Source organism: Antechinus flavipes, chromosome 3 (assembly GCF_016432865.1).
Source record: "Antechinus flavipes isolate AdamAnt ecotype Samford, QLD, Australia chromosome 3, AdamAnt_v2, whole genome shotgun sequence".
Classification (NCBI taxonomy): Eukaryota; Metazoa; Chordata; class Mammalia; order Dasyuromorphia; family Dasyuridae; genus Antechinus; species Antechinus flavipes.
In genome coordinates, this window is record NC_067400.1 from 596,723,531 (window position 1) to 596,867,709 (window position 144,179).

Consider the following 144,179-nt stretch of genomic DNA (forward strand, 5'->3'; position numbering starts at 1 on the left):
AAATATTGCTTGAGCAAAGATTTAAAATGCAACAAACTATTTAGACACTATTTTAGGCTCTGAGAATACAAAAGCGAACATAAGACAATCCTTTTTTTTTACCCCCTGAGGCAATTGGGGTTAAGTGACTTGCCCAGGGTCACACAGCTAAGAAGAGTTAAGTCTCTGAGGCCAGATTTTAACCCAAGTTCTCCTGAATTCAGGGCTGGCGCTCTATCCACTGTACCACCTAGTTGCCCTACATGAAACAATTCTTGACCTCAAGGGGCTTCCATTCTAATGGGGGGGAACCACTTCAGACTGAGGAGTTTTGGTCTGAGAAATCAGTGGATGGAGCCAAAAGGTAAAGAATTATGATGCTTCCTCCAAAAACAGCCTTGCTTTCTTTACTGTTCTCAGAGCAAGAGGTGGAAAGTCTAGGTGTGACAGGGAGAGGTGTATGTACAAAGCGGCAGGCCAGAGGGCAAGATGCGCTAACTAGATAGGGATTCACCTGGTTGGCAGCTGGGTGGGGCTGTGGAAAAGTGGCAGCTGTGTGAGTGGAGAGAAATGTTGGGGAAGGCAGAATTGATGAGACAAGGCAGCTGATAGATAGAAGGGGTGAGGGAGCGGGTCGGACTAGGTGCTGCTGAGGGATGGGCCTGGGAAGGCGCGGCAGTGGAGGGAAGGCCCGCTCCCCTCGGGGAGCCCGGTCAGCGGTGGGTTGGGGAGTGACGCCAGCATCCAGATATGGGCTCCTTGGACATTCCCACCCTTTGAAAAGTTTCATCATTGCTTCATAGAGTCACAGGACGGACACCCCATCCGCTTCTCGCCTTCAGTACCTCAGTGACTCATGGAGGGCCTCCAAATCCATATCAATCACAGGAGAAAGAACCTGAATTACCAGAGTGATTATGGGCAGGGCACAGGCCAGGAGGGCACCAGGCCCCTTGAGGAGCATCCAAAGGGCTGAGCCGAGAAACAGAAGGGAGTTGGGTGGGGCAATTTCCCTGGAAGAAGCTCCCTGGGTGGTGCCTTGGAAATAGGCCTCAATCTGGAGCCTAGAAGACCCTGGGTTCCAGGTCCACTTCTTACCTGTGGCCTCTCGGAGGGAGTTGGACCAGGTAACCTTTAAGTCCTCACCCAGCTGTAAATCTTGCTCCCATGTTCCTTTAATCTCCCCGGCCTCGATGTCCCCATCTGTTCTTATTTAATTCTAATCTATAACCCTATGTCCTTTCCTCCGGAGCCTCAGATCGCCCACCTGCAAAAAGATGTCTAACATCTTTTTTTGATTCTTTTGTTTTGTTTTGACTTAAGTTAAGGGGTAAGTGACTTGCCCGAAATCACACAGCTGGAAAGTATTAAGTGTCTGAGGTTGGATTTGGAACTCAGGTCTTTCTGACCAGATTTATCTACTATTTCCTATGTCTGCCTAAGGGCAAATCTGAACTCAGATCCTCCTGACTCCAAGGCTGGTTCACAACCTAGCTGGCCCCCCGTAATATGCTTTTCAACTATCAATCTCAAGCTGCTGTAAATAGAGTGCTAGATTAGGAGACAGGAAGGCCTGGCTTCAAATCCTGCCTCCAAAACTTAGTCTTGTGACCCTGAGCTAGACAGTTAAATTATCTTGACTTTAGTTTTTTCTTCTGTAAAATGGGGATAATAATAGTTCCCATCTGCCAGAGTTGTTGTGAGGTCCAAATGAGGTTTCATATGTATGATGCTTTGCAAAACATATAAATGCTAGTTATGAACATCATTCCAGGATTCTTTGCCTTTCTAGCCTCAGTTTCCTCCTTTGTAAAATGCAGTCTCTGAACTGAGATCCTCTAATTCGTTTCCTTTTCACATGTGGGTGGCCGCTGCCCAGCTTTCCAGCAGGTCAGAATGGGGACTGGGGTTCAGGGATGGGAACCGGGGAGACAGAAGCTGCATTCGTGAGCGAGAGCCTCCAGATAAGGAAGCCCTGGGCCCTCTGTCCGGGTGGGTGGCACCCCATCAAGGCTTCCAGAGGACACGGTCTTCTGCCCAGGAGGAATCTCTGGGAGAGATGAAGGGAAAGAGGAAGCCGTGTCTGGTGCAGAGGATGCAGCTGTATCCTCCATCCCAGCCTCCCCATTCCAATTTTCCTCTGCTGCCTTTACAGCCATTCCCCCCCCCCCCTTCTTCCTTGTAATCTGAGCCTAGGCTGGGAACCGGCCCCCACCTCTGGCTGCTTCCTCTCCACACCTGCCTCCTGTTCTCTAAGTTCCCGTGGGATTGAGCCTGACTCAGGAGGTCCGGGAGGAGGAGCGGGGCTGGCTGGTCGCTTCTCCGCTGCCTTTCTCTCTCCTCCCTTTGGAGCGGACGGCCAGAGCTCAGAGTGAACTTTGGAGACAGAGGGAGTTGCCGCGTCGGCTCCGTGAGATCTGAACCCAGGCCTAACCCAGGCAGCAAGCACGGGCTAGGGAAACTGACAGTGCAAAGTGTAAAGTGAAAGACTGAGTTTAAATCACTGCCTGTGTGACCTTGGAGAAGTCACTGTATTTCATTTCAAAGCTTCTAGAATGGTGAAGAATCTTAGTAGCCCTCTAGTCCAAGGCTCTCATTTTACAGGTTATCACTTGCCTAAGGTCACGTCTGTAGCAAGTAAGGATCAGAGGCTGGATTTGAATCTGGGACCCTCGGGCTCCAGAGACAGGTCTGGATCACTAAAATGAGGGGAGTAGACAAGATGTCTCAATGAGCCTGAATTGAGCTTCTGTTATTTTGTGATCATTGCTTTGTTTTAGGGGAGACAATCTGCAGTGATGGGTAGAAGGCTTGGCTTGGGCTTCTCCACCTTGCCTCACATACTCTCTGGCTGTATGACTCTGGATAAGTCGTACCACTTATTTTGCCCATGGTTTCTTCATCTGTGAAATGGGGATAATAAAAGCACCCATTTTCACAGAGTTGTCATGAGATACGGGTGAGACACTACCTGTGGATGATTTGAAAATTAAATGCCCCCATTTCACAGAGACGTCATGAGACACAGTTGAGATAATACCTGTCAATGACTTGAAAATTAAATGTACTCATTTCACAGAGACGTCATGAGACCCAGTTGAGATAATTCCTGTCAATGACTTGAAAATTAAATGTACCCATTTCACAGAGATGTCATGAGACACAGTTGAGATAATTCCTGTCAATGACTTGAAAATTAAATGTACCCATTTCACAGAGATGTCATGAGACCCAGTTGAGATAATACCTGCAGATGATTTGAAAATTAAATGTACCCATTTCACAGAGATGTCATGAGACCCAGTTGAGATAATTCCTGTCAATGACTTGAAAATTAAATGTACCCATTTCACAGAGATGTCATGAGACCCAGTTGAGATAATACCTGCAGATGATTTGAAAATCTTGATCCATTTGAGCCGTTGTTGCTGTCTATGTGGACTTAACTAGTTACAATAACAGTGGCCATTTCTACGGGGCAGTATTGCATCTAAATTAAAGTTTCCGGTTTTCTGGCACAGAGGCGTGTTCCGTGGAATGATTGTCCGATCCTCCCAATAGATCCTACCATTCCCCCCACTTTCTGATGGGGAAACTGAGGTTCAGTCACACCTACCCAGGGTCTGAAGCAGGATTCAGGCCTGGCTTCTGCCTCCAGGAACAGTTCATCCCCTCCCTTCCTTCCCTCGGAGGAGACAAGTTTCCCAGCCTGGAAATCTCAGGAACCTCATAAAGAGTCCAAGCCGTGTCTAAGGTGTGAGCTCATAGCCAGCACTAAGTGCAGGGTGGGAGGCCTGCCCACAGGCCTGGAGGCTTTTAAAGGCCAGGCCAAGATTGCTTCTGAACCTGCATCCTTTAATTGAAAAGTATTTTTAAACACCCCCTGTGGAAGGAGGCTGGAAGCTAAAGATCAAAGATTTGAGACCCGGGAATTGGAGGTGGGGGGGAGGAGGAGGCAGCCGTGAGCTAATTAGGAGGCTTGTTATGCTCCCGGCCCCCTCCTGCTGGCTTGGGGGTGCTCTTCACCTCGGGAGGACTGGAACCCGGGCGCCCGCCCCACCCTCTCCCCACTGCTTACCCCAGCCGGCTAATTACTTGGAGGCAGATCTCTGCCCTTCCCAGAGGGCATTGCCAAGCTCATAAAATGACACCTCAGCCTTCTTGGACTGGCCCGGAAAGGCAGGAGCTGTCCATAGCGGGAATCAAGGGTCGGAGCCTGGACACTCCATATGGGTGGAGAGTGTTGTATATGTGGGTGGAGTCAGTCAATTTTGCTGAATCGATAGGGTTTTTAAGAATTATCTTTGTTATAAGGGATATATAGGCAGGAGACATCTCCCTTCCTTTCCTTTGATTTTACTTGTCTTTTTTTTTTTAAATAATATTTTAGATACTATTTAATAATAATTTATGGGGGCAGCTAGATGGTGCAATGGATAGAACACTGACTCTGGATTCAGGAGGATCAGAATTCAAATCCATTCTCACACACTTAACACTTACTAGCTGTGTGACCCTGGACAAGTCACTTAACTCCAATTGCCTTCTGAAAATTTTTCTCATGATATTTTATTTCCCCCAATTATACATAAAAAGAATTTTTATCATTCATTTAAAGAAAATTGAGTTCCAAATTCTCTCCTTCCCTCCTTCCCCACCCCCTTCCCTGAAGGTTATACATGTGCAATTATGCAAAACATTATTTCCATGACCTCTAATCTAGTGGTACAAGAATTCATAGATAGTATTTGATTTTCTTGCTTTCAAGACAATTGGAGTTAAGTGATGTACCCAGGAACACATAGCTAGTATCCAGTCTGAGACTGGATTTGAACTCAGGTCCTCCTCACTCCAGGGTTAATGCTTTCACCACTGTGCATCTAGCTGCCCTGACATCAGTTCTTACATTATGATTTGCACTAAATTTGGTACCAAAGAACATTTGAGAAAATGCACCAAAACAAATGTTCATTTTTTTTACATGTAATTGGGAAATATTTAACAAATTAAATATATTAATATGTATATCTATCTATATATTCTATGTATATATACTCTGTATATATGTGTGTTTATGTATATATATACATATATGTATGAATATATACACACATACATAATAAACAGATATAGACATAGACATAGATCTAGATCTAGACATAGACATAGACATAGATCTAGATCTAGACATAGACCTAGATCTAGATCTAGACATAGACCTAGATCTAGACATAGACATAGACATAGACCTAAATCTAGATCTAGATCTAGACCTAGACCTAGACCTAGACATAGATCTAGATCTAGACATAGACATAGACATAGACATAGATCTAGACAGAGACATAAACATAGACATAGACAGACATAGATCTAGACATAGACATAGACATAGACATAGATCTAGACATAGACATAAACCTAAATCTAGATCTAGACCTAGACCTAGACCTAGACCTAGACCTAGACCTAGATCTAGATCTAGACATAGATCTAGACAGAGACATAGACATAGACATAGACATAGACATAGACATAGACATAGATATAGATATAGATATAGATATAAGAAAGAAAATGCATCTCCCTCCTTTTTTGGGCAGAGATGGGGGGATATGGGTGTGCAATGTTGTATATATGGTTGGAGTCAATCAATTTTGCTGAATCGATAGGGTTTTAAAAAATCATCTTTGTTATAAGGGATGTATTCGGAAATGAATGTGATATTAAAAACAAAAAGTATCCACTAAAGAGAAATGTAAAACTATCATCTCTTTTCTTGTGCGGCATGATAAACGTGGAAATGTGCTTAGAAGAATTGCACACGTTTAACCTGTATTGGATCGCTTGCTGTCCAAGGGGGAGGGGAAGTGGTGAGGAAGGGAGAAAAATTTGGAACAAAATTCTGCAAGGGTGAATGTGGAAAACTATCTTTGCATGTATTTGGAAAAAATAAAATTAAAAAAATCATCTAGCTGCAACTTCTAACCCAATTTTCTGTCATCCACCCCCCATCCCTCCCACTTCCCCTCTCGTCCCTCCCCACCCCTTCACACACACTCTATATTATGCTCTGGGCTGCCAGCTATTCTTGCTTCTGCTTGTCAAAATTCTCGCCCTTCAGCGCTCAGCTTAGGAGCTTTCTCCTTAGTGAAGCCTTCCAGGATCTCACCTTAGTTTAAAATGATCATTTCTCCCTCATCTCCCTCCCCCGAGCTCTGCTGGCTTCTCGCTTTTGCCCCATCATACACTATCTGACATCGCACTCCTAGGGGTCAATATTCTCTCTACTGAGTGGATTGCAGACATCTTGAGGGCAAGATCTCTGTTTTTTGCCTTCGTGTCTTTCATATCTAGAGAGCCTCTTCCAGTCAATCAGTTCATTTATGAGCCACCTACTGAGTGTCGCACACTGAGCCTGCAAGGGGAAAAAGCTAAGTAGTCCTCGCTTCCTAGAACTTACACATAATTATTTATTAATTCAATAATTTACTAAGTGCTTACTGCATGCTAGTTTCTAGATGTTTGCAGATACAAGGACAAAAGGGAGATAATCTCTGTCCTTAAAGAGATTATATTTTTCTGAGGAAAGGGGCGGGGGATACAATCTAGACATAGATGAATAGAAAATATATAGGGAGTAATTTGGAGAGAACACTAAAATTTGGGAGACTCAGGAAAGGTGTCTTAAAGGAGCAGCTTTTGAGTTGATTAAGGGGTTCCAAGAGGCAGAGATGAGAAATGAATCCATTATATCCTGGGGGATGCGGGAGCAGAAACAGAACCTGGAAGGCCATGTATGCTGCCTTCAACAGAAATGGAGAAATAATAACTTTTTGTGGGGAAAGAGGGAAACTATAATGAGTTTTGTTTAGGACAATTTAAGTTGTCATTGGGACATCCAGGTGGAGCTATCAGGCTGGTTGTTGGCAAAAATAGGACTGGAGCTTAAGAAAGGTATACAGCAAGTGCCTAATAAATGTTTGTTGAGTTGAAATTAACCAACTTTTTACTCTTTACTGGACTGTTATCAGGAACAACTTGGAATACGCAGTTGTAAACCATCCAAGGTAGGAAGTTCCTTGGTGAAATTGTTATGTTAATACGATTTGACCAGTGATGACAGAACCGAAGCCATGTGATGGTGATTTTGTCACAATAAAACATTTGAATTTGTTCACTAAACAAACATTAATTAAGCGTCTGCTGTGTAGGGGGGGGAGTGGATAGAGAACTGAGTTTAGAGTCAGGAAGACTCATCTTCATGAATTCAATCTGGCCTCCTGAGTTGATTAATCTGTTTGCCTCAGTTTCCTCATTTGTAAAATGAGCTGGAGAAGGAAAAAGCAAAGACTCCAGTATGTTTGCCAAAAAAAACTCCAATGGAGTCACAAAGAATAGGACCCGACTGAACAACAAAAACAATTGCAGCAGTCACTATGCTTGGCCAGAAGATACCAAAGCGAGGACAGAACAGTGCCTGTGCTCAGGGAAGACCCTCCTCCCACACACACACACACACACATTTGTGCCCTGATAATGCATACTGTGAGTGCCGCTGCTGCTGCTCCTCCTCCTCCTCCTTTTGTTCCTCCTCCTCCTCTTCTTTCTCCTCTTTCTTCTCCTCTTCTTCCTCTTCCTCTCTTTCCTCCTCCTCTTCTTCCTCCTCCTCCTCCTCTTTCTCCTCTTTCTCCTCTTCCTCCCCCTTTTCCTCGTCCTCTTTCTCCTTCCTCTCTTCCTCCTCCTCCTTCTCCTCCTCTTTTTCCTTCTCCTTCTCCTCCTCCTTTTTCTTCTCCTTCTCTTTCTTCTTTCTTTTCCTCTTCCCTTTGTTCTTCCCCTTCCTCATCCTTTTTCTACCTGGGTGGGCAGAAGGGTTAACATTCCATCTTTGACACTCTGTAATCTTGGCCAAGTCATCACTTCGTTGGATCTCGGTTTCCTCACCTGTAACAACGATGGGGCCAGACTGGACGGGCCCCTTCCCGCTCTGGACGTCCCTGGCTTGCCTCTCCATTTCCCTTCCCGTCTGCCTCCCCTCCTGACACCCCACTCCTTCCTCCCCATTCCTGGTCAGGTTTCATCCAGATGAGAGGCTGGGTCAGCATCTTGTGGCTTTCCCACTTTCCAGCAGTCAGATTTCCCAGGCTCTCCAGGATGACACACTCGGGTCCTTGGAGCTTTCCAAAGCGGCCTTTCCCAAGATCGGATTTCTGGTTCTGTTCTGGTTCCTTCCCAGCCTGGGGGAGCAGGTGTGGATGAGGGTAGGACGGCTCCTCGGCGATGCCGTGGGTGACCAAAGAATCCGAGCCTGACCCTGACTTCACCGTTCCCTGCGCTCTTCCCAGACAAGCCCCAGATGCATGTGCTTCTGCCAACAAAGTACTTCCAATCTCCCGTTCCCAGTTCATTGGCCAGACTCTTTCCCTTCTCCTCCCCACCCTCACCCCGTGTAACATGTGAAAGTTCTCCTTTGGACCAGGCTGAAATGGTGGGGAAGAGGGGAAGACAAAAGAGAAGAGGAGGTGAGAAGGGAGGCCCTGAGTGACCACATGCTCAGAGGGTGGCCCTGGCCCAACCAGAAGCACAAATCAGTGATAAGGGACCTTTCAGGTCATTTAATCCCACTTTTATGAATGAATAATTAAATCATTTTTAAGCAATATTAAATAGAAAATAAAGCCAGTCTTTACTCCAAAAGAGCTCACTTTCTAGTGAGAAAGTAAGCTTGAAAAAAGTCAGTGGCAAATTGGGTGATCCTTCGGGGCAGTCAGTCACAAAGCAGACCAGAATACCCATTTCATGCCATTTCTGCTGAAGAAGCAGGAAAGCATGTTCTTGTCACTAAGATGATCAGTTTTTAATGTTGGACCAAGCACCAATGACCTTCGGGGCAAGAATGGGCTTTTCGGGGTCTCCAGGAGGTGGGGCTGCAGTACCCGCAGGTGCAGTTTTGATGGTGAGGGTCTGCATGGAAGCATTACTATTCCCAAGACTCCTGGGCTCAGGACCCTGGGCTGTCTCCAGCAGGGTCAGAGGGGAAATGTTCATCTCTTGCCGCTTCCCATCTCTCCTCCGTGAGACTCCCTCAGACCTAAATGGGGTTGTAAGAGTTGTCTTCAGGTATATTTGAAAGAAAGATTCTAAAAGGGAGATTGAGAAGGATGGAGATGATTTCCAGGTGTCTGCAAGGAGGGAGAGGAGCACCCCTTATTAGCCTGAGTTTTAACCATTTGGAATGGAAAATAGGAATAAGAAGAGTAATAAGGAAATAGAAGAGATTTTTGAGACTTACGTGAGCTCCTCCTGGATAAGCTCGCACATTTAACTTACATAAAGCATGGGATTATAAAGATTACAAGTCAAAATCTAGACCTCAGAGTTCATCTAGTCCAATGCCCCCATTTTATGGATGAAGAAACTGAGGGTCAGAAAGGGACAGAATACATTGTGGGGTCTGGTAGGGAGAGCTAGGATTTAAGCCCAGATTCAACATCACTTCCTCAGTACCTTGCTGCCTCTTGTACCCTTTGGCTGGTGGTTCTTGAAATAGCCTTGATTTCTAATGCTCCAAATGGACTCCAAGACTGACTCCATCCTGGGGCAGACTAGCAAGAAATCCTGTTGCCCCAAGGAAGGCAGGAAAGGTCACTAAATCCTAGGGAAGAGATCCTTTGGGCAGAGATAAGGCTCTTGATAATAACGAAAAAACCATTTTCAAAAGGCCAGAGGAATAGGGCCTCGGAGATCAGAAAGAGCTGTAACACTGTCGGAAGGACCGTGGGCCCGTGGAACGCAGCATCCTGCCGGGGAAGCCTCCCTGGCCAGTCACAGGAGCCAGAGTCCTGATCTCAGAGAAAACGGGAATTTCTAGGGTGGTTGAATTTTCCTGGGACACAGATTTGGGAAGATGGAAATAAGCTGGGCCTGCAGCTAGAAACCGCCTGGTTTAGGCACAAGGAGGTACCTCTCAGCCTAGGAATAATCCTGAACTTTTATGTGTTGGATAAAGAAGAAACCACAAATAGCCGTCATGTGGCATTATGAGACTTAGTTCCCACGGACTTGCTGAAACCTTATGATGGAGCAGATGAATTAGACCGTCTTGGAAAGCTTTGTAGTTGCTTCAACTCTCCCTCCTCCCTCCCTCCACTCCAGACAGCTCCTTTCCATACACTCTCCATCACGCCATAGGAATTCCCCTATTTATATCAGTCTTGTGTTATTCACATATTATTCACATATCAGTTTTAGCTGTTAGTGTTATCTCCCCAACCAATTGAATAAGTGTTTTATTAAGCATGTATTATTTTTATTATATATTATTATAAATATTATAATATAAATTATATTATATATTTAAATTATATTATATAGTATAATAATTTATAATATTTATTTATTTATATTGTTATTAACTATTTATTACCATGTGCAAGACATTGCGCTGGGTATTGAGCAAACAAAGGTAAAAATAAAACAATTCTTGCCGTCTAGGAGTTTATGTTTTAATAGGAATATTTAGAAGAATTCCGGATTAGGGAGGAAAGTTTTAGTCCAATCAGTCATAGGGATCGTAACTGGAGCCCACAGATTCCACATCCTTCCCAGAAGGAATGAGACTGATGATTTGATGATTGTTCCCAATTGGACTGGAAGCTCCTCGAGAGCAGGAAGGACATTTCATACTTCCTTTCTGTGTCTCACAATCTCTCACAAGGCGTTAAGTACTAGGTACTTAGTAATTTCTCACCAGTTGTTGACTAATTTCTGGAAGAAGCTTCTCTGTCTTCCCTTCTCAATGATTGAGCTAAAGGCATTAGGGGTCATGAATTTGGGGTATGTATGGGAGGCAGGGCTCCCATTCTCTTGGGAGCCTTGAGGGACTTCTTGCTGATGGATTTTGTCCAAAGCAAACATTTCCTTTCCTTTAATTTCCTTTGGTGTATGTAATACAAAAGGAATTTTCACAGAATCGATGTTAGCACTGAAAAAGACTTTAGAGGTCACTTAATTCAGCTCCATCGCAACAATAATAATAATTATTTTTATAGCGCTCTGTAGCTTGCAAAGTTCCTCGTGTATATTATTATGTCCTTTGATCTTCACTAATACTCTGGGAAATTAAGGTCTCGTCCTTTGTACAAATAAGAAAAATGAGTCTAAGTGACTGGGTCAAAGTCACATAACTAGTAAGTTATTGAGACAGGCTGAGGATTTGAACCCAAGTCTTCCTGGCTCCAAGCCCCCAACTCTAACTACCAGCTGCTATTTTTTTTTTTTTTTTTGCAAATGAGTATATTAAAGTCCAGAAAAATGAAGCGACTTGCCTAAAATCAATGATCCCAAGTAGCAGGCCTGGGATTTCAACAAGACTTTCTGATGCTAACTTTAGTGCTCTTACCACTAGATAGATGGATGTATGGATAGGTAGATAGATGGATGAATACACAGACAGATGAAAGATAGAATTAGAGGATAGATAAATGAAGGAATAGATTGATGTAGAAGGATATTTGAAAGAGTTAGATGCTAGATGGATGAAGGATAGAATTAGATATTAACTGATTAATAGATGAAAAATAGAGTTAGATACAGATAGATGGATGAATAAATAGATGAAGAATTGTTAGATATAGATAAAACGATGAAGGATAGAGTTAGATGACAGATAAATGAAGGATATAGATAAATAAATGAAAGAGTTAGATGATAGATGGATGAAGGATAGAGCCAGATGACAAATAGATTGATCCATAAAAATAATTAGATATAAATAGATAGATGAAGAATAGTTAGAAATACATAGATGGATAAAAGATAGACTTAGATGGATGGATAAATAGATAGATGAAGGATAATCGGTTGATGGATGGAGCATTTATTAAGTACTTAGCATGTGTCAGGCACTGTGCTAATTGTTGCTTAAGCAAATACAAGCAAAAAATAATTAATATCTTTTGGGAACTTGGACTCATATGAGGAAAGACAAGATATAAAAGTGAGCTGGAAGCAGGTAGGGTGGAGTATACCCATTTGAAGATAAACGTGGAGAAGTTTGGTGAGTCAGGAGTAGAATCAGGAGACAAGTGAGGAAGGATGGATGACTTGGGCACTTCTTTAAATGATGGTCCCAGACAAACTTACCAATCAGAAGAGGGGGACCTAGAGTGAAGGGACCTTCAGTGTGAGAAAAGGTCCAAAAATCTAGAGAATTATTGGATCAAGACAGTTTTTCCTGACTTTGGGGCAGCTAAATTGTCCAATGGATAGAGCACCAGCCCTGAAGTCAGGAGGATCTGGTTCAAATCTGGTCTCAGACACTTAATACTGGCTGTGTGACCCTGGGCAAATTACTTAACCTCAATTGCCTCAGCAAACAAACAAACAAACAACCCAGTTTTTTCTGACTTTGAGAGACACTGCCATAGTTATTGGGGACAGGTGCTGAGTATCCTTCAAATAGGACACAGCTGCCTCCTGTACAGGGACGGGGAGATAAGCAGGAAGATTTTGGATTTTGTTTCTTGGGAAACTCTGAGCCTCTTAACTGCTATTCTCCTTCCTCAGTCACAGTTACTGCCTATATATGTGGCTTGGTGGATATACACAAGTAATTTCCTGCCTGAGCCCTCCACCTTTTCATTTAAAGTCTTCTTGATTAGATTTGCAAGATATCAGATAAATCCATTCTTATCCAGCCCTCCTTCTATCCACTCCATCCCTGGCCAGAAGACTGTTGTTCCTTTATTTTAGTGTGTGGCTCAAAAATCCATATCCCAGTTTCAGAGACTATTTTTAAATAGCTGTTTACTCTCTAAATCTGCTTTTCTCTTCTGAAACCCTTGCTTTAATGGTCAGCAGTAATGAAAACAACACCTGTGCCTCTGAAGCTCTCAGTTCTTGCCCAAGATCCTGCCATCTTTAGCAATACTTTCTAGGTTCCTTCGGACAGCATCATCTGTGCCCAGGGAACAGTCACCCACTTCTTGGACACATGCCCCTAGACTTTTCTCTTGCAGTTACCAGATTGACAAATGGAGGCCTCAGGTGCTCTTAGCAGGGAGTCACCAATCAGTGGGGCAGTAGAAAGAACACTGGGTTCAGTCAGACATCTTGGGTTCAACTGCCAGCTCTGTCACTTAGCTACCATGTATTGGGCAAGTGCTTAAACTCTTTGTATCTGCAAATGAAGGAGTTAGACCAGATGGCTTCTAAGGTCCCTTCCAGCCCCATATCCAGGATCCCATCAGCCCCTTCTGAGAAGTCATCTAGTCCAATCCCACATTTTACAGAAGAGAAAACTGAGGCCCAAAGTTACATTACTTGCCCAAGGTCACATGACTAATCAATGGCAGAACCAAAATTAGAATTCCAGACTCCTATTTCAGTATAATTTACACTAATAATCACTAGATCTTGGTGAGATGATGCTCTCACCTGATCACACCTGTGGATTTACATCATCATTGCTAAGAGGACAAGTACTTAATTCTTCCTCAGAACATTCAGTTCCCTCTCAGTATGAGAAATTATTTTTTCCAATTTGAGAAGATTTTTTTTAAACCTTGTAACCTCTCAACATAAATCAGTATGCTCCTTTCCCTTCCCTCTTCACAATTTTTTTCTCCCCTCCCTCTTTTTATTTTGTTTTCTATCATATAGGAAAAAATATTTCATGTTTTTTCTTATTTTCCACATTCCTTATTTCCCAGAAATATTTTTCTGGGCATTTTGGTTATTCTGATAGTGGTTCAGGATATATCTTTTCCCTCTAATAACCTAGAGAATAGAAAGATGCTCCTGGATTGGTTTCTCCCCCTTTCCCCATCCCCTCGCCTAGATGGCAAGTAGTTCAATATATGTTAAACATGGTAGAAATAGATGGCAAATCCAATATATGTATATATATATTTATACAATGATCTTGCTGCACAAGAAAAATCAAATCAAAAAGGAAAAAAAATGAGAAAGAAAACAAAATGCAAGCAAACAACAAAAAAGAGTGAGAATGACATGTTGTGACCCTCACTCAGTCCCCATTGTCCTCTCTCTGGGTACAGATGGCTCTCTCCATCACAAGACCATTGGAATTGGCCTGGATCATCTCATTGTTGGAAAGAACCATGTCCATCAGAACTGATCATCGTATAGTCTTGTTGCCATGGAGTACCCTGCTTCTTAAGTTCAAGGGTACCTAAAAGGAGGCAACCAAGATGGTGAACAGCTTGAGTCCCTGACATATGGACTCTGGTTACAAGTCCTGGGCGTGTTTATAGCCCAGAGAAGAGAACATTCAGGCCGTGAAGGGCCATCCTGTGGAAGAGTACGCTTTCCCTGCTGGACAAGAAGAGGCTCTTTTAGGGTTGAGGTCAAGAAAGTCTTCCTAGCAATTAAGTGGAATGGATCGTTTAGAGAGGGGGTGAGTTCCCCATTCTTGGAGGCCTTCAAGCAGAGGCTGTATGACCACTGATAAATGGTAATATTGCACAGGTTGTAATGGGGATTCATTTTTCATTTCATTTATTTTGGTGTAGGGATTGGATTTGGTGGGCAGCGAGGTTCAATTCTGTGATTCTATGATTCTAGAGATGGATTGTCACTTGTGGAGGGAGAAAGCTCCCTTTTCCCTTCCCCCTTCCTTCCTCTCTCCTTTCTTCCCCTTCTTTTTTCTTTTCCTTTCCAGATTTCTCCTTCAAAGCTGTTGTTTGGAACCCTCGAGTGAGAGCTGCTCCTGGAGAGAGCCATGCTGGGATAACATTTATATAACATGTTCTTCACTGGGCTAGCCTCGTGCCAGGTCCAGCCCTTGGCTCCTGGCAGCCCTCCTGTTGACTATCAACACTGAGCTCTCACATCCTGAAAACTTGGGCTTCAGGAAACTGGCTACGATCCCCCTGGAGCAACCCCGCAGAACTTGCTCCCCCAGAGCCCTCTCGGGCAGCCTGGGAAGACAGCGGGCTAGGAATTCCATGTACATGGTAAGGGAGTTCCTGAGGCCATCTTGGGTCTGGTGGTGGTTAGTCTGGTACTCACTTTCGAAAGAGAACAGTGAGATTGAAAACCCAATGACACATACAGAGAGAAAGGGGGGAGAGAGAGAAGGAGAGAGAGAGAATCAGAGAGAGAGAGAGAGAAAAGGAGAGAGACAGAGAGAGACAGAGAGACAGAGAGAGAGAGAGAGCGAGAAGGAGAGAGAGAGAGAGAGAGAGAGAGAGAGAGAGAGAGAGAGAGAGAGAGAGAGAGAAGGAGAGAGACAGAGAGAGACAGAGAGACAGAGAGAGAGAGAGAGAGAGAGAGAAGAGAGAGAGAGAGAGAGAGAGAGAGAGAGAGAGAGAGAGAGAGAGAGAGAGAGAAGGAGAGAGAGAAAGGAAAAGGAGGGAGGGAGGGCGAGAGAGAGACAGAAACAGAGAAAAAAGGAAAATGAGAGACAGAAAGAAAGAGAGAGGGGAAAGAAAGAGACAAAGACAGAGAGAAGGAGAGAAAAAAAAGAAAAAGAAAGGCAGATACAGAAAGATAGAGATAGAGACACACAGAGAGAAAAAGAGAGGAAAGACAACCAGGCAGAGACAGAGAAAGAAAGAGGCAAAGAGACAAAGACAGAAAGGAAAAGAAAGGGAGAGACACAGAGAGACAGAGACAGAAATAGAGACACGAGAGGCAGAGATAGAAATAGAGACCGAGCTAGAAAGAGAGGGAGAAACTTAGGAACAGGAGCGTTGGGTAGAAGCAGGTTTGCCAGTGGTTGTGACCTGGCTGTGTCCAGAGGGGGACACAAAGCCTTTCTGCTTCTGGTCTCCCAGGGTTCCTGCCACACAAGGGCTGAGGTGTGGGGACACGCCTAGACTTTTAGGACAAGGAAACACAAAGCGGAAGCATTCTCCTCCGTTGGCTTTTCTCCCAGTCTGCCTTGGGGTTAGAAAGAAATCAGAGTGAATAAAAAAGCAAGATGAAGAGAGGGAAAGAGCATTGCAGTCAAGAATCTTGGGTTTAATCCTGGCTTTGCCACTCAGAGCTTGAAAAGATCACTTCATTCCTCTGGGGTCTCAGTTTCCTCCTCTGTTAAAAAGACTGTATTAGCCCCTGAGGTCTCTCCCAGTTCTAAATGCAGGATCTTAAGGTGCTGATGATTCACCTACTTCTAATCTTGGAGCATAGAAAGACAGACGTAGGTCTCCAGGGGTTCTTTATTTAGGAGTCCATGAACTTATTTTTAAAAACATAATAAAAACTGTGTTTCAAGCAAATTCTTTCCTTTGTAATCCAATGTAATTTATTTTATATTAAAACCATTATTCAGGGCAATTAGGTGGCTCAGTGGATAAAGCACCAGCTCTGCAGCCAGGAGGACCCAAGCTCATATCTGGTCTCAGACACTTATCACTTCTTGGCTCTGTGACCCTGGGCAAGTCACTTAACCCCGATTGCCTCAGCCAAATACATATGTATTATTCTATGAAGGGGCCGTGGGTTTTACCAGAGTAGCAAAGGGTGCACATAAAAGGTTAAGAACCCCCAAACCTTGATGAAGAGTAAATTTAACTAGGGGTCACTACCAGTCAAATTCCTGGCCTTGTTCATTGGGGGGCGGGGGCAGGCGGGTAAATGGTCCCCTTAAGGGTCATTTGCTCCACCTGAAACTGCTGTGGGAGCCACTTTGACGTTCTCTGTAACTCTCAGAGAGCTGGTCCCCTGCAGCCCCAGCCCCACTCCTTAATGGGTCACAGGCCTTCTCTTGTTATTGTCTGGGTGTGGTCCATGCTGCTCTGTCCGGTTCTATTCTCATGGCTCGGCCCCCACACAAAGGGAGACTGTGTCTTGTCGCTTCTGCTGCCAGTGTCAGTGGAGTTCAGTCACAGCCACATAAGAATCCCTTCATTGTATACGGTGTCTTACACTCCCAGGAGCAAAGAGGGAGAGGAAAAAGGCCCAGTTATAGGAAATCAGCTGTGACGGCATCTCTCAAACTCAGGTAGCTCCAAACTGGCCAAGCAAGCCCCCCAATCCAGAAGGTTGAAAAGACAGACTTTTCTTGGGAAGTTCAAAAGTCCATGCATATTTTGTAAATAAAAATAAATAATTTATGTATATATTATGTATATAAAAATAAAAAATAAAAAAAGCTATAATAAAAAAGTCCCCCTCTTGCTGCACAATCCCCCACAATCCCCCCCCCAGTCTGCTCTCCACTCTCTGGGAGCTCAAGGCCATTAACAGCTCCCGGAATGGGGGTTTTCCTCTATCCCAGCAAGTACAGAGTATGCAGGTCTCCACAAGCACAAATGGCTCATCGTTCAGTCCGGGGGGGAAACGGGCACACCTGTTCTGCTCTGGTTCCTTCTCTAATTTGCACGGTGACTGCATCACAGATCACTTTCATCCCAGTGTGGCCACGTCCCAGGTCACTTCCTTCATGCTAGGTAAGCTGACTCTTGTGTGCATAGACACAGACTCACACCTAATAGTGACAGTCAAGGCACAGGGGGAAGGGGTTTTACTATAAATAATAAAGGAACTTGGATTATTAAGAACTCTCAACTCTGGGGGGAATTCACACTGATTAAAATAATCCTGACCTCTTCATCTAGAATTCCAGTTTCTCTGACAATCTTAGTCCTCGCCATAATTATTATTAGTGAGAATTAATAATGGCAATCAAATAATTAATAATCAATAGTAGCTATGGATAATTATTAATAATATAGTGATATTAATAATGATACTATTAACAATTTTATTACTAACTATATCTCAACAAATTCATAGTGATTATTATTAATGATATCTCAATTATTAATTATTGTTAATAATAGTTTAATAAATTTATTATTGAGATAGCCCTTTAAGGTCTCCAAAATGTTACCCCTTTTGATCAAAGATTTGAAGGATCATTGCAGAAGGAGAGTGTGCCCACCAGATGCCGGTTCCCTAGGGCAGAGTCCCGATTGCCTCACCCAAGTTACATCTCTATTCAGAAAAAAAAATCTGACTCAGATGCCCTGGAAATGAACGAGGGGCATGTCAGCTCCTTAGCTACCTCACTTTCTTGGAAAAGACAGAACCCTCTTCTCCTTTCATGGACTTTTGTGGTTCGACCCAAGCCTCCCATCTTTAGGAAAGGCCAGCAAACACTCCCTGTCCAATCAGCCCCTTCTCCTTCTTGATCTTTCCTATCCTGGGGTTCTGGCAGGAGCCTAGAAACAGCAAGCTATTTTTATTTATGATAGTGTCAGTGGGCTGGCCTCCGTCTAGACAGCTGGTATTATCATTCGAAGCCGTCCTGGAATTTGAAAGAGCGTTTATTTCGGGAGAAGTCCGGGCTGGGAGATTACACAGCTCATAAAAACAAGATGGGGGCTGACACCGGAGCCTGGCGAGAGCAAGGTAACGGCGTGGAGGTCAGTCGGCCTCACTGGTGTGGGACGGCTGGCTTGTTTTCATAGAAAACAAAGACCGACTTGAGTTCAGGGAAGTTGACTGAGCGGGGGCCCTCCCCACCTCCACCCTTGGTCGGGCAGAGAGGATCTCACACAATGGGGCCTTAGAGGAGATGCTCGACCGGACAAAGCAGGAGTGGTGCTCCCTGGCCGGATCCCATGATCCCAGGCCTGGGAAAGTTCAATGGGGCTGTCTCGGCCTTTCACGGGCAGCGGGCCTGGGAGTCGCTCCCTCTGCACATGGACAAACTTTCCCGGACGCAGTCATGGAGGGAGGCAGGGGAATCGATGCTGGCTTTGGAGATGGAGTTAAAGACCGGCGTGATATCGTCTCTTCGGGCCTCAGATGACTCATTTGTACAATTAGAGTGTGGGACAAGATGACCTGCGGTCATTCTCAGCTCCCCGCGTCGGTCCGAGGGCAAAGGCAAGAGCCACCCCTGCAAGGTTCAGAGAGGGGATGGAGAGGTTTACAGCTTTGGAGAGAGGAGCAATCTTAAAGGGGATCTCCTCCAAACCCCTAATTTAACTTCTTTTATTAATTCCCCCCTGCTTCAAGCCCCTTTGTTTAGAAAGAAGATACCATGGGGTGATGATCCTAGAACAGGACCTTGGAGAGCATCAGGGACCATAGTTGGAAAGGGCTTTAGAGGTCATAGAGTCCAAAGCCCTAATTGTACAAATAAAGAAACTGAGGCACAAGCAAGATAATTGCACAAATACGTATGTCTATATTGGATTTACATTTATTTTAAACCATGTTTAACATATATGTGCCATCTAGGAGAGGAGATGGGGAAAGGGGGGGCTAGAACATAAGGCAAGGGTCAGTGGTAAAAAATTATCCTTGCATATATTTCAAAAATAAAAATCTTCAATAAAAAAATCTAAAAAAAGAAAAAAAGGAACAGGGAAGTAATGTAAAAGAGCTGGTCTCAAGTTTCTTCAACTCCAAGTTCACCCAAAATCCCACCTTCTACAGAAAGTCTTTCCCATTTGCTTTAATCTTAGTGGACTGAGACTAACTCCAATTTATTTTGTACAAAGTTCTTTGGACATTATGTGCTCTCTTAGACTGTAAGCTTAAGAACAGGAAATGACTTTTGCCTTTCTGTATATCCTCAGAGTTGAGCAGTCTGGCACATAGTAGGTGCTTAATAAATGCTGGTTGACCACATAGCCTCCTTCACTTGATAAGTTCAGAGACACTCACCACCCTTCTCTGCAGGATTTGAACTCAGTTCTTTGTGACTCTAGGCCCAAGTGTTCTCTCTGCCCAATATACCCCATAGATCCAGAGGTGACGAGCAAGACGGCAAAACAGGTAGGGGAAGAGGAGCCAGACCATGGCCGGCTACCGACTCCAGTCTGGTTTCCTCATTGTGGGGATGTAACTTGACATAAAGCTCCTTTCATGCCGCCTCCTGTTTTTTTAATTTTTCCCATCTGACATCCCAAGTCCTCGGGACCAAGAGAGGATGGAACCACAAAATATTAACCCGTTGCCTTCCTAGAGCTCTTTTAAGTATAGGAAACACTTAAAATGCATTGGAACCTCCCAGCCTCCCTATGAGGCAGCTACTGAAGAAGGTATTATTATCCTCATTATACGCTGGAGAAAAATGGGACTCCAAGCAATTTAATTCAAGAAGCAGCATTTATACACCCTCATGGCCTAAAACACCCTTTCCTGGCCAAACCCAAGAGGTAGCTGCTGTTATTCATAGCACTTTACAACTGAGGCAGGGACGAAGTGACTTGTCCAAGGTCAGTCATACGGCTCGGAAGTATGTGAGCCTGGATTTCAATCCTTGATGGACAAGTCACTTAACTTTTGTGTTGCTTCTCTGTAGAGTAAGGGAGTTGGATTAAATGTTTCCTGAGGTCTCTACCATCTCCAGAGCTAAATGTCTAGTTCCCCCCCCCAAAAAAAAAAAAAAATCAGTACTTCCTTGATGTGAGTCTTTATTAAATCTCCATTCAACCGCAAGCTCCTCGAGGGCAGGTCTTTTGGCTCTTTGTGTATCTTCAGCACTTAGCCCAATGTCTGACAACAGTGGAGGTTTATTCAATGTTCCCTGATTGGTTGATTACTTAGGATCAGGTGATGGACTAAGCTCTTGGGATACCAAAAGGGAACAAAAACCGGTCCCTATTCTCCTTTAGAAGATAAGGAGCTTTAGAATTTACATTCTTTATTATCATTTTACAAGAAACAATTGGCAGGATGATTTCAGAAAGATCTGGAGAGATTGATAGGAAGTGATGCTGAGTGAAATGAGCAGGACCAAGAGAACATTGTACATGGCAACAAGACTATATGATGATTAATTCTGACAGACATGGCTCTTTTTAACAGTGATTCAGGCCAGTTCCAATGCTATTGTGATGGAGAGAACCATCTGCATCCACTGAGAGGGACTGAATATGGATCCCAACATAGTCTTTTCATTTTGTTGTTGTTGTTTACTTGCATTTTGTTTTCTTTCTCATTTTTATTCCTTTTTTGATTTGATTTTTCTTGTGCATCATGATGACTGTGGAAATGTGTATGGAAGAATTGCACATGTTTAACATATATTGGATTGCTTGGCATCTAGGGGAAGGAGGGGAAAGGAGGGAGAAAAAAAATGGAACATGGGGTTTTGCAAGGGTGAATACTGAAAATAAAGTTTTGAAAATAAAAAGCTTTGAATAAAAAAAAATTATATTCTAAAATGGAGAGTGCCTCTTTACCTTTCCAAATAGGGAGCTAGCCCATCCATAAGAGATACATACAAGATACAAAGCAGGACCCCAGGGTGAAGACTTTCACCAGAAAATGGAGTTTGAGTTGAGCCAAGGGCACATAGTGGGGGTTTTATCATGGCTTGTTACTTCCTTTGACTGAGGGCTAGACTTAAGGTTTGAGCTCAAATGTCACTTCTGCTACTTGTGACCCGTGGGACCTTGTGAGCCTTCACCTCTAAAAGGGGAAAGCTGAGTTAGATTACCTCCAGGTGTATTCCAGCTCTAAAAGGCCTGGATTCAAATCCTACATCTAAGGGAATTTGTTATTAGAGATATTCTTAGCTGGGTGCCCCTAGGTTCTTTCACCTCTGCTCCTCTATAAAATGAGGCTAATCACACCTGCAAGGCCTTCTGTAAAGGGCTTCTGGGCTGTTATTGCAGAATAATTTGACCCGAGAACGTGGGAGAGGGCCCTGGGAAAGCAGGTGGCTCCCCGAGGCTTCCTTGGACCGGCCCTCCTTGTCTGAGAGAACCAAGCACAAGAGCCAAGTGGCTCCAAGAACAACAAAAAGCAGCAGTGTCCAAGGACGGTCAGGGCCGCCGTCAGATCTGAACTGGCCTGGGGAAACCAGGCAGCCGGTCAGCAGTGTCTCTCCACACGTAGAAACCCGGGCTCGGATGGCACACGTCCCACAGGGAGCGGTCTGGGGGGCATCCTGTGTCTGGGGGCCAGCCTGGGGGGAAACGGGGCTCACGGGTCTGATGGAGCAAAAGCTGTCCCTCGGGTTTCTCATCTGCACAATGGAGTCCAGTAAAGGTCAGTACTCTGAGCACTCTGGTGGACCTCTGACTTCATTCCTTCCAGGACACAGGCCCCAAGCCATCTGTGTCTGCCCATCCTGTGTGGCCCTGGGCAGCATCCTGCAAGTCCTCCAGTCTGGCTAGAGTCTATATAAAGACAGTGTAGTGTAATACATAGGGTCCTGGATATGGATATTTACTCAGATACTTACTGGTTTTATGATCCTAGTGGAATTCCTAAAATCACTGTTTACTCAGTTTCCTTCGTCAGTAAAATGGCAATAATAATAATAATAGCACTTATGCTATGTGACTCTTAAATGAGAGAATAATTTCCCTTAAGTCACTGTTTGCTCAGTTTCCTCATCTGTAAAATGGCAATAATAATAATAATGATAATAATAGCACTTATGCTATGTGAGTCTTAAATGAGAGAATAATGTCCCTTAAGTTGCTGTTTGTTTAGTTTCCTCATCTGTAAAATGGCAATAATAATAATAATAATAATAGCACTTAGCTTCCAGGTTTGTTGTAAGTTTCAAATGAAAGGACAATGTATGGAGAGCCCTGGACAAGTATGACTTATCATCCTCCTCCTCCTCCTCACTGACTCTCTTGATGCTGCATTGATATTGGCGAAGGACCCGTGCTGTCCCATGCTCATCCCTTCTTATCTCTGGGTGGTATAGTAGATAGTAGATAGTGGATAAACCTGGAGGCAGGAAGGCCTGAATTCAAAATGTGACCTCAGATACTTATTAGCTGTGTGACTCTGGATAAGTCACTTCACTCTGTTTGCCTCAGTTTCCCTGACTTGGAGAAGTAAATGGCAAACCACGCCAGTATCTCTACCAAGAAGAGCCCAAATGGGGTCATGGATATGACGGAAACAACTGAACAACAATACTGGAAAGACTTCTGGCCTCTGAGAGAACTGGATTCAAATTCTAGCCCCTTCTCTGTAAACCGGGGATTCAATTAAGGTCCTTCCTCCAGTGGGTGTGTTGAGGGTCCATCAGAGAAATTCAACAAGCAGGCGTTAGGGGTCTCCTCTGTGCTAGCTGCTGGGTATAGAAAGAAAAAGCCAAAACAAGTCCTGCCCTCAAGGGGCTTCCATTCTACTGAGGGATCAGAAAGGCTGCACTGCGGAACTCTTAGCAGCTCCCGTGACTCAGTCAGAGCCTGATCTGGACCCCTTCCAAGACAGGAACCGTCACTGTCAACAAGCATTAAGTGCCCACTGTATGTCAAGCACCGTGTCACGGGCCGAAAGGGCCCTGCCCTCAGGTACCTCACAGGCTAGTGGAGGAGACAGTTTGTGACTAGCTCTGTGCCAGCAAGCGGGACGTCCTGGTTTCCATTTGAGAGCCGTAACCCGGAAGTCTGGGCTCTGGATGCTGGGCGTGGGGTCCAGGAGCACCCAGCTCTCCAGTCTGAGCATCTTAGCGATCTCCTCCTACGGTGAAAAGCCCCTCTGCCTGTTCCATCCCGCTGTTCCTCTGTGGCTCTCAGCATCTCCGAGCAGGGGAGGGTCTTGCATCCGAGCAAGTGTCCCGGCTCGGACAGCCTGATACGGGGCCATCCAGTCTCTGCTTGAAAAAATCCCAGACGTGGGGAGCTCATCACTACCCCAAGGCAGCCGAGATGAAGGATGGGAGGGGCCCACATCCTATATTTCTCCCTGGCCCCTCTAGACAAAATAGGATTTAGCTGCTGCGGGAGCATCAAAAGCAGGGAGGATTCTGTTTCATCCCATCGGGGGTGGGGGGGGGTTGGGAGGGCCCCATTCTCCAGAATAGGAGGTGGGGCCTCAGCTTCCCAGACCCTCTGGGGAGACATTTCCCCTCAACCACAGCCTGGCTAAGGACTCAGGGGAAAATAAATAAAGAGGTCCCGCAGTTTCCCAGGACAGCTGGAAGAGACCCATAAAGGGAACCGTGGGGGAGGTTCCCCTGCGGGAGGAGGAGGGTCCGTCCAGGAAGCAGCCATTTCCCTTCGGTGGGGCTGAGGCGGCTCTCCCAGGGGTGCCCGTGCACTCAGGGGGAGGGCTGGGAACCAAACCCGGGCCATCTTCACCGAGAGCCCTGCCAGTCTGCCTCTTACAGAGGCTCTTGGTGAGGGAATGGCTTCTGGTGGTTCTGAGGCAAGGAGACTGGATTTCTCCAGCAGATCCAGGAGAAGGGTCCGCATTTGGGCTAGTGGGAAAAATTCTGCTGTTCACTCGCCATGTGGCTCATGGCTAATCATGTCCCCTTTCTGGCCTCAGTTTCCCCGTCTGTAAAATGAAAGGGTTGGAGCAGATGACGCCGAAGGTCCCTTCTGACCTGTGATGGATATCTTGACGCTGGTGCCCCTCAGAAAAACGTAACCCGGGATTAGTGAAGGGCAGAGTTCGATCATCCCAGCCTCCGAACCTCAGTTTCCCACCATGAGGGATGTGGATTCTCAGGTCCCTTTTAGGTCTAACTCTGGAGTCCCAGGATTCTTTGACGAGTTGACCCCTAAGCTTCCCAGCTCTCCAGCTCTAACTCTATCTTCTTTTTTCTTTTTCTGCAGGACAGTTGGGGATAAGTGACTTGTTCAGGCTCACACAGATAGGAAATGGTAAGTGTCTGAGGCAGGATTTGAACTTCAGGACTGGTGCTCTAACCCCTGCCCCGTCCAGCTGTCCCTGACTCTGGAACCCTAGACTGAAGGGACCTCAAAGCTAGGGACCAGTCTAAGCCCCTCGGTTATAGGCGAGGAGTCCAAGGTAATAGAGGTATTTGGCCAATGTCATAGAGGTAATAAAGTCAGAGGCAGGATTTGCATCCATGTCCTCGAGACCCCGGAGACTTGGAAAGCAAGGGAGGATCTTTAAGTAGCTGGCGCGGCAGGGAAGGGAGAGGGAGGTCCTCGCCTGCTGCCCCCGTGGCAAAGCCCCCAGCGTCCCAAGGCCTCCGCGTGGGACCTCCCCGGGAGGCGGGCTCCTTGGCCCCTGGAGGCCGCGGGGGCCCCAGCATCCCGGAGGAGCTCCCAGCTCCCGGGGAAGCGGCAGACGGAGGCGTTCTCAGCCCAGGGCCAGTCAAATTCCAGGGCCCCAGGAAAGGATGCGTTCCTTTCCGAGCGGACAAAACATTTCTGGCGCTTTCCGAAGGGGACTGAACACTCTGTCCACTTTGGCAGTGGCCGCCAGGATTCCTGGACGGACACAAGTGCGCTTTCACATGCAACAAGATTAATTACACAACCTCGCTCTCCTCTCCCGTCCCCACCCAGCCTTCCCTCCGGGTCCCACGGGCAGCTCCAGGGGAAGTTGTAGAGAAGGATTTCCAAGAGGATTCAGGAAGAACGCTCTTAAGCACCTCTCTCCACACCCTGGCTGGATCCCCTCCTGGCTTCCAGTGATTGCAAAACATGGTGGGAGGATCTGTGCTCACACACACACACACACACACACACACACACACACACACAATTACACAACCACACACACCATCACAAGCTGTGGTACACACAAACACACATACAGTTATCACACAGTCACACATACACCATACACAACCACACACAATTACCCATCCCCCTACACATAATCACAGAACCACACACAATCCTACACACATAATCCTAACAACGCAACCACACACACAATTACAACACAACCACATACACAACCATACACATAATCATACCTACCTCACACACAATTACACATCCTACTACACATAATTACAGAATGACACACAATCACATGCATAATTATACACATATAATCCTAACAACACAACCACACATAATTACAACACAACCACACACACAATTATACACACAACCACATATACAACTATGCACATAATCATACATATCTCACACACAATTACCCACAACTACAGATACCACTAGACATATCACTTTTACAACCACACAGACAATTATTCACACAATCACACACGACAACAAACATCATTAGACACACAGTCACTCACAACCATACACACACAGCCCAAGAAATAGAGGAAGGCTTCCCTCAAAATTGCTCCCCCTTCTCGCCTCTAACACTGTCCCCGCCCTGCTGTAGACCTTCATCATCTCACACCTGGACTCTTGCAATAGCCACTGGCTGGTCTGTCTGCCCCAAGCCCCTCCCCTGTCGGATTCATTCTCCATTCAGCTAATACAACACCCCACCACAGGGATTAAATACAAAGTGCTCTGTTTGGCATTCAATGCCCCCTCCTCCTTTTTCAGTATTCTCACAGCCGACTGCCCAATGTAGATTCTTTGATTCAGGGACCCTGAATTCTTGGCTTTTCCCAATACAAGGTACTCTTGTCTCCTGGCTCTGGACGTTCTTTACGGTTTTTCCCTATACCTGAAATGCTCTCCTTCCTTGGCTTTGATAACTGACCACCCTGGTTTCTTTTAAGTCCCAGCCTTCTACAGGAAGCCTTCCCCTTCAATGCCTTCCGTCTGTTAATTATTTTAATTATTTCCTCTTTATCCTGTAAATCTTACTTTATACTTTTTTTTTTTTTTTGCATGTTGCTTCTGTGTTCGATTGGAAGCTCCTTGGGGGCAGGGATTGTCTTTTAGCTCTTTTTGTATCTCCAGTGCTTAACACAGTACCTGACATATAGTAGGTGCTTAATAAATGCACATTGATTGCTCAAGAAGTAACCTCATATCTCAAGTGAATCATGGACCCACTCTGGGTCCCCATCTTACTTCATGTCAAATGAGGGGGTTTGCATTAGAGGTTCTCAAAGTTCCTGATGCCGTGTGGAACACAGGAGTCCTTCCAGTCCATTCCAAGGAACTTCCAAAGAGTTCCCAAAGTGAGCTTTCAGAGTCTATCATGGGGATGTAAAACACAGGAGGCACAGAAACGTGCATACCACAAAACTTAATAAACTTGCTTTGTATATAATAAACACAGAAAATGTGCTTTGTATACAATAGACACATAACCAATGGGCTTTGTATACAATAGGCATAGAAGGACTATGTATACAATACGCATGAAGGCATGAGGGCAACCAGTGGTGACAGGATGGCCACTGGGTCTGGTGTCAGAAAGATCTGAGTTCAAATTCAACCTCAGATACTAACTAGCAGCTGTGGGACCCCGGGCAAATCACCTAACCTTCAGAACCTTTGCCTCAGTTCCCTCATCTCTAAAATGAGCTGGAGAAGGAAATGGCAAACCACTCTACTCTCTAAGAAACCACTGTAAGAAAGCATTTGAGGTCACATGACTGAAATGACAACAGAAATACAATAAAAACAGAAAAATGTGCTTTGTATACAATAGAAAAAAGTACTTCGGCTGCAATAGATATATATAGAGAGAGATGTGTTTTGCATATAGTAGGCATGTACTATGCATATAAAAGAGATTTAAATGTCTTTTACACAGTAGGTACTTAAGGAACTTATTGTGCATATAGTAGGCATTTAAGCCTTGTATCAATAGATACTTAAGGAATGTATTTTGCATATAGTAGACATTTAAATGCCTTGTATAAAGTAGGCACAGAAGAAATGTACTTTGCATACAGTAGGCACCGAATGCATTTATAGTATTCTGTATACAAAGTTATAAACATGTGCTTACATGGTAGGCCCATGAACGATTTGTATACAGTTGGCACTTAATGAGTGCTGCATTCAGTGAAAGAGAGAAGTTTGGCTCATTTAAATTTGAGCTATCTTTCCCAAGGTCCAGGTGGAGCTAAGGGAGACCGCTTTATTTAGCTTATTCAAGGGCACAGTCCCTCACCATAGCATTGTCCACCAGGGCAGTGGGGAGTTCCCAGGCCCAAGGAAAGGGGATATATTTGGGTGACCTACCAAGGGGCTGAAAGCACGGGGTTTTTCGTCTGGGGGAGGACAGGCTCCCTGTGAGCGGGAGGGGATGGGAAGGCGGCCCATCCAAGGCATGAGCTGCAAAGGCCTGAACCCACTGGGGCAAGCTGAACTCTGGCAGGAAGAACATTGCTAAACAGTAAGCAAGTTGTAAAAGAGAATTCAGACACAACATCTGGCAGCTGTTTCAAATAGTTCTCTGTCTGGAGGCTGGACGAGCCTGCAGTCGATTAGTAAAACAACATGTGCGGGAGCAGCTTTCTGCAAGGGCCCCCTAGCCTTCTCCAGAGCGGGGATGAGCCCCATCCAGTTCTGCGTGAGGAAGTGTCGACTGTATACGGGCCGTGTTTAACACCGGGGATGCAAAGATGACAAAGGACAGTCCCTGCCCTCGAGGAGCTTACAGATGACAAGGAGGCTCTTAAGGTCAGAGACCCTGACGAGTTCAGACCTTGCCACTAAGTCCCCGGTTTACTCTGGGCAAGTCACTTCCCCACTCTGCGCCTCAGTTTCCTCATTTGTAAAGTGAAGGAGATGGAGGAAATGATCTCGATGGAATTTTACTCAAAAATCTTTGATTCAGGGACAAGTTCAGTCTGGGACATGTTGAGTTTGAGATAGCAGCAGGATGTTCAGTCCCGGCCAATAGCTCCCATTCTTTCCCTCAGAATTAAAAAACAAAACAAACAAAAAAAAAATCACGCACTCATCATTTTCCTCTGAGATCAACTTATGGAATTCTTGGTCAGAAAAAACACTTTGAGGATTCAAACCAATGTCCCTTCACCCTCACTAAGAAAGCGGAGAATGTATTACTTCTGAGGTCAGCTAGCCTAATCCCTTTCTTTTTTACAGATGAGAAAACTGAGTCTCAGAGGGGAAGTCATTTTCTTTTCTTTTTTTTTTTTTTTGGTTCACATTTCTACAGAGCTTCAAATTGCAAATGGTCTTCCCCGTGTCATTTTATTTGATCCTTGAGGTAGGTGCTATTATTATCCCATTTTACAGATAGGCAAAGTTAGGAAAGATTGAGGGAATTATTGGGGAAGTCATGAGTCCGGTTGCAAGATAGAATTTTAACTCTGGTCTTTGGGATTCCAAAGCTAGTCTCCCTTTCCTTGCACCACAATGACCTAGGAAAGAAGTGAATCCCAGTCCATAGGAAGGGAGGGAATAAGTATTTAGATGATGCCATGTGCCAGGCGCTGTGCTAAATGCTTTACAAAGATTTTCTCATTTGATCCTTGCACAATGTTGGGAGGTCCTTGCTGCTACTGTGATCTTCATTTCACAGTTCAGGACACAACCAGAGGTTAAGTGACTTGCCCAGGATCATACTGTTAGCAAAGGTCTGAGACTGGATTTGGATTCAGGTCTTACTAGCTCTAGGCTTAGGGCTCTAGTTTTTATGTAGAACTACCCCCCAACCCTGTTATCTCTAGTACCAAGGATATTTGGGTACATGGCACCATCTGAGTCACTGGTTCGAATGTTCACAGAAAACCATCTTCTCTCCGTCTCTACAAGTGGGTTCAGGTTTGTGCTGGGTCATCCCTGACCTTAATTATTTAAGGGCATCTCAGTATAAACAGTGCCTGGTATTCAGTAAGCATCTAATAAATGCTCATTGGTTTCCTGTTGTTGACAAGCCACCATAAATGGGTGGAGATCAGCACCGCTGAAGGGAATGCCATCCCATTTTAGTATTTATTAAAACTTGTACTTGGGGGATAATTTCATAATCTCCTCCTGAAAGAGCTAATGGGGCAGAAAGTTGGCAGGAATCCTAGACAAACTGCTCCTAGTCTCAGATCGTTAGAGCTGGGAGAGAATTCAGAGGTGTCTCGTCCAAGTCTATTTTGCAGATGAAGAAACTGAGGTCCGGCTACTCGTCCATGTAGTAAGTATAAGGAGTAAGCAAGATTCGAATCCAGGACCTCTGGCTCAATCTAATGTTTCCCATTGTTCTACAGTAGATAGGGACCCCAGAGACCACCTAGTCCAATCTGTTTTATAGAAGAGGAAGTAGTAGCATGTATTAAGCACCTACTATATGCAGGGCAACGAGGTGGTGCCATAGTGCACAGAGCATGGGATCTGGAGTCCGAATGATTCATCTTCCCGAGTTCAAATCCAGCCTCAGACACTTTCTAGCCATTTCCTTGCCTGTAAAATGAATCGGAGGGAAATAAACTACTTGGGCATCCCTGCTAAGAAGACACCAGAAGGGGATCACGGAGAGTCAGACATGACTGAACGACGACAGAACTTGCTGGCCAAGTGGACAGTGAAGCTTAGTGGTTTGCTCAATGAGAGGCGTGATCAGAGCCAGGGCCTTGAGTTCTGAATCCAGCCCTCCTTCCCTCTCCCTGACCATGCGACGGCGGATCCCCAGAGATAGGGGAAGACTGACGGTCACCATTCCACCCGGCCAGCGGCCCTCCACCTAGGACGCCCCCCAAGGACATTTCCCAGAAACCGGCTCATCCAAGCTCCCCCAAGGAGGAGGAAAGTCTCCAGCTAAGAGTTTGAATTCTCATCTCCCCCAGCCGTTTAAAAGAAAAAAAAAAACCAAAAAACGGTACATTCGGAAATCTCCCGGGCAGGGAAACGGCAATTCTGTGAGCGTGCCCAGTGGAGGAGAGGGCCCGTTTCGGAGGCCGAGTGCTCCATCTCTGGCTGCCGAGCAGCCGAGTCCATGAGAAAGCCCCGGGAAGAGAGAGGGAGCTGATTCATGAGGGCTGGTTAACGCAGGACATCATTTGTTGATTGTACGGCCCAATCCCCATCTCCCGACTTCCTCTCCAGTTGCCATGGTGCCATCCGTAAAACAGAGCACAACGCCGGGCCCCTCGGCAGGTCATTTATTTCAGATATTCCCCACGGCTAGAACCCGACCATGTTTGGGTGTCTGGGCCCGAGCGGGGCCTAATGGCTGTCTCCGGCCCCCTCCCCAGCATAGTTTATGGTTCGGCCCAGTCCGCATTCCACATCCCAAGAAAGAAAGGGAAGGGCCGGAGATGAAAGGCGAGGACATGTGCGGGAGCAAGATGGACAAGAGACGGGGAATGTTTCCCATCTATGGCCAGACCGAGGGGCCGCTACCTGCAGTGGGGCAGCGGAGGAGGAGGAGGGGGCGGTCTGCCGCTACCCGGGAGTATTCATTCCAGCCCACGTGCCAAGTCTGCTCTGATGCTTTTATTAACACAGCTCCTTTCAAACACAGAGACCCGCTACATAAGAAGCCTCCCAGCTGAACAAAACCCCTTCTTTTCCTTTATGCCAGCACCCCCCACAACCTCCTGCTTCCCCCCTCCCTCCCACCCCTCCCTTTCCTTCTCCTTTAAAATGAGCTCCTGTTCTACGGCAACCCAGACATGAACTCCAACCTAAAAATAATTCGAGACCACCCTTTTCCCCGCTCCCTCCCCTGAAATGTCTGGAACAGGCAATATTTGAATTTTCAGCCTCACAGACAGAACTCTGCCCTCCTCCCTCAGCCCCATGTTTCCCAATCTCCAACTCACTGAAGAGCAAACTTTTGGGGGGTACGGAGTCTTCTGTGCTCCGGAGCAGCCATCAGTTCAGAAAATGCTTATTAAGCGCCTACTAAGTACCTGATGTCATACTGGGTGCCTGGGATATAAGAATTACAAAACAAACAAACAAAAACCAGTCCCTGCTTTTGAGGAGTCCACAGTCTATGGAGGGGATCAAACATACACAGGGAGACACAAAAGAAATACTAATTTTAAATATTAAGTGCCTACTATGTGCCGGGCACTATGCTAAGCACCTGTGAAGTAGGTGCTGTTATTATCCCCATTTTACAGTTCAGGAAACTGAGGCAGAGAAAAATTAATGCAAGGTCATACAGCTAATCGGTGTCTGAGGTTGCATTTGAACAGGAAGACTTCCTGACTGCACCAAAGCAACTGAGTAGAGCAGGAAAGGGCCTGTGTAAAAGGTGGTCGATGGAAGGAAGGCCAGGAACCAAAATGTGCAAATGAAGGAAGGGAGAAATGGGGGCCCAGCAAGCACAAGCAACCCAGCTGGACCAAGATCGTGTTGATCATCACTGAGCGCATAAAGGGGAGGAACGGAGTCAAAGGTCAAGTTGGCAGAAGCCCCTCTCCCGGCCCCAATGCCCAAAAAGACACTAGCAGAGTGAATTCAAATTTAATAAACTTTTTTTTTATTAGGTTACTGAGTATTCTCTACAGCCATAAAATAGAAAGGAGTTTTAAAACCAAACAAAGCAATTATGTACTGGGATGGCAAGACAGGGGGAGGGGGCTGAACCTGAAACGAAAGGAGAAGTGGAGGAAATGGGGGGGGGGGGACGGTGACATTGCATTTCCAGCATTGGTGGAAGACCACAGGGGCCAGGCAATCGAGTGGCGGACTCTACAAGGTGAATTCTCTCTTGTGCAACAATAAGAGTGTGTGTGTGTCCCACCCTGTAACAGAAAGGAGGAAAAGACCTATCCTTTGACTAGGGACGTGTGTTATATTTTTCTCTTCCTTAAAAAAATAACAACAGCAACAAACAATAACAGTTTGGGGGGAGGCAACTTCGACTCCCCATGCGGGCTTGGCACCAATTCTATGCTTTGAAAAATATACTCTCCAAGTAGATTTTTTTTTTTTAAAAAAAGGTATCCAACAGCAGCTGTTCAAAACATCTCTTACATAGACAAATATATATATATATTAAACATTTTAAACAAATAAAGTCATCTATTGTACCTGTACAGAACTGAACCAAAAGTTGGATTCCAAAACTGATTTCAAAGTTAACAAAATGTGCAAAATAAAGGGGTGGGGGGGCCGTATCTAGGCCTGCACCTTGGAGGAATCATCAGGAAAGGGGGGCTCTTGACACATTTTTCCTTAGCCCAGGAAGCAGCAACCGGGGACTTATCTAGATGCTGGGTCTGCTCTCTGAGGCAGGACCAATATTCCAGAGACCTAATTCTGGCTTGGGGGGAGATGGTAAAGAACTTGACTGACACACTCACTCTCTCATCTCTCTTTTTTCTCTCTCTCAATCTCTCTCTCTTTCCAATGGACAAAGTACTGAAAACATGCTTTTTCTCAGATTACCAAAGCTGGGAAGGATGATAACGGCAGCTTAGCTCAGACATCTGAGCGACCTGAGGAAGAAAAACCGATCACAACCGTACCCTGGGCAAGGATGTCCAGCCAGTAAGAGGCGATGGACAAAGAGGGTGGCAGGCTGTTAGGGCTGCTTCAGAAGACCCCTGAAGGCTTCACTATTGCACATGAAAGCTGTAGCCCGAGAAAAGGGCCGTCCTGGCAAGCTTCTAGCCCGGCCCGAACTTCCCCTTGGAGCTACAAGCCAAGGTAACAAAAACCACCCACCAAAGAAGCCCCGCTAGCTCTACCTACATCACTTGGCCAACGGCAGGTGACACAGCACGTGGAGGGTGGGGTGGTATGGGAGAGCAACAAGACACACATCGGAGAGAAAGGAATACATTTTCTTTCTATGTGGAATAAATAAATTGGGTTTTGTTGGTGAAAGAATAAATACAGAGTACAGGGTGAGACAACATCTTAGGGAATGACACTAGTTGCTTTCCGGCCTTTTTCCAGGGTCCCATTTTCTTTTCTTTTCTTTTTTTTTAAGTGTCCAGAATGAGTTTTTTTGGCATCGTCAGCTTTATGAACGGCGGCATTTTCTGCACAGGAGTGACCCGCGAAGTCCCGTGCTTGCCACCCAAAGGAAGTCATCGGTCAGTTTCCAAGCACCCTCGATGCTTCCTGGCCTCCTTATTGTCAGTATGGCCACTCTCTCCCTACTGGTCATCATCGGGCCCTGGAATCCTCTGGAGACATCTTGACCCGTTTGGGCAGAAGCCGTGGGCTCCGAACTTCCATCCTTGGAGCTGACCAGGACACACCTTATTACTTCTGTAGAAATAAAGTCTCTCTTAAGAGGAGAAAATAAAATCCAAAAACACAAAGGAAACTCGTCTGTCCACACTCCAAGAGGCCATTTCCAAGGATAAAGACTAGATGAGCCTGTTTTTAGGGTCTGTCTTTATCTGGCAGAAGATTGGGGTGCGAGAAAGGATGAGAAAATCTTGGCTCGTGAGGTTGGAACAGCCAGATGAAGGAAGAGGGTAGCTGGGTAGGGCAGAGGCGGGGGAGAGAGGGGCTGTGGTCCCCAGTGGCGGCTCAGTGGGTTCGCTTAGTTGGATTTCCTGATTCCGCTTCCAGATGGTGGTGGGTCTTGAGCTGGTGCATCACTGGTAGAGAAGATAGCCCTTAAGGGATGCTGGCAGGGGTAGGGCATGGATCTCACTCAGGCGTTCCTTCCCTAGGGCGAGGCGGACGGACCGGCGGCAGAGGTCCATCAGAGGCAGTGGTTCAGCTGGAGAGAGGAAAAGAGACAGAGAGAGGAAGAGAGAGAACGCGGTTACTGCACCATCATTGTAATGCCCACATTTCTGATAGACTACCCCATTTCAAGAGTCGACATCTTTTGAGAGAGACCGAGCTATAGAGCCTGAAAGAGAAACTTGCTCTCTAGAACACTTTGGGTAGGCAGGCTCATCCCTACACTGGTGCCAGGTGATCTCTTGTCAAAGACACTGCAGAGGGAATTCCAGGTGCAGGTCAACTAAACCAGGTGCTATGGAAATCTGCTGAGCTCTATGGACCCCTTTCTCAGATTTGAAATACATAAATAAAAATACAGATGATTATAAAGGAAACCAGTTATGTGGAAATAAAAGTGTCCTTTTCCCCTGCTCAAGTTCAGGTTCCTGCCTGAAATCTATCCACAGATAAAAGTCTTAAGGGCTGTGTGGACCTCAGGTTGTGAACTTCTGTTCTCAATTATACTCCAAGGTTCCCGAACTGTGACACAACTGTCTTATAACACAACTGTCCTGTATGGGAAGAGGAAATAACTAGGCTGGATTAGAATGAACCTGAAATTCCTTTTCATCTTGTATCCCCACTATTCAACTACTTTGAATAAAAAGGAGATACACCTAGGTGGCAGAGTGGATAGAGAGAATAAGCATTTATTAAGCGCCTACTGTGTGCCATGCACTGTGCTAAGTGCTTTACAAATATCTCATTTGATCCTCACAACAACCCTAAAGGGTAGGTTTCACAGGTAAGGAAACTGAGGCAGGTATAATTAACTGTCCAGGATCTCACAGCTAGTAATTAGCTGAAGGCAGACTTCTGGTCTTTCTGACTCCAAGTGCAATACTCTAGATAATGATGATGGCTAATATTTCTTTTTTTTTTTCAATTGAAGCTTTTTATTTTCAAAACCTATACAAGGATAATTTTTCACCATTGACCCTTGCAAAACCTTGTGTTTAATTCCTTCCCCCTCCCGCCCCATGCCAATCTCCTCCCCTTGATGGCAAGTAATCCAATATATCTAACCATTTTTATAGTATCCATTACATGCTAGGCACTGTGCTAAGCACTTTACAATGATACCCCATGTAACTATGAGGTAGATGCTATCCCCATTTTACAGATGAGGACACTGAGGAAAACAGGGTTAAAGTGACTTGCCCAGAGTCACTCAGAGAATAAGCATGAGAGTGAATTTGAACTCGGGTCTTTTTGACGCTAGCTGTCCATACAGCATCAGAATTGAAATCAGGAAGACCCGAGTTCAAATCCACCCTCTGACACTTAACAGCTGCGTGACTCTGGGCAAGTCACTTAACCTGTGACTGCCCAGGATGCTTCATACATAAAACAGGGACGCCAACAACACACCTGATGTCTATAAAGCATTCTGCAGACCTTAAGGCGGAACAGTCTCATTACAAGTAGCCGAGAAGGCACAAGCCAGGATGGCTGCATCCCGCTGACAAGCGGGGACCTCCCCCTCCCCTCTGGGTCACCCACTGACGTTCTCTGAGCCAGGGTACACCCCGCAGAAGCACAGAGCCCCCATTCTGGGAACGTGGCTCCATTTGTTGGCTTGGCCACAGAGGGCAGAAATGGGAACAACAGTGGGAAGCCACAGAAAGATCCACTGACACTTGATGTTCACACGTGGAAACACTTCCTAAGAGAGAAGCTGCTGCATTGGGGGGAAGTGGGGGATCCCTTTAATCAATCAGTCTACATTTATTAAGCGCTTACTCTGTGCCCAGCAATCTTGTTGAGAACACACAGAAAAGATGCTTTTGGAGAGGAAACGCCAACTGAGGACTCTCCCTTCTCCAGATCTGAGATTAGCCAGACTACAGGAAATCTCCGTTCTAGTTCTGAGCATCCCTTTCAAGGGCATCTCAATCAATCAGCAAGCATTTATTAAACACCAACTGTGTGCTAAGCACCGTGCTAGGGATACAGGGAGAGAAACGAAACATTTCCTGTCTACAAAGCGCTTACCATTTACGAGTTTCATGGCAGATCACCACAAGTCCACCAGCCCAGGAGGCTTGAGCCAGCACAGAAGCCCTGAACACTGCAGACAACCTGCTTTAGCAACGGCCTTCCCACCCTGCAGGGCCTAGCTCAGGTCTCAGGCCCCGTGGGGTCAGCCTGCTCTGGGTCGCTCACATGGGAACAATGTTCCTTGATTTCCATCTCAGCACAGATATGTATGAATAGGGCCGTCCCCAAGGACTCCTGCCAATTCTCGTGGGGCATGTGTGTGTTTGTGTATGTGTTTTGTTTTGCTTGGGGGGGCTGGGGTGGGGACGCCCAGCTGGTGTTCCTGAGGCTAGTTCTCACTAAATGGGGTGGGCTGCCTCTCCCATCAAGGAACACCCTGTCCTGAATCCTCCCAGTAGCCGAATCCACAGATGTTTCCTTTCCAATGAGTGAGGTAGCCAGGGACAGGAGGGAGCAGGGAACAAGAACACATTTTGGGGAAGAACAGAGGAAGGCTGCCTGAATGACCCCACAGCTGTCTGCATCGAGGACAGAAAGAAGCTCTAGACAGTGCTGTGAAAGTCAGGCTGGACTAGGGGGAAGGGAGGCGGACCTGGGTTCAACTCTCCTCCCATTCCCTACTACCTCTGAGATCTTAAGCAAACTATGGTTCTGTGAAAAGAAGACAGATTTAGAACAGCAGAGAGATGGAGAGAGAAAAAAGGAAAAAAGCAGAGAAAAAGAAGGGAGGGAAGGAGCTAGAGAGGGAGAAGGAAAGAGAGAAAGAGACAAAGAAAGGAGGGGGAAAGGAGAGAGGGAAAGAGGAAAAGGAGAGAAAAAGGAGGGAGAGAGAAAGAGGAGACAGAAACAGAGAGAGGGAGGGAGAAAAGAGAAAGCAGAGAGCAGAGAAAAAGAAGAAAAAGAGGAAGAAAGACAGATACAAAGAGAGAAAAAAAGAAGAAACAAGGGAGAGAGGGAGACAGAAAGGGGAGGAAAGGAGAGAGAGAAAGAGGAAAAGGAGAGAAAAAGGAGGGAGACAGAGAAAGAAGGAAGGAAGGAGACAGAAACAGAGAGAGAAAAGAGAAAAATGAGAGCAGAGAAAAAGAAGAAAGGAGGGAGACAAACAGATACAAAAAGAGAAAAGAGGAGAGAAAAAAGAAGAAAGGGAGAAACAGAGACAGAAAAACAGATTCTGGCCAAGTCATTTGACCACTGTCTGCCTTAGTTTCCTTACCTGTAAAATGCGGAAATGGCACCTCCCTCCCAGGGTTGTTACGAAGCTCAAATGAGATATTAATTGTAAAATGGTTTGTCAGTACACACTAAGCACTATATAAATCTAAACTAGTATTATTATAGCGATTGTTCCAAGATTCTTCCAGTTCCAAATCCTGTGGTCCTTCCTTCTTGAAGAGCTCCAATGACATCACAAGAGGGGGCTGGAAGCACTCACTTTACACCCAGGGATTTGGGGACTAAAGGATTGAGCAATCGCAGAGTTTTTACTGCAAGTACCTCAGAGATAACCTCATCCAACCTGTACCCAAACACAACAAACCAGATAAATGTTCAGTCGGTCAACTTTACTGATACGAGGGATACCGAGAAGGCAAAAATAGCCCTTACCCTCTGGAACTCACAATCTAAAGTACAATACAACCAACGAGCATTTATTAAACGCCTACGTTATACACATAGAGCTAAGCAAGGTGAGGACTGCCTGTTTCATCAGGGTATCTCCAATGCCTTTTCACATTTTGTTGGTCCTCTGGGATTTGGGGTCACGGGGTGACCAGGTTATCTATGACCTCTTCCAACACTCCCAGACTTAACAAAGCAAGGTGAGGCAAAGGTGAGGCAAAGGTGAGGCAAAGGTGTGGCTCGTCTGGGGCTCCACCACCCACAGGATGAGACTGAACAAGCCAGGTGTAGTTGTGGAGGAGGTTAAAAACTCGCTCTTTCCCTAAGGCCATCTTCCTGACTCCCAAGGGGGGTAAGGAACGTGGGAAACCTAACAGCCGAAATTCTATGTGAACAAGGATCTATTCTGTAACGTACCCAGCGAGTGTCCATCCGGGTTTACAGATTTTCAGTGACAAGGAACTCACTACCTCTTGTGGCTGCACACTCTGCCCATGTTCTCCTTTAGTTCCAACTTCAATTTATCTCTTTCTGACTTCCACCCCCTAATCCTAAACCAGGGACAGGGAGAGATGTGTGAGAGGGGTAGGGAGGGAGGAGGGGACAAACATTCGTGAAGTGCCTGCTATTAAGTGGTTTACAAATATCTCATTGGATAACAAATCAAATAGTATAACACAAGTCCATTCCCTCTTCTATACCATTCAAACTGGAAGACAATTAACGTGTCCCACCTTGAGACTTTCCTTAGACATTTATTAAGAGTCCCTTTGTCTTTTCTTGTTGGGACATGATTGTTTGTATATTATCTCTCTTAGATTGAGAGCTCCTCAAGGGCAGGAACCATTTTTTTCTTTGAATTGCCTTGCTTAGTACACTTAGCACACAGAAGGTGCTTAATAAATGCTTCCTGACTTGTCAATTTCCAACAAACATGCTCCCTCCGTTTATTTCCCTGTCTTAGGGATTGATGGGAGATGTTCAGAGAAAGCCAACCAAAATCATTCTAACCAAGAGCCTTCGGGATCCAAAGGAAGTGGAATCCTCCTGGGACTACCCAAAAGATTCCCTCCTGAAGCAGCCAATTCCACTTGGGACCCCTCAAATTTTGGGGAAATTGTTTTTTACACCCTGAGCCTAATCTGCCTCTTCACAGCCTGCTGGGGCCAAAGAGATTGGGACCATTATCTCTTCTACAGAACAGGCTTTCAAATTCTTGAAGGTTGCTGTCATCACACCCACCTCCTCCCTCCTCTTCTCTAGACTAAACACCTCTAGTTCCTTTTATTGGTCTTTATAAAAAATAAACTCAAGACCTATCACCATTGGTTCCCTGCATGTTTTGAAGATAGGCTATTAAAAATGAGAAGGCACATAGTACAATACAAAAAGAGCCGAAATGGGATGTTCCAAATTTGAATTCCCAGATGATTATTCTTATCTCTTTTAAAAAGAAATATATAGGTCAATGACTTTAGTTCTGCTTCCTGACAAAATTTTATCATGCATTATTGTTAATTTAATCATATAATTTTTTATTAATATTTTTTGTTTTCAAATTGTATTCTTTTTGTTAAATGTATCCCTCTCAGGCACACTCTCTCACAACAAAGATTTTCTAAAATATATGTTATTATATATGCAACAATGTTATATTATAATATACATTATATATGATATTATATAGAATATCATGTTATATAGTATTAAATTACATGTATTATTATGTGTATATATATATAAAATGTGTATATGTCTATATAACAAATTAAGATAGAGGTAGGGAATAGCTAGAAAAAGAAATTATTGCTAAGAGAGAGAAAGGCTCCATGAACAGGACTTGCCAAAGTAATCTCTTCTCTTTGTCTGATATAATCATTAACTAGTATTGATGCAGCAAATATATATATATTTATTTTATTTATATAACATATATATGTAGGTTATCTTGCCATCAACAAAGCATCTGAGACAATCTCTCACGGTATCCTTGTGGATGAGATGGAGTGACCAGGTGCTGACAACTACATCCCACAGGCCAAATCTGTCTTGCTGCTGCTTCTTGCTCAACCCCAGAACAATGGTATCCACCTTTTGACAGCAGGCTTGGGTGAATTTAGAACCCAACCCAAAGAATAGTCCACTAGTGTCTCAATGTCATCATGACATGAAGCCTCTAGGAGAGGGTCTCAGGAGTGTGCACCTGGCTCTGAGTTTTAAAGAAAAACAAACACGAAACTATTAAAGGTGCATATGGCAAGTGCATCAAATTCCACAAAACTAGGAGAGGAGGGCAGCGTCAGGATCCAGAAAAATCTGAGTGTCGGGAGGATGAGCTGAATCGAGCTCATGGTATATGACTATTAATTAAGGTCATTGGGCATATTTAGCCTGGGAAGGAATATATAGTTGGATTCACATATATGAAAGGCTGTTAAGTGGAAGAAGAATCCCATTTGTTCTGTTTGGCTCAAATAAGTTAATATTTGTAAAGTGCTTAGCATAACCTGGGCACTATATAAGTGCTCGTTCCCTCTCAGACTTCCTTAGATCTGACCTGAGAATGGTGGGGTTTGTGCCTTAGCTGGTAGTGGGCTCCCCTCCATGAGAGGTCTTCGAGTGGTGGTTGGGGGACCTTTAACAAGGGGGTGATTCCTTTTAGGTATGGATTGGAGTTTTTAACTTGGGGGTCCATGATCTTGGCTGAAAAATAAAATTCCATCTTTATTTTCACTAACTCTAATGGAGCATTTCCTCCAATTAGCTAAAAAAGCGATTCTGCAAAAGGATCTCTATCTAGATTTTACCAGTTTGCCAAAGGGCTCCACAAGTTAGGAACCTGAATCCAAGATGCTTGTGATTCTGGGACCTAAGAAATTAGTCTCCTGGCCCGGCCTCAAAGTCAATCATGGGAGACTAAATAGTAGGGTTAGAAGGGGCTGCTCCGGGCCCCCCTCAAGGACAAGGAGACAATACAAGGCTACCATATAAAAAACAAAACCCATAAATCCTAATTTGGAGCAACGGACTCGGTGGCGGCGCCATTGTCCAGGAAGCCAAGGCTTCCATCCATTTAATGAGATCGATCAACATGCATTTATTATTGCCTATAACGTTCCAGGCACTGTGATTTCCATGAATGACACGAGCAGCAGAGGTTCTGGTGGGTTTGGGGGTGCAGGGAGAGGGTGGTTAGGAAGCACGATAACGGAGGATGCCGAGAAACTAGGAAATGAACCAGTTGGCCGCTATTTATTTAGGGAACAGGAAGAGAGTATGAATAGACTTCCTCATTTCAGCAAGAAAGTTACCTGGAGACCTATTTTTAAAAATCCCCCAAATGATCTTATGAGATCTCTGTCTGTCTGTCTGTGTTTGTCTCTTTCTGTCTCCTTTTCTCTGTACTTCTATTTTTCTCTCCCCCTCCCTCTTTCTGTTTCTCTTGCCATCTGTTTTTCTGTCTCTGTGTGTTTGTCTCTCTGTATTTCTGTCTCTCTGTCTCCCCTGTTTCTATATCTTCCTCCCTCTCCATCTCTCTTACTGTCTGTTTCTCTCTCCACCTCTCTTGCTGTCTGTCTCTCTCTCTCTTATCTGTCTCTATCCTTCCTTCTCCATCTCTCTTGCTGTCTCTGTCTGTCTCTTTCCCCTCTTCTCTCTCCCCCTCTCTTGCTGTCTGTCTCTATCCTTCCCTCTCTGTCTCTCTTGCTGTCTCTGTTTCTCCTGCTCTTCTCTGACCAACTAGAAACATGATCATGTTTTATAAGCACGCGTGATATAGTAGAGTAAGATCATCAGACTGACAGATTAATTCTGGTCCAGCTGCTAACAAGCCAGCAGCCATGTACTTACTAGGTAGCATTTTTGACCACCTACTCTGCGCTAGGCCCTGGAGTACAAAGACAAAAACCTCAAGGTGCTTACATTCTCCTGGGGCATAAAATATACACACGAATAAGATGAAATTTAAAGCTTTGGGGGTTTCTTGGGGAGGGGACTGATAAACCAGAGGTTCAAGAATGGCCTCTTGTAGGAGGAGTTTAGAAGGAAAACAAGATATTCTAAGAGGAAGAGGATGAGGGAAAAAGGCATTCCTGGCAGAGGGCACAGCCTATGCAAAGTCAGGGAGGTGGGAGAGGACAGGGAAGAGTTTTCAGAAAAGTCTAAAAGAGTGTTGGAGACCTGGAATCGAACCCCACCTACGGCACTTTCTAGCTTTGTGACCCTGGGCACATCCGTAACTCTCTCCGAGGGTCAGTAATTCCCTGCTGTCTCCAGAAAACATTATCAACTCCTGTTTCCTATTTAAAGCCTTTCAGAAACTGGCTCCAATCTCCTTTCCGTAATGGGCTTATTACACATCACGACCATCAGCAGTATTACTGCCATTACAAATAACTCCTAGACGTGTTTGCAGAGTCCTTCACATACATTATTTAACTTCATTCCCACAATCACTCTGTGAGACGGATGCTTTTATTGTCCCCATCTGACCAATGACAGACGGAGCTGTAATGGGGACAAGCCGGGTTAACCGTGAGCATCAAATGAGACAACACCCCCAAAAGTACTCGCTAACCTGAAAGCGCTGTGTAACAGTCCCTGGTTATTTTCAAACATTTCCCCGAAAAGGCAGAAAAAAACCTCTGAACATACACATGCCTCCTTAAAGGGAGACCCCTGTGTGTGTGAGTGTGTGGGGGATGCCCCCTGCCTCTGTCCATGTTAACACATCAATTCTTTCTTTCTGCATTTCTAGGGAGGGCACGGCTACCCAGAACTGCCAAAAACCTACAGTCCGCAGTCCAGTCCCCCCGGGCTGTCCAGAGGCCGGAGCCAACAGCGCTTCCAGGACACGAGTAGCATGGGGACAGACTTCTCCTCCAATCCGACCCCCCTCCGATGCCTGGGGCCAAGCATGAGGACGATCACCAATTAGTCATAACAGCCGCCTCTTCTGTCCAGAGCTGGCTCATCCTCCCGTCAGCTTCCCAGAACAGCAGATGAATCCGGCACGGGATGGCCGTCCAAAGTTCTCCCCCCACCCCTGGGACAGTTTTTCCAAAAGAAATCAGCAGTCATCGCTGGCGCTCGCCAGAGCTACCCTGGAAGGAAGAGCGAGCCTTATCACAGCTTCCCACGCGGGCCTGCCTCGGTCCTGGCACAGGTGGGCAAACAGGAGGCCCCCCAACTGTAGGAACAGGGAGAGCTGCTCCAGCAACAAGCACGGCCCTGGGGGGCTGGGGGAGTCTGCTGTCAGTGACCCCTTTAAAGGAAGAAGCAGGACCTTAGGGTTCAAGTCCTGGGCTAGCCTTAAATTGCTGCGTGATCTTGAACCTTTGGGAGCTATTAAATTAAGAAAGCTCATAGTCTGTGGAAAAGGGAACGGGACAGTTACCTTAAAATAGCTAAAGAGATGTGAGGTCTCTTCCCCCTTTTAGGTATCAAGCTCCAAATGTTAGATGGCAAGAATTCGATTCGGCAAATTTGCCTTTTTCCCAAGGATTATTCCCATTTTGTGAACAAGGAAACTGACAGTAATGACTTGCAGAGCTCCTGAGTGGCAAGAGCAAGTTGTGATAATGATACAGTGTCTGGCATACAGTAAGTGCTTAATAAATGCTTATCCCAGGAAGAATATGGCACAGACTTTGTCTGTCTGCTTTCTCAGAGCCTTAACCTTAATTCCAAGGTGGCAGAGAGGTAGATTGAGGCTGGATAAAAAGAAAACCTTCCTGTGTGCATACCCATGGACCAAGCTACACCACTACTAGGTGTGTATCCCAAAGAGGTAAAAAACAAAAAGGGAAATATATATATATTATATATATAAAGAGGAAAAAAAGCATTTGTAGAAGGTTTTTTTTTGTTTTGTTTTGTTTTGTTTTGTTTTTTTTGTAGTGGCAAAGAATTGAAAATTGAGGGGAAGCCCATCAATTAGGAAATGGCTGAACAAGTTGAGATATAAGATTGTGATGGAATATTATTTAAGAAATGATGAGCAGGATCGTTTCAGAAAAATTCAGACTTATGTGAACTGATGCAAAATGAAGTAAAAGTAGAACCAGGAGAACACTAGCCACATAAATAGCAATTCTGTATGCTGATCAACTGGGAATGACTTAGCTCTTCTCAGCAATACAAAAACCCAAGACAATTCCAAAGGACTCGTGGTGAAAACTGCCAACCCACTTCCAGAGAAAGAAGTGCTCAAGTCTGAATGTAGAGTGAAACATTATTTTTCATGAGGTTTGTTCGGTTTAGTCTGTATTTTCTTTCACAACCAACATGAAATCTGTTTGGAGGACCAATACAGAAATACGTTTTGCATGACTGCATGTGCAATATCAAAATGCTGGCCATCTCAAGGAGGGAGGAGAGAAAATTTTAAAATGAATGTTAAAAATTGTTAGGGGCAACTGGATGGCACAATGGAGGACCCCGCGTTCAAATCTAGCTTCAGAAACTTAACATTTACTAATGTTAATGTGTGACTGTAGGCAAGTCACTTAACCCCAAATGCCTCACTAAACACACACATCCACACACACAAAATTATTTTTACATATAATTAGGAAAAATAAAATATTACTTAAAAAAAAAAAGAAAACTGTTTTAAGTACTGCCCCTAAGTGAAATGGACCTTTGATGGAAGTAGTAAGTTCCCCATTAAAAGAGGCCTTCCAGTAAAGATTTTTGGGGGCTATTAAAAGCTTAGTTGGGCTGACAGATTTCTCCCAGTTTGATATTTCAGTGATTAGAGCTGGAATAATAATCATAACAACAAAAACAAGAACCTGCATTTATGTCATACTTTAAGCCTTTTAGGTATAAATATCCTTATTTAATCATCAGTTCTCTCTATACAATAAATATCTGAGGCAGGATATGGGCTTTATCCCATAGTCCAGAACTTTATCATACATTGTACCACCAAAGATGCCAAAGGAAAGCATCTGATCTAACCTCCTCATTTCGCAGAGGGAGAATGGACCCAAACCTGGTTTGTCCTGCAGTCCAACATTATCTCATTTCATCCTCACAACCACCCTGAGAATAAGGTGCCCTTCTCACCCTTTCCTATCAGAAGGGATTTGGCCAAGGTCACCCCACTGGAAAGTTCTCTGAAACTGCATTTGAACTCAGATCTTCCTAACCCCAGGCCCATGGTTCTACCCACTGCTCCACCCAGCTGCCATAGACCATTGGCACCTGCCCAGAGGGTCACAGACCTCAGTCGCTTGGTCCCACTCTCTCATTTTAGAGGTAATAGTTCTAAAGTCTCGATACTTCCCATAGGGAAATAAAAGCCAGTAGCGACAGAATTCAAACTCAGGGCCTCCGACCTCAGATCACAGAGATGTGAGGTCTCTTCCCCCTTCTAGTGTCAAGCTCCAAGGGCTAGATGGCAAATATACTATTCAAGTGGTGCTTTCAAGTTTGCCTTTTTTCCAAGGATTATTTCCATTTTATAAACAAGGAAACTTGCAAGTTATGATAACAATATAGCGCCTGGCATACAGTAGGTGCTTAATACATGCTTATTGGATTGATTAAAATTTATAGCTGGAAGGAGCCTTGGATCTGGTTCAGTCCTTATTATGAAATACAGACAAGAGTGACTGGACCAAGATCACGTCAATCCTTTTCCCTTTGCACTCCACTGTTCCACCACACCTAGACCCAAGAGACATTCCAGCCACTTTCTGGAAGGTGTCACCGGGCTAAGAAAACTTAAATCAGCACCAAACCTCCCGGGTCCAAGCTGGGGGATGACTGCATTCACCAGATATGCAGCAGCAGAAACAAGAGGGGGCAGCTGCTGGAGAGGCTTCTCTGACACAGCCCGGGCCCTGCTCCTCTCCCTGCCCTCGGAGCACATCCTAGCCATCGGGAGGGAAATAATGGATGCTGAGAAGCAACTGCTCCTCCTCTGAGCTGCTCACGGGAGGGCTCCAAGGCCTTGCCCGTCCCTCTGCAGATCCCTCTTCTGCCCTAGCTAGCATTCATCTGCCTGTAAATTGGGATCAGGGATTCAGCATGGAAAGGGAACTTTTATTAATAAAATTGTGATTTGCCCAAAAGTCACCCCCAAAATGGAGAGATTCAGGGCTGAAGGGCTTATGAGATTGAGGACCCAGTTTGTTTTGTTTTTACTTTCTCCAATCCAAGGGCATAAAAGGGGAAAATCAGATTTGGGGGGGGGGACAGGAATCTTAGAGATCACTTCTAATCCAATGCTTTCATTTTACAGGAGGATTTGCGAGATTCACTAGAATTTATTATTCCCTAGATTTATTGGTTGATGGTTGACCTTGGTTCCCGAAAAGGACCTAAATGGCATCCGTATGTTCATGTCGAGTTAGTGTGTCTGACTGTGGCCGCTCAGACCCGTACAAGCTCGGCGTGCTCTGCCACAGGTGGGACACAAAAAGTCCCTAGGAACTTAGAACTTACTAGAGCGATCTGCCTCGAGCTGCAGCAAGCTCATTCCCTCTGACTTCCAATCCAGCATCCTCCTTTAGGGTCCCAGGACCAGATACAGGACCAGAGTCAGAGCTGGGAGGGTCTGAGATCACCTTGTCCAAGGTTACAAGACAAGATGGCAAGATTCAAACCCGTCTCCCTTCTCCCTCTGCCCCCCTTCCCCAAGGGTGTGAAAGACACTGGCTACAGCCCATTTATTCGGCTCCCCAGCCGGTGGTTGCTGGATATGCGAGTGACCGCCTCTGCCCAGAAGAGCGTCTCATGATCGGGGGTACTGGGGCTGTTTCAGGTCAAGCCCGAGCTGCTCTGGAAGCCGCAGACACAGCAGTAGGGCTTGTTTTCATTATCCCAGCCAAGGCTGAGACGGGGTGGGAGGGGTGGGAGTGGGGGGTGGTGGGGGAGAGAGAAGGTTTCCACAGAAAAATTAACAGCATCAACAGCAACACAACAACACCCCGTTCAGCCCGCAGCCAATCATGCGGTTGTTTTCCCCTCTCGTCGCCTCTTGAAGGCTGTAGTTTGGGGGTGGGATGGAAGGGGAAGAGCAGAACATGATGATAAGGGAGCTGGGACACCCAAGGCAAGGGCAAATATTTGGATTCAGCCTCCAAAATTCTGGCTGGGGCTGGGGAGGGGGGGCAGAGAGACCACATGCACCGCGGTGTCTGGTCTGAAGAGCAAGGCTAGAACTCGGAGGCGCCAGCCCAGACCTGCTCCCAGCCCACCAAGGTCAGCTGCAGAGGAAGGGCTGAACCGCCGGCCATTGCCCGTTGTTGGGGGTAGGGGTAGGGGGAGGGGATTCACCACTCATGAGCCCAGGTCCGTGTCCCGAGAAAGTCAGGTGGCAGCTTTGCCTATCACCGGCCAAGAACACCTTAACGTGTTTACACGTACGGCTCCTTCCATAAATGAGAACGTATATAAAGCGTCCTTCCCATATTACATCAATGCAAAGAAGGCGGCAAGGCTTAAGGGGTCTTTGACGCCAAGGAGATCCAGATTTAGTCCCACCTGGGACGCATTAGTGACTGCATGAACCTGGCCGACCTTTCTCGATAGTCTAAGCCCCAGCTTTTTAAACTGTGGTTCTCAACCCCAAAGAGGCTCTCATAACTGAACAGGGGGGTTGAGAAATCACAATTTATTATCAGTAACTGTTTAATTTGTATACCTATTTTATATACCTATATAACTGGGATTGGGTTAAATTTTTCAGGTAAAAAGGGGGGCAAAATGGAAAAAAATTTAAGAAATCCTGATCTAGGCAATTCTACATAAGATGCAGAGAAAATGGAGAATTGCATAGAAAAATTTTATTTTATATACTATATAACCAGGGTTGGGTTAAAATTTCTTGGGTGAAAAGAGGGAACAAAATGGAAAAAGTTTAAGAAATCCTGATCTAGGCATTTCTACATAAGATGCAGAGAAAATGGCTATTTGAATAGGAAGAGAGAATAGTGTCTGATTTGCATACCTATTTTATATACCTATACAACTAGGGTTAGGTTAATATTTCTCAGGTCAAAAGGGGGAGCAAAATGGAAAAAGCCCTGGTCTAGGCAATTCTACATAAGATGCAGAGAAAATGGAGAATTGCACAGGAAGAGAGTAGTGTTTGATTTGTATACTTATTTTATATACCTATGTAAAATTTCTCGGGTAAAAAGGAGGCACAAATGGGAAAAAAACTTAAGAAGCCCTGATCTAGGCAATTCTACCAAAAAATGCAGAGAAAATGGCTACTTGCCTAGGAAGAGAGTATTTCCTCATAAACTGGGAGTTCCTTGCACTCATGAAATCACATCTCTAGTCCCGATGGTTATATCAGTGCTATTTTGGGGAGGAGGTGTTAGCCCATCTTAGAAAGCCCATTTGTCCAAAGATATTTCACAAGTCTTCAGAATCTTTACGATTCTGCATTTAAATGCATTAAATTGCCTTTAAATGAGGGGAATCAGAAAACTAACCCAGTCCCTCTCACAGGTGAGAGTCAGCCCTTCAAATACACAGACAGCTAGCGTATCTTCCTCTAGAGAGTCCTCTAGAGTGTCCACTGTCAATTTCTAACACATGTGGTTCCTTTTCTGCATTTCTCTATCAAATACAGATGAGATGCTCAGCAAGTCAGCCAGAGCAGAAGGAGGGCCTCTCAGCTGGCTCCACCCCAATGACTAATTTGTCTGCACCTCAGTGAAAACCACGCAAATTATGAGTTAAGAAGGCACTTTAAGGAAGAACACCAACTGGGACGGGTTATTAGGTGAGATACAGATGCAACCTTATGGAGCTACTAAGATGCAAGAAAGAAATTGATCGATGGTTTGAAAATATTATATTGGCTCTGCCCAACCATGAACAATGATGAATATTCTCTCCAATTATTTAAGCCTTCCTATCTTTCTTTTCTTTTTGAAATGGACAGGAAGTCCCATCACCAGCACAATTACTTACTAGCTGTGGGGCGATCTATTCTGCAATTAGTAGAGTTTAAGCACAGTGCCTGGAACATAGATGATTAATAAATGATTATTTATTAATTGATTGAAAGATGGAAGAGAGTTGTCTGAGGCACAGATAAGTTAAGTAATTTACCCAGATTCATAAAATGACTCAAACCCAGGTCTTCTTGGTCAATTAGAGTGTTTTGGAGTTGCCTTTAAATAAATACCACATGTGCCTTGGTAGGCTGACTCCCAGATAGTTTGTGCATTTTGCAATTTTCATCATGGAATTTCTTGATTTTCTTGCCTTTTGGTTAGTAGTGCAGAGAAATGCTGATGATTTTGTGCATTCTTTTTGTATCCTGCTTCTTTTAGTGAAGTTAAAAATCGTCTCAATTAGCTTCTCTGCCAATTCTCTGGAACTTTTAAAGTTAAACCACCATATCCATCTGCTGATAGGGATAATTTTATTTCTTCTTTTGCTCATGCTTCTAATATGTCATATTATTCTGGAATTTTGAGAATCCTAGGGAGAAGAGGAACTATCCAATTAGCAGGAGAACTCTATCCAGTCAAACTCCATCATTTCACAGAGGAGGAAACCAAGGTACAGGAATCAAGTGACTTTCTCAGAGCCACACAGCTAACAGAAATCTGATTTTCAGCAATGTCTACTACACCATTCTGCAAAGTAGGATGGGGCCTGATGGGAACAAGGGAAGAATTTCATCTTCCCTTTTCACATACTCCCTTCTATATGGATTCTCTCTAGCCACCTGGTCCAATCCCCTCATTTCAGAGAGGCCTGGTAAGTGAAATGACCTGCCCACTGGTCCTATAGGTAGTCATGGGAAGCAGTAAGAGGTGGAATATGGAGTTGTTTAACCCGGGGAGCTTGGACACCAGCTTTTGGGGAGCTACAAATTTGGCCCGCCCCAAAGAGAAAAATTTCCCCCACAAACACAGAGACAGTATATGGTTTCAAGAGTCAAGGCAATACTTACGATCAAGTCCATTCAAGTAACGCATTCGTATTTCACAGTGGCCCCAGACAGCACTTACTACTGGGTAAAGTTTTTTGCCCTTGAGTCCCCGAAAGGCCACTCCCATGTACTGCCCATCGACAATGAAGCTCAGCGTCCCATCGTCCATATCTAGGGCCACCAGGAAAGAATCTGGCACTATGAAAGTCTCGTCCGGTTCTAGGAAGGCAGGGTAGGTTTTACTTGGCTGGTTCTTCCCATCGTGGTAGAGTCTGTTCCGCCCCAGGTCCCAGCCCCAGGACTCATGGTTGTTACCCACCAGGGTTGTGTACCCGACCGAGTGCAAGGGGGCATCTGCCGTGGCCACCCCCACGACCGCGTGAGTGCCGCGCTGGCGCATGGCCCACGTGATCTGCCACACGTGCAGCCCGCGCGTGTACCCCACTTTCCCCCTGATGGCGTCTGTGCTCTGGGCCACCGGATGCCGGTGAAAGATAAGTTTGTCGTCTTCCTTCACAAACACATTGAGCGAGCGGTCGTCATTATTCCAGGAGTGGAGCAGCTGGACGTCGTAGGACACGGGGGGCATGTCCAGCAGCAAGTCCAGCCGCGTGGGCTTACAGTAATCCAGGCCCTGGAGCTCTTGTTTCAGGGGCCTGTACGTAGGGTCCCTCATGTCCACAGTCTTTATTCCCCCAGTGACCTTCTGCCCCATGCTAACGTCTGACTTCACCTTTCTCGTCCTCCCAAGGCAAACTCATCAATTGCAGGCCTTTCTGTCCTGTTTTCCAATCAAATACCGGCAAGATTCCTAAAGAAGGTTGCTAGGAGACGCAGTCAACTTGTATAGCATTTGGGATTGCCTAAAGGATGGAAAGAAAAACAGATGAGGAGGGGGAAGAGGAGGGGGGAAAGTTAAATATTACTACGGGGTCATAGTAACTGGATAAATGAACAACACATTCCATCTGCTGTTTTTAGAAACCAAAGCTCATTTCACACCTGTTAGCAGAACACAGTCAAGTCTCCGAGCACAACTGCTGGGTTGGGGCAGGAGCCAAATACGTGCCCCCCCAACCCCCCTCCCCAAGTCCTAGTCATGGGTCTTTGTAAAAGGAAATAGCAGGTGTCCGTAGTACTGGCCAAGGGACTGACTGTGCTCCCGAAGGCCAGAATGCCAGGGTTTCAAAGTCTGTCTAAGGGGCCCCATGAGAGGGAAGGAAAAGGGATGAATGAGGACAGAGTTCCTGCTCTCAGAAAGCTTAGAGCCCAGAAGAGGAGGTAAGGTATTTACACAGACAAGCAAAGAGATCTGTGTGTCTTATTTGAGCCTCACAATTCCACAAAATATTACTGTTTCATTTTACCATTGAGTTAATTGAGCTTAAGAGACACAGAAGCTAAGAAACTGTCCAGAGACCAACAAAGGAAGGAAATAGGCATTTATTAAGCGCTGACTGTGTGCCAGGTCCTGTGCTATGTGTGTTTTACACATATCTTATTTGAACAGTTCAACAAACCTGGGAGATTGGTAGTGTTCTTTATTCTCATTTTACAATTCAGGAAACTGAGGCAGATTAAGTGCTTTGCCTCATGTCACACAAAGCCCAATGCAAGAGTCAAGATTAAATCTTTCTGACTCAAATCACAGTGCTATGAACACTAAGGTGGGCTACCTCTCCACTTCAGAGGAATCACAGCAAAAATAGTAGCTACATTTATTACTTCTGTGACTTTGGGCAAGCTCCCTAAGATACTGCCCTTTCACACATGCCCTTGTATTCAAATCCTGCCATGGGCACCATGTGTGTGAACTTGGCAAATTTCCTAAGGGGACACTCTCTCATGAGTCAAAGGCTTTGGGTTCAAATCCCATCATGGATGTTTACTGCCTACATAACCTCAACTTCCCTGAGGATAGCTCTCTATTTTGTCTGGCTGCCATCATCTTGGCCTCCAACCAATGCACTTAGTATTACATTTACATCCCTCAGTTTCCTCATCTGGAAAACGGAAGGGCTGATGCAGATGGCCTCTGAGCTAAGAGCCCAGCATCCCCTTTATTCAGGGGCTGACTACGCAAAACTGAATGTCTCCTGAGTCCACTTTACTTCAGAACCTTCGAAAGAAGGTGAGCAGAAGAGACAAAACATAATCAAACTTGGTTCTCTTACTAGTTTAGCTTTGAGGAGTCTCGGTTAGTGCTTTGGGGGGCTGGTTGACCAAACTGGGATACTTAGAGAAGATTTGGGGAATTGTGCAAACTCATTGCTACTTATCTTCCAGCAATTCCTGGGGCAGAAGGATTATTACACTTGTTCTGCCTGGCTCCGGAAAACAGAATCAACAACAAGAGGAGGCAGCTGAGGGTCTCAGTGGATAGAATCTGAACCTGGACAGGAATTTGAATCTTGCTTCAGACACCTACTCTCTGTGTAACCTTTAGAGTCCCCTTTAAAGGCCATTAGGCAAAGGCTGATAGACCCCCTTGTTAGGGGTCTAAATGAGCTTCTTCAGACTCAGGTTGGATTTGGTAGTCTATGAAACCCCAAGGACTGCTGGGGAGGTGGAGATGAGTCGGAAGGCTAGAACCACCAAGAACAAGAGATGGAACTGGTACATACATGATGAGTTATTATAATCCCTTGGGTCAATTCATGGACAAACATCAATGGAGCTGTATTATGTGCAGAGAGAGGAAAATGCCAGATACTGCTAGAGATGCTCTCAAAGGGGGTGGGGATGAGGGGCACCAAGCCCAAGATCACTCAATCAACTGATCAATCATTCTAATGATCAATAAAACAAAACATTAAGCATAGACTATGTGCCAGGTATATGCACTAAGTTCATTCTTGTGAATATGAGGTCTAGGCATCCCTTAGGTGACCATGAAATCAAAACTATTTTCATAATAACACTAAGAAATTTTTTCACCTCTAACAGGGTAAATAATCTTGAGAGATAGGACCCAAATAAACAAGTTTTCTTATTTAGAGAAAGAGGGGGGTTGCGTAAGATGGCCTTATTCCATAAAAGAAGCTACTATTTGGACAAACAGCATTTTTCCTCTGGGCCTCGGTTTCCCCATCTGTAAAAGGAGGGGATTGGGCTTCTGAGGTTCCTTCTCATTCAGGAAGCAGACGGAGAAGAGAAGGGGAGAGTCACTGGTAGCTCAGAAGCTAAAAAGTGTTTCCCCTCTGCTTGTTTTATTGATTTTCCACTTTGAAAAGCAATCTGTGGTCACATCAGTCAGGACACTGTGTCTGTGGGGAGGTCAGAAGGGCAGGCTCAGCCAAATGCCCATCCATAGTGCAGAGGAGAAATCTGGGAGCTCAGAACATTGGCTCTCCTCCATTCTTGGACCCATGGGGTACTAGAAGAAGGGGGAAACAAAAGCTTGCCCGGCTCCAGTGGCCTTGGGATTCTCATGGAGCCCTTCAGAGCACAGTGGCTTCAAGAATAAATCCCGGCTTTCTTTGCTTTCCTTCATATACCCAGTGGTTAGCACAACGTTGATCAGATCCTTAATAGTCAAATGATCCTAGGCAAGTGACTCAACCTCAACTTCTATTTCCTTACCTGAAAACAAGGGGATTGGAGGATCTGACCTTTGGGCATCTTCCTAAGCACTGAAATATCCAGTCCAGAGGAACAATATTACTCCCGTTTCTTGTTCTCACAACTCCCAGAAGGAAGAGGGAGCTCTGAGGACCCGCTCCTTAAGAGTGAACCTGGCTACAACCTCTTCCACTACCCACCTCATCCCATAGAGCTGGTGTTCACAAGGCACGACCAAGGAGCTTGACATGAGGTACTACTAAATGCCAGGATAATTTTTTGAATCTTAAATTTCCTAAAACTCCTTTTTTTTTTTTTGGTTTTGTGACCCCAAATCTCAGCCTGAATCATGGAGAGTGCCTACCAAGTGCCTGAACTGAACTCAGCTTGGGAACCTAGGAGGATAAAAGTGGGGAGAAATAAGCAGGAAGGAGTGAACCCATCTCTGAAGACCAGGCCCCCTCCCACTTGCTAATCATGGACCTCAGTTTCCTTTTCCATTAAATATGGGGACACTGGATCTCTAAGATCTCATTCTAATCATAAGTCTATGATCCTGTGAAAATTAAACTTCATGCTTGGCCTGTTTAATATAAGGAAGAGAAGAGAGGGGAGATGGGGAAGAGAGAAGAAAGTGCTATAGGAGTTAGACCTCAAAGGAAGCTAGAGTTTTCTGAGATTGTTTCCTCTCCTCTCCTGTGTCACACACTACTTTCCTGTTCCTCCCCCTTACACAATTGGAAGAATGATGGGAATAAGCATTTATGTATCATCTACTGTATGCTAAACAATTTCACAAATATCACTTCATGTGATTCTCACAACAACCCTAAGGGATAAGTACTATTATTATCAACATTTTACAGTTGAGGAAAATTAGGCTGAAAAAGGTGAAATGGTACTTAATAACTAACTGAACCAGGGAAGTAAGTATCGCTATCATCCCCATTATGCATGAATCAATTGATGTGAAGGGAATTTAGCTGACTCACCCAATCAGTTTCCAAGGCAGGATTTGAACTCCTGTCACACCATGCATACTTTTCATGACAGATACAAGAGTTCGACTACTTTTCTTACTTTTTTCTTTAACAATTTCGGATGGATATTTTTCATTTGCCCAGTAACAATGGGGCACTGGCCTGCCCTGGAGGCTGAGGAGCACCAAGGAGAGCACCTGGACCCTTCTTAGAGCTGTACAATCCACAGAACAGAGATAAGGCTAGCAGCCTACCTGTCTAACACCGCTCCAGTCTGTTCCAGGATCCAGCACCAGTCCCCTCAGTCGCCGGCTCTGACCAAGATATGGACAAACCTGAAGGAATAAAGAAAAAGCCAAATCTGACTGGGTGCCTTGAGATGTTGACTAAAGCAACAGGTAGAAATCTTGTCCCTAAAATCCCAGGCTCCCCTTTCAAAAGAGGGTCCTGGACTTAGAAATTAAGGAGATCTGGATTCTAATTCACCTTGTGATTGGCAGTATATATAGTATACCGCTATATTTAGTGGCAGTGTTGGGGATCAATGTGCTCCCCTTTCAAAAGAAGGTCATTGACTTGGAAAATAAGGAGACTTGGATTCTAATTCTATCTTATATACCGAAAAGCTGTGTAACCCTGGGCAAATCATGTTTACCTCTCTCAGTTCTCAATTTCTTTATCTGTAAAATGGGGATATCTGCAGTCTATATAGTGATAGTGTTGGGGATATCAAAGTGCTCCCTTTTCAGAAGAGGATCCTTCCCTTGACTTGGAAATTAAGGAGACCTGGATTCTAATTCTACCTTATGTACTGAGAAGCTGTGAAATCCTGAGTAAATCATGCTTACCTCACTGTCAATTGCTTCATCTGTAAAATGGGGATAATATCTGCAGCCTATCTAGCAGTAGTGCTGGGAATCGAGGCCAAGTGAAATAAGTCATTTTTAATATATCTGACCACCTAGGATTGAAGTGACCAATCCCAACTCCCCCCAGACTCCAGTCCTCGAACCCTGGTCACCTAATCATACCAGAGCTAAGACTGCTCCTGCTCCACAACCTTTATTCACTTCTATAGCTCTCCAGATCAGATGGCCCTTCCCCCTAGAATCCTGTCTCTCCCATTCAAATTAAAGCTCCTTCAGCTTAGTACTGGGCCTGGATCCGAAGTCAAATCCATCCTCCAACAGTAGCTGTGGGATGTTGATATGGGCTATGTAAATGCTAACTATTTTATGTCGTAATAATATCATTATTATATGTTATTTCTATTATAAGAATACTATTATTGTCATTGGCGCCTAATGCCTGGTGTTTTATGTAAATGTTATTAGCTATTTATTATTACTATTATTATCAACATTATCTCGTGTATAGATAGCAAGGTGAGAAGGGAAGGGTATGAGGGAATGGCAGAGGACTTTGTAGCCAGGTATCTGTCCATTCTACCTCGATTCTTATTGTTGAACCTTTGCTTAATGCTTAGACATGAATCTTCACCAGGGGACAAAGCCAGAACCAGAACTGAGGCCCAGAGAAGTTCAGGGATTTTATAGGATCGGACCTAAAGCTATGAGGGGCTTTTGAATTCAATTCTCTGGTTTCATAGACGAGAAGACTGAGGTTCAGAGGTGACGTGATTGGCTCGGGTGACCCATCTAGTATCTGAATCTGAAAGGATCTGAAAAGAGTGAACTGGACTCAGACCTTTCTACAACACTCATTCCAGTGTAGACCTGTGACTTTCAGAGATCTCTATCTCCAGAGTCACTAAAAAAAAAAAAAAAAATCCCAACAACTCTCTCCCCCAAACCAAAACAAACCAAAAATCCCACTTATTCTTGGGGTACAATAGTTGAAAATAGGCAAGGTGGTTTGCCATGTTCCCCCCTGCCCCCACCTCCAGGTTCCCAAGGGATTATTGGCAAATGGTTGAGGTTCTCTGAAGGGGCGGTGCTCCCACAGGGGTGCTTGGGGCAGGGGACCATCCAGCCTGGCAAGCCGGCTCCCCTCCCAGTGATTTGCAGTGACCCTAGAACAGTTAAGCTATTGTTTACCCCACAAAGGCTGGGAAAGGATAAAATTCAAGATGCGGAACAAGGTGACCTATTTATAAAACCTCCTTTCACCTGAAGATCAAATAACATCCTCCCACCCCCAGCCTTCCTTTCAGCCCCTACCTCCAGAGCTCCTCCCTCCTCCCTCACCCCAACTTGGCTGATTGCAGTCTGGGATTTTGCAAGGGAAGCTCTGGTGGTCACATTCCCTCATTACTGCAGTTCTCCCCTCCTAGACAAGGTAGGGAGCTGGTCAGCTTCTGCTTGAGCTCAAGGAACTAGGGAGCTCTTAAACCCTAAAGGTTATGGGAGAATAAGATCAATACAAGTCTCTAGAGCATAAAAAAGCTTCTCAACCTATGTTATGTCCCAGACTCCTCTTGACAGTCTGCTGAGGACCGCCCCACTCCCTTGTCAAAATCAAGATTTTAAATGTATAAAGTAAAATGCATCAGATTACGAAAGTTCACATGGTGACTAGAACCAGAAAAACACCATCCACAGTAACAAAACTGTGTGATGATCAACTATGATAGCTCTAGTGCTGCAAGACAATTCCAATAGACTTGGGATGGAAAACAGCATCTACATTCAGAGAAAGAACCATGGAGACTGGATGCAGATTGATGTATGCTACATTCACCTTTTATTTTATTTTATTCATTTTGTTTTGTTTTTTCTTTCTCGTGGTTCTTCCCTTTTGTTCTCATTTTTCTTTCCCAGCATGACTCATATGGAATATTTTTTAAATGATGGTACATGTATAACTTAAATCAAATCGCTTGCTGTCTTGGGAGGAGGGAAGGAGGGGAAAATATTTGGAACTCAAAATCTTACAAAAATGAATGCTGAAAACCATATTGACATGTAACTAGAAAAGTAATAGGCTATTAAAATAAAATTTTTTTAAATAAATTCACAGACTCTGGGTAAAGGACATCTTCCCAAGAAAAAAATGACAGGATGGGAAAATAAATAATTTTAGAGGAAGTGGCAGGGTGCTAGATTTGAGAGCCCAGAGGGATCTTGGAAGTCCTTTCATTCCACCTTTTCTTACAAAAAAGGAAAACTAAAGCCCAAGATAATCGCAGCAATAATCATAATAGCATTTTTATAGAGCAACAACAAGAGCTTTACAAATATTATTTCATTTGATTCCTACTACCACCCTGGGAAAGAGATATTACCATCTCCATTTCACAAATGAAGAAACTGGGCTGAAAGGCTAATTGCCCAGGGTCCCTTGGGCGGAAGACAAGTATCAGGGCTGGAATACTCCTGCTCAGGAAAAGGCTCAGCATGTCACGATGACAACCCATCCCCTTCCCCCTTACACAAGTTATCCAATTAGGAAAAAGACCCTCCTTTCCCCTCTCTTTCTTTCTCTGTCTCCTTGTCTGTCTCTGCCTGTCTCTGTCTCTCTTTCCCTTCGTCTCTCTTCATCCAACCACCCAGCTGTCAAAATAAGCTTTCTAAAGCACAGGCTTTAATTTTAGGGGCTCTAGTTTTAGGGATGGAAAGTTACATGGTTCAACCCCTTCCATGGGAAATTGAGGTTCATAAAGGTGAAGTGACTTGTTCCCAAATCCAGGCAGACAGTAAAAATGGCAAAGCTGGGAAGCTGACCCTATCACTTTCCTACTCAAAAGTCCTCAATGGCTCCCTATTACCTCTGGACTAAAATACAGTAACAAAGATACACATTCCTCAGGCTGGCATTTAAGGCTCCCTCAATCCGGTTCCTATCTTTCTGACTTCTTTCACATTATTCCTCTCTATGAACTCCAGAGCCTTAAAGCCTCTTCCCTCTGCATTCATAACTCTAATACCATGCTAACCTTCCCATCTTCTCAGCTCTGCTTCTCAGAATGACAGCATAGTGGAGAGAAGCTAGGGGCTGGGAGTCAGAAAGACCCGAGTTCAAATCCAGCCTCAGATAATTACTAACTAGGATTCTTGACAGGTCATTTTTATCTCTGAACAACAGGGTTGTTGGATCAAATGAAATTATAGTTGGAAACTGCTTTGGGAACCGTAAAGAGCTAAAGAAATCCAGGTTGTAATGAAGTGCCATGAAGAGCGACAGTTCTGGTTTGTGTCCCTGAATTACTGGTACCTAGCCCATACCCAAAGCTCCCCAGATGCTTGGCTGACAGAACCAAAAGGTCATTTCCAATCACCCCGCGGTAGGCAACTTCTTAATTTCCCCACTGTCCAATGTACAACTGAAGCTGCTTAAGAGCAGGGGTTGCTTTTCCTGGTACATAAGAGACACTTGTCGTGGAAAGGAACAAATGTCAATGGGAGGGAAGACTCCCTCCTAGGTTTTAGTCCCTCAATGAAGTATCTTTACAGCGAATATTTAGCAATGGCAAGTCTTTGGGAACACCTTCTGCCCATGAGTCAAGGAAATGATCCTTCAGCTCTGACCTCTAGGAAGTTCAGTTCCATTAAGCATTTGTTGAAATGGGTTCCGAAAACTTCTCTTGAGAGGGAGGGGGGCAATAAAAGCACTAACAGTCCCTAAGTCATCCCCTTTGACCTTAAAGGGCACAAACACACCTGCCTTCCACCTCCAGAAGGCTCCAAATGACTCATCAACGGCGCTTAGAAAACCACACAATCAGTTAAAGCCGTTGTCCCCTGGGAAATCAGGTCTGTATTCATTTAGATACGAAAAATTAAAAGTGAAAAAATAAAAGTTACTGGCTGTACTAATCATCAAGGTCACGGGTACATCATTCTATCTTTGCTGCCAAATGTTCCTCTCCATGAGAAGGTCCAGTTCTTAGAAGCTGGATAGACAGTGAGTCAATAAACATTTATTAAGCACCTATTGTCAGGTTCAGCACTAAATACTGGATAGGGAGCAGATGCTGACCTCAAAGGTCCTCAAATATTAACTTTACAACTTCACAAATGAGACAAAATATACTGAATGGCTACTGGATACCCCTAAGAGATTCTACTTCAGAAGACTATGGAAAAAAAGTACTGGGTTCAAATCCTGCCTCTTTCTCTGACCTTGGACAAATAATTTCATGCCTTTCAGTTTTCCTCATTCAAAAAATGAGGACTTTGGACCAGAAGATACTATCTATCTATGAGCCCATGAAGTCACAACCTCTTCATGCCAGTTTTCCTTTGTTAAGATCAGAGTGAGATTATTTGAATTATTTGGCCTTGGGCAGTTCATCTATGTGGACTTGCAACTTTTTACTCAGAAAAATGAAGGGATCGGATTGAGTGACTTCTGCTGTCCATTTCTTATGGATTGAGTGTTCTCAGAGTTTAAAGGAGTTTCCAGAATTGTGTGCCCGGTGGAGCATCTACTCACAGAGATCCAATTAATACTTCTTCTTGCCTCTTCCTCCCTGAAGCAGAAATATTTCTATATTATATCTTTGCCTAGAAAAAGCTCCCAATGGAACCAACCCTCTGAGGAAGAAAGTACTTCTCGCTATTAAGTATAGAGATAACTATTCTCACCCTGGGGCAGCTAGGTGCTGCAGTGGATAGAGCACTGGCCTTGGAGTCAGGAGAACCCGAGTTCAAATCGTGCCTCAGATTTATTAGTTGTATGACCCTAGCTAAACCACTTAACCCAGAATGCCAGGGGGAAAAAAGTAAAAGATTTGTTAAACATTAAATGACAATGTGATGGATAGAATTCTGGAAGATCCAGGTTCAAGGTCAATTACTGTAAAAGCTTCCTAACTGGTGTCCCTCTCTCAAGTCTGTCTTATACAATGACGCCAAAATTATTTTCCTTAAGTGCAGATGTGACCTTGTCGCTTCCATTCTCACCCAACTGAACAAATATAAACCAACTTCCCTCTTTAGCTTTTCAAGCCCTTCACGAGCTGGCCCCAGCCTATCTTCCCAGCCTCAGTGGATGTCATCCCTCCTTCTCCTCTCACACCTTGCAATCCAACAAAATTGGCCGTCTGTTTCTCATGTGAGCAAGACCTGCACCTCTCACCTCTGTACTTGCAAAGGCCGTGACAGAGATCCCACTTTGCCTCTGCTTTATGGAGTCCTTCCCTACCCTTAAGATGCATTTCACTCATCAGAAATCCTTGGGATCTCTGCTCCCCTTTCCCTCCTCCACCCCACTGCTGACATCTCCCTCCAAAAAGGACTACCAGGGACTTAATAACTCGGTCTGTGGTTATTCACGTTAGATTTAAGCCGTACATATTTTTAGATGTGCTGACTGCCTCCCTCTATTAGAAGGTAACCTGTACCAAAGCAGAAATGGTGTTCTTCTTTGTGTCTGTATTCCGAGCACACAACGGCTCCTTCCTTAATGAACCGATGGATTGGTTAACGCTCATTGATCACTGATGGATCAATCCTGCTTTGACCCTCACTCCCTGGATAATCTTGGTCCTATGATCCATCAAGACCTTTCTTATTTCTCTTTTCCACTTTATCTCTGATCATTTCACCTGGAAGTCTCCCAAGGCTAAAGTGCTAGTGACTCTCGGCTGTCCCCACAAGCGCCACTGAGCCCAGACTTCTATTAGTTTCCATTATCCCCCAAGTTCCTTGTGTCCTTGGCAGATTCACAGGCGAGGGTGCTGAAAGTATTATAGGATTAGGGATAAATCAATCTAAAGCCCTTTGGGGAGAGTGTGTGTGTGTGTGTGTGTGACTGTAGTCCACTTGCGGCGACCATCAAAAAGGCACCAACTGGAGAGCAGAACCTCTTTAAAAGAAAATGCTCCTGGTCAGACATGACAATAAAAATCCTTTTATTAAAGAGTATTTAAATGGATATTGATGCAGGAGGAAAGGATCTAGGGCCAGCAGATCTGGGTCCTGTGCCTGCTCTGCATGCTAAGAACTGTGACCGTGGGCAGGTCATTTCTCACTCCCGGAGGCCAGGATATCTTAGCTGTCAGGGTAGACTCCATGATTTCCAAGGTCAAGCTCTTTCCCGATCCAAAAATTTGTTCAAGCATTTTTTTAGTCATGTCTAACTCTTCTGACTCATTTTAGGGTTTTTTTTTTTTTTTGGCAGAGATAGTAGAATGGTTTGCCATTTCCTTCTCTAGCTCATTTTATAGATGGGGAAACTAAGGCAGACAGGTTTTCTGAGTTGCCTAGAGTTACACAGCTATGAAGTGTCAACTCAGGAAGGTGAGTCTTCCTAATTCCAGGCCTGGTACTTTCAAACAGCTAGCACTCTCACAGAGAGGTGAGGGCTCTCACCTTTGCCAACAGGTACTTAAATGAGTCCTTACTTCTTGGGTGCCACAGGAACCTGCCTCCGAGCTTCCCCTCCTCCCCTCGGCTTTACCAGCCTGGCGAGGGTTGATGGCCCCCCAAGTTCCTTTGTCTGCTAGGGGATACCTCAGGAGACCTTGCTGGGCAAGTCACTTAACCTTGTTCTTCTGTCTCACTTTCCCCCTCTGTTGGACGACATGACCTCTTTGGGTTCCAAATCTATGATCATCCGGCACCGAGAACCAGGGGATGTTGCCGGGCGGGAAGGGAGAGCTTAATCATAAAGGGGGGGGTTTTATCTGCCCAGAACTTGATCCATTTATCAACTCCAATCATGACAACCCTGTGAGAGAGGAGACATTATCCCCTATTTATGGATGGAAAAACTGAGGCAAAGAGAGATGAAGAGGGATGGCCACAATCAGCCAGCTAGTGAAGCATCCGAGCTGCAGTTAGAATCCTGGGGCTCTACTTTCTAAGCTCTGCTACCTAAGCGTGGACACGCAGACACTCGGCGTTTATACCTTCCCATGAAACGGACTGAATTTGGATGGACGTCCATAGCCACCCAGTCGCCGTTATCCCCAGGGCCCTCCTCTACCGTCTTTCTCAGGCACGGGTTGGGAGGGTGTGTACAACGCACCCCAAGGAAGGGCCCTTCTGGGCTGAAGAACAAACCCAGACCAGAAGCTTCCCAAGAACTGTCACATTTCAGGGCAACCTTGCAGGCTCGAGAGCCCAAGACAAGGGGAGCCCGCGCCGTCCAAGAATGCTCAAGGGCCAAGCGTTTCACGGTGCTGGGGGGTGGGTGTGTCACATGTGCCCCCGATACAGCCCAGCCCAGGAGGAGCCCGAGGAGAGCCGGGAGCCTGAGGCGTAGGGACGGAGGAGGGACGGACTCGGGCCGCAGGCAGCTGGCAGGTGGCCCCCTCGTTCCTGAAGTCCCGCCTAACGCCACGGGTACTCAGTCAATGGCATTCCCGCGGGGTAACCTGAGAGCCTTTGAGAGCCCAGTTAGTGTGCTCATGGCATGAGCAAAGGGAAAGTCCGAGGTACCTCTCTAACCTCTCTGGGGTATGGCCCTTGTCATCCCCTCGCCAGGGCCGGGGGAGGAAAAGAGCCCAAAGCCCGGCGGCAAGGAGCAGAGATCGGGGAGATGGCGAGAGCCGGGGGGACAATGGACCCTTCATCGATCCATGAATGCCATCCTTGTGGAACGGAGCCGGCATTGGCGGAGACATACACTGCTTTCTCGACGCCCCGGCTCCCTACCAAAAAAATCAACATTCCAAACAAGTCCAACTTCCAGAGGGCAGCTGGAAGGGCAGATTTCAAACGCAAACACCCCGACTTCTTGCCAACATAGCCATCGTGGTATGAAGAGCCCCGGTTTGCCACAGCTTCAACTCCTGCAAACCAGTCGGCATCCCTAAACCTCAGGTTCCTCCTCTGCAAACTGACAGGGTCGGTCCTCTCCAGGGTCAGGTTTATCGTCTACCACAACCTTGGGCCTCAGTTTCCCTCTCTGTAAAATGGCAGAGTGGTTCTCTTTGTCTCTGGGTGTATGAGCACTCAAGCAGAGGCGAGTAGAGACAGAACTTGCGACAAGAAGAGATTCATACACCATTTGGTCAAAAATCTCTAGATAAAAAACCGACCACTGATTTTCCAGAAAAATCACAATATGGAAACAATTCGGCCATGGCCGCATTTATGACCTGGGTGACCTAAATAAGTCCCCTCCCTCCCCTCCCAGCTCCAGACAACTGCTTCCGACTTCTCCCCCCGGGCAGTCCTCACATTGGGACAATCCCTGCTGGCCGGTGCCTGGCAGAGCGAGATGCTCTGCGTCCGCACGCAGGGACACAGGCCCACACAAAAGAGCCATTCAGGACGTCGGCCCGTCACCTGCTGGGAGCCCTCCTCGGCTCTGAGAGAGGAGATCAGCGCCCAGCGGGGTGGGCCGCAGACCGACGAGCTGCCCCCCCCCAGCCACGCCAGCTCGCCCCCCGGCCCCGGAAAAGCAATTAAAAAATACTTCTTCTTAAAAGAGCGGCCTTCCAGCTGAATGACCTCTGCTGGTGCTGGGCCCTGCTCTCAAACCGAGAAGGGCTGCCGGGGCAGGCGGGAGGCGGGAGCCGAGTCCCATAGGGCCCCCGGCTTCCCCAAATGGCCAAAGGGTAGTGAGGACCAGCAGCACCAAGCAATTCCTTCTCCCTCGCCTTCTTTTGTATCCTCAGCACAGTATCTGTAGGTGCTTAATACGTGCTAGCTGACTGCCTGATCAGAACCCAGGTCAGCTAAACGTTAATTAAGAGTTAAACAAAAATTAAGAGCCCATTGGCACTATGCTGGGAGTAGCGAATGCGGGCATCCCCGCCCCCAAGGATCCGTGGCAGGGCTGCTGGTGAAAAGGACCACACAGATGTGCGTACAAAAGAGAGAGGGACAATAAAGTCCAAATAAACACAGGACGTTTCGTTCTAAGGTGGTTTTGGGGAGCGGATTACTAACAGGAAGGGGGGAGCAGGATCATAAAGGTGGTGTTTGAGGGAAAAGGCAGAAGGATGATGCTAAACTTCGGAATCAGATGTCCTGAGTTCAAATCCCACTTTAGACATTTGCACTGGGAAAGTTACTTAACTTTTCTAAACCCCTGAGAAATCTAATAATAAAATAAATCCCTTAAAATTACTTAATAAAAATAAGTCATTAGTAATAATTCTCCCTTCCAGGGCTATCGTGCAGATCAAGGGAGACAGGTGGAGTGTGCAAAGTCACTTTGCAGCCCTAAAAGGAGAAGTTATTCTATTATTTCCCAGCAGCCTTATCGAGGAGCCCTTTCTGATGACCAGGGAGGACGTGGATGGGAGGGACCGAGGACCAAGGGACCGAGGATGGGAGGGACCGAGGACAGGAGGACGGCTGCTCTTAATGGGAAGAGACAAACTGATGGGAGCATTAGGACTCGAGTGCTTTAGAAAACCTCATGCACTTTGGAAAATGGGAGCCTTACGGCACAGGGCTGCAAGGCCCGGTTTTGCCTCTGTATACCTAGCCCAGCGCTGGGCGCACAAATGCTTGTTAAACTCAGTGCAGAGGAGGGACCTCCCCTCAAACCCCTTCCCACCACTCTGCCCTCACCCCGCCGTTCTCCTTTATGGACCCTGGGAACTGAGCCATGAGGGAGAGCGGGCAGGGGGCTGCCACATCTGGAAATGATCATTTCATACACGGCTAGTTCTCTGATGCCAGGGGGGCAATGGGGCAGATGGGAGAGGAGGCTTAGAGACGGGAGAGGAAGCCGCACGTGCTACTTGAAGGTGATGGGGTCATGGGGATCTCAGAGGCCACCTGATCCTATCCCCTCCCATTTTACAGGTGAACAAACTGAGGCCCAGGGGAGGAAAGTGATTGAAGACTATGGATTGACCTTAAAGGTCCTCTGGCCCATATTTAAAGATGAGAGAACTGGGAGTTAAGGACCTTGCCCGCAGCCATCCAGGTGGTAAGCAGGAGAGCCAGTGTGCCCTCTAAGGTTTCGTGTACCCCATCACGAAGGTCAACCTGAGCAGGTCAGCGTCCAGAGGCACGGCCCCTGTAAGCTGGAACGGACCAGGAAGGGAAACCCAGGTAGCCGAGGGCCCGAGGGAAGAGGCAAAGTTGGGGGCTGGCGCCCCAATCTCAGGCCAAGCCGGGTCGGGCCGGTCACGGACACAAATCAGGGTGAGCAATCTCCATCCACCCAGCACGCGCCTCCGCATAGCTGGCCTGTGACATCACAGGGCCACATTTAGAAAGGTATTTCCTCCGCAAGCTTAACTTTCCATAAAATTAAAAACAGCAAAATGTTTACCTTTTCAGTAAAAAAGTGTTTAAAAAGGCAGCGCAGGCCATTTGAATCCACGGCCCCTTCCCGGGCCAGCCTGGCCCCAGATCCTGGCCCCGGGTCCTCGCCACTCCAGGTACAGCCCAGTGAAAGCTCTCCCCAGGACGGATCTCGTCTCGGGGTCCCCCGAACGGCCGGACAAAGTGGGGTCCCCAGGCCGAGCGGCCTGGCTCGCCTTTCTCCCATCACTGGGCGCACCGCACAGCTCCGAGCCTGCCCAGTTTCCGTTCCCATATCAAAAGGGGCTTTTCTGCTGAGGCGGTGAGATCTGCCAGCAAAAGGAGCCGTGGGGACTGAGGTTTGGAGCACCGAAAACCCTTCCCCTCCAAACGTGCTGACAATGAATCACTGGAGTTTAATGGGAGCAGCAGCTGCGGACCCGGGAAGGCTTCTGGGGGAGAGATGTGGGCACCTCACGGGCCGCGGCCTTCTCTCCTCCGTCCCCAAGCAATCTGACCCGGCCTTCCAGAAGAGATGGAGATGGGAGGGAAAGGAAGGAGGGAGGAAGGAAAGAAGAGAGGAAGGAAGGAGGGAAGGAAAAAAGGGAAGAAGGAAGGAGGGAAGGAAGGGAGGAAGGGAGGAAGGAAGGAAGGAAGGAAAGGAGAGAAGGAAGGAAGGAAGGAAGGGAGGAAGGGAGGAAGGAAGGAAAGAAGGAGAGAAGGGAGGAAGGAAGGAAAGAAGGAGAGAAGGAAGGAAGGAAGGAAGGAAGGAAGGAAGGAAGGAAGGAAGGAAGGAAGGAAGGAAGGAAGGAAGGAAGGAAGGAAGGAAGGAAGGAGGAAAAAAGGAGAGAAGGAAGGAAAGAAGGAAAGAAGGGAGGAAGGGAAGGAAAGGGGGAGGAAGGAAGGAAGGAAGAAAGGAGGAAAGAGGGAGGGAGGGAGGGAGGAAGGATTTATTAAGTACCCACTATGTGACAGACTCTGTGCTTTACCCATATTATCTCAACCCTGTAATAATGACAATGATAAGGGCACCTTTGGAAGGGAAGCTCTTCCTAGCAGGAGAGTAGATGATTATTAACAATAAATAATTATTATTAAGTAGTAAAACACAGCATCAAATTTAAAGCTTAGATTCCCAAGAAGTTAAGCGACAGAATCATAGTCAGAAGGGACCAGTACTTAATCTAAATGTTTCATTTCCCAGACAGAAAAGTCACTTGTTCCAGGCCCCAGTTATTAGGAGGAGGATGGAGATTTGACACTACTTGTCAGACTCTCTCCCTGATCCTGGACAAATCACTTCATCCTGTTTACTTCAGTTTCCTCATCTATAAAATGACCTAGAGAAGGAATGGTGAACTACTCCACTGTTTTTGTCAAGAAAACCCTAGTAGGTAGGGGTCATGGAGAGTTGGACATGACCAAACAAGTGTCTGGATTTAGTTTCTATCACTCAATCTATTGAGCCATCCATCCACCCATCCATCATCCCTTGGCATATTTCACCAGCACTATACTATGTGTGACCTTGTCACTACCCTGCTCAAGAACCTTCAATGAGTCCCCATGTTCCTACCTAGAGCACAACTCCAAGCCCATCTCTCTTCATCATAAGCTCCCTCTTCTCTCCTGCCACCTCATCGCACCATGCCGTGTACCCCCTTCCCCGCCCCGCCTACCCCCTTCCCCACTTTAAACTCGCCCTGAAGAACAAAGATCCTGCGCAGTTAGACAATTCCATAAGCAAATCCCAGGGAGGAACAAATGGGGCAGAGCAGAAACAATGCTTCAATTGGAATCAGAGACCTGGGTGCGAATCTTGCCTGCGTGACCCAGAATAAGCTAGACAGTCCCTGGCACGTAGTGGGCATTTAACAATGTTTTGGGCCTCGGGTTTTGTTTTAACATTTAAAGGAAAAGGGGGGGGGGAAAGGGTGGCAGGCCAGTAAGGCTGGGGAGCAGAGTCTGGAGGAAACCCAAGTGCTCAGGAGGGGGACTGCAGCCGGCTAGTTCCCAGAAAGGGTCGGGGCCGTCCTTGGCTCAACCCTGGCCTCGGCCTGGAGCACCCCGCCGTCACCGAGGCAAAAGGGCCTTGGTTACCACAGAAAGGAAAACAAATAACAGGCTTGCCCCACCTCGGAGTGTGGCCATCTCTGAGCTGCTGGTAACAATTACAAGGTAATTTTCTTTTTTTTAAATAAAGCCCTTGCGACAGCGTCCAGATTACAGTCCACCCCCCCCCGCCCTTGCCACCATATCCGCAGCCCCCCCTCAGGGTTTGGGAAACCACACTCCAGCCCCATTAAAGAAAGACTGGTCCCCCCAAAAGCAGCCAGAGCAAACAGACGCCGGAGCAGCGACATTATCGTAAAGTCTGTTAGCCGCCGAATCCACAGCGAAGCAGAAATGCTCCTTCCTCCGCAGGGCCGGACGCCTGAGGGTGGCACTCTGACCGGACGGGCACCTTCCAGGCTCCCGAAAGGGGCTCTTCCTGTACTTGGTACCTGTAGAAGTCGGGGAGACCTACCCCAAACCCATCTGCAGCCTCCTCCTTCTCAACTCCGTGAAAGGAATGAAAGCTCACCCCGGGGGCAAATTAGCATGCGGAAACTCATTAACACACTCCAGTTATGAAACATTTTGTGATGACCAACCTGGCTGGGGGCCAGTGGAGACAAGCCAGAGCCGGGTCCCTCTCTCCCCTTCTGTTGCCAAGTCCTATAAACTACGGAATGACTCCAAGCCAAGAAGGAAAGAAAAAGAGAAACTGCAGAGCAATACTGTGTTTGTCAATCAGTCAAGAAGCATTTATGAAGCACCTACTGTATATCCACAGTGCCAAAAAAAGCTGCAGAACAGTACTGTGTTAGTCAATCACCATTTATGAAGCACCTTACTATATACCCATCACTGTGCCAAAAAAAAGCTGCAGAACAGTACTCTGTGTTAGTCAAGGACATTTATGAAGCACCTACTATAATACCCATCACTGTGCCAAAAGAAGCCGCAGAACAACACTCTGTTAGTCAATCAATCAAGAAGCATTTATGAAGCACCTACTATATAACCACGACTGTGCCAAAAGAAGCTGCAGAACAATACTCTGTTAGTCAATCGATCAAGAAGCATTTATGAAGCACCTACTATATACCTGTCAGCGTGCTAAGACAGTTGGAGATCCAAAGAGAGCCAAATGCAGAACTCACGATCTAATGAATTAATTCTCTAAGCTCTATTAATGAGTTCTCCCATTGTGACCTCCTCCCCTTACAAAGTCCAAACATCTGGATTTATCAGGAGACTACTGCATGTTCATCCCCCGGGGGGACACGAGGATGCTCAAGCAGGGTCCCCTTCTGTTCACGGCCAAAGCTTGGCCAGAGAAAGATGGCGCCTCCCATGCAGACAAGGGGAGTCACTTGCGAATGAATTACTATTTCCCCCACCTCGTGCATCAGGTTTCACTGAAATCCGACTGGTCCCCACAGACAAAGGTGGGGAAAGGTAGACCGGAGCAAGAAGAATTCTCCCCTTCCCTTGAACATCTGGGTTGACAATCAGCAGCTCCCCTCCCTCCAAAATAATTTTTACAGAAGGGGTGTTGATAGGGAACCGTCTCCTGAGACTGAAGAGGTTAAACAAGGTCTGGTCTCCCTCCTACAGGAAGGTACCCGCCACCTCCTCTGGGTCACCCACACGATTAGTCATTCATTCATTTATTTGGGGGCCAGTCTCCCCAGCCCCCTGCTACGGGGCCAGAGCCGCCCACCTAATTTCCTCTTACCTTGAGGGGTCCATTTTACTTCACACAAATTTGCCAGCCAGCAGAAACGTCTCAAGTTACCCCTTGTTTCCTAAGCCTTCCCCTTCCCCCCATCTCTACCTAAACAAGCCCCAAGAGGATGAAAGACATTCCTCCTACCCAGAGAGAAATGAATGAACGAATGAATCCTTCTTTCCCAGGCAGGGGGTTGCAGATGGCTGTTTTAGGGGGAGCCCCAATTCCCCTCAAAGGCACCTGTGAGAACAGGCCCTGCAGCCCAGGCTCCTAGAACGTGCCCTTCTGATCTCTGAGGCAGGGGTCACGGTCCCCAAAGAACCGGCACAAGGGCCCAGAGCCCACTCCCTCCCTGCCAAGGAGAGGCAGGCCGGACAGGATGAGATGCCCCAACAAAATTAAGTTAGCTCAGGAGGCAGAAAACAATATTCCCCACAAGTGAAGGGGAGCAGCTTCTCCCTCCATCTTTTCTCTCAACAATGATGGTTTTCCTTGGCAGAGAGGTCCCTGGAAGCTTGGGGGTCAGGGTGGCCATCTAAAGTAAAGTGAGAAGCAGTTTGGGGAAAGGGAAGGCCGGGGAGGGGTGGGGCTGCTAGAGACACAGGTGCAGCGGGCTGCTGGTGATGCTACAGGGCTCTGGCAGGAGGTCAGGGGTGGGAAGGGGGATGGAGAAAAAATAAACCCATGACCTAACCATGGAGGGAAGGCCTCTTGGTCCAAATAGCACCCAGAGGGAAGAGCAGCATCCTTCTGGAGGCCTGGCAAGTACCCCCAGCCATCGGCAGGCTGACTCACCCTTTGGGCCACAATTAGGACAAGAAGGCCCTTTGGTGGAAAAAGCTCCAGAGAGGAGAACTTAAAACCTTGTATGAGCCTCTAAGCTAAGACCTTCATTCTGCCTTCCCCAATTTTTTTCTATTTTTGTTGAAACCTCTTTTTAAAATCATAATATGTGATCACACAATAAATAAATATTTATTAAACACCAATAATTAGGGAAACAAACAAACAAACAAACAAAAAAAGGCCCCTGCCCTTAAGGAGTTTTAATCTAAAGAGATTCATTCAAACAAAGCAAGCCTTATATTGAGGAGGAAATAACAGAAGGAAAGCACTAGAATTAAGGCATGTCATACATTAAAATTGGGGATGCAGAAACTGGAGTTCGAAGGACCTGAGATCGAATCCAGTCTCAGACTAGCTGTGTGATCCTGGGCAAGTCACTTAAATCTCTGCCTGCCTCAGTTTCCTCATCTGTAAAATGGGGATAAATACCAGCATCCATCTTTTAGGGTTGCTATGAGGATATAAAGTGAGATAATAATTTGTAAAGCACTTAGCATAGTGCCTGGCGTTAGCTATTCCAATTAGCTATTCAATCTATTATATAACTTCACAACCAGCATTCTGTCCACACTATCATTCTTTTTTCTTCTCATTCTCCCTCAGTTTTTTTTTTTTTTTTAATATAAAATGGACCAGCCCCAGTTCAGGGGTGTGGGAGTACACTTCAAATGGAGAAATTTCTTTAAATCTGAGCTCAAAGTTGAATTTTATTCAAATCGCTTCAAGATACTTCCCACAGCCTCCTCCCCAGACCCTGACATTCTCTAATTCTCAGGAGGATATCAGAGGTGCTCTTCAACCGCCATGCAAATTGGGGTCCCCCTTCTCTTCATGGAGAAAAAAAAATCTTCTTGCTATCAGCCAAGCCACTGAACAAGTTTCTCACCAGGTTATTCATTTTTTCAGTGAACACAAAACTTTCTGAGCCTTTGGAGCTTTGAGAAAAAGGCAAAGGACGCCTGGGACGCTGTAGCCCAAGAACAGCGAAGCGTCTTCAAGCGCAGATCAGTCAGCATCTCTCCTCAATCTGACAAACACAGGACTAGGGAATATAAAAGAGTGGGCCTTCAAGGTCACTCTGACTTTGTTGCTAAATTGAATTTCTGTGACCCTATTTGGGGTTTTCTCGGCAGAGGTACAGGAGTGGTTTAATATTTTTCTCCAGCTCATTTTACAGATAAGAAAACTGAGGCACATAGGGTGAAGTAACTAGTGTATAAGTGTCTGAAGCTAGATTTGAACTCAGATCTTCCTCATTCTAGATCTGGCACTCTATCCCTGCCATTCTGTCTAACCCCATTTTTCTACAGACAAGGACTATAAGAAAGAAGGAGGGACACATCCATGATCTCAAAGATTTGCAAGTAGCAGAACCAGCATTTGAACCCAAGTCCTGGGCCTCCAAATCCATTACTCTTTCTATCATATCTCACCCATTTATTAAGAGCATATGAGGACAAGCATAAAAACAGGATTTGCCCTTTCTACCACCCTGCTCTGTCCAAGGAAGACAAGTCCCTGACACAGAGGGAGAGGAAAGAAACTGAACAACCCTTGTGTGATGTCCACTTCTCATCACCACGCGCTCCCTCAGTTTTCCATATAATCACTCAAGTGAGACACGGAGCCAAAAGTCAGCAAATTTGTTACTGCCGAAGACAAGTGGATAAACAAAGGAGCAAAAGATGGACGATCCCTCAGATTAAATTGTGAATGACACTTTTTCTAGAAACCAAAAAAAGAAAAGAGAAACAAGACAAAACCAAAATTAAATGAAGATCCCCTAACTAAGGGCAAGCTTAGATATACTATGGTCAATGACTACTACTACTACTACTACTACTACTACTACTACTACCACCACCACCACCACCACCACCACCATTTCCATTATTACTACACTACTACTATTATAATACTACTACTACCATTATTATTGTTATCACTACTACTACTACTACTTTTATTACTACCATCACTGCTACTATCACTATTATATTATCACTACTACTATACTACTACACTATTACAACACCACTATTTCTACTACTATTATCACAATAACACTACTACTACTACCACCACCACTACTACTACAATAACACTACTACTACTAATAATAATATAACTATAATTTATGTAGCATTTTATAAAAGTCTGTAAAGTGCCTTACAAATATCTCATTTAATCCTCAACAACCTATTACTACTACTACTAGCATTATTATCATTATCACTACTACTACGACTACATTATCACTATCATAATGGAACATTATTATTTTGCCTTCTGAAATAAAGAATATGAAGGATTGAGGGAAACATGAGGAGATACAGCTGGGCACTGAGCAGAGAGGGAAGAATCAAATGAAGACGGCCAGATTCTGAGGAGCTAAAATGTCTCCCTGTGAGAAGAAAGGATAAAGCATGTTTTCTTTTTCTCTGCAGAAAAGTGGTGGACTACAGGTAAGAAGTGTTGTGTACATTCAGACTTAATTGTTAACATGGGTTTTGTTTGTTTATTTGTTTTTATTTTTTGGGGGGGAAAGGGGAGAGTGGTAAGGAAGAGTATATGGGGAGGAGGCTGAATTATGAAAACAAAAGGCAGCAACCAATCCTGCCCACAAGAGGCTTCTAATCTAAAAGGGGAGGGGAAAAGCTCTCCTCCACCTGTCCCTTAGGCATCTGACCCATGGGAGGCCCTAGGTATATGTGTGGGAACGGGGAGGGGGGCAGCAGGATCATGGGACGCTCCAGCTCCCCTGGTGGACATGTATTTTCTGTTTGTCTCCCAAGTTGGGGAGGTATGATACACTGGTGAAGGGCCTCCATGAGAAAACACAAGGCTTATTCAGGAAGGACAGCGAGCAGTCTCTCTTCTCCACTCACTCACCACCTCAGCTCAGGCCTTCTATGACCTCCCACCTGGACTCCTGCAATGGCCTCCTAACTGGTCCTCCTGGCCTCCAGTCCCCCCCCCCCCCCAGGGGTAATCAATCCTCTTCTACTCAGCTGCCAAAATGCGAGGTCTAAAACACAGATCTGATTATATTATGCCATTGGAAACAGCACTAGATTTCGAGTCAGGAAGAAGTTAGGAAGGTTCAAATTCAGCCTCTAAAACTTTCCTGGGCAAGCTGCCTCAGTTCTCCATCTGAAAACTGGGAATAGTAACAGCAGCCACCTCCTACAATTGTTATAAGGATTCAAATGAATTAAAATTTGTAAAAAGTCTATAGCACAGTATCTAGAATGCAGTAGGAGCTTAATAAATGCTGATTTTCTTCCCTTCCCTTCCCCCAGAGGGCAAGAACTGTTCTGGCTTTGGATCTGAATCCTTCAAGGGGGAGTAGAGACGACCAAGGTGAGACTTTCCTGCTGACTCATGAGGCGCCCGCTAACTGGGAGCAGAAAGCGAGGGCCAGGGATGTGGCTGTCGCCAACTTCTGGTTTCCAGACAGGAACTGGAGATGCTTATAAATGGCCAGCTAATGGATTTCTATCGACATTGTGTGGATGCATTTCTTACAGCTTGGGAGAAAGTGGGAGAAATGAAAGAAGGAAGAGGCTCTGGAAACCCGCAGAGCCCCCAATGCAGCACCTTTAGGCCTTTCACAGCGAGACCCCCTTCCCATCACCCCAATGGGCACTCAGCAGGGGAGACCTGCCCTTTCCAGGAAAGAAAAGGGGGGACAAGATACTACTTAAAAAATGCATGCACACAATAAAGGCAGGCCAGGAGAAAGGGCAGTAGGCTTAGGAAAGAGATAAAATTAAACGACAATAAAACAGAATCCCAGTTAATAACCCAATCCAAGGAGCATTTATTAAGCATCTACGGATACTTAATGGGGGAAGGGGAGAGAAGAGGAGAAAGGGACAGGGAAAGGAAGGTGGAGTAGGAAACTACAATAAAACAGAATCCTAGTTAATAATCCAATCCAAGGAGCATTTATTAAGCACCTACAGCTACCTAATAAGGGGAAAGGGGAGAGAAGAGGAGAAAGAGATAGGGGGAGGAAGGGAGAGGAAAGAAGGTAAGAGGGGGAGGAGCAGCAGCAGTATTTATATAGTTCTTCAAGGTTGGCTAAGCACAGTGCAGATGTTATCTCCCAACTTGTGGCCTTGCAAAGGCCATTTCCTGGAACACGTTCCTTTTCTACTTCTGCCTCTCAGATTCTCTCCCTTCCTTCAGTCTGGACTCAAGTGTCTCCTCCTACATGAAGCCTTCCCTCAGCAGAAAACGCCCCTGACAGAAATATAAGGAGATAACCTGAGAGAGTCAATGGGGAATGATGGGCCTGGAGATAGAAGGCCTGATTGGGAGTTCAGTCTGTGACACAAACCTCGGTGAGTCACTTAACGTTTTAGCGCCTTGGGCAGCATTGGGAGACTTGCCGAAAAGGTGCCAATCTGTACCTCTGGGAGCAAATAAAGGAAATTCTCCCTGGAGGTCCATGCAATCATAGACTTTGCAGCCAGAATCCCGAGCACCAAAAGTGTGTAACAGTCACCAACCTCCGGCTTCCGGACACAAACTACCAGATGCCCATAAATGGCCAGCTAATGGACTTTTAGATCTAGAGTCTGTTTTCATCTTGCTTTAGACACTGATGACCCAGGACAAATCACTTAGTCCCTCTCTCCCTCAGTTTCTGTAGCTGTAAAATGAGGATAATAACGATGGCACCTTCCTCCCAGGGGAGCCAAAGGTGAGGAGATAGTTAAAGAGTTTTGAAAACCTTAAAGTCGTTATGCAAATGTTAGCCATGATTATGATGATGTGTTTTCCTTTTTTCTATCCATGTACAAGTTGTTTCACCCAGTAGAATGTCAGCTTCTGGAGGACAGATGCTATTTCATTCCTCATCTTGTTATCTCTGGGGCACAGCCAAGTGCCCAGCACATAGAGGGCATTAATTAAATGTTTACTGTTAAGATTCTGTATATCAGGGGATAGGAAAGGAGGAGTGAAAATACCCATACACACAGAGAGATAACATGACCAAGAACAACCAGGGGAAATGAAGCATGATAAACAATACAATTACAACAAATAATAATGCTAATCTTACAGTCAGAGAAGCAGATCAGGATCTAGATCATCCTTCTGGAGGCAGAAGGGATGCTAAAAGGCATCTCATGCCTGTATTTTATAGATGAGAAAACAAGTTCAGGAAATTTAAGTGACTTGCTGGCAATCATACGAGGAATAACTTTGACAGAATTTGAACTCAGGTCCTCTGATTCCAGAGCAATGACTTTCACTGAACCATAAGTTCTTAGAAAGAACCAGGTTTGAATCCTACTCCCTTTATGAAATGTATACCTGTAAGTACCCCTGACAATCTCAATTTTATACCTGCAAAATGGAGGTTGTAGCTGTGCTTGGGAGGCTCAAACAAGAATATCTCTAGAATTCCCCCAATCCTAAGCTTTGGAGCAACTTAGAAATATCAGTCTCACTTCTGACACATCTCAACTCACCCTCTCTCAGTGGCCCTCAAAAACTCTCTAAGGCTAAGATGCAAAACAGATGCTGATGGCTATCAGCATAGGGAATTTCCTCAATGGCCATGCTCAGTAATGAAGAAATCATAAACAGGAACCAACTCCCCATCTCTCAGTGGCCAATGTCCTCTCCCCAAAAGTAACACTTAAAATTAAAACAATTGTCTAAGTGATCAAAAACTTATTTTTTCCTTCCTTCCTAATGCTTTTTCACTCCACCAAGGTTCTCTTAACCATTTTACCATGAAATTTTAAAATCTGAATTGTCTAAATGATCAAAAACGTATTTTTTCCTTCCTTCCTAGTGCTCTCTCTAACAGGGCTTTCTTAACCACTTTGCTATGCTGTTATTCTTCTTAGATAAAGAGATAAGACTCTAAGAGAAGCATGTTCATCATATCTAACATCATCGTCCTCAGCTCCAGTTACTCCTTCCAAGAAAACCTCCACCAGCGATCTGTTTAGAGAGAGGAGGGACGATCCTGACTGAAGTAATTCCAAGAACCAAGTCAACACCGGTAGTCTGAGTGACACAGTATCACCCATCATCTTTATGAAGAAGCCAGGTAAAACCCTAGGTTCCTCATCTTGCTATTCTGGTACCCAGGAAAGGTGCAAGGTGAGCTTTGTGGAGGACAAGAAGGACCCTGTTGCTTGTGGACCCACCGTCATGTCTCTAAATTTGGAACTAATAAAAAAAAATCTTAAAATGTCATAGCAGGAAGGATCCATGGAAATGCTAGGTTCCAACCCCTTCCTTACCAAAACAAAGAAATGACACCTCTTTTCCTTAGCGGGGTGGGTGAAGGGATACGGGGGCCAAAAGGTTATATACATAGTGTCAGGTTCCACAGTTAGACTGCTTTTGGCTCCACTATCTTTCATTACCAAGGAAAGTTCATCTCAAGGCAAGAGTGTTATATTCATAAAGGCCTTAGATCTAAGCACAAAAGGCCAAGAAAAGAAAAAGAAAATGAGCTTGTGAGAGGTCAACTGGCTACTTAGTTGGCAATGGAAGCCCAGAATTTAAGTCAAGTGTTTCACAAAGTGAAGTGGGAAGAGGCTACTCAGAGAAGTTGGAGAAAATCCAGATGTTCACAGAGCTAGACTTGGAAGCTGGAGGTTAACTCTGCTCATCCACCTAGCAGGAAAACTGGCCAAACCCTCCTGTGGGTCACCTAGGTTTATCAGTGCTGTGAGCAGAGACCTTGATCCTCATTCCAGACAATTGTCTTTAAGTATCATTGCAAAGTCATTTTCAGTCCTGTCCAACTTTTCACGATTCCATTTGGGATCTTCCTGACAAAGATACTAGAGGGGTTTGCTATTTCCTCCCCCAGCTCATTTTACAGATAAGGAAACTGAGGAAAATCAGATTAAGTGATTTGTTAAGAAAAAACAGAAAGAAGTGATTTGTCCAGTGTCACACAGCTACGAAATGTCAGAGGAACTCAGAATTTCCTGACATCAGGTCTGGTGCTCTATCTCCATCTTGCAAATGTGGACCATGTTAGTCTAAGTAAGGTTATATCAGAGCTGATCCATCTATCCTTGCTATAATTCCTCTAATCTGGTTGATTCATCTATATGAATCTTGCATATAGATTGTGTGTAGGCCCTTAAAAAAAAAAAGTTGTTGTTGTTTTTGCCTTTTGTCTTTATATAACAATCATTTCACTCCCCAAACTGAACTTTTCCTCTTGTGCCAAAGAAAAATAATTAAACACAAAATTTCTAATAAAAAAATAATATATACTCCCTCCCTCCCCCCAACAAACCCCCATTTCTCTGCTATAAGCAAAGCTAGAAGCAAGTTTCACTAACTGGTCTCTAGGACCTTCACTGATTTTTTTTTTTTCAATTTCTCTGACTCCCATTTCTTTTTAACAATCTTTTCATGAACTTTGTTAAGAACTGTTGGGTAGAGTATTCTCTTGATTTTACTTTTTTGCTCTGCATCAGTTCATACAAATCTTCCATGTTTGTCTTGGAAATAATATTGGCTCTGGAACCCGGGCTCAAATTCCTGGGCAAATTCCCCAATTTGGCCCTGTTTTTTCAACTATAAAATAAAAGAATTGTAGATGGTCCCTGAAGTTTCCTCTAGTTTTAGAACCTAGGGGGAACCCATGTTCCTTCAATATTTCTTTCTTACTTACTGTACAGTGGGGACATTTTTAAGAAGACGGATGAAATACAGCAAAGGGAAGATTCCATATTTCCTTGCTGTGCTCTACACAAACCCATTCTGCATCTTTGCCAAGAGTACCCTTAGATTTAATCAAAGGCTAGAACATAATGTAACCTTTGAAGTTCATATATAGAATATACTTTCTTTCTCAGCCCTACCTCTTCTAATATTCTGAAATGCTTTCAAAGCATGATTCAATTCTATGTAAGACCTTGATCTTTTCCCTCACTCCCAATTGGATTTACACTGTATAAAACCTCACATTCATTTATTTATGTTAATAGCTTTTTTTCCCCAAAATACATGCTAAGATAGTTTTCAACATTCACCATTGCAAAACCCTGTATTCCAAATTTTTCTCCTTCCTTTTCCCTACTCCTTCCCCTAGACAGCAAGTAATCCAATATATGTTAAACACGTGCAATTCTTCTATATCTATTTCCACATGTATCATGCTACACAAGAAAAATCAGATAAAAAAATGAAAAAAAAATGAACTTCATATTTATTTATCTGGGTCTATTTTATATCCTATCACTGCCGGCGACACAGAATGTAAGCTTCTATTGGGCAGGACCTGTTTCAGTTTGAGCTCTGTATCCCCAGCATGGAACACAAAAACACAGAGCTTGGTCTTTAGTCAAATTTGAATTAAATTAAGTTTTGGTCTATGTTAATTCTCCACCCCGTCCCCCCAAACTCCAAAGCCTGCCCCATCAAATGTGGGAAAAGACAAGAACGTCTTCTTCTCCCCTTCCAACTCAAGAAAGAAGCCCAACGGCTTCTGATACGTCGGACAAAATTATACATCCAGGGGGATTTTTGTGTTTTGATTTGGTGCCAATAGGTCTTTCAAAGTCAACCAAACCAGACTAAACTTTTAAATGAAGGAAAGCCCCTCCATGCTCAAGTTTTCAGTTGCAGCCAAGGAGCATCGGAGAGAAAGCAGACAGGAAGACTTGCTGAGGGAGGCAGCGGCTGGTTAGGTTAGGGGAGGTCAGTTAGAAGTTATTTCAACATCACTCAAGGAAATCTTTACCTTTCAGCAATTTTCCTTCTGGGAAAGCAACCATGATGTTGCAATCACACCATCTGAGCAGGCAACGTTGTCTGGACACAAACTCCTCACCGTGAACATTTAAGTCTGCTTTCCTACCCTTAAGCCTCCAAACCAGGACCCTGCTTTCTAGAAGACTCAGAGACCAGCTAATCAGAACTTGCTTCCCCAAACTCAGCAGAAACCAGAAGGGGCTAAGACATCCACCTGTCATCAGCCACCTTCCCTGATTGTTTGGGCTCAAGTCTGCTTTAAATGAAAGAGAAAGGTGGGGGAAAGAGAAAGGGAGAAGGAAAGGAGAGCAGCCAAGACAGGAATAGGGTAGTCAAATGGTTAGAATATTGGAATCATGGAAGTCTGGGTTCAAATCCATCTGGTGACACACTGTGTGACTTTAGGCATGTAACCTAACTTCAATCTTAGATTTATCTACCTGTAGAACCTTGGGCCCTGAAACTCCCTGGGTTTCCATTTTCTCAACAGTAAAATGAGAGGAGGGCCATCCTCAATGGTCTTGGAAGTCCTTTCCAGCTCTCAAGTTCTGGTCCCATCTCCGAAGAGGGTCGCCATCATTACGGAGACTATTGATAGGAACACTCCACCATAGGCCCTCTCAGAGTGGAGAAACAATGACAGAAATGTCTCAGAGTGGAAAAGAGCAAGGCTGCTGTTACTCAGGGTGAACCAGAGGAACCAGAAAATCAGGGGCAGCTCTCTGCAAAGCCAAGAAGAAAGGGCCACCCAAGCCGAGCTTCTGAAGAGATAGTGGCTCATCTCTCCTATCAGCCGTCATCCACAGAATCCCGTCTGTCCAGGAGAGATGTACACTCGACAAGGGGCAGCCAGCAGGGAGCTGATGGCTAGATTCTATTTTCTGTTCCAATGGCTTAGTCTTCTAATTTAGGAAAACTAAACAAAAATATTCTTTTTCTCGGGCTGCTCCTTATGTCTGGAATGTCCTCCCCTATCATCTTCACCTGATTAAATTCTACTTGCCTTTTGGGGTCTCAAAGAAATGCAACCCACTCTCCCAAAACAGCTTGTACTTTCTTGACAGATCTTACTGGTCTTCTCCAATAGATAGTAAGCTCCTTGCTACTTTGTCTTTGAATCCCAAGACTAGCTCAGTGCTTGGTACGCAGTAGGCACTGGATAAATGCTTGTGGGATAATTAAAACCCAACTTGAACAATAAAGAATCCTGAGGGCAGAGAAGGGGAGGGGAAGGGAGGAAGTGGACCATCCTGCCTCCAAGGCAGGTCATTCCACTGTGGGACAGCTCTACTTCTTAAAAAGTTTACTTTCACATTAAATCAAAGTCTGCCTCTCTTGGATTGTAAGCTCTTTGAGGGCAGGGGCTGTCTTTTGCCTTTCTTTGTATCCTGGGCACTTAGCACAGTGCCTGGCACATCATTGCTATCCTCCTCCTCCTCCTCACACCACCACCAACATTTATATAGCACTTCAAAAGAGCCATAAGATAAGGAAGGGGAGAGGTGGACTAGGATTATACCCATTTTACAGATGAGGAAAAGGTCACATTCAATTTAATTCAGTAAATATTTATTAAGCATCTTCTGTGTGTCAGACACTATGCTAAGTACCGAGGATACAAAAAGAGCTTATGGTCCAACGGGGAAACAACATACGAACAAAGATGTACAGAGCTAAATATCTAGTGGACAAACAGGAAATAATTAAGAGAAGGAAGAAGCCCTGGCTGAACAAAGGGCCTATGGCAGGAGATCCAAGTCCAAGATTTTATCCTCTGCGGCACCCATTCATTCTTCTAGTCCTACCCCATATTAACTGTACCCCCAACTCTTCTCGGCTTTCAGAACTCTCTGGACGGTCCTAGTCACGACTCCATACCTAGTCCACTCTATTTCTCACTGCAGTCAGTCCTCAGCTAGGCAATACAATGCAAAGAATGAGATGGAGCTACAGTCGGGAAGGCCTGGGTTTGGATATTGCCTCAGACACTAGCTGTATAATCCTAGCGTCACTTTAGTGGTTTTGGGCCTCAGTGTCCCCACCTGTAAAATCAGGATAATAACAACAGCTAGTTCACAGGAGGGTTATAAGGACTATATAACATAAAATACGTAAATAATATATTTATGAAATATAAGGACCACATGACATAAAATACATTTATAAAGTATATAAATGATATATTTATAAAATATAAAGACCATATGACACAAAATATATTTATAAAATCTATAAAGTGCAATATAAATGCTAGCCATTACTATCATTATTGAAAGCAGATGTCTATTTCGGATGGATAATTCTGAGAATAGGGGGGGAGGGGGCAAGGTGAGAAAGAGAAAGCAGACAAGGGATGGCCCCTTAAGAAGCTCCCGTAATATAGTCCAGGCAGGTGGTAATGACAGCCTGTGCTGGGGGAGGAAGGGAAGGGCAGCCCCGCTTGGCTGGAAGGCACCAGGATTCGGGTCACTTCCACTCAGCCGTCTAAAGTTAGTGGAGAGAGGAGGGAAGCAGGGGAGGAACCAGTCTGACCACTGGAGGGTCAGGGCCAAGAGGTCAAATGCTCTGGCAGTCCTGCAAGCCCAGGAAGGGGGTGGGGGGAGTGGCTGCTGAGAGAGGTGGGTAGCCCAGATGATGAGTCAGCAGCCTTCCGAGAAACTCCAGTTCTCGCTAAGGGAGCATCTGCTCTCCAGGAGTGCCCGGCTGGTGCCTCCCTGAGAAGGTGATGGAGGGGCATTCTGAAGCTGGGAGGTCCATCTCTCAGTCTGTCTACCCCATTCCTCTAGCTTAAGGAGAAGTGGGGCATAAAGGGAGCAGAAATGGACAGGGAGTCGGACCAAACCAGCTTCAAATCCTTTTCTTTAGCAACTGTGTGACTGTGGGCAAACAGGCAAATCTGAGCCTCAGTCAAAATGAGGCAGTTGGACTTAAGGACCTTTGGGTTTTCTTCCAGTCCTGTCACTGTGATCCTCCTTCCCTCTTTCCCTCCTTCTCACTCTCTGTCTCTGTCCTTCTCTGTGTGTCTCTGTCTTCCTCTGCGTCTCTCCCTCTATCTCTATCTCTCTCTCCTATGATTTTTGTCATTGTACAGAGCACCCATAAAGGAATTAAATCCCTTTACCAACCAGTGTCGAGATACTTTTCAGCACCTACTCCCAAAAATCAGTGTATTCTTTAAAAATCCTATATACACCAAATATGCTTAATTTTCACAGGGGTAACATTCAAAGAAAACAGCACAAATGTCAAAAAATGTGAATGTTGCTATATTGAGCCTAGGGGAACTAGGCTTTGACAACCACCAAAACCTGTAATCTTTCAGAGGGTATGTTTTTCTGCATATGATTCTTTATAACAAAACATTAATTCTGATAATATGTACTTTGCTCACACAGTAACCATAAACCCATAAAATGCAGTACATAAAAACTGGTTAACATGCGAAACATTTTTTCTTTCTAGTAATTCCCTAGAATTCTGTAACCTTTTGTGCTAACATCTCAAATTCTTAAAAAAACACCAATTTCAGACAATATTCACTTTTCACAACACATGAAATCTATAGTACCATAAATATTTTCCTCCTCTGCAGATAAAATGAATCGTCAATTCATTAACACCAAAGCCATGGCCAATAGTGGCTACAGAAATTGTGGCCCAAAGTTTATCTAACACCTTTTTTTCCTCACTAAGCCACATCACTGATTTTGGTTACTTGGGTTTAGAGCCCTAAAGGACTTGTATTATACTTCGATTGCCTAACTACAACCTAAACCTTGAGTTTGAAAGGTAAACCACAAACTATGCAACAAATGCACAAGTTCTTTACAAAGTAGAATGAACAAGATCAGTGAAGTGCCTAGAAAGACATTAGCCCCTTCACAAACTTGTGTGCAACATGCCTCCTTCACTGACAATTCAATTAAAATGAAGAAAAGGGAAGGGAAGGGAAAAAGGAAGGGAAGGGAAGGGAAAAGAGAAGGGAAGGGAAGGGAAAAAGGAAAGGAAGAGAAGGGAAAAAGGAAGGGAAGGGAAGGGAAAAAGGAAGGAAGGGAAGGGAAAAAGGAAGGGAAGGGAAGGGAAAAAGGAAGGGAAGGGAAGGGAAAAGGGAAGGGAAGGAAAGGGAAAAGGGAAGGGAAGGAAAGGGAAAAAGGAAGGGAAGGGAGGGAAAAGAGAAAGGAAGGGAAGGGAAAAAGGAAGGAAGGGAAGGGAAAAAGGAAGGGAAGGGAAGGGAAAAAGGAAGGAAGGAAGGGAAAAAGGAAGGGAAGGGAAGGGAAAAAGAAAGGGAAAAGGGAAGGGAAAAAGAAAGGGAAAAGGGAAGGGAAGGGAAGGGAAGGGAAGGGAAGGGAAAAGGGAAAAGGGAAGGGAGAAGGGAAAAGGGAAGGGAAGGGAGAAGGGAAAAGGGAAGGGAAAAGGGAAGGGAAGGGAAAAGGGAAGGGAAGGGAAGGAGAGAGGAAGGGGGGAAGGAAGGGAGAAGGGAGGGGAGAAGGAAAGAAGGAAGGAAGGAAGGAAGGAAGGAAGGAAGGAAGGAAGGAAGGAAGGAAGGAAGGGAGGAAGGAAGGAGAGGAGGGAAAAAGGGAAGGAAAAAATGACAACTGATAAAAGCTACCTAAATGCTTGAAATCACAAAAGCCAAACCTGCAAATGTTGAGGACTGATTACAGCAGCCTTTCGAAAGTATCAAACAACAAGAAACAAAGTATATTCAAAGAATCGCTAAACAATTTGTGGTTCACAATGGCAACGAACACTACTGAGTAATATCCAATATAATAAACATTGACAGTGATGATGGGAGAATACAGAAAAGCAAGAAAATTAAACTTTTACTGATGCAAAGTGAAGGAGAAAACATAGGTGAAGAGCAACAACAGCATAGCCCAAAAGTTTTGCAATCAAGAAGAAATATGAGAAGCTACTTCTGACTTTGCTATGGGTGTGGAATGGAATACCACACAAAAATGAATATTAAATGGGTAGCATTCTCCCCTTCCTACAGATGGGGCAAACTAATAAGTGACTGATCCAAGGCCAAAAGTGTCAAAGATGGTATTCAAACTCAGGTCTCATTGACCCAAAGCTAGTGTTTTTTTCTTCTACCCCAAGCTGCCTCTGCTAAGAGTCTCCCTGCCTGCTCTGTCATGTTTAAATCCCCTGCCAGCAATCAAAAGTCTCCTTGATCAGATTGCAAAGTCCCTTATTTCAGGGCTTTTAGCATCCTACCAGCTCGAAACATGCAACTCAGGGGGGATGGGTCTCCCATCAGCAACTCCTGGCTCTTAGCTCTAACAACGATCAATAGCAGCATTCACGCAGAGCCTGCTCTATGCCCTCTTGAGGATTCTGAATTCCCCTCAGCACCCCCTTTTTCTATTTTCAAGCCTGAAACTTCCTGCCCCCCCCAAAAGAGAGAAACACACCAATAATAGAACAAGGAATGTGATGATCACAAAGTGAGTCAATGAAACTTGAAGCATCCAGGTGCATCTACTCGCTCAGCTGGGACGCCTCTGCAGACTAAAATACCACGAGGAGGACGGCCTTTTTTTGTTTATTTGTTTCCTCTCTTTTTATTTGAGGAGTGGGGGAGGGGGAAGGTGGCTATATTCTGGTAGCTGTAATTAGATGGCTGCTTTTCTCAGTCAGCATTCCAGACAAGAGATCTCCTCGGAGTTTCTGTTTGGGCTTTTGCAGACAGAGCATCCGTCAGAGCTAAATGTCACATTAGAAGATCTAGGTTCAAATTCTACTTAGTAGATATATGACTGTGGACAAGTTCCCTTTTCCCCTCTATGGACCAAGGAAGAGATATCCTGTTTCTCAGACCCATTCTGGCTTTAAATCTTAAGTCCAAATTTAGAGATCACATCAAATTCTCTCTTCTCTCTGCTCCCACTTCATTTTATAGATGAGGAAATTGAGAACCAGAGAAGTTAAATGGCCTTAAATAAATGTATATTCAGAAAGAGCCTTTTATATATATATAGAAAAGGAAAGTGGGGACCAGGGAAATTAAATGAAATTGACATTAAATGGCAGAGCTCACATTCAAACTCGAGTCCTCTGACTATATGTTGCTTCCATTGTGACACTAGGGATTGACAATAAAAGAACAAGAAATGGGAAAGGAAGGCAGAAAGGTGGCACTTATGTGGCACGGGGATCAGGAAGACCTGTGTGAAAATCTGGCCCTGGATACTTACAAGTCAGCTTCTCAGCTGCAGTTTCTATAAAATGAGACAATAATAGCAAGGTTGTTGTAAGAATCAAAATAGCTATTTGTAAAGTGCTTTACAAAATTTAAGTCCTCGTTATTGTTGTTATTTTAGCAAACGGGAGGGGAAGCCTCTAAAATGAGAAAAGAGAACATCAGGGAATAAAAATTGTTGATCTAGTGTGGCTCTGGCTACTAGATTCTCTTGGTCTTTTCATTAGGAATGCCTGAAAGTCCGCTATTTCAATAAACATCCACCTTCTCCTTGAAGGATTAAACTCAACTTTTGCAAGGTAAATTATTCTTTTTTTATTATCCTAACTCATTTGACTTCCAGGATATCACACTCAAACTCTTCCCTCCTTTATGGTGATAGCTGCTAAATCTTGTGTAAACCCAACTGTGGCTCTCTGGTAGTAGAATCATTTCTTTCTGGTTGCTTTCACCGTTTCCTCCTTGACCAGGGAATTCTAGAATTTGCTAGTATTTTTATTTGGAATCTCTTTCAGAAGGTGATTGGTGGACTCTTCCAATTTCTACTTTGCTCTCTGTTTCTAAAACATCTGAGCAGCTTTCCTTTATAATTTCTTGAAATATGATATTTAGGCTCATTTTTTTGATCATGGCTTTCAGGTAGATCAATGATTCTTAAAATCCCTTTTCTGGATGCCCTCTTTTCCAAGTCAGTTGTTTTTCCTATGAGATAGTTTACATTTTCTTCTTTTTTTCCCCCTAGTCTTAACTTTGTTTTATTGTTTCTTGATGTCTCAAAGAGGCATTAGCTTTCACTTGACTCATTCTGATGTTTAAGGAGTTGTTTTCTTCCTTGAGTGCAAGAGCTGTTTTATTTCTGTCTTAGCATCCCCAGCACATCTCAAAATGTCTGATGTATTGTAGAGGCAGATAATATAAATGGCTTATTGAATGATCTTTTCAGACTAGAGACAATCATGAAAGCATCTATGTGCTGGTATGTACAGATTCACAGGAGAGAAAACATAAGTATTAAAGAAAGGAAAAGCTTCTTGCAGAAAGTGAAACTTTAGCTGAAACCAGAAAGAAGCCAAGTGTTAAAGGTGAGGCAAAGAATCTATCAGGCATGAACAACCAGTGAAATATATACAGCTGGGAGACTCCAGGAAGCTCAGGACTAAAAAAAAAAAAAACAAAATTTGGCACCTCCTGATCATTGGGGACCTGGACGAGAACAGATCCAGAAAGCACCTTCATCATCAGCAAGCAGCCTTAGAGGTCTCTCTGGAACCCAGAACTAAAAGCTGGTCTCTCAGAGGTCATCAAGCCTGACCCATTTATTTTATGGAAAGAAGTCAAGATCACAGGAGTAAGTGACAGCAACAAGATTCAGACCCCAGGCCTGAGACTTCAGGCCCAGCACTCTTTTGGTCTTTTTCAGGCCCTAAGTTAGTTTGCTTTAAGCTTCAGGGTTTGGCCACTTGTCCACAGACAAAAGAATATTTGGAATCCCAGCCCAAAAAAAGGTGAGGGGAAGGAGCCAATTCCTCCTTTTACTCTGAGAAGAAAGTCTGAAAATAAGAATAAGCTTTCCTCCCAAAGACAAGGAGAGAAGGTTGTGCAAGGCAAGAGCAATTTATTAGTCTAGAATATATGGGGGAGTGGGGAGAAGAAAAGGAGAGGGAAAGGGGTAGGGAAAGACAGACACATTTGAGCACACAGGGGGAGGAAGGAGGAAGGGAGGGGAGAAAGGAGGAAGAGGGGAAGGAGAAAGGGAGGGAAAGGGTGGAAAAGGGAAGGAGACTGAGGACATTTCCCAGGGGCTGCTTCACTGCATCCATGCTCTCCACAATTCCCAGAGCACCCTCACAAAGGCAATTGTTCTGAGGGTTGGATCAGCAGCAGGGGGGATAAGTGGGAGAGGCTCAGTCTCACAGACATCCCTGCCCACCCCACCCCAGACAGTCCTCGAGACACTTCCTCCCCCTCAACAAAGGACAGCAGCCACCAGGCTGAGAACTCCAAGAATCCCATAAAAACCAACTGGAAGGAGGCTAAGACCTCCAAGGCCTCCGCCTTAGTCCTCCCCTTCCCTTGAGCCTCTGCAACAACCAGGGACTACAAATGGAGGAGAAAGTCTGGAGTAAACTGGCTCTCCAACTTCTCACTCATTCAGTTTGTAGGATTCGGAGCTGCTGCCGCCCAATCCATCACTGAGCCACTTTTTATTACTCCCTGAGCTCCAAACTTTGTATCTGAGACCAGAGAGACAAAGCCAGAAATTAAGCCACCTGTCCTCAAGACATTACATTCTATCAGCTCTTGGGACTCCAGTCCCCTTATTTAACAGCTGAGGAAACTGAGGCTCAAAGGATTGCTCTATAAAGCAATCACCCAATAAGTATTGATTAAAGACCATACAGTATGGATACAAGTAGAAAGGATGACTCCATTACTACTACATTGCACTTGTGTTCTATTGGGGGAGACACTAAGGACATATATAAACGAACATCTCTGTGCTGATAGTTCTCAGATCTATTTATCCAACTCTGACCTCTGTCTCTTCTGGCCTCTCATCTCTATTTCCAACTGCCTACTGGACATCTCAAACACGTCCTGAAGACATCTTAGACAACAATATGTTCAAAATGGAACTCACTGTCTTCACTCCCTCCCTACCTCTCCCTTCTTCTTAACTTTCCCATTACTGTCAAGGCTTCCACCTTCCTCCTAGGTTCACTACTTGAGTATCATCCTTCCCTCCTTCCTCTGTGTCCAATCTGACCCCCAGCCCTACGGATTCTGACATTACCATCTCTCCTATACACTCCTTTCTCTTTCTCTCTTTCTTTCTCTTTTTTTGCTGAGGCAATCAGGGTTAAGTGACCTGTCCAGGGTCACAAAGCTAGGACATGTTAAGTGTCTGACACCAGATTTGAACTCAGGTCCTCCTGAATTCAGGGCTGATGCTCTATCCACTGTGCCATCTAGCTGCCCAACCCTTCTCTTTTCTAACACTGCTTGTGCTCTCTTTCTTTGCATATGTGTGTGTATGTCTATGTTGGTACATTTGTGTCCATGTGTTCATATTTATATTCTCACACATATACATATGTGTGCACATAAATAGAAATTGCACGTATCTATATATACTACATAACATATAGTATGCTATTATAGTTGCTGATAACCACATACATATATAAATATTTATAATATATATAATATCTGTGCCTGTGTGTGTATATATATCCACACAATTGTTTGCCCAGTGCCTCTTCTCATTAGATTGTTAGCTCCTTGGGGAAGGGGCTATCTTGGTATTACTTTTAGTGCTTACTACACAGTAGGTGCTTAATAAAATGCACATTGTCACATAAAGTGAATAAATACAAAGAGAAGGGGGATACTAGTCAGCTCAACATTTATTAAACACTTACCAATAACAGTTCAGGAGGAGGGGAAGTGCTGACATACTAGATGGTGGTGATGGAGATGGTCTCTAGGAAGCTAAGGTATAGAGGGAAGGTTTTACAGGTGTGATGAGGGCAAAGGCAAAGTGAAGGGAAATGAGAGTGGGAAATTAAAAGGGGAAAGGGAGGGGGGAGTGGAGGAAGAAAGGAGGAACAAGAGGAAGACAAGGCGAGAAAGAAATGACAATCTCAGTGTTGGAGAGGGGTAAAGCTCCGCAGGGGAACTATTTCTGGGGTCTGGAGAGCGCCACGTCTTGATAGGCATCCCCCACTTTCCATTAGCTTCCTGGCTCCAAAAAGGAAATATTTTAAAATGTCTTTTCCTCATTCAGAAGCAGAGCTAGTCAGGAGTACAGAGATATGAGAAAGCCTAACCTTTGCAGATGATTATAAGGCCTTTAGAGAGTCTAATCCAATCTCTCTCAATTTACAAAATGGGAAAGTTGGGATCCAAACAGGGATTTCCCTTGAACTCAGAGCATCTAAGCCCGAGACTTTTCCCCTCCACAGAGAATCAACTTGTAGCCTTGACCTCCCGTTTCCCATTTTAAGCCTGGGCCACAAACCAGTAGAGGAGGGGAGAGAGAATTGAATGGCCCACTCATTCCTTGCCATCCTAGGGACTCTGAAAGTACTCGCCACGCCACCGAGGCAAGCTTCCCAGAACAAGCCCCGCATTTCCCCCAACCTGCCGGGAAAGGGGGAAGTGAGTCCCACTGTGTCTCCTGCTGGACACCTGGCTAGTCAGGGAACACCCGATCTCATTAGCAGAGCATGTGGTCACTGTCTGGCCAGCCTGGCTTCCTGTCATGCTGTGTGAGCGGTCAATGATGAATCCCCCTTGATGATGGCATCGGGCCAGGATGTGCTGTTCCAGTAACTTTGGGTGATTCCTAGAAACTTATCAAAAAAAGATGATTCCCCCAAACAATGACCTCAATCAAAATCATTCTCACAAGGCCTGGTTGAGACTTGCTGGGATTATATCCCTTGGGCACTCGTGAATCTAACCAGAAAGAATAAATCCTAAAACTGAATATTAATAACAATACATAATAATATAAATCACTCCCTTTTCCCCTAGGGCTTTCTCCCCCATATTTGTAAAGTTCTTTCTCCCTGATTCTCATATTGCAGACTCGGCTACCTCTTAAGCAATGTCCTTCTTGTGTTTTCCTTAGTAGTTAAATTCTTTCTCACTTGAAATTTACATTTTATATTTATATTACTTTATGTTCACCTGGTCTGGATGCAGTCTCTTCTTCCTTCAAATGTAAGCTCTCCAAAAGTAAGGAATTAAAGCTTAGATTTTTGGTTGGTTTGTGTATTTTTTTTTAAATCAACACCTGGTATGCAGTAGGTGCTTAATGTATGTTGAATTGAAATATAATAATTATGAAAGGCAGCATAAAATGGGCAGTGTTGTTCTTAGGAGTCAGATTCAAATCCTAAAACAGTTTCTAGCTATATGACCCTGGGCAAATCCCTTAATCTTCTGGACCTCAGTCTTCTCATCTGTAAAGTGGGGAAAGAGGGATGGATTAGATAACCATTAAAGTTATTTAATGTGAGGCAAGTAAGTGGCTCAGTGGATAGAACACCAACCCTGAAGTTAGGAGTTCAAATCTCATCTCAGACACTTAATACCTCCTAGCTGTGTGATCCTAACCAAGTCACTTAACCCCAATTGCCTCAACAAAAAACAAGCAAAAAAACAAAAAAAGTTATCTAATCTTCCACTTCTCACTTTGCAATCCTACCAAAATGTTCCCCAACAATTATTCTACAAAATAGGGAATGTTTTGTTCTTCCCCTTACAATAGATGGAAAGACTGAGAACCACAAAGAGGTGAAAGTGACTTATCCAGTTACTAGACACGTGACTTTGTCAGAGCCAGGATTCTAATCTGGATCTCTCCTGACTCCAACTATGCGGCTCTTGCTGAACTATGTGTTTTTCCTTAATTCTTCAGGGAGGAAAAAAAGGTGTCAACATAACGTAACTTTGGAGCCCCGGGAGGTCAGGGGAACAGTACTTGGCTGGGTAGTTTTCAAAGGATTGCAGGAAAATTAAGGAAAAAGTTGGAGCCTCTCAGTGGCTTTGCTCTGGACTGAAATCCAGCACCTGACAAATGAATCCCCGGGGCAGTAGGCAAGGCCAGCTGGGCTGAGGAGCTGTTTGGACAAGAACCCAGAGGCCTCTGAGGTCAGTTAAGGTTCCTGCTTTCAACTCCCTGGTAGAGCTGAGAAAAAGAACAGAGTGGTCCCACTGAAGTCATCACCCAGGGCCAGGGTGGGGTGGGTTTGATTTCTGAGCAATGAACCACTAGCCAAACTGAGCAAATGACCAGGCCAGCAGGCCCGGAGGGTCAGGATACCTGTGTTCCCTGCCAGTTCTGGCCACTGATGATGTCCCTGGAGAGGGCAAAGGAAAGGGGAAGAAGGGGCAGGGCTCCTCTATCTGGTTTCTCTGCAACCTCACCTTTAAACCAGGTGGAGGCAGAGGAAGCTTTCTGCCTTCCCAAGTTAACTTGTATAAGAAACAGATTCTCTGGTCCAATGGGCAGCCAGGTTTTTTTCTAGCAAATTAATAAGCATTTATTAGGCACTGACTCTGTACCGAGCATTGTGCCTGAATATAGAATACAAGGCAAAAGGCAGTCCCTGCTCTTGGACAGGGATGCACAGTGCCTTCACTCTAAGTGCAAAGAGCACCTGGAGGTGCCAGGAGGTATCTGGGAGTAGCCCCAGTCTCAATCATGGTCAAGTGATGCTGAGGCCCATGGACCACTCTCTGGCCCATGTGAGCCCCCCTACTACTGGCCCAGCTACCGGGGCTGTAGGGAGATCAAGGCCCTAAGAGACTGATTGTACCAGGGATGGGGTAAGAGCTGACAGTTACCACAAGAAATTCCTGGATGAGTAAACCAGTGCCGGTTACTATCCTCTCTGTGACTCAGTTTCACTTGAGCTTTCCAAGAGTCCTACAGCCTATCAGAAACAGGATCTGCAAAGCTCACTAGCCATTAAGCCAAACCAACTTTCTAATATGTTGTATTTTAATATAGAAATAGCATATAAATTGTATTGAAGTGTTTAATAATAATCATTTCAAAATGGGGGGAGGGGTTATCAACGAGGGGAGAGAAGTCAGGGAAAGACCTCATGTGGGAGCCTCCAAAAGGTGTAGCTGTGAAGGAGGAACAGGAACATCCTGTAAACCTTCAATCAATATCAAAACCAATCAATAAACATTAAAAGCACCTACTATGTACTAGGCACTGTCATATGAGACAGACTCTACTCTAAAGCAGCCTAAATTCTCTCTGCCTGCATTACATCACTGCCATTAACCAATCCACAAACATTTATTAAAAGCACTTACTATGTGCTAGGCACTGTCACATGATACAAAGAATGGGACAGAACACTACCCTCCAGCAGCCTATATTCTATTTGCCTGCATTATATTACTCCCATTAATCAATCCTCAAACACTTATTAAAAGCACCTACTATGTGCTAGGTACACAAACACTCTATAGTCTATTTGCTTGCATTACACTACTACCATTAACATTATGTTGTGGGTGGGGGACAGCAGATTTCTGATTGTCCAAGATCCCGGGAGGAACCCAGAAGGCTCTTGAAGGGTTCCAGCCCCATGTTCCTGGTCAACAATGGAGCAGACTAAATGCCTGCTCAGACATAATACCAATTAATAAAAACTTCACAATAAGAACTTTTTACTAGATGTCACCAAACCGAGAACTCGTTTCCAAGCTACCGGGAACCCAAGAGCTTTCAAAAGCAGAGATGGAACAGCAGGCTCAGCAACATGAGACAATAGGAGGCATCCCTCCTGCTCTGTCTGTTACTGGAGCTGTAATGAGGATGGGCCCCAGGTGGACAAGTTTGGAGCCTAATATTTGTATTTATTTATAGGCGCTGGATATGGACTTGAGGCTTGGAAGACCTGAATTCAAATCCTATTTAGTGACCTTGGACACGTCAAGCCTAAGTTTGCTCATGTATTAAAATGGGACTGATTTTTTTTTTTCCTCTTAAAGCAATCAGGGTTAAATGATGAGCCCAGGTCAGAGTCTGGTTTTCCTGTCTCCAGGGCTGCAGCACTATCCACTGCACTGTAGCTGCTCCCATGATGGGGATGATTAACGGCATCTACCGCCCAGGTGATTCTGAGGAGCAAATGAAGCAGTTCTAGTAAAGGGCTTAGCAGATCTTAAAGTGGTGCACAAATCCTAGCTATTATTTATTATTACTATTCAATTACAATTTTATCCCAAAAGGGGTCCCGAGAGTAGGATTCCACTGAACAACTTCACCCAGCATGGCTGAGGGTCCTTCCTCTATGAGGACTTGGGGACGAAAGGGGGGGAAGGGGGAGAACTGCTCCTCTGCCCCCCTGCTGAGTCACCCTCCTCCATCTGGGCTCTCTCACAAGTGATTCAGCAAGGCTACTGGCCAAGCCAGCCTTGCTGCCCGGCCCACAAATGAGGGGAGCCAAATCTGGCCCAGAGAACAAAAAGTCACATTATTGGGGGGGGGGGAGAGGGCACGGCAGCACTATGGATGTAGAAAGATGGACCAAGGTGTGGAGGGGGAGGAAGCTGACTAAAACATCCATCAGACCCAGAGGATGAGTCAGCACAGGACAAGGGGGGGGGAGGGTCTCACACCCCAGCTGTTACTTCCTATTTATGTAACCTTCCTTCAACAAGCCATCCCCCTCCCATCCCCTCTGAGAACCTGTTTCCCCTCCTTCTAGAGAAGCATGGGGGCTTACTCTGAAAATAGCTAGGGGGTCAGTGGGAAGTTTCCCCTTTCTATAAAGGGGGGATTCAGTGGGAAGTCTTCCCCCTACAAAGTAGGGTTCAGTGAAGTCTCCCCTCTATAAAGGAGGTTCACTGAGAAATTCTCACTCTACAAAATGAGGTTCAGTGAAGTCTCTTCCCTCTATAAAGGGGTTCATCGAGAAGACTCCCCTCTAAAAAAGGAGGTTCAATGAGAAGTTCCCCCCTCTACAAAGTGAGCTTCAATAAGAAATCTCCCCCTCTTTGTAGACCTCCAATAAAGATCAGGGCTGGCTGTGAAGTCTCTCCCTCTGTAAGTCAGCCTCCCTTCCTCTAAAAGATTGGACAAGAAAGGCTCCCAGTCTCTGGGTCAGTAACCCCCTTCTAGAAATGGGAGGGTTTATACCTTTGAGGTCCTTTCCACTCCTGCTGTTAGTAACAAACCCTAAATTTGGGCACTGTTCACAAGGGACTTGTTTTAAAAGTTTAAGGGGGACTCAAGCAAAGAAAAAAAGAACAGCACATTTTAAAAATACCCCCCAAATCTTCTCGGTACCTGGTCTGTCTTTCCCCAGGAGACGCCCACAGAGTGTTTCATTTTCACTTTAAGGATTTCAGATTTCCGAGGCAGAAACGTTACCATCATGAGATGGGGGCAGTTCTCCAGCCTCCCCTGTCCTCATCTACCCCCACCCCCCTTTCCTTCTGGAGGGAAGCTAAGGACGGCACATAGCTGGGATAGTTTTCCCTCTGGACATTGAGAAAGCAGGGAGTCTGTGCCCAGGAAGAGAGAGAGCAGCCCCAACTGGCCCCAGCCCACTTAAGAGGGGAATTCCAGCACCCATTGGGCCTGGCTGGGGTGGAGGGGGAGGGGAAGGACAGACTGGGTGGGGGAGGAGAGCAAGGGGCCCTCCAAGGCTCCTCCAGGCCCTTGAACTGTTTTGAGAGGGCCTAGAACAGGGGGAGCTCCCCCACAACCCAAAGTAGACTCCACGAGAAATGTCAAGTGGATCTCCCAGCATTAAGTGGGCCAGATCCTCCTTCTCTTCTCCCAGTTGACCACTTTTGACCACTTCCCTTCTTACTCCAGATGCACTTAATTTCATCTGTGCTGAAGCTTTTAAATAAATTTCATCATATACCCTTGTCACTGTATGGGGCACTTACTGAGACAAGTCAACTCAAGGAGCATTTATTAAACACCTACTGTGTGCTGAGCATTAGGAAGGCAAAGAAAGCCAAAAACAGCCCCTGCTCTCACGGAGCTTACGATCTAAGTGTAAAGAGCTAGGTCCAAGGAAGATATAGGCAGGGTAAACTGGAGCAACCTCTGAGGTTATTAGGGGTGACTTTGCCCCTCACATTCATGATGAAATGAGAGAGAAGGTACTACAGAAGAAGGGGACAAGCACTAGACCAGAAGGCCCCCTAATATCTGATGTAATTCTGTGGCAAGTCTCAGCTGTAATGATGAGGATGTTTGTATCCTTAGCCCAGAGCTTGGCACTGAGCAGGCACTTATTTACATGTTTATTAACTGACTTTCCAGTTTTAAATCTAGGATCCAAAGGCAATCTCCACAGAATTCAAAAACATCTTCCATCTCACCACCCAAAATATGTGGGGAGTAGGGATGAAGGTCTCTTCTCATCCTCTGCCTTTTACAAGGAAAAAGAAAGAGGAGGGAGGGGAAAATAGAAATGAAAAGAATGAGTTAACATTAAGATTTTTTAAAGTTATAATTCCATGAGACATCACACAAAGACCACTGGATGCAAAGGATTAGTCACCAGCTTAATGAGAGGAAACCAGTGACTTTTCAGGGAAAAATTATTTATAATCACAGTTATTTTATCTGGCTTGTGAATTTTCTAGCATGACTTAGTACCAGAGAGAAAATTCATCTTTCCCACCGGATGCTGGTATCGACTCCCCCTTCCCCTGGGCAGGAAGCGAGGAGACGCCAATTGGCCCAAATCCTGTGGGGATGCCCTGGGTCACCCAGGACAGTCATGGGACCTGCCCAGCCGGGCACGTCAGCCTTCCTCTTACCTAATCAACTCACCAGATTTATGAGGCTGTTTGTTTTTTATTGTCACTATTTTACAAGCGCCCTGGCCTAAATGAAGCATAAATACAGAAACAATGACAGACTTTCTATGGGGATTTTGTGTAACTTGGAGAAGCTGCTCATTGTTCTGAGCTGGCTCACACATTGTGGATCTCACACCCCTCACCTGACTCACATCTTTTACCTTTCTTTGTTATCTCCCTGTGCCAGACATACAGCAGACACTTAATAAATGCTTACTGACTTATTGATTCATTAGCTGTCTCCATGGCAGTCTCACCTGTACCTTAAAGGGTTTCTGTCTTAAAGATCCTGCATTATTCAGGGAACATTTTTCTATCCCCCGCCCTCAAAGAGCCTCCCCTTCTCAAATAATAAACATTTTGTCTCCATCATGACGATAGAAGCTCCTTGAGGGGAGTGGTTTGTGCCTTTCTTTGTATTTCCAGCTCTTGGCACAGTGCCTGGCACACAGTAGGTAAGTGCTCAATAAAAACATGTTAACTCCCTGCCTGTGTTTCACAAGAAATTTAATGTATCTTCTTATAATTATTTGTGGAAACTGAGAAAAGATTTTTAGAAAGATAAAGAGACAGAGGAAGAGAAGGAGAGATGGGGGAGGGGGAGAGGGAAAGAGAGGAGAAAGGAAGGAAGGAAGAAGGAAAAGACAGGGAGAGATGGAGAGAGAAGGAGGGAAGGGAGAGGAAGAAAAAAGGACAGAAGGAAGGGAGAGAGGGAGGGAGGGAAGGAAGTTTTTGTAATTTTCAGTGTTATTCTCAGAGTATAGTTTCCACTGCTCAAACTTCTAAAAGCAACATTGCTACAGTGTGTCCACTGCAAGAAGCAATGTTATTTCAGGAGAATGGAAGCTCCTTGAGGGCAGATATAGTTTCTTTGTTTTTAAAATTGTAGCAGAACTAGCTTTCAGTAGGCACTTCATTAATGTTCAAGCTGAAAAACTCCTTGAGTAGCTCTTAGAAATAAAGGAAAGATCCAAATAATAGATGCAAAGTAAAGTATGAAGAACCAGGAAAAACTAAGCCCATGCCTACATAGTGTCCCCAAAGTCTCAGTGACGTCTTAAGGCATTAACTCTTTAGGGACAACAGGTATAAGTTGATGGTGTTCCGCTTCATGGTGTTAAGAAATTCTTTCCATCGGCAGTGTTGCAGTCATTGGTTTCTGTATATGTGTATTATGTGTTCATGTATCTTTCCATCCATGTATATGCACACATATGCACACATTCTTAAAGGCAAAACTGAACATTAACATCTATTTTTCCAAATACATGTAAAGATAGTTTTCAATATTTGTTTCTGTAAGATTTTGTTCCAATTTTTTTTCTCCCTCTTTTACCTCCATCCTCCTCCAAGTCAGTGAGTAATCTGGTCAAGGTTATATATGTACAATCCTTTTAAAAATATTTCTGTATTTGTCAACATGACATAATGTTAACGATTGAGTGCAGCCCTGGGAAAGGTAAGCGTATACCTTTCCTTGCTCTGCAGAGGTGGGGGGCTAGGAAAGAACATCCCACTCGCTGCTACATTTGGTAACTGTGTCGATTAATTCTGGGGAACTGCTCTTCTTTCCCTCTAACCCCTTTTATTTAGTCTGTTTTACAGGGGAAGGCTCAGGGAGGAATATAATTGGAAAGAAGCCCCAGGAGGGGCATAAGAATCAAGCCCCTCCCACAAAGCCCAGGAAGAATGCTTCCAACCCTCCTATCTCCAGCAGGGTTAACGGTCAGGACCTTGGGGTCTCCATTTGCCAGCTCATTCTTTCTCAGAAACACATCGATGCTCTGTGAATACACGCTATGTAAATCCATGTTATGCAAAACTAAAATTATAATTTTTTTTTTAATAACAAAGAGCACACACACACACACACACACACATACCACCGCCACCCACTACATTCTTCGCCTCTTGGACTATGACTGAGTTTAGCAAGAGGCAGTACAGGACCTGGCTAAAAATAGGCAATTTCCCACCAAACCCCGGCAAGCTGAGCGGATCACATTATTTCCACTTCCCAGCGGGGAAGGAGGCTGTGCTGCTCCGAGCCACCGAGCCCCGGAGGAGACCTTGTCATAAGCACATAACAGCATCCCCTTTCTCCTCCCAGGTATCCAGGTTATTAGCATCAGCAGCAGGAAACACTATGAGTCTTCCCAAGCCACATTGGCCAGCTGAGGCTGATCCCCAGTCTCTGAAAAAGGGTGGGGGGGTCTGACCGATCGCAGGATGGGAGGACGGGCCAATCCTGGGGCTTGTCCCCAATACAAACACACTTGGCCCTTCATCCCCCTTGCCGTTTGGTCATACCTGACACTCTGTGATTCTGTTTGGGCTCGGAATAGTTTGCCATTGTTTTCTCTGGCCCATTTCGCTCTATCCTGACCTTATTCTAAGCTTAGACCTCTCAGGACATTCATAACCCAAACACATATTTAGGACACCCAAAGAGACAAGTCACTGGGAAAATTCTACACACTCTCAACCCCTTTTTGTTTTGGGGTGGGACAGAACGGGTTCTCCCAAGATGGACAGCTATGGATGGCTTGTGGATCTCATTACCTTTCTTCCTCCTACTTCGTCTCTGGTCATCCAGACTGGAAATCACTATGTGGGCCATCTTCACAGGAAAGGTCAGAAGCCCTGGGTTCAAATCCTGCATCTAATCTGGGAACGCCACTTAAACTCTCATAGCTCATCTGCAGAATGGGGAGAAATACCCCCTGTGTAAGTAGTTCCTAAGGAGTGGAGAAGGGGGGCTTACTTTCTGTTTTCTGATTCTGGCTAGCAGGCTTTTAAACTCAAGATCCCCAAAGAGAAAGCAATACACCAGTGATGAGACCAAAAATAGTTTGTACCTTTCAAAGCTCTGTTACAGGAAAATCATGCAAGGCTCTCTCTTTCTCTGAAGGGAATTTCCATACTGGGGAGTTCCCCAATAATTTAAAAAAAAAGTCACAGGTCAGATCAAATCTTAATAAGAAATGATAAAAAAACCATTTATATAAAAGTATTTTTCAACTTTGTAAGGCACTCACCCTCTCCGTCCTGGGAACCACCACACCACTTCCCCTCTCCAAACCAGGCAAGCCAGACTCAAAACTATGACATGGGACCTCTCTAAGGTCACACAGCCAGGACTGGGAGCCAGGTCCTCCTGCCTATACTACAACACTCTGCTTCTCACTATGTCCAGTCTTCCCCTGGACAAATGACCAATCACTAACATAACAGCTAACATTTATGTAGCACCTACTGTATACTAAACATTGTACACTGAGCACTTTAAAAATATTTCATTTGATTCTCTCACAACTACGGGAGGTTAAGTATTATTATGATTCCCTTTTTACAGATGAGGAAACTGAGGCAGGTAGTGTGTCTGAAACCAGATTTAAACTCAGTTTCTCCTACCCGGAAGTCTAGTGTTCTAGTCACTTTAACACCCTCTAAAGTGGCCTTATTTCATTCAAGGCATCCCCAGTTGTCAGGTTTCACATTCCTCCCGCGTTGGGATTGGACTACATGGCTCCCGGGGGTCCCTTCCGGCCGGGACCTGGGAGGGCCAGGCCCTCTGGATAGAAATCGCCCCTCTCCGTGCCGCAGGCAGCCCCATTCGGCCTCCCTCCTTGTCCTCCACACCCCCAGGCAAGCTCTGCGGAGCCCTGCTCTCGGGATGCCAGGCACCAGCCATTCAAGGGCAGATGGCAGAACTAATGGGGCTCTTGTCCCTTCGCTCCAGTCAAGGCAATTAAATCACGCCACTGATGGAACATTAGCAGGGAGCCATTGTCCAAGATCATCAGACCAGACAAAGACGGCTTCCCTTTTCCAGGGCCTTAAGAAACCACGAGAGGAAGGGGTGGTCCAGGAGGACACGGTTCATCATGGTCCTGGGACCTGTCCTAACTACTGTCCTACTGGTGCCCGTGCTGGCCACGTCAATCCAAGTGGGGGGCTCTGGGGGCGTGTTTGATGACCTTTCCTAAAGGGGCTCAAAAGAAGTACAGCCCCAAGACTCTGCCGCCCAGCCCAGGGCTCAGACTGTAGCAGGGGAGTGATGTGGGAACAGAAATAGAGGGAAGACAGATACAAAAGCAGAAAAATGAGAAGGGGATAAAGTGCACCAACTAGACAGATCTCCAGATTAGAACCGGTGACTCGGCTCGAGGGCAAATCTCAGCTCTGCCGCTCACCAGCTGAACAACTTTGGGGAAATAATTTCTATTAGCCAGGTCTCTGTTCCCTCATTCTTTAAAAAATGGAAGCTGGATTGAGGGGTCTTCAAGGATATCCCTGGATCACATGATACATGCAGGATGGGGGAGTAGTCAAATATAATAATACTGGGAAGGTTAAGAAAGGCTTTAAAAGCCAAAACATTTTAAAGTTCCCTTCTCACTTTCTCTCCAAATGCTTCCTATTCTTCAAAAATCCAGCTCTAGCCCCTACCTCTTTAATAAACCCTCCCCCCAGAATTCTTCCCTTCTCTGAAATATTTTAATTAAAATTTTGTTATACCCAGGTAATATATATTTTATATTTAATTCATATTTTCATTTGTTTTATATTATTTAACCCCTTTTTTTCCAATTGCTCATTGTATGTTAGCTCTGACTAGATAATCAAGTTATAAGCTTCCTCCCATCTGCTCTCGATCTCTGCAGTCACTTAACATCTATGGACTATACTGCTGCTTCTTCATCTTTTTCTACTCTCAACTCCTTTTTGCCTAAGAAATTTTTACATATATCGGTATATAAAATAGGAGTGCAAATAAAATATTTATGAATAGTAAATCATAATTTCTAGACTCCCACATTCAGTCATGAGATCCTATATGGGTTGAAAACCAGAGTTTTAGAAGCTGGGGGCTAGAAATCCCCCCCAAGGTATCTTACTTAGAAGAGCCTACATTAGTTCTCCTCTTGGTTTCAAAGGTGATCAATTCTTTGTGCAGCCCTTTCTGAATAACAGTTATTATTAGATGGAGACAATACTATCTGCTAATCCATTCAGGAACTAGCAAAGTAGGCAGTAGGGAAATAAAGGGTTAAGTATCCCCTGTTAAATTTTCGTGGGAAATTTAACAAAAGGATAGAAAAGACAGACCTCTGACAAGAAATAGCCACCAACACCATCCATTAGGGCAATACTGAGCTGGCTGCCCAGTCCAGCCACCTGCAAGGCAAATTATTTATAGCAAGAGAGAATTAGAGGGAGTGGGGGTGGAGAATTAGCCATTAAAGGGGAAGCCAGTTATCTACCCAGACATCCAGCTGCTGACCCCAGATAAGGTTAACAGCAGCCAATAATGAATAAGTAATTATCACCAGAGGCTTTCAAAGGTAACCTTCAAGAAACCCAATCTTATCTCTCTGAACCCCTGCTTAGAACCCGCATCATTGACTGGGTCTTGAGAATAAAAGGAACTTGCAACACTGACATCCCATAATCTCGTCCGATTCAGGGTCTGATTGTGAAGAGGCTCACAAAGGTACTGGGCTCATTTATCACAGACAGCCCACCCGGGGGCCCTGCTCCTACCCCATCCTCCTTCCTTCCATCCATCCATCCTCATGTTACTGAGATCTAAAGCCAGGAGGCGGTGAGAGCAGACAAGCATGGAGCCTTCCATTTTTAAGGAAAGGTAACACTCCCCTTATCAAAGCTACAGTCAGAAAGGCTGGTGGATCAGCCTTTTCCAATAGCACAAGGAAGTAGATGGAAGAACTGTTAAGCATCCATCAGCTTCCCCTTCCCCAAGGAAAACAATTCACTCCAGGAAAGAGGAGCAAGATCCTTTATCAATTACTGACTCCTTGGAAGGCAACCAAGACCGTGTCTGAATTTCCCAGTCACCTCATTCACCTCCTTAAACACTGAACTCTGGAGGAGACACATAGCCTGCTGGGGGATAAGGGGCCAACCTGTGATTTCACTGGTCTGGAGGGAAAAGACTCCTTTCATCAAAGTTGACTAGGGTTTTGGCAATGAAGAGCTAACAGGACTGGGGGACGTGGCCTCCACCATCCAGACAATATTATCAAAGGCCAGTCTTATTTACCGGTAAACTCCCCAGTATCTCTAATGAGCCTGCCTAATTAAAGGGTGGATTTTTGTTTTTGCTTTTAATTTCTTCTGAATGGTTCTAAAGTACCTTGAGATATCCCATTCTGCAGCCCCGGTGAATCTCCCTTTGACCAAAAACCTGGGCTCCCAAAGTTCTGCTGCTTAGGCCTTGCCAGAGGGGGCATTTCACAAAGCTGGAGTGTTAGGTATATGTCTGCTCTTATTACTACTATAATTATGATGTCACAGCCTCCCGGGAGCCTTCCTGTCTTAAAGCTTTAAATGAGGCTGGACTAAGCCAGCCTCTAAAAGGTCCTTTCCAGCTCTAAACAAAACAAACACAAACAACAACAACTCAAAAAACTCTGATCCTGTAATTAAGGGATTCAACTAAAGTTAGACAGAATCAGCAGTAGATTGTAGAATCAGAGATTTAGAGAAGGGAGGGAGGAAGGAAGGAGAGAGAAAAGGGAGGAAGGAAAGAAGGAAGGGAGGGAAAGAAACTACCATTTTAAAATAGCCTATTTTGTGTTAAGCACTTTACAAATCTCATTTTCACAACAATCCTGAGAGGTAAGCATTTTAATATCCCCACTTTACTGTTGAGGAACCTCAAGCAGATAGAAGTTAACTGATTTGCCCTAAGATGCTAATTATCAACAGACAATCCACAATATTCCCAAATGCAATCTGAACCAGATAAAATATAATTGAAAAATATTAACAATAAATAAAAATATTTTAACATATTTAACATGTAGGGCTCTACCTGCCATCTAGGGGAGGAGGAGGAAGAAGGGGAAAAGTTGGAACAGAAGGTTTTGCAAGGATTAATGATGAAAAATTAGCCATGCATATGTTCTGTCAATAAAAATAAGATAAAACACAGATGGTACAACATTTAGAAACTCATTCATCACGAGGTCCCAGGCATCATTTTGTAACAGGTGGTCATCTGTACTATGGACCTCTCTCCTCATTTCAAAGATGAGGATACTGAAGCTCACACAGGGAGCATGAAGGGGGCAGAGCTGGGATCTGGACCCAGCTTCTCTGCCTTCAAATGTAATATGCCAGAGTCTAGTCCCCATAGCTGCCCCCTCTCAACTCAGAATTCTTCCTTTTACATCCCAAGGCGGTGTGGTCCAGCACAGACAGAAAGGCCTCCTTGGAGGGGAGCTAAGCTGGACGTCTCTAAGGTCTCCCAGGTGGGACTGTTCAATTCCAGCTGGTGACCTCAGCTGGGGAAGCCCAGATTGGAGACCTTTAGCCTGGTCCATGAGATGAATGGGCTGTTCCTACAAAGCCTGGAATCTGCAGCTTCATCTGACACTGGCATCCGCCAGGCCGCGGCCCCTTCCAGCGCGGGCTCACGTGTGAATAGTTTCACCCTCTGTGCCAGCTAATTAGAGAGGGCGGCAGAGCACACAACTGCCCACAAAACAATCCCAGAGCTGTGGGCCATAAACAATAACTAACCGGAGGAAAGGAACCAGCTGGAGACAGGGGAAGGTTAGACTGGGAGTCAGAAGCCAGGGGTTCAAATTCAAGCTCTGTCACATATTACCTAAATACACAACTGTGGCATTCGATTTCCTCATCTGAAAAAAGAAGGTTGGACTCAGAGCCTAGTTCCGAGTCTAACACTAGTACTAGTAATTGAATGACTGACTGATCTAACACATTAAGACGATGACATGCCCTGCTTAGCTTCTGCTTCAAAGAAATCCCTACAGAATTAACCATCCAGTCAACAAGCACTTTTCAAGTATCTGTGAGAGCCCTGGAAATATAAAAGTAGCCCTGATTCCAGTCTTCAAGGTACAAAATAAACCTTCATTGATTAAATGTTCAATGGATGGAATGGATGGCATTTGCCGGGGACACCGGAGTTCAAATCCAGCCTCAGATATTTACTAGCTGATCCCAGACGTGATAAGGGGGTTTTACAGGAGGACGAGGGACATGGTCGGCTTTTTGCCGTTGAGTGGGAAGACCCACCAGCAGCTACTACAGTAATCCAGGGGTGAGGAGGTAAGGTTTGAAAGGAGGCAGGGGAAGCGTCAGGGGCAAAGGCTGAAGCCCACTTGTGTTTTTGCATCTAGCTCATAGCAGGTTCAATTAAATGCTTACTGAATCCAGTCGTTCCAGGGCCCCATCTCGAGGAGGAGGGAGTGTGAGGGGTAAATGGACACCAACAAAGGGGCTAAGGTCAGAACCCCAAATGCTAATGATCTCCTCGCTCACCACCAAGCTCTCCAATAAATAAAAAGACCAGGGCCCTTGGACTAGTTGGTTCAGAAATTTAAAGGTCTGGTTTCATCTTTACAAAAACAAGCTCATCAATAGGGACAGAAAAGAGATCTGTGTCTCTTATTTTAATCTTTCCTTTTTCTGCCTTCTGAGAAACAAGTAAGGGAGCAGGAGTGTGGTCATTCAATTCCAAGAGCGTGGGACCAGGAACCCAGAATATCTTGCAATCCAAGGCTGCCCCGACACCTATTAGCTGCTGTGACTCTGGACAAAATGGGGAAAATACCTATGTGACCCATTTCAAAATTGCTTTGAAATCCTACTACATTCCATTCTGGTAGAAAGAATTCTGGAATGAGAATTTCTTAAGAAATTGTCACATACTTTTTCTCCATCATGCCCAATTGTCCATGATCTCTTGGCAAAAATATTGGAGTAGTTGACCAGGTCATTTTACAGATGAACAAACTGAGGCAAATGGGGTGAAATAGCTTGCCCACAATCACCCAGCTAGTATCAGAGTCTGATTACTCCTCCTTAAAAAATTAAAACTTTTTAATTCAAGCTAAATTCAAGACACTGGTATTTCTGGTATCAAGTAATAAGACTGACTTAAATGACTAATCAGATATTTTAGATAAGTTTTTTAACTAGCTAGTGATTTTGCCAAGTCACTTAATGACCATTTACCTCGATTTCCTCATCTATAAAATGGGGATAATAATAGCACCTACCTCTCAGGGGATAAGGTAGCAAGTATTCCACCAAGATTTAATTTTTTTATGTAAAAATAAACAAACACATACATCCATCTTTTGCCTTTAATAAATGGTTAAATTATATGTATACCAAAGCATTGTTTTAAAATAAATTTGTTTATGATTTATTATCAGTAAATGTTTGCATACCTATTTTATATATCTATATACACAGGGTTATGTAAAAATTTCTCGGACAAAATGGGTCTCAAATAGAAAAAGTTTAAGAAGCCCTGATCTAGTCCAATCTCTTCATTTCAAAGATAAGAAAATTGAGACCCAGGAAAATGAGTTCACTAACCCAAGTTAATATTGAAATACAAAATCAGGATCTAAACAGAGCATCCAGTGCTATTATACCCTTTTGACTAGAGCAAGCTGTCTAACCCCTTTGGGATAATGGGATAATGAAGAAAATAAAGTTCATTCATATTTGGAAAGTTAATTTCAAAATTAATTTCAAAGGTGAGGTGCAAACCCAAGTCTCTCCTGATTTCCCAACCTACAATTCGTTCCACTGCACTACTCAAATTCTTAAGATAGATATTCGAAACGAGTTTGGAGTTTCTTCATCTGTAAAAGAGGATATCAGGGCATCCACATGGTGGGGCAGTCAATGAGATAACAGACAATGTACCATATGACCTTTGAATGCCAAGTATAAGAAGAAGAAAATCAATACCTAGAATATAGCAGTCTCGCTCACACTGCAGGTAATGCCCCTTCCCCTCCCCACCCCATACTTTATAGATGAGTAAACAGAAGCTCTAGGTGGTGAGGGCAGCTGGGTGAACAGTGAATACAGTACCAGATCTAAAGGATAAAAAGTCTAAGTTGATAACTGCTCTAGCCACAAGATGTGTGACCCTGATTAAGTCACTTAACCTGTCTGACTCAGTTTCCTCATCTGTAAAATGAGCTGGAGAAGGAAATGGCAAACCACCCCAGCCTCTCTGCCAAGAAAATGCCAAATAGGGTTACATAGTAAAGCATGAATGAATAACAAATATCCACGTACTTAGCATAACACCCAAAACCTTGTAGGTACTCAGTACTAGTAAAAGAGTGAGACAGGACTGAAGAACAATAACAAGAAGCTCAAAATATAATGCCAAATGCCCATAATTCCTCTTTATTTCCCTCCCACCTTCAAAACCTATATCAAAGAAACAGAGCTAAAAGAGTCGAGATGAGGACATTCGGTAACATGGGATACTATGGTAGGAACTAGATAAATTCTGAAATATCACAAATTGAGAACCTGAACATGCAAGAATTCTATCTCAAAGCATCATGGCTATTTGGATCTTAGGCTCATGATCCCAGCTGATCCACTGATGTTAGAAACTCTCAAACCAAACAAACAACTCACCTAGAATTATTTCCCCATAGTTTTAGGCTTGGATGCATTTGGAGGGGAATTAAAAAAAAAAAAAGTGTTATTCACTTTAAGATGTGTCATGCACTTTGTACAAGGCTTCTTTTAAGGAGAAAGGTTTCCTAGCACATTTAAATTACAACCGGACTTAGGAAAAACTATCTACATAGATACAATCTTTCAGAAGAAACACTTGGGCAGTACACCAGTTTTTGTCCCTTCCAAGTTCAAAGCCACAGTCAATTGTCATTGTTCCAATTCCCAGTAAAAGTATCTTTCCTCTTCCTTCCCCAGCCCTCCCTCCTCCCCTTTTAAGGTGCAACTCTGTAACATTTCTCATTGGAAATCCAGGAGAAATTCCCCAACCAAATTTATGAACATAGCATGGAATTAAGAGCTGAAAGAATGGCCTGGCCATGGTTTCCAGTCAGTTTCCGAATCCTGGGCTCACAGACATTTCAGACTGAACCACTGGGTGCGAGGAGCCTCAGTCTTGGCTATCTGGGGAGTTTCGAAGTGAGCTGGAACGCCCCCCCTCCTGGTTCAACAACAGAAATTAAACATCTGCACTCATTTTACCCAGGAGAATTAAGCTGGATCTGCTGAATGACATTCCCTCTCTTCTGAGAGCCAATCCCATGCCAGCCCAGAGCTGACAGCCTGACCCATTTAGAGTTACCCAGTTTCAAGAAAATAAACATCACCTGAGGTGAGGCTCACTGAATGATTGTGAAAGTGGGGGGGATCTTCAGAACCAGCCATCCAACCATCCTGCCTTATACACGGGGAGAAGAAGGCCCAGAGAGGTGGATAATTTGGGCAGGGTCACAAAAAGGAGTCCTTCCAGGGATTCTTTTGCCTGGCTCCATAGGCTGATTCTGGAGTGATGGGTCATAAATGGGGGGAGGAGGGGACTCTGCCCCACCCTAGCCCTGGGAAAGGAAGCCACCACCCTGTCTGTGGTCTTAAGAAGCAAAAGTAAATCAATAAACAAGTATTTATTAAGACTTGATGTGCCAGGGACGGGATCAAGGCAAAGGGAATGTGCATATATTTAGAACTTGAAGCTTCTATACTATACATAGCAGGGGTGGGGGAGTCAGTGGGCACAGGCCCAGGGGTGGGGATGTGGTACCACAGAAAGAGTTTTTGGACTTAGGTTCAAATACCCAGGTCTGCCAACTTGCTACTTATGTGACCTCAGTCCAGCCCTCAGTACATCTCACTTTCTTTCTGTGTCAAATGAGGAAGTTATATTATGTGACTCCTGAAGTCTCAGTCAATTCTGGATCTAAAATGCTCAGCTGCTGACCTCTGAGGTCCCCTCCAGCTCAAATCTAGGCACCTATGAATCAGACTAGATCGGAGGAGGCTAGTTTTAGCTCTGGAATGGACCTTAAGACCAGGAAGTCCCACCCGCTCATTTTACAAAGGAGGGAACTGAGTCACATTCTGCTTAAATGGTGTACCTGAGGCAACACAATTAAGCATCCACAAAGTCAAAATTGTAAATTTAGTACTAACTAGGCAGCCTAAACTACCTGAGATTTCTCCAAAATTTGAGGGGAAACTCTCAGCCAAACGCAATGGACCATTTCTCTATATAATTTTTTTTTTCCTATTTACTTCTCTGAACACAGGCAATAAAATGGCCAACTCCTCAAGGGAAGAGACTACTCATTTCTCTCTTTGTACTCTCAGTAATTAGGACAGAATCTGGGATGCATCAGGCACTTAAATAAATGTCTGATTACTGACTGATCCCCCTGGCCACCTTTCTATCCTTTTCTCCCAGCAGACTCTCCTTCCCCTCATACTTTTTAAAGTTAAAACTGTCCTTTTTCCCCCTCTGACCATCAAACTTTAGTCATCCAGAAGGATGGTGCTTTTACAATGAACACCTGTTAAAACTCAACTCATGACCAGTCACTGACGCTGGAGGGTTTAATTAAAATTACTCACTCAGGAAGCAGCAAATGCCAACTCAACTGAAAACTATATATTTAATTTGGGGAGAGAAAAAGAGAGAGATTGAGAGAGATGGGGAGGGGTGGAGAAGAAAAAAGGGGAAAGGAAAGAGGGGAGGGAAAAAGGGAAGAGGGGAAGGGTAAGAGGGAAAGGAGTGGAGGGGAGGGGGAAGAATGGAGGAAGGAAAGGGGAAGAGAGGAAAGGAATAGAAGGTTAGAGGGAGGGGGAGGAGAAGAGGGAATAGAGAGGGGGAGGGAGAATGGAGGGGAGAGAGAGAATGGAGGGGAGGGGAGAGGGAGAATGGAGGGGAGGGGAGGGGAGAGGGAGAAAGGGAAAGGGAGGAAAAGGAGGGGAGGGAGAATAGAAAGGAAGGAAAAGGAGGGGAAGGGAAAAGAAGGGAGAGGGAGGGAAGATGATAGGGTGAAAGAAGAAAGGGGGAGAGGAGAAGGAAAGGGGATGGAGAGGCAGAGGGAGGGGAGGGAGGAGGGCAAGGGGGAAATAAAGATGTGAAGTAGGCCTGTGAGGCTCTCAGAGCATCTCCTCCTCCCTGCAATTTTGTGACTTCTGGATAGTCCTCCCTCAATTGGAGCTGGAGAGACAGGAGGCCGCCAAGACTCCAGCAGCTTTCTGTAACTGGCAGCATAGGGTGTCTCCCCAGCAGTTGTTACTACGGGCTGCAACACATACACACACTTCACTTCCTTAGTGAGCTGGAGGAAAATCTGAATTCTCCAGTGCTCAGGCCAAGCAAGCTTTGCAGCTCTCCTGCAGCCCTGCTCGGCCCTACCTCGGCCTCCCCTGCTTCAGCCTCCCTCTCCCCCTCTTCCCCTCTCCCTGGGTTTCTCTGTCAATCTCTCCTGCCCCAAAGGGGCATGGAACTGCCGAGCTCCTCTTCCAAAGAAGCAGAGGCTGGGCGCAGGTTGTAATTTTTAATCAGGTCATGCTTTTTACAAAAAAAAAGGTTGTCTCCTAAGTCTTGGAGTCCTTCCCTCTTTGCCCCCAATTCCCTAAAGCTATTTGGGAAATCTGGGTTCCCCAAGACTGGGCTGAATAAGAGTGGAACCCAACAGCTGCCCAGGGAAGGTGGCCCAACTCTGCCCCCAACAGAGAAGAAATTACATTCCACACCTCCACACCCCCACGCCCCAACTAGGGCCGGGACCCCAGGCTGGTCCCCGGCTGCAGGATTGGCCACTGGCCAAGATTGGGAGGAAGGTGAAACTGAGAATTCCCAGAGAAACTTTTTCAGAGGTGACTGCTGGACCCCTAAAGTTTCTCCTACCGCAGGGAAGGGGAGGAGGTGAGTACTTAGAGATCTCAGCCACCCTGAACATATTTCTTCCCTCCGGAGGTAAAGCCAAGAGGACCAGGAAAAGAAGGGAGAGAGAGAAAAGAGAGATAAATCCCCTCCCTACCCCTTTTCCTTCGGAGGTATAGCCGCAGAAAGTGTGGAAGGAGAGAAAGAGAAAAACGGATAAAGGAAGGAAAGAAATAAAAGGAGGGGAAGAAGGGAGAGGAACAGGAGAGCAGCACGACATCAACTCTCCAGCCTTCTCGCCCAGGAGGTTCAGCCAAGAGAAAGAGGGGAAGAAGAAGAAACAGAAAGGGAAGGGAAAGAGAGAAACGGAGGACATCACCCATCTCCCTTAGGAAAAAGAGGGGGAATTAGAGACTGAAACACAGATAGAAAGAAGGGGGAGAAGAGAGAGAAACGTAAAGAAAGGAAGAAGAGAGGAGGAGAGGGAAAGAAAAGAGGAAGAGAGGGAAAGAGAAGAGAAAGAAGGCGAGAGCAGATGAAGCGAGCCGGAGCCCAGCAGGGCAGGGGGAGTCCGAAACGGGGCGCTGTCCCAGGGGGCTTCCAGGCATTTCGGAGGAGTCGCTGGCCAGCGTGTAGACGGCCACTCCGTCCGCGCGCTGCCGTGCTCCCGACCCGGAGGTCTGGGGGGCAGCTCCCCGGGGGGCGCCCCCCGCCAGCAGCCCAGCGCAACCCTTAGGCGGCTGGGGTCGCGGCGGCGGCAGCAACCACCAGGCGGAGACTGCGGGCCGCCCGGGGAGGTGCCGGAGCCCGCTGGTGCCGCCGCTGCCGCCTCCGCCTCTGCCCCTCGCCCGAGTACCTCCCGTGGTGTCCGCAGCCCACCGCCCCCGGCCCCCGGCCCACCTACCGCTCCGGGGCTCCGCGCGGCCAACCGGCGGCCGCCCCCGCGCTCGGGCTTTCGGGGCTGCAGCAGCCCGGCGGCCGCCCGCGGCTCCTCGTCCCGCCGAGGGGGCCCTGGGCATGAAGCGGGGGCGCTGCTCCCGGTGCAGAGTCCCGAAGAAATGCTGTTGCCGGCGCCCGTCGGTCCGGCCCGTGCCTGCGGGAGCAGTGCGTGTGCGTGCGTGCCCCCGAGGCTCACGAAGCACTTCGGTGCCAATTTATTTTTTGTAACTGCCACCGAGGTGAGGTCTCCGCCGAGGGCACGCAGCTCCCCGCGCGGACTCTTCTCGGGGCGCCCCGGAGCGCGCGGCGCAGAAGGGCGCGAGCTGCTGCTGCTGCTCCCGCTCAGGCTCCTTCTCCTGCTGTTGTTGCTGTTGCAGCTGCTGCTGCTGCCGCCGCCGCCGCCGTCGCCGTGCTGCCCGGGCTGCGCCGGGCTGGGCTTGGGGCTGGGGCTGGGGGCGCGAGACGCTCCCCGGGGCTCCTCCGAGGGGGCGCGAGAGCAGCCGAGAGCCGAGCCCCGGCGCGGTCACGTGCCCGAGAGCGCTCAGCTGGGGCTGGGCACCGCCCCCCGCGGCTCTCTCCGCCCCTTCCTCCGCTCGCGTCCCCGCCTCCGCGGCGGCAGCCGGGGCGGCAGCGGGGCAGTGGCTGCGGCAGTCCGGGGAGTCCGGGCAGCGGCGGCGACGCGGCTGTGAGACTGGAGAGGAAGTCCCCAGCGTTGGCAGCTAAGCCCCGCAGAGGCCTCGACTTCCCCGCTTTGTTTTTCCTTCTGGGAGAGCCTGGGGCTCTCCCCAAATAAATGCGTTATTTTGTTTCTCCGCCCTGCGAGATTGCGAGGGTGGGAGGGAAGATGCTGGATGGAGTGACTTGCCTCTCTGCCTAAAGAGGTTGCTCCTTCTAGCGTGTGTGTGTGTGTTTACAAGTAAAGTTCTTGGAGGAAACCAGAGTTGGGGACTTGGAGCAAAGGACTCGGTTTCCTCTTGTGTCAAAATGGGATGAAGGGACTTTTAGAGGTCAGCCAGTCCGACCTCCAAGAGAGGGAAGCGCTCGCTCAGGGTCATCCAAATGACAGGGTTGTAGACCCTGAAATCAGAACCAGATTCTCCAAATGCTCCTTTCCCAAACCACAAACCCCACAAAAGTCCATTTTAGCTCTAACAAATCAAGTTAAGCCTTTATTAAGCCTTCCTCCAGAACCCACCTTCTACATACAGGAAGACTTTCCCAATCCCCCTTAATTCTGTTGCCCTCCCTCTGTTGATCATCTCCTATTTATATCATCTATAGCTTGTTGGTACATAGCTGATTTGTGTATCGTCTCCATTAGACACTTAAGAAAGCAGGGGTTGCCTTTTGCCTTTCTTTTTTTAGCCTCAGACCTTAGCAGGGCCTGACACATAGTAGGCACTTAATAAATGTTAATATTTATATTTATAAGGAAACTTCCTGCCCACACGTGCCAAGTTGAATCAAAAAAAAAAATCATACAGAAATTCTGAAAGAGGCAGGGACTGACTGAGGGAGGGACAGAAGAATGGGATACACATGACAGATGCCCATTAGGGCTGTTTTGTGCTTAATATTTTTTCTTTTTTATTAGAATTTTCCTCTTCACAAAGAACTTGAAAATCAGCCCTAAAGAGGAAAAAGGTTTCAAGTTCTACTGTTCTAAGGAAGAGAAATGCCAGAACGTAACTGATAGTATTGAATTTAGTGGAAAGAGCAAGAGATTTGAATTGAGAAGAGCTCTGCCTGTGCTATTTTCTAGCTGTATGGCCTTGGACAAGTCATTTGGGTGAAACCCCGGTTTTCCTCATTTGCAAAAGGAGACAGACCAGCTAATTTCTAAAATCTCTTTTCTAATTTAAAAGAGTTGGCAATAAAACCAAAGGCTTCCTGACATCTGGAAAATTTCTCAGACTTTCTTATCGACCTGAAATGTGTGGACTTAGTATTTGCCCCCAGGGGAGAGTGTTTTTTTTTTTTTTTTTAAATTATGATCCGGAGAATTGTACCAAGAGGGTTCTTTGGGATTTACCAGAACTGATGCATGATAAAATGAAAAGAATCCAGAGAACCTTTGTTCACTGTAACTGCAACATTGTTCCATGATCAATTTTGATAGATTTAGCTCTTCTCAGCAATCTGGTGATCCAAGATAATCCCAAAGGATTAATGATGAAACATACTATACACCTCCAGAGAAAGAACTGATGTTGATTGAATACAGACTAAAGCATGCTATTTTTCACTTTCATTTTTTCTTTTACTTGAGTGTGTGTGTGTGTGTGTGTGTGTGTGTGTGTGTGTGCAAAACGACCATTGTGGAAATGTTTTAGATAATTGCAAATATAACTGATTGCTTATATGTCAGGAAGGGGGGAAAGGGAGAGAAACTCAAAACTTTAAATAAAAATGTTTATGTATTGGAAGGAAAAAAAGAGTTCTTTGGAACAAGAGCTCATATCAAGAGGCTGAGGATCAAAGTTCAAATCTCAGCTCCACCACTTACTATATATACATATGTGTGTGTGTGTATGTGTGTATATATATATATATATATATATATATATATATATATATATATATATTAACTATCTATACCTGTTTGGGCCTGGCCATCCTTATCTGTATGATGATCCCAGATGACCCCTGAAGGCCACTTCAAAACCAAAAGCAGAGTTCAGTTTTTTCCTTCCATTACCGTCCATGTAATATCCAATAGAACATTCCCTGCATCTTCTGAGCAATTTAAAATATAGAAGAGCAGCCTAGAATCTCAAAGGGTCAAAAATACAATTCCCCTTCCCCAATTCCTCCCACCACTCTTTGGCTTTCATTTTCCTATCTCCTCCCTTCATTGCTCCCCTCCCCTTAAAAAGCTTGAAGATCTTTTGCAATCATAGATGATAGAAGCCTTGAAAGGATTTTGTAACTGGCTTTCTGGTAATCTTTAAGCGTTGGCAGAAGCAGCTGAGTAGCTCAGTGGATAGAGCAGTTGGAATCATAAGATCTGAATTCAAATTCAGTCATAGATACTCACTATATGACCTGGGAAAGATACTGAATCTTTGCTTAATCCAATGGAGAAAGAAACGGCAAAATATTCCAGTTTCTTTGCCAAGAAAACCCCACAGAGCAGGGGCGGGGAACCTTTTCTCTGCTAAGGGTCATTCAAAATGATCAATTTACAGTACTTGGGCAGTGGGACCTAGTTTTCAGCTCATCATCACCCAAGATTGATTATGCAATGATCCTTGGGCCGGAAGTACCTCACCCCACAGTAGAGGGTCACAAAGAGTCAGACTTAACTAAACCATGAAATCTGGGAAGCTTTTTGCATATATTGTCCCATCTGGTCTTCACAAAATCTCCATGAGCTAGTCACTATTCCTACTCCCATTTTACAAATGAGAAAACTGAGGCAGACAGAGACAAAGTTGTTGATATTGGGAAAGGGGGACCTCAAAAGTTTGGGGTCACAGCTTGTTGTCGTGAAGTGTCTCAAAAGAATTTGCAGGTTTGAATCCAACTCCTAGTCAAGGAGCAAAGTTTATCGTAAGTAACCCCATTACAAAGAGGGCTTGAATTTCTAAAAAGAAATGAGCAGAGAAACAGAAGCAAGGAGAGACATTTATCCAGCTCACAGGTAGGATGGAGGAGTGGTCTCCAAAATTTGGTTATCACTGACCAGCAGATTATCTGACAGTCAGCAATGAACTGAGGCAGTGGAATCCGGAGTCAGGCAGATTGTCAGAATAATAACTTTTTGGGGTGGGGATGGAAAAGCCGAAGGACTTTGGAATCAGAGAGATTGCCAGAACAGAAGCCCCAAGGTCAGGGGACCCCAAAAGCACCGCTATGTTTCCCTAGAAGCTACCCCATCTCAAAGTGACTTGCCCAGGCCCATACAGCTAAGAAGTATCTGAGGTCCAATCTGATCCCAGGAAGATCCCAAGTTTCTGACTTCAGACCCCTGTGCTCTGTGCACTATGGCGCCACCTAGCTGTCTAACAATCCACAAGATGATAAAAACGAAACCCTTACCTAGAGTTTGCTCGTTTCTAATTGTTCACACTGGACATTTGCTCATTTTCCTCAGAGCGCTGGTCTTGGTCACCTCCAGCACCCCTGAACAGGAAGTCCTGACAAGAGATAGGGAAGAGAGGAAGTCAGAAAATGGGCCCTTAGGAACTTTGACCCTTGGACCGAGCTTTGAAGGGAGCTCAAATTTCTGGAAGGGCCAGGTAAGAAAGGAGGACCTTCTGGGAACAGACCCAGAAGCAGAAGTGATGTCATAATTATAAGCAGTATCTCCGGGACATCAAGGGGATACCTAATAAATCCCTTAAAGATAAATCGGAGCCCGATTGTAGGGGCTTTAAATCCAAACAGGACTTTGTATTTTATCCTAAAGTGGAATAATCTCAGAGAAACACTGATAGTGCTAAGGGGGGATAGGAAAAGTCTTCTTGTAGATGGCAGGATTTTCTCTAGGACCTGAGGGAAGTCAGGGAAGCCAAAGGGCAGAGATGGGGAAGGCGAGGAGTCCAGGCTGGGAATTTCACAGCTAGTCAGATGCCCAGTAGTGGGAGTCAGAGGAACAGGAAGGAGAAGATGTAACTGCATGGAAGAGTACATAGGGAGGGGGATTGGGGAGTATGGTGTAATAAGACTGGAAAACCAGCCAGATCATGAAGCCACCGAAACGTCTCCCTTACTCTGTGATCCTTCTGGCAGAATGACTTTGCCTCAGTTTGCCCACCTGTCAGATGGGAAAGACAACCGTAGCACTTACCTAGAAGGGTTATTACAGTGTGTTGGAAGAAGGGGAGAGGAGAGACTCAGTGTACCTACCTAGGCAGGGCAGGAGCTGAGTCAACACTCCTGATGTTCACCAGGATTTCAGCCTGTGGTTCTCATTGTCTAGGAATGCCAAACCCCAGCCCCAGACTCCTTCACCCCCATCATCAGCAACTTGGTGGTTGGGCTTTTAAATAACCAAGTTCTGTTTACCTTCAATCACTACCCACTTCACAATCTGCCCTCAATTTCAAGCTGTTCTTAGCGTGGCGGGGGGTGGGGATGTGTGTATGGGGCGGGGGCAGAGTGTTAGGTAAAGCTAGTTAGCAGACCACTTAAAATACATTCCTCTTGTCCCCGATCTTTCCTGGAAGTCACAAAGGCTAACCTAACTCCCAGCCTCCCCTCTCTGTCCTGTTCCTTGCATGCCGGGTACGGGGGTTGCAAAGAATACCGGAGACCCTGATCCCATTGACAATAGTGGTCTGTCTGAGCCGTGTTTGTTAACTCTGCTACCTGGAGCCGAGATGCTATTGCCTATGACAAACCGAGCCCCACTGAGCATTACATTTGGAAACCAGGTTTGAGCTTATAGGATATTGGGGTTCACCCTTCCAGAGGACAAGCTGGCCAATCTGTTCCTGAAGGATTTACGTCAAAATGAGGTTCAGAAGTAGGATCCTTTCATCGTGGAACTAGAAACAACCTTAGAGATATCAAGTCCGACCCCCTTCCCGTTTTACAAATAAGGAAACTGAGGCAGAGAGAGGCTAAGTAACTTTCCCAGCTAGCAAGTATTTGATGCAAGATTTGAACACCATTCTATGTCTCCCCAAGGAACAAAGGACTCTTTCCGCTTCTCCTAAAAGACACATTTTTGAAATCCAAGCTCATGATCCAATTGGGTAAAAATAGTCCAACCCTAGTGCATCTAGGTGGTAAAGTGGATAGAGCACCAGCCCTGGGGTCTGGAAGAACTGAGTTCAAATGTGATCTCAGGAGATAGACATTTATTAGCTGTGTGACTCTGGGCAAGACACTTACTTTTGATTGCCTGGCCAACAATCATGATAATGATGATGAGGATAATAATAACAATAATAATAATAGTCTAACCTCTTCATTTTACAAAGAAGGCCTAGAAAAATCACACAACTTTCTTATGATCACAAGGTAAATAATAACTCACTGGGGTGCTACCAGCAGCCTACAGAATGCCTCATCATCCCCGAACTAAATTTCCAGAAATGATTGCTTTGAGAAGGATTTTTTGGTATTTTTTTCCTGTGGCAATTGGGGGTAAGTGACTCCCTAGGGTCACACACCTAGGAAGGGTTAAATGTCTGAGGTCAGATTTAAACTAGGATTTTTAATTTTTAACTTTTTCTTTCCATCCTTCCCTCCACCCACCCTCCTGAATGGCTGGCTAGCTATCAGAAAATTTCCCATCCGGGAACGGACTGGCCTCACTGCTGAACAACATGGAGTAAGTAAAGGCTGTATGTGGAACGACCGTGTCCCTCCTAACAGCCTGATACTATTGATTGCTTAAAAAGGGAGGATGGGGAGAGACAGATAAAGAGAGACAGAGAGAGACAGCTCATACATGACATCACCTGATAAACACCCTCCAGGAATTTGAAGACTGACTCAAAACGAACACTGAGTACCTGTCTGCCAGCGGAGGCCGGCAGCCCCTTCTCTCTGCCAGGAGTGGTTTCCTGGTCTTTGGCAATGTCAAAGATGCATTTCATCACCTAAGTCTGCCCGGCCTTCTCCACTCGTTGGTCTCCAGATATATTCCCAAAAATGATGAGTCGAAAGGATTAGTCTTCCCAGAGACAGAAAGCTTGTTTACTGGAAAGCTCATGGAATCTGGGGCCCAGGGTCCTGGGTTCAAAACTTGCCTCTGTCATTTCCTATCTAATCTTAGACAAGTCAGTCACTCAGTTTCCTCATCTGTAAAGTGACCTCCTGAGGTACCGCCATCCTCCCATCCACTTAGGCTTCCAAGCTAGGGTGTCATCTTCCACTCCTTACTCTTCCCACTCCCAAATCCAATCTTGCTAACTCCCGTCGATTTTATTTTCGAAATATCTCTCAATATCCCCCCTTCTGTGTTCTGGGACAAGTACATCTAACTTTACTCCTGGACTTTGTCAGTAGCCTTCTAATCGACTTTTTTTTCCCTCTTTACCTCCCTAATCCAGTCCATCTTCCACCCAGGTTTCAAAGTCATCTCCCGAAAGTTCAACTTTTCTCTCCCACCATATATTGAATGAGGGAAGAGACAATTCCAGGCTTGGAATTTCACAGTTAGTGAAGATGTCCAGAAGTGGGCATTAAAGGAACATAAAATAGACAGTGTAACTGCATCAGAGAGTACGTGGAGAGGAGGATTGGGGAGTAGGGTGTAATAAGCCTGGAAAGCTAGGATGGGGCCGGATTGTGAAGCCACTGAGGCTTCTTTTTCCTTATTCTGTGATCCTTCTTGCATAATCATTTTGTCTCAGTTTCTCTTAGGTGGGAAGGACAACTTACCTCGAAGGATTATCATAGTGTAATGAAAGAAGGGGAGAAGAGAGACTCAGTGTGCCTACCTGGCCAGGGAAGCTGAATTTAATAAACTCCTGGGACTCCCTGTTTCCTTTCAGAAATGAAATGCAAACTCCAGTTGGATTTTTACAGCCTTAATCATCTGGGCCCTTTCTAGTTTTCTTACACCACACTCCCTACATCCCCCTCCCCATGTATTCAGGTACAGCTATGTCAGCCTGCTTCCTGTTCCTCCATCTCCCACTTCTGGGTGTCTTCACCAGTGTAGAATTTCAGGCCTGGATTTCTCTCCTTCTCATCTCTGCTCCCTGGTTTCTCCTGGTTTCAGGTCCTAGAGAAAATCCTACCATCTATAAGAAGTCTTTCCCTATCTCCTTAAATGCTACTGCTGCTTTCTCTCTGAGGTCATCTCCATATATACATTTCCAATTTATCCTGTATTTATCTTTTTTGTTCCTACTGAGGAAATTGGGGTTAAGTGACTTGTCCAGGGTCACACAGCTAAGAAGTGTTAAGTGTCTGAGACCAGATTTGAACTCAGGTTCTCCTGACTTCAGGCTGGTGCTCTATCCACTGCACCACCTAGCTGCCCCTATCCAGTATATATCTTGTTTATATTTAGCTGCTTGTATTAGAATGTGAGCTCCTTGAGACTGAAAATTACTGGGCACAGTGCCAGGCACACAGTAGGATCTTAAAAAGTACTAGTTGACTTCCTCTCAAAAGTCCCTTCTCATAGCTGCATTAGAGTCAGATTTATAACTAGGGGTTTTTGAGCGTGGGGCAGATTCTGTTTTGGGGAAGGAGCGATGGGGAGGCGATAGGCTAAGGAAGGCATGGTGATTCAGAAGACAGTTGCGTGACAGAGACAAGGAGTAATACTGAGAAAGGGGAACCTGTGCCTCTGTGGTCCTTGGAGAGAAAGGTCTTCTGGGACTGGGGCATCATAGTGACATCACCCTATGGGGGTGGCCTGGGGATTGACCACACAATAATGCCATAGCAATTCTCCCAAGCATCTGCAGTTTATGATAAAGCCCCTATCACGCTGGGCTAGTTACAGATCTGATTTGATGCCTTCTCTGGGTATTGTAAAAATGCAGGGATTGGGAAGACTACCTATTTATCTAATCAGCATTCAGTTTTCCAAATGATCCGAAAGTTCTGGCTTGTGACTCAAATATCCCTGAGCTTCACAGATATTAACAGCCTAAATTATCTCCAAGTCTCAGAAAAATGATCACAGTGGTATTTTTTTCCCATGAAAAGCTAAGGCAGGTATTATCACCCGGGGGTCCTTGCATCTAGACAGCGATTAAACTCCTTTGGAAAAAGTCCTGTGGGGAGACAGTAAGATGTGATGGGAAGGGAAACTTTGGTTGGATAATAGGAAGGATGGACATGCAGAAACCAGGGAACGGGACAAAGATGAGAGTGGAGACGCCACAGGGAGAGGCCCGGAGACTTAGACAATATTATCCCCAAGGGAATCAACAGGTATCTTAGAAATGGTCTCTTATGGCCCTTACTAGGTCTCCAAATGTATTTTTAGATGAGTATCTCTTATTTACCATCTGATTAGTTGTTCTCTTATCTATGTGACCTTTGGACAAATGCCTTCTCCTTTCTGAGCCTCCTTTCCCCCTCCCTGCTCGGTAAAATTAGGACAGGCCAGATTAAGGTTTTTTCATCTCCTTTGTGACGTGGACTCCTCTAGCAATCTGATGAAGCCCATGGACCTCTTTCTCAGAATAGTATGTGGGGATTTTTTAAATCATAATTGATGATCTGCTGATGGAGCTATGAATGAGTCCAGTCATTCTGGAAAAACAAAATTTGCTATGTGCAAAAATTTACTATATGGTATATGAGCTTTGACCCAGTTATATGACTGCTCGACCTATACCCAAAAGAGATCAAAGAAAGAGGATAATTGATTGATTATTGATTGATATATTGATAGAAAAATATTTAGAGCAGCTCTTTATGTGGTGGCCAAAAACTGAAAACTAAGGGGGTCCCCATCAGTTAAAGAAGGACTGAACAAATTAGGTTACGTAATTGTAATGGGGTACATTACATAAGAAATGATGAAAGAGAAGGGATAAAAAGCCTGAGAAGATTTGTAGGAATTGTTCTTGAGTGAAGGGAGCAGAACCAGGAAAACAGTTTTTATAAAAAGACGGAAGAACTCCCATCAACTAAATAAGCGACTTTATTCCAGAGGATAAAGAACTCTTCCCTGTGGGCAACCCTACTTTGCACATACAAAGGTGATGGACAAATGGGCAGAATGTATTATGGATCATATGGGAATGTTTTGCATGACTATGTTTAAATTATTTAGAGGTTCTGTGATTTTTTTTCTTTCTCTCCTTCCTTCCCACTACAGGCACAAAAAATAATGCTGGAAAGGAGACCTGTGAGACTGTGGTCTTTGAAGAAGAAGGTTCTCTGAACTGGGACTTTTTTCCTTTCTTTCTTCCTTCCCCCCTCCATCCATCCCTCTTTCTTCCCTCCCTTCTTCCCTTGTTTCCTTCCTTACTTCCTTTATTCTCTCCTTCCTTCCTTTGTTTTTTTTCTTCCTCCCTCCCTCCCTTCTTTCCTCTCCCTTTCTTTCTTCCTTTTTCTTTCCTCTTTCCCTTCCTTCCTCTCTTTCTTTTTGTCTTTCCTTCCTTTTTGTTTGCATGAGAACATTTCTATGGCCTCTTTCCTTTATGGCCTGCATTTCACAAGCAAGTTTCTGTGTGGACCATCCCTCAGAACTCATTCCCAAGGGTTCTCAGACTCAGCTATATCCTTTGCAGACTGCTTTCCCAGTGCTTGAGCCTCCTAAGGCAAGAAATCTGCTAAATTAACTCATGTTGGGACATATTTTTGGTGAGCCACATGACTTTTCTTGCACCATTTTTCTTATCTGTAAAATGGGACTCATAATACCTGTCCAACCTACTCCACAGGATTTTTGGTTAAGGATAAAATGAGAGAATGAATGTGAAAGTTTGAAAAGGTTGATATGTCTTGTAAAAGCAAGATGCCGTTTCTCTTCCTGAGAGTGGAGAGCTGGGAAAGTGGAGAAAGTCTTCAAGATTTCAAGCCCATGCTCCTTCCAGCTTTGTTGCACAAGCACTTCCTGAATAGAGTGGTCTGATTTAATTAATGGATTTATTTAATATCCACCACGTACAAGAGGGGAGGCAGCCTGGTATCATGGGTTGGCCATCAGACATGGATCTGAAAGAGTCCTCAGGAGCCATTGTGTTCAACTCCATTATTTCACAGTTGGAGAAAGTAGAGGGAGATTAAGGGATTTACCAGGAATTAAGCATCAGAAGCAGGATTCTAATCCAGATCCTTTGGTTCTAAAATTAGGGCTCTTTCCTTTAGATCACTTTGCTGCCCAAAAAGAAAGTCCCCAATTTACATCTGGCTTTCTACTTATAGGACCTTGGGCAAGTTATTTAATACTATTAATTCTCATTTGTTAACTGTGGGACCCGGAGCATGTCAACTAACCCTGTTTGCCTCAGTTTCCTTATCTGTTAAATGAGCTGAAGAAGAAAATGACAAATCACTCTATTATCTCTGCAAGAAAATGCCAAACCACCCCAAAAGAGTCAGCCATGACTGAAAACTGAACAACAAAATGTTCCTAGGTCTTCATCTATGAGACTACAGTCCTAAGAAGATATCTTACTGTTTAAAGTGCTTTATAAATCACAAGGTGTTATGTAAGTATTATAATACATCTTACAGAGTTCCAGGCAGAACAATTGGGACAGTAACTAATTTTACTGAATCTAGAACCACAGAATTAAATAATTTTCAGATTGTAGTACATCAAGCATGAAACAGTGCCACCTACTGACCAGAGGTGATAGTAGAGACCATCTCTATTAGACATTATAAATATTGTAAATATCCCCCCAATTAAAGATAAAGAAAAGAGTAAAGTTTTTTTTAATAGTATTTTATTTTTCCATATCCATGCAAAGATAGTTTTCAATATTCACCTTTGCAAAACCTTGTGTTTCAAATTTCTCCCCTCTCTCCTCTCTCCTCACTCCCCAAGATAGTAAGCATATCTTCTAAATTTATTTCCATATTCGTCATGTTGTGCAAGAAAAATCAGACCAAAAGGGAAAAAACACGAGAAACTTAAAAAACGAGCAAACAAATAACAACAACAAAGAAGCTTATGGCTCTCTCCATCACAAGTCTTTGGAATTTCTTTGAATCATCTCACTGTTGAAAAGAGCCAAGTCCATCATGGTGGATCATCACATAATCTTGTTACTATGTACAATGTTCTCTTGTTTCTCTAAGAGTTTCTTAAGTCTCTTAAGATGCAAATATGAAGCCAGACAAATCCTGATGGAAGAAAAATCCATATGGTTACGAAGAAGTCAGAAATGTAGCTTGAAATTCCTCCAAGATAGCATTAATACTATAACTTTGGGTCAGAAGGAGACCTGATTACTAACTGACCCTTTTCTTCACCTAAAATTTGAGCTCAGTTTCTTGGGAGATATTTTCCAACTTTCTTCCGTACTATTACAAAAAACTATGAAAATACACTTGAAAGTCCCAAAGGCAAGAAGAATAAAATCATGGATTTTGAGCTAAAAAGAACTTGTCCAATCTCTCATTTTATCAATAACTGAGGATGAAAGATATCGTTTGACTTACTCAAGCTTCACATAGCATTAGTAACAAGCAGAGTTAATACTTGAACTCAGATTCTCAGAGGAACAAAGTACAGTGGAAAGTATACCTTGAAGTGAGAGTAAATCAAAGGATCTTGGTTCATGTCTTTGATCTTATAAATTGTGTGACTTTGGGCAGGTCACTCACTGCCTCTATTAATTAATCTATAAGTCTCGAAGGCCCATTTCAGCTCTAAATCTATAGTCCCATGACCCCAAGCCCAGAGTTCCTTCCATTAGACTATAATGCTTCTCACCATTTTATAGACATTTACTTTATCACCAACTTTTCTAGAATAAACCTATTCCTGAAAAATAGGGCTATTTGTATATAAATGGAAGAAGTTTACTCTTAAATAAAAACTTCCTGAAGAGATCTAGAACTTAATCAAACAGTGATCCTTCTTCTTTCTTGGCAACTCCATGACCACCCCAGATAATTCTTCCTTAGGTTCCTCCTGCTCACAAAAGGCCTTTCCTGATCTACCATATCGGCCCCACAGTGGTCTCTGCTTCTTGAGATTACTTTGTTTCTTTACCTGGATCAAAGGCCTTGGTTTTTGAACATTGTATGCAAACATCTGTCCTGCTCCTAGAAATTCTCCTGGAATTGTCAGATAGCAAACACCGTATTGACCATTCCTTGGCCCTTTCTGAAGCCAGATTGGTTCTCATCTGACCATCTTCAATCTATTAAGGACTCTTAATGGATGTAATTGTCACAGAGCAACCTATTTTCTTTACCTTTATAGAGATGGACATGGAGGCATCCTTGAACTTCTGGTGGAGAACTTCCTGTTGCTACACAACCCAGAAAATTTCGATCAGTTTTTGTTTGAGCAATGGAGTCCCAACCTTATACATATCAGCTGGAGCAGAATCAGTACCATGTTCTTTGCCACATGAGAGTAACCTAATGACATTCAAAACCTCATCTTCACTTGGAAGTTTGGCTAGAGAGGGATTGATTTTAAACTGAGTATATTTCAGTCAATGATTTCATCATTGATTGATGATGGTCTGTTGACCCATGGATCAATCACCATGGAAGTGTTCAGCCTATTTCTTTAAGATCAAGGCTTTATTACTAATCAATGTGGTTTCATCAGCACTGAGTAGTTGAGATGCTCCGTGGGTCTTTGGCCCATGAATAGCTTTCATGGCATCGTAAAAGCACTCTGGATTATTTCTATCAGCCTAAAACTGAATTCCCTCTACCTTCTTACCAAGCCAAGAATCCTGCATCTCTCTAAGCTTTGTTTGCACTTTACTCTGGATGGAATTAGATGCTGTCTTCTTAGAGATAGATAAATTATAATTTATCCTGTAGAGGTCTTGTTTTTCATTTAGCAGCTTCTGAATTTCTCCCATCATTTATGTCAAACCAGCCTTGATGTTTGCATGCACTCTGGCTCAGATGAGGAAAGGTGGTACTCTATACCAAATCTCTGAAAGCTGCCCACTCCTTTTCTGCTCCACTGTTGCCAAATGTGTGTTGGCTCAGCTTTAGCAAAAAAAAAAAAAAAAAAAAAAAAGTTCATGCTTGGAGAAGTGCTCTAATCTTTTGACATTAAGTTTTCTGGGAGTTATCTTGCCTTGTGACTGCTCCTTTTATTAATTGTAAATGTTTAGCCTAGAGAAGGTCATTCCATGATGGGTTCAGCAATCTGAGCCACATCTAGCTTTGTCACTTTCATATGCTGTCTATTCTCCTTACAAGGACATGGTCTATTAAATGTGAATGTTTGCCATGAGGGTGCATCCATGAAATTTTATTGTTAGGTAAACAGAAGACAGTGTTGGAGAAGAAGGTCAGGAGATGCACAAGTCTTTAGTTGTAAGTGACATTTACTGCTGCTTTTCCTCTTCCTAATTCTATTCCTCTCAATAATTCCCTACTATGTCTGAAAATCTGTACCTTCTCTGGCATTTAAGCCATCTAGAATCATAAACTTGTCTTCTTTTGGCACATTACAAAGGTCTCCAAGTCTTTGTAAAAAAAATTCTTGTTATCTCATCCGGGTGTTTTATGGTTGGAGTATACCCAATGATGGTGATGGCCGGGCACTTTTCCTGCAAGTGGCAATTACTTGTCACAAGCCTGTCATTCACTCCTTTTTGGAGGCATACAAGCTTATTGACTAGATTATTGTTTCAACTGCAAAATCTAAATCATCTTCACAGTGTTCTCCATCACTGTGGCCATTCCAGAAAAACAAGTCTCCAGCTTGGACTTCAAGTCAGCTGGCTTTCATGTGCCGGTCTTCTTCCACCCAGGGCTTCTATCTGGATGTGATAACTGCTGAGTTCTCTCACAAGAGTTGTTTGTCTTTCAGATCTATTGGTTCTCCAGCACCTGAGATCATGAATACACAGAATACCGATGAACTTGGTGCCTTGGTGATCCAAGGCAATTCCAATAGACTTGGGACAGAAAATGCCCTCCGCAACCAGAGAAAGAACTAAGGAGACTGAATGTAAATCAACACATGCTATGTTGACTTTTTTTTTTAATCTCTCCCATGGTTTTTCCCATTTGCTCTGATTTTTCTCTCCAAACATAATTCATAAAACAATGTGTATTAAAAATAAATAGACTAAAAAATGAATGTTTGTATCTAGGAAAAGAGACTTTTCTGGGAAAGAAAAGCCACAGTGGCAAGGAAGCATCTGGAGGCTCTCAATTTTAACCAATGATTTTTGCTAACAAAGGGCTAAGTGGAGTTGTTTGTTCCTACCAGGGACTGCAAGTTATTCAAAGCATCCTAAATTTAGGGTTAAAAGAAACTTTAGGGGTCACATAGTTTCAGCCCCTCACTTCACAGTGAGATTGAAAGGAGGGTGACTTGTCCAATGACACTCAGCTAATAAGTAGCATAATTTGTATTCATCTAAATTTCAATGCCTTGCGAGAAAATCCCAACATCCCACCAGTTTAGCTATTATGTGGCTACAGCCCAAGACCTTGACTTAAGAGGACCCAAGTTCAAATCCAACTTCATATACTTACATGTAACCTTTTCCTGCCTCAGTTTCCTCAAGTGTAAAAATGGGAATAATAATAGTACCTACCTTCCAGGATTGTTATGAGCATTAAATGAGTTATTTGTAAAGTGATTGGCACATAGTAAACACTAAATAAAAGCTAATTGTCTTTATTATTATCAAAATTGTTGAGAGCCCTCATCCTTCAATGTTACATGTTCACAGAATGCATCCAAATGTCACATTCTCCTCCATGGAGAAGTCATAGTCTGGGAGGAAAAAAAACTTCTTCCTTCCCACTCAGTGATGGCAAAAGAATCCAATTTCAGAAGAAAGTGACCATCTATGAGTAAATTTTCTTCAGAAAGGAAAGTTCTGTTATTCACTGGGAGCTCAGAGGGCCAAAGAGAAAACTGCCAACCTCCCTAAGTTGCTGGGAGGGTCAAATAAAATGATATTGGGAAAGAGGTTTGTTGATCTTAAAGCCTATAGAAATTCTATTATTATTATTATTATTATTATTATTATTATTATTATTATTATTTCATCCAGAGGAGACTAAAGGTAATACAGCGTCTCACTTGAAATCTATCTAAGGCCTTGGCAATTAAACCTCTGCTCTGACTGATTATTAATTATGTGACTGTGGACTAATTAAGCCCCATATCTGTATTTCAATTTTCTTCATCTGTAAAATTAGGGTTTTGGACTAGATGGCTGCTGAACTTCTTGGGAGAGTTCCTTCCTCCAGGTCCCCAGTTCCTTCTCATAAAAGGAAGGCACATTGCCTCCTTATAGGAAGCTATTTGGTACAGTGGAAAAGATTACTGGGGCTAGGTCCAGAAACCTGGCTTCCAAGAGATGATGTAGTGAAGTGAAAAGTGTGCTAGATTTGCTTGGAGGATGTGGGTTCAAATCCTAGCTCTGACATTTATCGGTCAATGATCCTGAGTTGTCAATCCCTTCTCTGTGCCTCAGTTTCCCTAGCTGTAAAAAGGGAACAATATTATTTGCAAACCCTCCCTAATGGTGTTGTTGGAAGGAAAGTATGTGCTTGGTTAACCTTAACACGGCATAAGAACTGGTCCTAATTTAGTACTTCTCTCTTGAGCCTTGCAATAGCCCCATGTGGCCTAAGAATGGCAGGTGTTATTCTTCCCATTTTCTAGGTAAAAAAGCTAGGAGTGGGGAAATGACGCATCTAGGTCACAGAGCTAGATAGCTCAAGTTTATGTGGACTAAAAATTTACTGAACATTTCCTGCAGAAGAAATCTGAGGTTGAAGAGTATGAATATTATCCATATTTTACAGGGGAGGAAACTGAGGCACCATGTAGTTATATGACTTGTTCAGAATTACAGGTGGTAGATCTAGGGCTCAAATCCAGGTCTTCTGATTTCAAATTCTTTCCACTGCAATACAATGCTCTGTACCCTCCCCACCAACTCCAATTGGTATTACTCAATCATCAAATTGTGGTGACTACCTATGTTGGGAAATCTCAGCCACAATTGAACTATGGACAAGAAATCCAGATTAGACAAGACAAAGAGCCTAGGGCTGGACTCTGTTCTTTCTGTCCCTACTACTTATATATTCTTTCCCCTAATTCCATGTGCCCTGTTGATGATGCAACATTACCTGGAGCTATTGTCCAACAGGAGCCAATGGTAATCCATTGTGATGGCCAAACCAAACAGAACAGAACAGGCAATTCTTATCTCCACTGGGTGACTTTTTCTCTTCCCTGCCTCCTGGCAGGAAATTGGGGTTTTATCAGGTTCCCAATGACTCCTCTCAGAGACTCTCAATTCAATTTCCTGAATGAAGAAAGGAATAGCCGCAATCATGTGCTACTTTCATGCAGGATATCTTCAAATCAGTCTTTTTATAGCTTAAGGAATAAAAGTTCAAACTCCCAGGCACTGAGCAAAGGGACATCTTTTCTAGGTCAGTCATCTCTAAAGCCTTCAACAGGCTTCTTCACACCCAGACTCCAGTTCCTACCCTTTCTCTTTGGGAGAGTTTAAGTTCTATAGAGTTTTGTAAACTGCAAGATACCATATGAATTTGAAATTATAATCATCATTTTTTATTTTTTTTAAATTTTTTTATTATAGCTTTTTATTTACAAGTTATATTCATGGGTAATTTTTCAGCATTAACAATTGCAAAACCTTTTGTTCCAACTTTTCCCCTACCCCCTTCCCCAGATGACAGGTTGAACAATACAGAAATTATAATTGCCATCATTATTACAGATGCTGCTAACAAATCACCAAAGCATTTAAGTGGTAGCATTTCTTATACTTAGTATTCATATGGATTCTATTTTCCAAGGTTACGTCTGAACTGCTGATATTCATTTGAATTCACTGAGATTCTTTAGTCAACTCAGTTCCTTCTTGATTTCATTTTCATTCAATGATTCAATTTTTGTTATCCAGCCTTTTTTAAGTCATGTCTGATTCTCTATGACTCTGTTTTGGGGTTTTCTTGACAAAGATATTGGATGAGTTGGCCATTTCCCTCTTCAGCTCATTTTACAGATGAGACTTGCCCAGGATCACACAGCTAGTTAGTGGCTGAATTTGAATTCAGGAAGATTAGTCTTCCTGATTCTGAGCCCAGTGCTCTATCCACTGAGCCATCCAGCTGCCTTTCACCAATTCAATAGAATTTAAGTGACTACTACGAATTAGACACCATTAATAAAACAGCATTTATGGAGCATTTAAGATTTGTAAAATGCTTTATATCAGTTCTGAGAAGTAGGTGGGATTGTTATCCCCATTTTACACATAAGAAAATTGAGACAGACAGAAGGAAAATTATTTGGGTCACACAGCTAGGAAATGTCTGGTGTTGGATTTGAACTCATATCTTCCTAATTATGGGGACGGTACTTCTCTAGCTATTATTCTTGGTTGGTTGATTGGTTGTCCTTGATTCTCAAAGAGGACCAAAGTGACATCAAAGTGACAAGTCAGTGTGTCCAATTGTGGCCAATCAGACTAATACAAGGTCCGAATGCTTTGCCACAGGCCAGACACACACAGTCCCTAAGAACATTTGGGGTGGATTCTCTTACTTTGTTCATTTTGTGTTTCTTCTGAGCTGATTCAGTTCTGCTTTGCTCATAGCGCACAGCCCCTTCTCTGATGAGGGCATGCAGTACTGGGAGGTCCTGTGTCATGTCTCCCGTGTCACACAATCCAATCTGAAGTTCTTAAGAGAGATTTGAGAGTGTGTGTGCATTGCTTTTTCTGACCACCTTGTGAGCACTTGCCCCGTGTGAGAGTTTCACAAAATAGTCTTTTTAGCAAGTGTACATTTGGCATTCAAACAATGTGGCCAGCCCAACAGAGTTGAGCTCTCTGCAGTAAATTGTGAATTCTTGGCAGTTTAGTTCAAAAAGAACCTCAGTGTCTGGTATCTTTTTTTTTTTTTTTTTTTTTTTGCTAAATCAATCAGGTTAAGGGACTTGCCACAGCTAGGACTGTTAAGTATCTTAGGCCAGATTTGAACTCAGGTCCTCCCAACTTCAGGACTGGTGCTCTATCCACTGCACCACCTAGTTGGTGGTATCTTACCCTGCCAGTGTCTGGTGTCTTATCCTGCCAGGTGATCTTCAGAATCTCCCTAAGACAATTCAAGTGGAAGCAATTCTCTTTCCTAGCACAGCACTGGTAAACTGTGAGTTTCATAGGCATATAACCATGTAGGCAGCACAACAACTTTCTAGACCTTCAAGTTTGATGATCAATCTAAACCCTCTCCTCTCTCACACTTTCCCTCAGAGCCTCCCAAACACCGAGCTACCTCTGGCAATCCGTGTATCAACCTTATTATCAGTGTGGACGTCCCTGGAAAGTATCCTGTCATAGTAAGAGAACTTCTCCACAGCATTCAGAACTTCGCCATTTACTGTGACTGATGGTTCCACATGTGAACAGTGTGGTTCTGACAGATGGAGGACCTATGTTTTCTTGGTGTGAATTATTAAGCCAAAATTAGAACAAGCAGCAGAGAATCGAGCGTTGTATCTTGGTTTTGGAGGCTGCATTAAGTACACAATCTGCTAGCAAACAAAGCAAAAAAACCATGCAGCAACATTCCCTCCACTTTAGTTTTGGCTTGTAGCCTTTCCTAACTGAACAATTTACAGCAGCTGACCGCCATGTTTGTTCTCACTAAAAGTGTTTGACATCATGATTGAAAACATCATATTAAAAAGCATGGGAGCAAGCACACAGACTTGTTTCACTCCACTGATGATTGGAAAAACTCCAGAGCATTGTCCAGTGCCCAGAATCAGGGCAAGCAGGCCGGCATGAAATGGACATACTCTACTGGTGAACTTTTCTGGACACCAAATTTTGACATAATTTTCTATAAGCCCTCTCGACTGACAGTACCAAAGACCTGACTTCCCCTGGTACAATGGGCAGGTGAGAACAATTTGTTCCAACAGCCAGGAAGGCAGGTAAAACAGGTGCTGTGTTTCACTTAGGGCTTGGTTAAACATCAAAGACACCAAAGTCATCTGTTGGAGTCCAGTCCCAGTGAATACCAAGAGTGTGAATGAATACCTAAGGCCAGGCAGAAGATATGTTTTTCAGTGTCCCTTTATTAGTCTGAGTTTAATATGAGGCTTAATATACCTTTTAGGCCAGTGCAACAACATTACTAGCTACCTTCAGGTGACATCATTATCCCTCCAGGGTTAATGCACATTCCATACTTTGACATTTCAGCATCCACCTTAACTATTAATACCAAGATACTTATCAACACAGAATTGTAAAGAGTCTAGTTGTGGTGCTCCTCAACATCACAGAATTGTAAATAGTGGTGATGTTTTCTCAATACTTAGTGAAACAGTATTAAATAGCAGAAATTATCCTACCAATGTATCTAACTCAAGTACGTCCTTAATTCATTGGTAAGAAGTAAATAGTATAGTTAAAATGTCTTGTTCCTGTTACAGGCATTCTTTATCAAGATTATCCTGATTTTCACCAAATATGTCTTTACAATTATTAGAAAGATGTTGAGCCAGTATGGGCGTGGACTTACTGGCCCTCTACATCTCCCCCCTTTTTAAGACATACCGGAAAGCACAAGAGGCTAAGCCAATGAGTATAAGAATAACACAAGCAAGAGAAACAAAATGCAAAAGCATAAAAGTCAGATTATTAACAGCATTTATCTTTTTTAACCCCTCAGATATTTGGTTTGCTATGCTATCTGCATCGATTCCAGGGATACTAGTTTTTGCTATGTTTTCTGCCAATGCAGCTAATTCATATATATCCCAAGTGAGGCTGGAATTATATATAACTCCATTTATTCTGTTCCTTATTTAAAGCCCTGTCACATTGATGATATTACTATCTCATCTATAGAGTTACATACATATGAAAGTTAGCTATGATCGAGTTTCCAAATTGTTTATATGATCCCCTAATCGTATTAATGATTGTTCCATTAACTTTGGTCCTTGTTTTAACTCATTATCTATATTAATTTGTTTTTTAAGAGCTTTGATACATTATTTTTGCTAATAGATTTGAGAATTGGGCAGTCTGAATAGATTCTGTTAGGAGCTGAAGCTGAAATAGCAAGTAATATAATAATTGCTAAATTTGATAAATATAAAAATTGCTAAATAAAGTTGCTAAAACTTCAGCTGTGAGTAATCCAACAATTCTCTTTTTCCTACTTTTGTTTTCTAATTTTTTGATGTTATCTCAAACCTGTTCACTTGCTGACCTGTACCAATGGACATTCATTTTAGTGGGCACCATCACATAGGATGGCTGTTCAATAATAAGAACCACAGGTAGTGAATCAGAAGATATTTGGATAGAAGTAAGACATTGGGATAAAACACAATTATAACATTTTACGATATATCCTCTTAGCACATTCATGATTTGGATTCCAGTGCCTTCTGTAGTTAGAAACATCTGTGGATATTGGAATCCCATATCTGAGATGTGAAATTCGTGCCATCATAAGTCCCAAATACATTGTAACTGGAGACCCATCCAGACACTGGATAATTTGGGGACCATTCATCAATCAGTTCCAGTTCCTCGCCAAACCAATGGGGCCCAAAGTCCTCTGGGAGCAGGGGCGATGATCTTATCTTCTGAAACTACTTCCTGCTGAGAATGGGCATAGAGCTAAGTCACCTGAAGGGTCCCATCCTTTTATGGAAGCAGGGTAAACTGGAACTGATTGAAGTATCCAAAAGTTGATTTAGTTCCTTGAAGCTGGCCAATACAGCTGTAACTGACCAAAATCTAGAATAAAAAACAAATCTAACAAATAGAGGTTAGGATAATCTGAGATGGGAAGACAAGTCCACAAGGATTGCTATAATGTAGATTGGCCAGAAACTTTTCATGTAACGAAATATATTTGTGTCATGGGACATATAATACATACACATGTGAAAGATGTTTCAGCTTCACTTTCAATAAACAATAAAATAACAGGTCTCAGCATCATGTTAATTATTCTGACTTTATTTTGGAAATCCATAAGGACTTTATTTCACACAAACATCTATATGTATCTATAACAAATGGATGGCCAGGCCAAATACTCACTCATCAAATTATTTAGGATATAATGACTACATATTTTCAGATTGAAAACAACAAGATATTAAGTAATTGAATTTGTGTTGACCATTTGCTCTTACCATAGAAATTTGTTATAGGAAGAAAATACAGGGGGTAAGATAATCCCATCAGAACTGGCTCTTCAGGTTTCAACGTAGGAGCATGCACATGACAAAATAAAGCTTCCTTAGTTTAGATTGATATTTAGATACAATAGTTCTATCTTATCAGACTCAGGAATGATCATGTGGGAAACAAAGAAACAGAACTGGGAAACTGAGTCAGAAGGATCTTACCTTGAGCAAAAGCTCCCAACTCTTGTCCAGATACAGACCCCCAGCCGTTCAGGGTCACATTTCTCTGAGTAGCTTATGATAATTCTCTCAAGTGGTGGGTTACTGACTTAAAGATCATGCAATCAAATTCAAAACTTCATATAGAGAGAGATAGAAGATAGATAGAGATAGAGATAGATAAATATATAGAGATAGAGATAGATATCAATTACAGTCCCAGGAGATTTTATCTCTAATAGCAAATTCTACTAATTGCAGCTTAGAGCTAGATAAATTATTTTTTTAAAGTTTACCAAAATTTAGACACATAAGAGATTGTTTGACTTGTTTTGTATGTTAAAACTCATCCTGGTGCAAAGAATTAATCATTAAATGAGCTTATAGATTTCTAGTAGATACCTAATATATATTACTATATTTTCTAAACAGGCTTATCTCTCAGGGCTGATGACCTTACTCATTCTGAAGGTTAAGAAGAGTGGTAAGTTTACAAATTAAGGGGAGTTGGCAGAGACCCCAGGGAAGGGGCTGAGCTATTTGTTGCCCAACCCCCACTCTTCTTAGTGTTTTTATGGGCTGTGCTATATACAGTAATTATCAGATTTAGGTTTAACCTGATGACAAAAGCTCCAATTAAATTAGTTAACAATTTTAGATTTTTCCCAAGTAATAACCAGATAGTCTTAGTTGTAATTTCCTTTTAATTTTCTAGCAACAGTAAAAATACCCAATTCCCTACATTACATTTACAGAATAATATAAAACAGGATTAGCGAGGCTAAATAAACTTTCTACTTTCTTTTAGTTGACAACTAAACGTCTCAAAACTATTGAGCTGAGAAGTTATCAGGGAGGATTTTCCATTCCCTTAAGTAATTCTCCTTTTTGTTTTTAGGAAGGAAATAAGATAAAAATTTATTTTTTATTGAACTAGAACAGATTTTAAAATTTATTTAACTTTAGTTCATGAGATTTCCTAAATATCAATTAAATGTTCCAGACAAACCAAATTGCCATTAGGGTATTTTCCAATTCACACAAATCATTTCTCTTTTGTAAGCCAGGAAAGAGTTAAGATGTCAATTTTTTATGATTGGGCCCCGAGTAGTCTGACTCTAGAGAACTGAAAAGCAGGCTGGTTTTTTGGCAGTTTTTTAAGTAGCCATGAATTGCTTTTCTGTTTTCCTAAATTTAGTGCAAATGGATTACAATTTATATATTCCTTTAGTATTAAAGCTCCTTTAAAACTGCTTTTACTATCATATCTCAAATAACAAATTTCACTGAATTATGTATATTTTCTTTCTCTCTCTCTTACCCTTTCTCCCAGTCAGGGAAGGAGGAGGAAAGAGATTCTATACACTATCTTCCTAGGCCTTAATTTAGTTAAATTTGCTTAATTTAATTTACACACACCCCAAAATTATTTGTCTCAACATTGGTATGGTAAATTGGTCACATCTAAAAATCCATAAAGTTATCAAATACAAAGCAATTTTATCCAATAAAGCAGTTAACATTCATCTAGCATTGTTTTTTGCTAAGTACTTTTTATAATTGTATGAATTTTCTTCATAACAACAATCATTATATTAGTTATCTCTACAAATCAGAAAACTGGGCAGAGAGAAAATAATTTGCTATAAATTACATCCCTAATACATTTCTGTAACTGAAACAGAGAACGGTGAATTTACCAACGACAGAGACTGAGTGCCTTTTTTGCTTCATGCTGCCATGCTGGGCACTGCCAAGGGTACCCAGATTCTCCCCAGGCGGTTCCTGAACAGAAAGTGCTGAAAGCTGGGTTGACAGGTGCCAGGATTTCCCTTTAATGGTAGTTTCAGGTGCCAGAGCTCAGGAAATGCTGACCATGGAACCTGACTCCCATTCTATCCTGATTCCCCAAAGCTGGGTTGGGGAGGCATTTTGGCCAAGGTTGGGTGGGGTGCCCACGAGCTGCTTTCCCCTATTTCTAAAGGCGAGGCAGAATTTGAGTTTTAAGCTGATCTGAGATGAGAAGGATTAGGAAATAGAGAGATTGGGGTTATATCAATCTTGTCAGCAATCCTTATGAGGATTCACCCTTAATCCTGATGGAGTAAAAGGAGACTCCAGACAAGATAGAAGTCAAGGAAAGGTTAGCAAAAGATTTGCTATTTACCTGGTCTTTTTTTTTTTTTCTTTTCTTTTCTTTAAGAATGGGATAAATACCTGGAATCATCCCCAACATTTCAGGAATTTTTCTTGCAATCTAAAAATGACTAATTGCCAAACTCTTAATCATTGTTTTCAAATTTTTGAGAATTTGCTAAGATGTTTTGCTCTCAAAACTTGAGAATCTGCAAGGATGTTATTTTCATTTTAAATTAGCTAACTTTTTGTGTAGCCCCCAGTTTGGCCAGAGCTGACGTCCAAAGGGGAAAAAAAAGTTAGGCTTTTTAAGAAAATTTTCCAGCATTCTAACTACAGCAAAGTGGTTTTTTCTTGCTGGTTGGCTTTTAAATCTTTCCAGGTAACAAAATCTAGCTCACAGAAAAAACACGACACAGATATTCTGTACAGAAATACAGACACAGACAAAAATGACATGGAAGAAGACTATTCCAGCTTTGCTGAAAGCCATAAACTTGAAAAATAAAAACTACTACTCAGTTATTAATATTATGAAAACATAAACCATTCTGTTAAACAATAGAAATAATATTAAAGGAATATCATTTTAATCAGCAGGCTATTCAGGCTGGGGCTGTTTCATAAACAGCAAATTTGCTACCTGGAAAAAATAATAAGAGGTTCTTGAAAGGTATACAGAGCAGTAATAATTGCATATAATTCATTCTGCGGTGTATATTCAAACAGGGTGTTAAAAACATATTTAGTAGTGGATGGAATATATTTAAAGAGGCTGATTGTTTATTAGTAACATCTGTAAATACCAGCTATTGCTTGCAGCTGATCCTCAGACTTCTTTTTCAATTAGGGTTAGAATCTCCTCTTAAAATTCTGAAATAATTTTGTCAATTCATGTATCTCCAATTTCAGATACAGTTTTATTCAATTAACTATCCTCATCAATTTTTGATAATAATTTAGAGTAACTAAATTATCTCTAATTTCTATTTTTAAATTGGCCTAGGAGCTGTGATAGATTGCATCCAGAATGTCTCTATTTCTGTATCTCTAAGATCTTCACCCTGAATTTTTATTTTAAATTAGTTTTTAAAATTTAATTTAATTTTATGCTTTTCCTATTTTTGTAAGGTATTATTAATAACTGTGCTATCCTCTCTTCCCTTTTTAAAATTTTTTTAAATATCATGGTGAGAAATGATATAGCAAAGAATACATATTTTCCTAAAAAATCAGAACCTACTATTCCAGGTATAATCTTAAACCTTAGAAATGTCTGTGAACTGCATCCTAAAATGAGACCTAGCATATCAGAAGGAAGTGTATCTCTAGTGGAGAAAGAATAAATTTTATATTATCTCAAGGTAGCATGTATTAAATCTTGTAGTGTGATAAAGGGAAGATTTAAGGTATTTTGTTTGCAGTCACAGCTTGATGGGAAAAATAAGTGTAAGTGCCCATTGTCTGACTGGCCCAGAGCCATCGGACCCCCTCCATGGAGCGTAGGACTAGGTCGGAGCTAGTCCTGGGAATGGTTTCATGATATCAAATCACCTTCCCTGTCATTTTGAGAGTGATATTCAGAAGCCCAATGTCTGTCTTTCCTGCATTTTAGACTTAAAGTCAAAGGTTTAGCTGCTAAATTGCAATGAAGTAATACAACTTTTGAGTAATATAATTTTTTCTTCTGTGACCCAATTGTCCATAATTAAAGCATCGATGAGAATTTGAAATTTTTTTAGATAGTAAATTGTGCTGATTTAGTGCAGCAATCATTTCTGCAGCTTAATAAATAAAAGTCCTAATATACTGACGCTTTTGAATCATTTCTACTAGACTTGGTTTTCTCCCAGCTAATGCTTTTTGACAATCAGCGTTAGCACTTTTAAAGGCAAGTTGTTTCAATACCATTTAAGCTGGCTCATCAAAAATCACATTAGGTCCTAGCCAGATTTAAATTGATATCTCCTTCTAATTTGAGCTGGATTATTGGGATCAGGAACTTTGATAGCAGGAAAAGCTAATTGCATTTCTAAAGGGACATCCTCTCCTTTTTCCTTGGCTCTCTTAATTGCCTCCAGAACCAACCCCGGAGGATTCATAACAATTTTGCTTCTCTTCAGATCTATGTTTATTCGAAGGATTTGGACTAGGAACCAGGAGGAGGGCAAGAGAGGAGGGAATCCCAAGTTGTGTTGATTTTCCCTTTTTATTAGCATGGAAACATTCTATAGTTTGGGCCATTTTTTCTTCCTCCAGAATACTGGTAGAAGAATCTACTTTTAAGGATTTTTGTAGTTAAGTGAACTGTCTCTGATGGTTGGAGACATATTTTCAAAATATTCCTAATAGAAAACACAGTAATTGGAAGAGCCCCCGGTCCTTTTTCCTTGAAATATTCCCCTGTTTTCCTACCATGTCCCATTTTTCCAAATCAATCATTCCCTCTTGAGGAAACCAAGGACAGCTTATTTCTACAGACTCCAAAAATTCTTGTAACTGTCCTGTGGCGATTACCAATCCTTTTTCTTTAACTAAAAATTTTTTTTTAATACTTTCAGATAATATTCTCTGTCCCTGGTACCTGATTGATTTTGCCCCGTTCTGATTCAATATGCACACTGTATTGATATCAGCTGGACAAGAATCAATCTTATAAATTTTATCTTTATTTTAATATATATTCTATACCTCATATATTTATAATATTTATATCTTATTCCTCATGTCAGCTTGGTCATAATTTATTTCTAGTGATAAATTATTTTTGGTGATCACCTCTTCCTTACTTTATCTTATTTCTCGTACAAATTCTTACCTGAGTGAGCTCCACGAGGACACTCTTCTGCCAGACATTTAAGTCCCTTGTTCAGGTGCCAACCGTTGGAGTCCAGCTCCACTGAATACTCAGAGTGTGAATGAATATTCAAGACCAGGTGGTATAATGCCAGAGAAACTGAGGCAAGTTAGAGATTAGAGTTTTTAATAATTTATTTATTATATGTTATTATACTTTTATTATATATTATTATATCATATAATATATATCAATATAAATAGATTAAATAAATATGAAATTAAAATTTTAAATTAAAATAAAATTTAAAAAATAAATATAAAATTAAATAAATAAAATATAATAAATAAATATCATTATTTATTTAATAATAATATTTAAAAGGGAGAGATTGTGCTGGGGGCATGCTGCCCCCAGGGCTGATGTCCAAAGCATCCAGCAACCAATGTGAATTCTCAATGACATATATACATGCACATGGATCAGCTACAGGGGTAGACTGAGGCAGAGGTGGAGTCAGAGCACTGAGACCAGACCGGACTATCAATCTGGCTCTGGCAGGATGGGGGAGGCACTGGACATTCTGATAAGTTGGGAAAGGGAGAGGCACCCAACATTCTGATGATGTCTGAGATAGAAGGTCTTTCTCCTTATCTGGATCATCAGGATTAGGAGGGGGGTGGATGTTGCAGGATTGAGCAGAAAAATTAGGAACTGAGACAGAACAATTTAGGGAAACTGAGTCAGGACAATAAAAGGGAACTGTGGCGCAACAGTGAAAGATGTGTTTTGCAGTCTCCCTTTATTAGTCTGAGTGCCAGGCTTAATACACCTTTTAGGCCAGTGCAACAACAGTACTAGCTCCCTTCAGGTGACATCATTATCCCTCCAGCGTTAATGCACATTCCATACTTTGACATTTCAGCATCCACCTTAACTATTAATACCAAGATACTTATCAACACAGAATTGTCTGCTTACCCATTATCCCAGGGATTAGAGAAATAAAGGCAAGAATAGAGTGATCACTGCCCTCAGAAAGCTTGTATTGCACCAGAAGGATTTATACACTTACTCAGGGTAGTTGAAGAGGGAGAAATTGCCCTTTCCCTAGGAAGAATGAAGGAAAACTTGGAACGAGAGGCAGTCCCTGAGCTGACACTTTTGTTCATTTATGCAGCCTAAGTTTGCACTCATGTCACTAGTCAGAGGACCGGTAAGAAATCTAGTCACAGGAACTCCTGGGTCTTAAGTCAGTATAATATTAATGGGGGTCTGCAACCCACTTTATTATTAACAAACTGTCTTCATATTTGATCTCAGCCCTCTAGAAACTGCCTGGTATAGATTTTATAATTAATTTTCTATGTTCATGTTTCCTTTGATAGAATGTAAGTTCCTTGAAGACAGGACCTGTTCCTTTCCTTTCCTTCCTCCCACTCTTTCTCCCTTTCTTCCATCTTCCCATTCTTCCTTCTCAACCTTTTTTCCTTCTTTCTTTCTTTTCTTTTTCTCTTCCTCTTTTTCTTCTTGCTTTTTCTTCCTTTCTCTCTCTTCCTTTGTCTCTTCTTTCTTTCACTTTCTTCCTACCTACTCCCTTTTTTTCTCTCTTTCTTCCTTTCTCTCTTTGTATGTTTTCCTCTGTGTGTGTGTGTGTGTGTGTGTCTGTCTCTCTGTGACTCTTTCTGTCTGTCTCTGTCTCTCCAACTCTCTTTCTTCCTTCCTTCCTTCCTTTTTTCTTTCTTTCTTCCTTCCTTCCTTCCTTTCTTTCTTTCTTTCTTTTTCTTTCTTTCTTTCTTCTCTTTCCCAGCATCTAGGACCATGCCTGACAAAACATTCTCTATGATTCTGTGACTTCGGAAACACTTTGCAGACTTGAAAGCATTCCCTAAGAGGCCCTTCTCACCAACATCACTATTACTCCCCAAGCCACTGCCCTTATTCTCTTTTTGCTAACTAGTTGTTTTATGGGGAAATGCTCTTTGTCCCAGGGAGACTAAAGCAATGCAATTTTGAGACTCAGGAAGGGAATTTAGGTTAAAGTGGATGAAGGTGAGAGATTTTTATCACTCTGCTATTTCAACTTGTTCTCTCTAACCAAGTTATCCCAGGATTAGTGGGCCCTACCTCCTTTTGTTTAAGGGTAGGGTTTAGGTAATCCTGCCTCCCTCACCCTCTAGAATTTTTTTTAAATGTATCAAAGAATCCTTGAGTAATTCTTACATAAGGAAATCCCATTTTTAAGGGATTTAGAGAGTACTTTGAACTATCAGGGCTGCACAGGGTGAGAAAGTTAGCCACTCATCTAGGTCATCCTTCCTTGACATCTGCTGTTTAGTCAAGAGGAGGGCCCATTTGGGAGATCAGCCCTGTCCATTCACCAATCCAGAGAGTAGCAGCAATGGCCTTTCCATGGGATGGAGGCTTCCGGCTTCTACTCTGAGTCTGGCATTCTCTAGGGAGCAGCTCCCCAGATGTTCCTCACTGCTAATGTTACCTTTCACACTTCACAAATAATTGAATAGCTCAGATTGCTATAAAGTTTTAAAGTGTATGAAGCACTTAACATCCATGACTTCGTTCCATATTCACAACAACTTGGGAGGGAGGCGGTATTACCCCTATTTTTTCAAACTGAAATAGAAGTGGAGCATGAAGCAACATGGTTTAGAAGAAGGATCAGCAGCTTTGGAATCTGAGAATCTGCATTCCAATCCAGTCAAAGCTATCCAGGCTATTTGCCTCAGTTTCCCGATTGTAAAATGGGAATCAAAACAGCATCTCCTTCATAAAGTTTGTTGCGAAGATTAAATGAGATGGTATTAATAAAGGCATGAATGGTAATTCATAGACACTAGATAAATGTGGATTCCCTTTGTGGGGAATAGATAAGGTGAAGAACTTACAGGAATGTATGAATTCTTTTTCTGTATTTTATTATTTCTGTGTCTCCCCTATGACCTGTATATGTGCAGGCTCAGATCTACTTGAGCCTTGGCCAGCTAGAAACATATTTACTTAACCTGAACTGATGACATTTATTGGTATTTGACATTTATCAATATTTAGTCTATTAGCTGGACCACTGTCTGCTTGATTAAGCCTGAAGGCCTGACTTTGTTTCCCAGAAATCAGGAGATTTCAGGGAAACAGAAACCTTCCATTCCAATCTCCCCAAATAGCAACAACCAATTAGATGCCTCCCCCTCCCCTTCTCAATGCTCTCTTACTTGTGATGTAATTTCTTGTATAAACGCTATGTATCTTTACTACTTCTTTAGCCCTCCTACCGTGAGCTTATCTTGCAATGGGACGGCTCATCCTCTGGAGGTTTTTCAATAAACAACTTTTCTGCCTTCTACTGAGGGATCTCTGAGTAGTCATTTTGGGTAAGGGTCTTCTACATCCCTCACACCTTCCTCCTTCCTGACCGTGTGACTTGGGTATTATATCTCGCCAGCCTCAGTTTGCTCACCTGTAAAACGAACGGGTTGGACTGGCTGAGCTCTAAGGCCTCTTCTAGCTCCAGTTCACTTTTTGTGGGTTCCCTTGTGAACAAGCCCCCTTTTCCAGGATCTCCTTTGTCTACATGGCCTTGCTGTGCCGTCTGTTCCCATTTGGGTGAGGAGGATGGGGGATGAGGGGAGACAAAGGGGGACTTCTCATCTCCCTAGGCTAGTTTCTGTCAGATGCCAACATCTGGCTTTCAGTAAGGGTTCTGTTTTTATAACCAATGACCAGAGGAGCTGCCTGGAGCACCAGGAGCAACTTCCTGAGAGCAGTTCGGAGAATTGGTGGCAATTTAAAGGTCAGCTGCTGCTGGTCCCGAGTCCTTTGTTCTAACCACCAGACCACCCAGCCAGCCAAGCATCTGAGGATTACCAAAGGAATGAGTTAAGTCTGGAAGCCCCATCTGGGGACCATCCTTCCCACCAGCTGCCTGAAGTCAGCACTTCTCTGTTTTTAACTAGGAAATCTTAGGCTGAATAAGGATTGAGAAAGAGAGCTCTAGCTGGTATTGTCTTCTAGCTAGGGGAAGGGAAGGTGACAGGGAAAGAGAGAAGGAAGGAGCTCCTGAGCCTTGACCCTCTAATGCAGCCAAATAGAACTTTGGCGGCACCTGACCCCGCCCCCTCCTTTATAGATGACAAAGAGAGCCAGGTAAATGCTTCCATGACTTGTCTATGGTCAGAAGCCGCAGAGCCGAGATTCAAATCTAGGTTGTTAAGTCCTCAACTAGGACTCCAAAACCCTCGCAGCAAAGATACAAAAGAATAGTTGCCTACCTGAGATGTAAGCTTCTTGTGTACAAGGACTCGGTTTTTATCTTTTCTTTATATTTCTTATAGAGTCCTGATCCTGCAGTCAAAAGACTCAAATCCAGCCTCAGACACTTCTTAGCTGTGTGACTTTGGGCAAGTAATTTAACTGCTGTCTGCCTCAGTTTCCTTGCCTGTAAAATGAGAATAATAAGTGCAGGATTCTCATGAGATTGAAATGAGATAATATTTGTAAAGTGCTTAACATAGTGCCTGGCACTTAGTAAACATTACATAAAGAATTTAAGAACTGGAGAAAACTTTTTTTTTTAATAATGAAGAGATTTAATTTTTTTTATTCCCATTTCTCAGTTTTCATTGAGAAAAATAAAAACAACTTCTAGTAATCATAGGGAAGTTTAGGATTTGGATTCAGGTGACCTAAATTTAATTCCAAGTTCCTTCTTTTTCCTAGCAAATTTATTTATTTTTAATACACATTACTTTATGAATCATATTGGGAGAGAAAAATGAGAGCAAAAGGGAAAAAACTAGGGGAGAAAAAAAAAACAAAGAAGTGAACATAGCATATGTTGATTTGCACTCAGTCTTCTTATTTCTTTTTCTGGATATAGATGGCCAGTGTCTATTGGGATTGCCTTGGATCGCTGAACCACCAAGAAGAACCAATTATTCTTAGTTGATCATCACACATTCTTGCTGTTATTGTGTACAATGTTTTCCTGGTTCTGCTTGTTTCACTCAGCATCAGTTCATGTACATCTTTCCAGGCCTTTCTATAATCAGCTTGTTCATCATTTTTTAAAATAACAATAATATTCCATTACCTTCATGTACCACAGCTTGTTCAGCCATTCCCCAATTGGTGGGCATTTGCTCACTTTCCAATTCTTTGCTACCACAAAAGCAGCTGCTACAAACACTGGAGGAAACTTTCAGGGTCATCCATTCAAACTTCTTTATTATTTTTATTATTACTCTCTGCTTATTAATAACAAAATAGAGTAATGATCTCCTCTCCCCTACATAATCCCATTGAAGCAGGTATGAAGTGGAACCAAAGCCCATAGGGCTTGGGGGAACCCAGTTCAGAACCACACAAGGACCTGTCAGAAAGGACCCTTCATCATCCTTATTCTAACAGAAATATATTTGCTCAATTTTCAAAGGGCTTTCATTTATATTCTCTCATGTTGGCTGGCTGGTGGATTGTTGCCTTTTGTGCTTGAAGAGGTCCCAAATGATATCACTGTGTTAGAGTTAAGGTACAGTGAGTTTACCTGTGGTTGATTGGATCAATTCGAGCTCGGAATGCTCTGTCACAGGTTGGACAAAATAGACCCTCTATGTCTCTAAATATGATCATCTCACATTTCTTCTGAGCTAATTCAATTCTGCTTTGCTCATAGAGCACAACCTCTTCTCACCCATTCTGGGCGGTCCTGTGCCCTGTGTACGTCGTACAATCTATTCTAAAGTTCTTAAGAGAGACCTTGAGAGTGTCCTTGTATCCTATCTTCTGACCTCTATGTGAGTGCTTGCCTTGCATGAGATAGATCTCCATAAAATCGTATTTTAGGCAAACATACATTTGACCTTCAAACAACGAATGATGGCTTATGCTCTCGGAAGCAGAGGTTGAATGTTTGGAGTTCAGCTCAAGAAAGGACTTTAGTATCTGGCATCTTCTCCTTTCAGGTGATCCTCAGAATATTCCTAAGAGAATTCAAATGGAAGCCTTTCAGTTCCTTTATTATTATTATTATAGCTTTTTATTTACAAGACATATGCATGGTCCTGTTTGTAGTGGCTAGAAACTGGAAAATGAATGGATGCCCATCAATTGGAGAATGGCTGGGTAAATTGTGGTATATGAATGTTATGGAATATTATTGTTCTGTAAGAAATGACCAGCGGGATGAATACAGAGAGGCTTGGAGAGACCTACATGGACTGATGCTAAGTGAAATGAGCAGAACCAGGAGATCATTATATACTTCAACAACGATATTATATGAGGACATATTTTGATGGAAGTGGATTTCTTTGACAAAGAGACTCAGTTTCAATTGATAAATGATGGACAGAAGCAGCTACATCCAAAGAAAGAACACTGGGAAATGAATGTGAGCTATTTACATTGTTATTTTTCTTCCCGAGTTATTTTTACCTTCTGAATCCAATTCTCCCTGTGCAACAAGAGAACTGTTCGGTTCTGCAAACATATATTGTATCTAGGATATACTGCAACATATGTAACATATATAGGACTGCTTGCCATCTGGGGGAGGGGGTGGAGGGAGGGAAGAGAAAAATCAGAACAGAAGCGAGTGCAAGGGATAATGTTGTAAAAAAAAAATACTCTGGCATGGGTTCTGTCAATAAAAAGTTATTATAAAATTAAATTAAATTAAATTAAAAATTTTTAAAAGACATATGCATGGATAATTCTTTCAGTTTTTTAGCATGGTGCTGGTGCGCTGTCCAAGGTTCACAGGTATACAACAACCAGGTCAGCACAATTGTTCTGTAATTTGGTAGTTTGGTAGACAATCTAATTCCTCTTCTTTCTCACCCTTTCCTTTGGAGCCTCCCAAACACTGAGCTAGCTGTGGCAATGTGTGTGTCAATCTCATTATCAATATGGACATCCTTGGAAAATACACTGCCAAGGTAAGTGAACTTATCCACAGCATTCAAAAATCTCTCCATTTGCTTTAACCAGTGGTTCCCACCTATGGATGGTATGATGCTGGCTGGTGGAGCACCCGGGTTTTCTTGGTGTTAATTATTAGGCCAAAATTAGCACAAGCAGCAGAGAATCCATCCCTACTTTCCTGCATCTCAGCTTCAGAGGCTATATTAAGTGCATGTCATCAGCAAACAAAAAGTCACTTACCTCCACTTTAGTTTGGGCTTGTAGCTTTTTCAAGTTAAATAATTTACTTTCTAGGGTAAATGTGTCATGCACTCTATCATGTGAATGTAGACAGATCACCATGGTAGATGAATAAAGAGAGATGGATAGCTACT

At 44.0% G+C, this 144,179-nt stretch overlaps 1 protein-coding gene across 2 annotated transcripts; it reads right to left on the reverse strand.

The window, feature by feature from the left end:
* Nucleotides 1-31,963: 31,963 nt before the first annotated feature.
* Nucleotides 31,964-110,007, reverse strand: SPSB1 (splA/ryanodine receptor domain and SOCS box containing 1). Of its 2 annotated transcripts, none has more exons than XM_051988622.1 (4): nt 109,926-110,007; nt 54,527-54,607; nt 49,753-50,594; nt 31,964-34,191 (listed from the first exon to the last, which is right to left on the reverse strand). In XM_051988622.1, exons 3-4 carry the CDS (start codon nt 50,444-50,446, stop codon nt 34,064-34,066), a joined length of 822 nt encoding a protein of 273 aa, XP_051844582.1. In that variant the 5' UTR covers nt 50,447-50,594; nt 54,527-54,607; nt 109,926-110,007; the 3' UTR covers nt 31,964-34,063. The 2 variants fall into 2 exon arrangements, with proteins under 2 accessions (XP_051844582.1, XP_051844583.1); XM_051988623.1 differs by lacking the exon at nt 109,926-110,007 and adding an exon at nt 101,495-101,599.
* Between the last annotated feature and the right edge of the window lie 34,172 nt (nt 110,008-144,179).

Excerpts from the sequence above, each read along its gene's own strand:
- SPSB1 (XM_051988622.1), bottom strand. The coding sequence starts at position 50,446 with ATGGGGCAGAAGGTCACTGGGGGAATAAAGACTGTGGACATGAGGGAC. Across the intron at positions 34,192-49,752 it reads TTACTTGAATGGACTTGATC|CTGAACCACTGCCTCTGATG; the intron begins GTAAGTATTGCC and ends TCCTCTCTCCAG.